This window comes from Erythrolamprus reginae, chromosome 1 (genome assembly GCF_031021105.1).
Source record: "Erythrolamprus reginae isolate rEryReg1 chromosome 1, rEryReg1.hap1, whole genome shotgun sequence".
Classification (NCBI taxonomy): domain Eukaryota; kingdom Metazoa; phylum Chordata; class Lepidosauria; order Squamata; family Dipsadidae; genus Erythrolamprus; species Erythrolamprus reginae.
In genome coordinates, this window is record NC_091950.1 from 285,842,674 (window position 1) to 285,986,852 (window position 144,179).

At 40.0% G+C, this 144,179-nt stretch overlaps 1 protein-coding gene across 1 annotated transcript; it reads right to left on the reverse strand.

The window, feature by feature from the left end:
- Positions 1 to 22,566: 22,566 nt before the first annotated feature.
- On the reverse strand, positions 22,567 to 25,928 carry CNR1 (cannabinoid receptor 1). The gene has a single exon (XM_070739210.1). The coding sequence runs from the start codon at positions 25,926 to 25,928 to the stop codon at positions 24,507 to 24,509; it is 1,422 nt and encodes a 473-aa protein (XP_070595311.1). The 3' UTR covers positions 22,567 to 24,506.
- Between the last annotated feature and the right edge of the window lie 118,251 nt (positions 25,929 to 144,179).

Sequence of the window (144,179 nt, forward strand, 5' to 3'; positions counted from 1 at the left end):
TCAGGAGTTCTCTTCAATAATATGAAGATGAATAATTAATCTCCAGAAATAAATTGTAGTCAGGGGTTGCAAGCTCAGTACAGACAATGCATTTAGCCAAGGAATAGGTCATATTCTACAGCCCCACACATGTTGGTGGCAGGTTGCTTTCAAATAGCACACTTTGCTAAGAGAAAAAATTTGTAAACAGGAAAGCAGATGGAGATGGAAGAGGAGGAGGAAGAAGAAGAAGTGGAAAGGAGCGGCACAAAACTGGTCTCTTAGAGTGGGAAATGAAATGCTGTATGTAGAAACTGGTAGTCAATTTACTTATTTTCCGCAGAGTTTGTTGTAATATGCAAAACCCCAAGGAACACATTTTACTTTGCATGTCGTTTGCAGCATATCCACCTTGCCACTTTGTCTCATTGTGAGTCTTGGCCATCAACAGGTTCTGGCTTTAATGATAAATTATATTTTATTTTCTCATGCTTTAGTTTTCATATATGGTGTATAAATCTTGTTTTTAAATCTTAATCCGGGATATTGCCAATGAGTTTAAGATAATCCTTTGCTTTCATTAATTACTAAAAATAAGTTATAATTAGAAACCGGCTTATTTTGAGCGTAAGATTAGGACATGGGCAGTACTCATCATTCATAATCAGCAAGGTCTGAAGGACTAGGAATTAAAAGAGACAGCACATGAAGGTGAAAACTGGTGCTGCCTTTCTCTTCATCCCGTCAGTTTTATATACACTTACATGCACCCACAAGATTAGGCACAGAAAGTCAGTTTCCTAGTCTGCATGATTGTTAAAGGAAACTCTAGAAATCTCTAATGTTGAGGCTAATAAAGGCCTTCCATCTGTGAAACGCTGATACTCCATACCTTTGTGTTCCATTTAAATGAACTCCGACTTGAAGACTGAACATTTTTATTGGTCAAAATAAATACTGAAACAGAAGCTGACTCCCTTAGTCTCTACAAAGATTAAAGGAACAATGCCACCGCTAATTCTCAATCTGCCTTTCTTCTTCTTGGCAATAATAATCATTCTCACTGTTCTAATCCAATATAGTAACTTTAACCATGAAATGTTAAAGTTGAGTTGGGCTGGGCTGAATGTTCAGCCAACTATTATTCACAGACCAATCTACTGCACAGAGAAGGCAAAAGGAAGAGAGAGGCTCCCTTATCGAGGCGAGTTCCTACCGGTTTGAACCAGTTCACCCAAACTGGAAGAGACCCACTGGTGACATTACAATGACTTCATCGAACCGGATTGGTCAGTACCAATCTGTGGGTGCTATGGTTATTATTATTATTCACAAAAAACAATAAGACATAGCAAACGAGATTTATTTTTATTTATTAGATTTCGTATCACAATATCACAAGAAACACCCCCGATTGGTGGTGGGGTACGAATGTTTGTCTGGTGGGCACAATCATTGAACACTTGTTATATGTTGTGTGTGTGTTTTATATTATAAAATCAATAAAATATTTTTTAAAAAACAAAATAATATCACAAGCTGAACACTTCCCAAGCGTCTAGGACTGTATGATGTATTTTTGTTTGATGTGTACGGTGGCCTTTTGCAATTTTGTGATTTTGTCATTGTTTATTGTTTTCAAATGCCGGCTGAGGTCTTTTGGCACAGCACCCAATGTGCCGATTACTACTGGGACCATTTGTACTGGTTTATGCCAGAGTCGTTGTAGTTTGATTTAAAGATCCTGATATCGGCTACTTTTTTCTTGTTTTTCATCAATTCAACTGTCACCTGGTATGGCAACATCAATGATCCACACCCCCTTCTTTTCCACAACCGTAAGGTCCTGCGTATTGTGTTCCAAAACCCTGTCAGTTTGAATTTGAAAGTCCCAAAGTATTTTGGCATGTTTGTTTTCAACTACGTACTTTCTCAGGTTTATGATCCCACCAGTTCTTTACCACTGGTAGGTGGTAGTTGTGGCACAGGTTCCAATGAAGAATCGGGGCCACATAGTTGTGCCTCTGTTTGTAGTCCATCTGTGCGATTTTCTTGCAGCTGCTAAGGATGTGATCAATTGTTTCATCAACTTCCTTCCAAAGTCTGGTTTTGGGTCATCAGCTGATTTTTCGATCCTGGCCTTGTTTGCATTTGTTCTGATTGCTTGCACCAGCTTTTGGTTCTGGTTTGCATTGCAGTTTTCCTCTACTGATTCTCTGTCTGCTGTGCTTTCAGAAGTTTCTGGGTGTTTACTTTAATAATAATAATAATAATAATAATAATAATAATAATAATAATAATAATAATAATAATAATTATTATTATTATTATTATTATTATTATTATTATTATTATTATTATTATTATTATCATCATCATCATCATCATCATCCATCATCATCATCATCATCATCATCATCATCATCATCATCATCATTATTTATTAGATTTGTATACCGCCCCTCTCCCAGGACTCGGAGTGGCTTAAAACAGCAAATCAATGCAATCAATGCAGGTTGTTCACTTTCTTTGATGTATTCTGTCAAAGCATGTTTTTCTTCTTCTACTGTTTGTTTTACAGTTTTAAAATCCTCTGCCACCAGATTTTCTGGGCAGATATAGTCTGTCGACATCACTACAAGGATAAAATGAATAGTGGATGATCATGAGTTTTCTTATTTATTATTGTTGTTGTTGTTAAAAATTTCTTTCTGAGCATGTGCAGAAGCTGTGTTCTGGCACTCTGCATGTGATCACCATCTGTTTTTTGGCATGTGGCACAGGAGGAAGCGAACCGGCAGTGAGATAAGTTAGAATCCATCCCTGCTTCCAGGGTTTCCTTGCCCCTTTTGGCTCCTAGGGGGCTGTAGGGAGGCTTGCTAGCAGTGAAAGGCTACCAAAGTTTTTACTACCACACTCTGGGCATAGCTTTTTCAAGACAGGGCAAGTACAAGTGCACTAGAGTGCCTTCCGTCCCCTGTCCTATTGGTCTCCTATATCTCCTCTACCTTTCTTCTATTCCTATATCTCTTTTTCTATTCTTTAATTGATATGTTCTATTACTATATCTTCTTTTCTATTCTTTCTTAGATATATTTTACTATGAGTATCTCCTCTATAACCTTCATCATGTATTTTACTATGTGTATATATACCCACTAAAACCCTCATTGTGTATTGGACAAAATAAATAAAATAAAAATAAATAAAGACGCTCTGCATTTTCTTTCAATATATTTCAGTGCAAAAAGGGTGCTCAGGGGTGGAGCTCCATTTTCGTTACACCACTGTGTCCCACCCCCGTCTGGGCAGCAGTCTACCCCTGCTTGCTAAGCCCAAAATGGGGTGCGGGGGGCCTTCAAGGAAGAAAAAAAAGAAACCCTCACTGTTTGGGGATCCCCACGCACATGGCAGTTTGAGTTAAAAGCTTATTAGAAATGGCTGCTAAGCTATCCTTAGACTAAGCTGATCAACAGTGGAGCTCTAAGAATGCCAGATGATCAATGTTCTCCATTTCAAAATGTCTGGCTTTTCTTCCTGCTACTAAAGACCTTCTGCAGTTCTTCACAGGAAGGGAGAAGGGGAGGGAGAGAGGGAGAGAGGGAGGGAGGGAGGGAAGGAGAATGAGAAAGAAAAGAAAGAAAAATGGAGAGACATGATAGCAGTGTTCCAATATCTCAGGGATTGTCACAAAGAACAGGAAGTCAACCTATTCTCCAAAGCACCTGAGGGTAGAACAAGCAGCAATGGGGGGAAGCTGAACAAGGAGAGAAGCAACTTAGAACTAAGGAGAAATTTCCTGACAGTTAGAACAGCTTGCCTCCAGAAGTTGTGAATGCTCCAACACTAGAAGTTTTAAAGAAGATGTTGGATAACCATCTGTCTGAAGTAGTGTAGGGCTTCCTGCCTAAGCAGGGGGTTGGATTAGAAGACCTCCAAGGTCCCTTCCAACTCTGTTGTTATTATCAATAAAGAGAAAGAAAGAAAGACAAAGAAAAAGAGAGAGAGAGAGAAAGAAAAAGAAAGAAAGAAACAAACAAACAAACAAACAAACAAACAAACAGAGAGTCTGATGATCTGATGGACATTTTGAAAAACCCTTTCTTGGCAAGCACTTAGAAGCCAAGAGGAATGTATGTGGCAAGTTTCAAGTTTGTAAGCTTTAGTTCTGGAGATTTCTTGATGAATGAGTGGCATTTGGCTTTTATAGATATACAGTGATCCCTCGATCATCGCGAGGGTTCCGTTCCAGGACCCCTCGCGATGATCGATTTTTCGCGAAGTAGCGGTGCGGAAGTAAAAACACCATCTGCGCATGCGCAGATGGTGTTTTTACTTCCACCGCCGCCCGTCCTTCGCCCGCCATTGCCAGCTCCGCTTCCCAGCTGAGAAGCGGAGGGGGGGGTGTCCCGAAGAGCGCGCGCGCTTGCGGACACCCTAGCTCCGCTTCTCAGCTGGGAAGCAGAGCTGGGGTATCCCGCGCTCGCGCGCGCCGTCCGCCATTGCCAGCTCCGCTTCCCAGCTGAGAAGCGGAGCAGCTGCTACGAGGGGCATTTCACCTTCCCTCCCAGGCAAAAAGATGCCGGCATTCTGGGATGATGGGGCCGGACTTCTCAGGCGGAAGGCGTGCCCCTCTCCCCGGCATCTTTTTGCCTGGGAGGGAAGGTGAAATGCCCCTCGTAGCAGCTGCTCCGCTTCTCAGCTGGGAAGCGGAGCTGGCAATGGCGGACGGCGCGCGCGAGCGCGGGGATACCCCAGCTCTGCTTCCCAGCTGAGAAGCGGAGCTAGGGTGTCCGCAAGCAGACGCAGAGATTTGCCTCCCACCCCTCGCCCGTGCCGCCGGCGCGTCATCTTCCCTCCCAGACAAAAAAGGCCGGCTTTCGGGGAGGAAGGGGCGTGCTCGGCTCTGCGTCTCCAGCCCGTTTCGGCCAAGCCTCCCTGGCCAAACAGCCAGGGAATCCGGGCCGGGCATGGCAGTGAGGGGCTGGAGATGCAGAGCCGAGCATGCCCCTTCCTCCCCGAAAGCTGGCCTTTTTGTCTGGGAGGGAAGATGACGCGCCGGCGGCACGGGCGAGGGGTGGGAGGCAAATCTCTGCGTCTCCAGCCGATGTTCCCTGCCATGCCCGGCTCGAATTCCCTGGCTGCTTGGCAGTGGAGGCTCGGGCAAAAGGGGCTGGAGACGCAGAGCCGAGCACGCCCCTTCCTCCCCGAAAGCTGGCCTTTTTGTCTGGGAGGGAAGATGACGCGCCGGCGGCACGGGCGAGGGGTGGGAGGCAAATCTCTGCGTCTCCAGCCGATGTTCCCTGCCACGCCCGGCTCGAATTCCCTGGCTGCTTGGCAGTGGAGGCTCGGGCAAAAGGGGCTGGAGACGCAGAGCCGAGCACGCCCCTTCCTCCCCGAAAGCTGGCCTTTTTGTCTGGGAGGGAAGATGACGCGCCGGCGGCACGGGCGAGGGGTGGGAGGCAAATCTCTGCGTCTCCAGCCGATGTTCCCTGCCACGCCCGGCTCGAATTCCCTGGCTGCTTGGCAGTGGAGGCTCGGGCAAAAGGGGCTGGAGACGCAGAGCCGAGCACGCCCCTTCCTCCCCGAAAGCTGGCCTTTTTGTCTGGGAGGGAAGATGACGCGCCGGCGGCACGGGCGAGGGGTGGGAGGCAAATCTCTGCGTCTCCAGCCGATGTTCCCTGCCACGCCCGGCTCGAATTCCCTGGCTGCTTGGCAGTGGAGGCTCGGGCAAAAGGGGCTGGAGACGCAGAGCCGAGCACGCCCCTTCCTCCCCGAAAGCTGGCCTTTTTGTCTGGGAGGGAAGATGACGCGCCGGCGGCACGGGCGAGGGGTGGGCGGCAAATCTCTGCGTCTCCAGCCGATGTTCCCTGCCACGCCCGGCTCGAATTCCCTGGCTGCTTGGCAGTGGAGGCTCGGGCAAAAGGGGCTGGAGACGCAGAGATTTGCCTCCCACCCCTCGCCCGTGCCGCCGGCGCGTCATCTTCCCTCCCAGACAAAAAGGCCAGCTTTCGGGGAGGAAGGGGCGTGCTCGGCTCTGCGTCTCCAGCCCCTTTTGCCCGAGCCTCCACTGCCAAGCAGCCAGGGAATTCGAGCCGGGCGTGGCGGCGACGGCGGCGGCGCTGCTACTCCAGTCACCCAGTCCTCTCCTGCCTCCCGCACCAATGTTCCCCGCTGCGTCAGTCGCTGCCAGCCCCGAGGGACATTTCACGAGGGGCATTTCACCTTCCCTCCAAGGAAAAAACATGCCGGGGAGAGGGGCACGCCTTCCGCCTGGGAAGTCCGGCCCCATCATCCCAGAATGCCGGCACCTTTTTGCCTTAGAGGGAAAGTGAAACGCCACTCGTAGCAGCTGCTACGAGGGGCATTTCACCTTCCCTCTCAGGCAAAAAGTTGCCGGCATTCTGGGATGATGGGGCCGGATCTTTTTGCCTTGGAGGGAAGGTGAAACGCCCCTCGTAGCAGCTGCTATGAGGGGCGTTTCACCTTCCCTCTCAGGCAAAAAGTTGCCGGGGAGAGGGGCACGCCTTCCGCCTGGGAAGTCCAGCCCCATCATCCCAGAATGCCGGAATCTTTTTGCCTTGGAGGGAAAGTGAAACGCCACTCGTAGCAGCTGCTACGAGGGGCATTTCACCTTCCCTCTCAGGCAAAAAGTTGCCGGCATTCTGGGATGATGGGGCCGGATCTTTTTGCCTTGGAGGGAAGGTGAAACGCCCCTCGTAGCAGCTGCTATGAGGGGCGTTTCACCTTCCCTCTCAGGCAAAAAGTTGCCGGGGAGAGGGGCACGCCTTCCGCCTGGGAAGTCCAGCCCCATCATCCCAGAATGCCGGAATCTTTTTGCCTTGGAGGGAAAGTGAAACGCCACTCGTAGCAGCTGCTACGAGGGGCGTTTCACCTTCCCTCTCAGGCAAAAAGTTGCCGGCATTCTGGGATGATGGGGCCGGATCTTTTTGCCTTGGAGGGAAGGTGAAACGCCCCTCGTAGCAGCTGCTATGAGGGGCGTTTCACCTTCCCTCTCAGGCAAAAAGTTGCCGGGGAGAGGGGCACGCCTTCCGCCTGGGAAGTCCAGCCCCATCATCCCAGAATGCCGGAATCTTTTTGCCTTGGAGGGAAAGTGAAACGCCACTCGTAGCAGCTGCTACGAGGGGCGTTTCACCTTCCCTCTCAGGCAAAAAGTTGCCGGCATTCTGGGATGATGGGGCCGGATCTTTTTGCCTTGGAGGGAAGGTGAAACGCCCCTCGTAGCAGCTGCTATGAGGGGCGTTTCACCTTCCCTCTCAGGCAAAAAGTTGCCGGGGAGAGGGGCACGCCTTCCGCCTGGGAAGTCCAGCCCCATCATCCCAGAATGCCGGAATCTTTTTGCCTTGGAGGGAAAGTGAAACGCCACTCGTAGCAGCTGCTACGAGGGGCGTTTCACCTTCCCTCTCAGGCAAAAAGTTGCCGGCATTCTGGGATGATGGGGCCGGATCTTTTTGCCTTGGAGGGAAGGTGAAACGCCCCTCGTAGCAGCTGCTATGAGGGGCGTTTCACCTTCCCTCTCAGGCAAAAAGTTGCCGGGGAGAGGGGCACGCCTTCCGCCTGGGAAGTCCAGCCCCATCATCCCAGAATGCCGGAATCTTTTTGCCTTGGAGGGAAAGTGAAACGCCACTCGTAGCAGCTGCTACGAGGGGCGTTTCACCTTCCCTCTCAGGCAAAAAGTTGCCGGCATTCTGGGATGATGGGGCCGGATCTTTTTGCCTTGGAGGGAAAGTGAAACGCCCGTATCCAGCAGAAGCGGCGGGATTCAAAGTGCTGCGGTGGGGGGTGTCCCGACAGCGGCGGGTGAACGGGGCGAGCGAACGAGGCGGGGGAACGAGGCGGGGGAACGAGGCGAGCGAACGAGGCGGGGGAACGGGGCGAGCGAACGGGGCGAGCGAACGAGGCGGGGGAACGAGGCGAGCGAACGAGGCGGGGGAACGGGGTGAGCAAACGGGGCAAGCGAACGAGGCGGGGGAACGAGGCGAGCGAACGAGGCGGGGGAACGAGGTGGGTGAACGGGGCGGGCGAACGTGGCGGGTGAACGAGGCGGGGGAACGGGGTGAGCAAACGGGGCAAGCGAACGAGGCGGGGGAACGAGGCGGGGGAACGAGGCGAGCGAACGAGGCGGGGGAACGAGGTGGGGGAACGGGGCGGGCGAACGAGGCGGGTGAACGAGGCGGGGGAACGAGGGGAGCGGCGGGCGAACGAGGGGAGCGGCGGGCGTACGAGGCGAGCGGCGGGCGAACGAGGCGAGCGGCGGGCGAACGGGGCAAGCGGCAAACGGCGGGCGGGCATCAGCGGGATCCGAGGCGGCGGGGAAGACCCAGGGAAGGTTCCTTCAGCCGCCTAGCAGCTGATCTGCTCGGCAGCGCAGCACCAGCGAGGAGCCGAAGATCTTCGGCTCCTCGCTGCTGCTGCGCTGCCGAGCAGACCAGCTGCTAGGCGGCCACTCGAGAGCAAGAGGGGGAGAGAAAGAGAGAGAAGGAAAGAGAGATGAGAGAGGGAGGAAGAGAGTGTGAGAGAGGAAGAAGCAACATAGAGAAAGAGAGAGAGAAAGAAAGATGAGAAAGGAAGGGAGTGACCTCATCGGGTGGGAAAAATCGCGATATAGCGTTCGCGAAGATCGAGATGGTCACAATTGCTGAAAAATCGCGATATAGCGTTTCGCGAAGATCGAGATCGCGAAACTCGAGGGATCACTGTAGAAGATTAACCTACAGTTAAATTTATCACATTGGAGGGAATTTGGCCTTTAGATTTAGGCAGAGAGCAAAGGCTTATCTCTACCTTTAGATTTTCAGAAATTAATTGAGTTTAATGTGAAAATTAGTGTGCTGTAGCATAGATGACTAAACATGGTTACACAGGATTTGCTTTAATCACTGCTGATAGTCTCCTATTTGAAAGGGTGTTTATTTTTTCCCCAGCATTTCATTTGCAAATATATTTGTTTTATGAATTTAGAAGCACAATTTCAGCGATAGTACAGATTCATTAACACCTGCTTTGCTTCCTTCTTAACTGAAGAGATAAACTCTTGTTTCCATGGTCCCAGTTTTAACTTTCTTTTTCGACCTAACATGCATAACAATACAAGCTGTCTTCCTTAGCTTTACTCACTGTCTCTTGATACATTATGTCTTATTTTCTTTTGCTTTCTTATAAGAAGGCATTGGGGTTTCAGAATTTGGTATTAAGCTAATTCACTCTGCCTTCTATTTTTATAAACATTTGAAAATAATGTACAGAGAGCAATGTGTACATAGGAAGCGACTTTCTATACAAGTGCACTAGAGTGCCTCCCGTCCCCTGTCCTATTGCTCCCCTATATCTCCTATACCTTTCTTCTATTCCTATATCTCTTCTTCTATTCTTTCATTGATATGTTCTATTCCTATAACTTCTCCTCTATTCTTTCTTGGATATATTTTACTATGTGTATCTCCTCTATAACCTTCATCATGTATTTTACTATGTGTATACCCACTAAAACCCTTATTGTGTATTGGACAAAATCAATCAATAATAAATAGATCAGTTGCCCTTCTAGTATCATAGTATGTAGTCTACTTCAGGAGTCCCCAACCCTGGAGTAAAATGCTCACAGTTCGCTTGTGCCCATTGGTCATCGGAGACCCAGTTGCAAAGGGAGTGCGAGGCTCCATCCACCCACACGGACCCCGCCATTTGGGTTCTTTCACCTGCGCATGCACAGAATGCTTTGCACATGCGCAGAGGGTAAAAGAACCAAATGGGTGGGCGGAGCCTTCCATTCTTTTCGCGACCCGCCCTCCAACAACCAATAGGCACAAGCAAACCAGGACCAACCGGGACAGGCACTGGGTTATGTCAAACCAGAAAATGGGCTATGCAAACAAGCAAAGCCCCATCCATGAATATGAAATTATCCTCCCTCCAGTCCAAGTAAAAATCTCTCTCCATGGCACTGGTCCCTGATGCCCAAAGGAATGGAAGCTGCTGGTCTACTTACAATTTTCTGGAGTTCTAGCCAGAAGGCTTCCCATCTCTGCTTCAAGCTTCCCATCTCTTGTGACCAGGTGCACTGAAGGTCCCAGTTATTAAATTTGGGATCCACCACTTTCCTATGACCCACATGGTATCAGTTTTGGATAGCTGGATATCTTATCACGTCCTAGAACTAGGACCTAGTCCATGGTAGAATGGTATCCTAGAAACCATCTGAAATACAGCTATGTTTGCATATTAGAAAAGAGAGAGCTGTATTTTTAATTTTAAAGTCATCTTTTCCCAAACAGGTTTGTATATTTGCCTGTATACGAGCTACAAAGCACTCTCAGTACAGAATTGTGTGTAAGTGCATATGTCAGAGAAATTCTTTGGCTATCATCTTGTGTAATCTTTTTAGTAGTGACATTTTCTACATCTGTCATGGCATGTTAGAATAATAGAATAATAACAGAATTGGAGGTTTTATAGTCCAACACCCTGCTTAGGCAGGAAACCCTATATCACTTCAGACAAATGGTTATCCAATATCTTCTTAAAAACCTCTAGTGTTGCAGCATTCACAACATCTGGAGGCAAGCTGTTCCATGGATTAATTGTTCTGGCTGTTAGGAAATTTCTCCTTAGTTCTAAGTTGCTTCTCTCCTTTATTAGTTTCTTGTTCTATCCATTGCTTCTTGTTCTACTCTCATGTGCTTTGGGTGTTGTCTGTCAGTTCGATGCTGCAAATTGGTTAAGTAACTTTCCTCATATGACCGACCAGAGAATTTTAAAATTTTGCTTTAAAACCAATATAATATTTATAAGACCCCAGTTTCAATGCCATAAGATCAGCTCTGTGCACAGATGCAGTTCATGAGATTACAACCTGGCAAATTACATGATGACCTTTTCTGATTAAACATTTTCCTGTGAGCCAGGAGGTGTAATATGCAGAAGAAGTATTGGATTAGAATTAAAGATCGAAGGCTAAATTAGGCTGTCACAAGTGGATTTCTGACTTAGAGGGCAAAAGGTTGGCCTGCTTAACCATCCCCCCTTTGGAAAAAAAAGGATCCCCATCCTGTAGGCTGAAAAACAGCATAGTGCAATGCTTTTGTGAGAACAATTCTGAAAAAGCAAAATGTTACGGGGAGAGAGAGTGCCTGACTTCATTCTGCTGCTTAAGGCCACATTTTGTTCTTCATTTATAAATATCAGGAGATCTGTGTATCTCCCGAGTTGTATCTAATCTGAGACATAGGAGGATGACATACACCAAATCAGACTGTTCATCAGTCAAGCTCGATTAAACCCTATCTCCATGGGTAGCAGTCTTCCCAACTGCTCACATCATGTTCATCTCTGCTTGCGTGGCATTGCTTTAATTTGGGAATGGACAATCTTGACCCAAGACAGAACTGTCAAACTTGATTTCATTGAGGGACACATCAGGGTTGTGTTTGACCTTGGGGGACTGCATGGGGGTGTGGCCAGGGCTTTGGCTGGTGCAGGGGTTGGTTCCACTTATCTTTGCCATCGTTTTGCATTGCGATGTTTCACACACGCTCCGCTCACACACACATACACACGCATCCCCTTGTGCAATTTTGCTTTCGTGCATGCTCAGTAACAGGATTCAGCCTGAAACACAGCTGAGGAGCTGATCAGCTGTGCTTCAGGCAAAGAAATAAAGGTCAGTATTAACCTAGAGATTGGCAGGATGGCCTTTTTTCAAGCAGCGGAAGAAGAGAAGAGGGAAAAAATTAGCTAAAAATTTCCAAAAAAAAGAGAAGATGGCAGCATTCATAGACCAGCACCGACCGTGACATGATCAGCAGGTCGCTACTGGTTCGGGCAATCTGGTCCGAACTGGGAGGAACCCACCCTGGGCTGGTAGCGTGGCCAGCTCAATGTCACTCATGTCAGGGGACACCTGCAAAACGGGAAACATTTCACCTTTTCGCCGAGTCTTCGGAGAGGGGCGGCATACAAATCTAATAAATAATAATAATAAATAATAATTTTGTTTTATTCTGCTTCTAGTTTGTTTTGCTACCTCTTTACCAGTAAAAATGGAGCTTGGGATGGGGGCTGGGCCCCATTTTTGAGCACAATTGCTCCTGTAGCCCTCTGCCAGCAAAAACAGAGCTCAGGGGACCAGGCACCGTTTTCAGCCACAATGGCCTCCTGCAGCCCTCTCCAGTGAAAACAACACTTGGGCAGCCCCCCAAGCTCTGTTTTTTCTGGCAGAGCCACCATGGGTTGGTCCTTTAGTTCTTCACTGTTTCCATATTTAAGCACCGCATGGGCCAGATGCAGCCCATGGGTCTTGAGTTTGACACCCCTGGCCTAGAACCACTCCGAGTCCTCGGAGAGGTCAGCATAAAAATATAATTAATAATAATAATAATAACAACAACAACAACAACAACAATAATAATAATAATAGAACCAGAAGTTTGTAGGTGTCTTTTTTACAGCACTATAAAAAAGAAAGAAAGAAAGAAAGAAAGAAAGAAAGAAAGAAAGAAAGAAAGAACCCAATGCAATTTCTCAGTGAAATAATAATTCTAAACATCTCTTTTCCCTCAAAATTCAGGGGAAACATCTGAAAATTTCATCCTTGCTTATATAGATGACTTAGCTCTATTAACTCTGCAGCACTTCCCAGCAACTATAAAGATTGGATATCTGTAAATTACTAGAAATATCAGGATTATCATTCAGACTTTGGCCAAAATGTTTGTCTGTTTGTTTCATTCTCTCTATATGCAAACCACTAAAAAATATTTCACTAAACTTTCTCTATGTTGTAACCCATTACAACTGTGCTAATAATCTGTAGTTATTATAAACACATTCTCTCTTATTTTCTTTTTATTCAAAAATAGTGATTGAAACTTTAACTGATGAATACAAGTAATTACCAATTAATACAATCTCATTATTTGGTGGGATTATGTGAGGAACATAGAGATATTTGGATAAGCAGCTGGAAAAAATTACGGAATTTTGTCATTTTGTACTAACAATTGCAGCAAAATTATAATATGCACAAATTTGGAAAGATTTGGCTTTATCCAGATTAGAGGCATGGATAGCAAAGATTAAGGAATTTGTTAAGATGCTCAAATTGACATCTTTAATTAGAGATATTGTAGGCTAGAATATTGTTTAAATTTAAAAGTGATTGGAAACGTCTTATTGATTTTTTCCAGGAAACAGAAAAACAATATTATGATATATGGTTCAAAGGATTAGACTACAAATAATATATTATACAGAAAAGGTAAACAAAGCTGTAACCTATAATGTATAATTATAATTGCTATAAAATAAATCAGAAATCATTTTCTCTGTTATTATTTTTTCTTTTATTTTGCTCTTTGTCTTTGCTCTGCTCTTCTTTCTTCATTCTAAATATTAGTTCGTGTTTATTTTTTGTGCATTATTTTTTTAATAGAAATTATTTTTTTAAAAGATCAGAGAGCTACAGTATATGAATTTCCTTTTTATATTATCAGATTAGATGAGGAAGAATGAAGAACGGTGGCAGGAACTGGACATAGAAACATAGAACATTGATGGCAAAAAAACCCCTCATGGTCCATCTAGTCTGCCCTTATACCATTTCCTGTATTTTATCTTAGGATGGATATATGTTTATCCCAGACATGTTTAAATTCAGTTACTGTGAATTTACCAATCACGTCTGCTGGAAGTTTGTTCCAAGCATCTACTACTCTTCCGGTAAAATAATATTTTCTTACATTGTTTCTGATCTTTCCCCCAACTAACTAACCTCAGATTGTGCTCCCTTGTTCTTGTGTTCACTTTCCTATTAAAAACACTTCCCTCCTAAACCTTATTTAACCCTTTAACATATTTAAATGTTTCAATCACGTCCCACCTTTCCCTTCTGTCCTCCAGACCAGTGTTTCCCAACCTTGGCAACTTGGAGATATCTGGACTTCAACTCCCAGAATTCCCCAGCCAGCATTCACTGGCTGGGGAATTCTGGGAATTGAAATCCAAATATCTTCAAGTTGCCAAGGTTGGGAAACACTGCTCCAGACTATACAGATTGAGGGGACAGTGGCGGCTTGCTACCAGTGTGGTAGGCAACTCCGCACCAGCAGCGGCTGCCAGAATGCGCAATGGTGCCAGTCCTTCGGGTGCTGCCATCTTTTTTCTTGAATTTTTGGTATTTTTTGTTTCTTGTGCATGTGCAGAAGCAAAATCTCACAAGGGTGACACTCGCCTGGACGAAATTTCGGTGACATTTTGCTTCATGGCTGAGGATGGTTGTGTGGGGGTGAACCTGAAAAGAAAACAGGTAATATTGTTCAGCTTTTGGAAAAACTAATACTACGGTTACATTTGAATTATGAATTTTAGGTATTCTAAGCTAAAGAAGATAACTGTAAAGCTGAAAACATGTAGGAAGGAATAGCCAAAATTATGAAGAAGCTGGAGTCATTCTATTATGATTTGGGGTGTTTTAAATATAGATAAAACAATAAAAAATAAATATAAGGGCATAAATTATGCATAATACAAGGAAAATGAATAAGGCACAGGTTTTTCTTCCTTTCTCATTATCATCAATCTTAGGATCAGACAATTAAGTTGGATGGCAGATAAACAGGGAAACTTCATACAGACAGACTTCAACATGCTATGACCTTCTGGTGTTAAAAAAAATACATTTGTTTTATTTTGGTACATGTTGCTTTCTTCTAATGAGACATTGTTCTTGGGGGGAAGTTATGTACCTCATGCTGGAATGACCTTACCTCCGTTCTTTCCACTTAGATTAATGAATCATCAGGATGAAGATCAACCTGGAGAATCTTTTCATGTGCTCTTAAAAATATATCTTAATATCCATGGGAAAATTCTTGCATCTGTAGATGCAAGTATCTGTAGTTGCTTTCTAACTGTGAGCAATGCAAAACAGAGATGTGTTGTCCAAAATATTACATAATTAAACCATGGCACAGACAGGAAAGCAGTATCAAGCTGGTTAGTAACTGGATTGGGAACTATGATAAGCAATAATTACATTGCAAAAAACAAAATTATTAGTTGACTTTTGCTCTGAATGGGGAATATGATGGGCACGGTTTAGACTAAATGAATGGACAATAGACAGCTGGACTTTCAATTAGGAATTTAGCACACTTAGAATAAATATGAGTCTTCAGTGCAAAATTAGGAAAAGAGGACACAGAGATCCAGTCGCACTTTTAGTTTGGACACTCTCCAACCTTGGGACTGTTGGGCTAAATGATGTGGCCATAAAGCATAATTTCACATGACCGCAGCAATTTACAAAGGCAGTTGCAACAATGCCGCTCTTAGGCAAATCCTGTGAGGTTGCAGCATGTAATAGTCACATGATCTGTTGACGACTTACACTGCCATCTTCCCCACTGATTTTACTTGTCGGAAGCTGGCAGTGAAAGTCATGAACGTTGATCGCATGACACAGGAAGTTGCAGGGTTAGAACATAAGAACATAAGAAGAGCCATGCTGAATCAGGCCAAAGCCCATCGAGTCCAGCATTCTGTGTCGCACAGTGGCCCACCAATTGTCCATGGGGATCTTGAGCAGAAAGGCAAGACCCCCCCTTTCCCTTGACCCCCAACAAATGGTACCCAAGGAAATCTTGCCTGCCTCAACCAACATAGAGGCGGCACATGGACATCCGTTTCAATAACCACTGATACGCTTGGCATCCATTAATCTGTCTAATCCTGCCTTGAAGCTATCAAGGCTGACAGGTGTCACGACCTCTTCTGGAAGTGAATTCCATAAACCAACGACCTTCTGGGTGAAGAAATATTTCCCTTGATTTGTCCTCACTTTCTTACCTATGAGCTTTAGGGAGTGCCCTCTCGTCCTAGTATTGTGTGATAGAGAAAATAATGTTTCTCTATCCACCTTTTCTATCCCATGCATGAGGGTTGTAACTGAGAGCACCACATTTCTATCATATGACTGTGGGGCAGGGATGGGTTCTACTTACCTTCCCTACCGGTTCACGTCATGTTGGAAGTGCAGGTTTTGTGTCGCGAAAATGACCCTCTGCGCATGTGCAGAAATCAAAACCTTGCGCATGTGAAATTTTGGTGATTTTCGCCGATTTCTTTGGTTTTGCGCATTGAGGAAGCAAAAAAACAGCAAAAATTGGCAAAATCTTGCATGGGCAACCATCCTCGCATGGTAGTTGGCTTCCTGCGTATGCGCAGAAACCAACTCTTGTGCTGGCATGCATGCGCCCACCGGTCATGCGCAGCTCTGCATACATCCTTGATTTTACTACCACTCTATAGAGTGGCCTGCACTACTGGGAGCAGCCCATCACTGTTTTGTGTGTGTGTGTGTGTGTGTGTGTGTGTGTAGCCAGCCAGCCAGCCATCGCTGCTGGTTCGGCAAACAGGGGCAAATTTCCGCCACTGGTACGAGCAAACTGGTCCAAAACCGGCAGCAACCCACCACTGCTGGGAGGATGTTGTAACAGCCGCAACTATGAGGAATGTATGTTAAGTTCATGGCATCGGACCAGAATAACTCCGAGACCGCCTTCTGCTGCACGAATCCCAGCGACCGATTAGGTTCCACAGAGTGGGCCTTCTCCGGGACCCGTCAACTAAACAATGTCGGTTGGCGGGCCCCAGGGGAAGAGCCTTCTCTGTGGCGGCCCCGACTCTCTGGAACCAACTCCCCCCAGAGATTAGAACTGCCCCCACCCTCCTTGCCTTTCGTAAACTCCTCAAAACCCACCTTTGCCGTCAGGCATGGGGGAAACTGAGATATCTCCCCCGGGCCTATGCAGTTTATGTATGGTATGTTTGTACGTATGTCTGCTTAATAATGGGTTTTTTAAAATATTTTAAATTGTAAATTATTAGATTTGTTATGAACTGTTTTATTCGGTTGTGAGCCGCCCCGAGTCTACGGAGAGGGGCGGCATACAAATCTAATAAATAAATAAATAAATTCAGCACTGTGATAACTTCTGTTGCTGAGGAAGGGCTACCTACAATGCCCAAAGCAAAGAGAAAAAGGGAGGCAGCTTTCTACATGTCAAAAAAGTCTTGTTTGTGGTTAGGGTAAAAAAGTTTCTCTCCGAACCTTGAGATTTCTTCACGGTTAACCCAGTACAAAGCGAGAGAAATGTACTCACAATCATTTCACATTCAAATCAACAGGCATTTGATTTCAAATAAATAAGTTTAATTACATTGGAGAAATAAAATATGGCATGGTAGTAACACATTTGTAACATTATATACTATTCCGCTATAGGTAGTTTAATGGCAGAAGCTACTTTTCATGACAATCTTACCAGTACTCATGTACAAAGTAATATACAAATCGCCAACAGAAACGTATCGCAGCAGTTGCAAGGGGGTGGGGTGGGGGGGCTACAAGCTCAAACAAACATCTAACAACACATTGTACTTTAAGGAGAAGGTTATAATGTTGGATTTACAGACATTGTGAGTTTTAGGCTCTTCACTTGGAAACAATGAAAATAAAAAGCTACAGAAAACCAACTCGCGGTAGCTATTACAAGGAAAAACTTCATCTGACATTGTATCCCTGGAACTTTTCAGATGTCATAGCAACTTGATTTCTCCATTCAGCTGTGACAGATATCCCTTTTTCAGGCCACTGCTTGTATAACTGACATTTTAAATGTTTTTATTTAATTTTATTTACATACATTCACCACAGGAAGAAGTCCATTTATTTATACAAGAGGCATTTTCATCAGTGCAAGGAAAAAAGAAAAGAAATTCAGAGTGATTGAACAGCATTGAATCAGAAATATAAAAAAATGTACATTAAGGTGAGGGACAGTCTAATTTCTGCATAATAACACTGATGGTTTCTGGTACAGGTACACACAACATTTAAAGTTAATACATATAATTTTTTTAGTCGTGAAACCACTCACTTTGTCAGAGTGGCGGGGAACTATGAAGAAATGAGGGTTAAGCCGTTAGGGTTAGGGGATGTGAGCATTTGGAGAGAGCATAGAGGTTTTTTCTCCTAGCATTTATTTATTTATTTATTAGTTGGACTTGTATGCCGCCCCTCTCCGAAGACTCGGGGCGGCTCACAACAAGTAAAACAGTCACAACAATGCAATTAATTAAAATATTTAACGATTTAAGAAAAACCCCATGTAATAGCAAACACACTCACAAGCATACCATGTATAAATTAACGTGCCCAGGGGAGATGTTTAGTTTCCCCATGCCTGGCGGCAAAGGTGGGTCTTAAGGAGTTTTCGGAAGGCAGGAAGAGTAGGGGCAGTTCTAATCTCCGGGGGGAGTTGGTTCCAGAGAGCCGGTGCCGCCACAGAGAAGGCTCTTCCCCTGGGACCCGCCAACTGGCATTGTTTAGTTGACGGGACCCGGAGAAGGCCCACTCTGTGGGACCTAATCGGTCGCTGGGATTTGTGCGGCAGAAGGCGGTCTCGGAGATATTCTGGTCCGATGCCATGAAGGGCTTTAAAGGTCATAACCAACACTTTGAATTGTGACCGGAAATTGATCGGCAGCCAATGCAGACTGCGGAGTGATGGTGAGACATGGGCATACCTAGGTAAGCCCATGACTGCTCTCGCAGCTGCATTCTGCACGATCTGAAGTTTCCGAACACTTTTCAAAGGTAGCCCCATGTAGAGAGCATTACAGCATACTTTCTTAAAACAAGCTTCCACTTCCCCATGCTCCATTAAAGCAAAATTGACCAGGTGGATTAGACTATAAGTACTTATCTGGTCTAAATGTTTTGTTTTTTTGACAATGGCTGGCTAAAAGGCTTATCTTGCGGGATCACAAGCAGGTTATCAAAGGATACTGCAACACCCCTTCCGATTTCCAGCCTCTGCCGAGGTGACATACGGCGCCTCTGGGAATGGAAATACTCCATTTAGGCAGGGATGCCTGGAGAAATGTATAGAAAGCAATTAGTGACTAAGATGGATTGGAAGAGGCATGCCATTTGAGGCACCCCATAAAGAATGACACAGTAAGGGCTTGCCTAGCATCAAGTGGCTGAATGATCAACCAGTGCGATCAGTCCATTGCCATACTGAGAACAGTTGGCCATTCATTGCCTAATGCAGTGCTTCTCAACCTAGGTCTCTTTAAGACAAGTGGACTTCAACTCCCAGAAATCCCCAGTCAGCATAAGAGATAGAAGTTCATTCAAGCTGGTTGGGGTATTCTGGGATTTGAAGTCCACCAATCCCTGCTGGGGAACTCTGGGAGCTGAAGTCCATCCACACTGGCTGAAGGATTCTGGGAGCTGAAAGTCCACCCAAACTGGCTGAGGGATTCTGGGAATTGAAGTCCACATGTCTTAAAGGTTTCCAAGGTTGAGAATCACTGGCCTAATGCTACCCAAACTACATGGTAGAAGTGCCACTTTATTCAGCTGCCCTGAGCCTTACCTGCCCCCTTCCGGTATCTTTGAGGAAGAGAGTGGAACACTCCATTACTGCTATCTAGGGTTCTTGTGGTTGCTGAACAGGAATAACAACTAATGGTCCTTGTGCAACAGAAACTGCAGGAAAGGCCACAAACTTGAAAAGTATATAAAGAAATGTATAAAATGCAATCAAGGAACCTCTTTGTTCACAGTACATTGCCTTAGGTGTGAAAACTGTCTTGAATGCATGCATACACACTTCCTACTCTAGATTCCTCAACAGGATTTTTCAGAATGTCTACAACTAACACATGGTAGAACAATATTCAGTCTTGGAATCAAGGACCTTATTTGCAAAGCTCTGTTAATGTATGTATTGAAGCATATGAAGCTCTGACAATGATTGCATTTTTCCTTCTCCCCCCTCCAAGTCAGAGAGAAAGAGAAAGAAATGAGGAAAAATGAGGACACTTGGCCCCACTAATGTTTAAATCTCTAATTTAGTGTCATGTGAAATCTAGCATTCCACTGAAAGACTAGCTATGGAGAAGACATGTAAGAGCCTGAAGTTCCCCATGAGGAATGATGTTTCCCTTCCAAAGCGTTTTGAGAATAGCTGCCCTAAAGCATGGTTTAAAAGCAGCTGATCTAATTTAAAATAGCAACAAACATGTTTAGCCTTCATTTTGTAGGGACTTCACAGCCAGCTGCGTTGCAAAATGGTGTTATTGTAATGTACATTGTTTAAAAAGAGCTTTTTAAAGGAAAAAAATTACTTATTTACGTAACTATAATATATTGATGAGGACATAGTATTTCACAGGAAGTTGTTTCTTTATCAATAAGCACCATGGTAAGTGCCATGACAGCCCCATTGTCCCAAAGTTTATTTTAATCACAAAAGATAGCAACTTGAATACATAAAACAGACATCCACACACCTTTTGCATCAAAGTCACAAGAATTAAGTTTTAAAATGGCTCTTGAAATGTACTTTCATATTTTATACTTTGGGTATTATTATTATTATTATTATTATTATTATTATTATTATTATTATTATTATTATTATTGCTCCTAAATGCTCAGATTGAAAACTGTTCCTATTGATTAGAAAATATTCACTTCAAATTACATCTCTCTCTACTCAGTTAGCATTGGCTATAGTGCATACATGTAACAAAATTTGTTTCCCTTCTCCATTTAGTGTATGTTCAGACTCATACTAATGATCTATAATAGGGACTTGAATTCTTGAACAATAAACATTGCTTTACCAAAGAGCCATTATCAGACACACATACACACAGTGTGTTGTGTGTATGTGTTTAAGAATTTCCAGTGGGTACTTCAAAGAAATTCGTCTGCAATACTTCCTGTATAATTTATGGACAGCTGACCACAGGGTAAGATATGAAAGCTGCCACTCTTGCTCCTTCCTAAGATGTGAAGATATGGAACATATTTATTGTATACTAAATTCCATGTATGTATTGCCAAGCATCAACTTTGTGACTTAGTTCCTTTTAATTACCCTGCTGCATTTCTCCAATTCAAAGTTACTTTTGTTTTATCCTCAGCCCAACAGTAATGTGACATTAACCAATAAACTAAAATTATATTGTATCTTTTCTGTTCCTGTTTGGAACTTTTTTTTTGCTGGTTGCTCATTAGAATGGAATTCTTATTTTCTTTATAGTGACCCAGCTAATTTATAAGACTGAATTAATCCATGTTTGGATCACCAGTCTTGGATTCTTCTCTATTTAGGTACAATTTAATAATATTGTAAATACAATGTATTAGCTTTCTACTTATCTCTTCCATCAGATTACATTGGATTACAACTCTATGAATTCCTGTCACTGTAACCATTTTATATACTACTACTATCTACATTCTACATTAATTACTATGTGGAAGTAACAAAGCTGTTTTTAATGTTAATTTTCATGATTTTTTCATTCTGCCATAGAACTAGATTAAAAAAAATAAGCCACTATCAATGTAAACATAGCCTCTTTCATTAGTTAGGTCCCCTTTTTCACGAAAACAGCAGCAGCCCAAGGAAACATCCAGGATAATGTATGTTTCTTCATTTTCTGCATCTTTTCTTGAATAAAAATAAAACAGAAGCCTTACTACTCAAAACTATCAAAAATCCTAGTTTGCAATTAGGTACATCTTCATACCATGAAGTATGAATTAGTTTAATTGATTAGATTCATATAACATGCAAAGCCACGAATCCTGATTTACAAGCCAGAATTGTTGGGTTCATATACTGTAATAAAACAAGCCATATTATGGCTTCTCCTTAGCATGAAGTATGTATCCAGCCTACATGTGACTATAATTTTCAGATGGGGGGGGGGGAAGACATTTCTTATAATGATTTTGCTCTTTAAAAAGCAGAAATTCCTGACAATGAGCATGAATAGAGTAGGCTGTTGTTTTCTTTCTCATGAGAAGGCCTCGTGTTCTTCTAGGCCACCTTCCTAAGGATTTAATCTTTTACAACAGCCGCATCAAGGATTTTATTGGAGATTGTGTTTGGGGTGTGTGCAGTGGTGGGCTGTGAGCCGGAATGCTAAATTGCGCTCACTGCCGTGGCTCATAAGTTCTTGCAGGACCAGCATGATTTTGCTGCTGTACCTGTGGAGGTAGCAAAATTGTGCCTGTGTTGTGGCGAGGTTTTACCTGTGGCTCCGTGTGTGATTTTGCTACCTCCACAGGTGCAGCAGCAAAATCGCGCTGGTCCCGCAAGAACTTATGAGCCGCGGCAATGAGTGCAATTTAGCATTCTGGCTCATAGCCTGCTGCTGTGTGTGTGTGTGTGCTTGTGTGTGTCTGTAGAAGGCAGGCAGGCAAGAGAGAATGGAAGAAGATCAAACAGAGATGCCAAATATCAGGAGTATAGATAGAGGTGGAATTGAACCCATTCCATTACTAAATTTCTGGAATAAAAATCTTGCAAACAGAACAAGAAAAAAGGTCCTACTGTATTAGTATTCTGGAACCTGGGTCTCACTGGTTAAGCACTATCTTTGAACTTAACACTTTATTTTGCTTATCAATTTAATAATTTGCTCATTTATTCCCCGTTTCTAATATTTTAGGTTTTGGTTTATCTACTGTTGGCCAAATATCTTTTCATATGGTATACTTGTCAGCCCTGTTGCATATAAGGATCTGAATTTATACACCTACTAAGTTGACAGTGGATAACAAGGGGTTTAGTGTCCTGCCATATAAACTCAACCTCTAAATTTCTGATGTTATGTATAGTTCCAAATTACCAATAAAGACTCCAGAAAGGGAAACTGTCCATGTAGCATCTTCCTCTACATATATAACCTGGTCAATAAGGAGTCCAACATGAAGATCGGCTTCAAGCATAAGTCATCTTAGCTAGATCATGATGATCTGAAGAATCCTACTTTGTTGTGATCAGGAATTTAAGGCTTGCATGTTTCGTTTTGTTTTTTTTAAAGTTTGGCATTTAAATTTCTCTCCCTGCATTTTTAATTCTGGCAAAGATTATGAAGATTTGGAAGTTTTCAAATAGACTTCTCCTCATTTTTCTTGCTGTCGTGGCTTAATTCTGACACTTGCAAATGTCTATTTTAGGCTTTCTATATTTGTTCATAGTGATAGTCCGCTTTTTCAATCAGTTTTATAGCTATTCTGACTAAACAACAAGCCAATCAGTCTTAAAATGTAATAGCACTTTTGTCTTCTTAGCAAGACTACCTTGTTAATACCAGAATATTATTTTTCTTTAACTATCAGATTGGATTTTTTCCCAATACATTGCTGAATTTTTGTTATGGATTTGGCTGGAAGAACTCACTTTTAAAAACAGAATTCATGTGCAAAGAATGCAACAACAAATGTAAGAAAACACTTGGTCACAATTTCTTATCTTAACAATATTAATGTAACCTACAGTTATTTAGAATTCACACACAATTTACACAAATACATAGTAATTACATATCCACATATTTTAAGAAGAACGATAGCAACATTTTATTCATTTGTGTCCAAAAAATTAGAGTTTGGCATCTCAGCTTTCAAAATGCATTGAAACCAGGGACTTAAGAATGCAACACATTTCAAGTATATATCACAGTGATAACTTTGTACACTGGTCACACGTTTTCTTTGGAGATTCTTTGCTAGCAACTAGCCAGATGAAATCATTTCCAGTTAAATAAGCCAATGCCTGATATCTTGCCTCTTAACATCATAAACCGTTTCCAACAAAAAGCCAATGATCTGTTAAAAATTACTTTCTGCCGTTTGAGCAATATAATTTTCTTCTGCAAAGAAAAAGTTGATATAGTTTGCTATTGTTGCTATTCCCATATACAGGAATTTCAGGCTTCATAGGGATTTCAAATGTGAAGAGAACCAATGTAAAGCCTTTCCCTTTAAGTTCACTAAAACACTAAGAACATAAAATTTTCAGTATACTTCACAGAAATTTTTCAAAGTACAGGAAGTATTTTCATGATAGGGTGAAAAGGTTACATCATCACAAACTTTACTTTAGATCTACATAAATCTACTTAATCACTTCGAGTAAACGAATCAGTAACGTACAGCAAACATTGTACATTTCACAAGACATAATACAAAATGTTTACAGTCCAGTACTGCTGCATTTGGAGGAGAGGATGGTATGAAAATCTACTTACCATTAATGTATTTCATACCAAAATTAAATGCAATTATAAAATTAACGTTGGATCTGATTATAGTATTGTGCATGTTTCAACTCAACATCTAATACATTTCCCTTAATGTATAGACCTCTCTCATTGACTAATGAGATGTTTTGTGCATAATAATAGGGTTAAGCAATTACTAGTCAATTTACATTTTGCCAATTGACAAATCTATTTCTAACAACAAAATCGGAGTCCTTGTATATAGACCCTGGGGAAAGGGCTACTGCTTAATTTAAAAAAATCATTTAAAAAGAGTAAAAATTAAAATGGAACATTTGAGGAAAAAATACATTTTTGAAGTTGTGATTTCCTCCTGCTTTCTCTCACTTCTCCCAAACATGGTCTTTATTTTACAATGCCTCCGCAGTAGTGTCTGAAGAGACTGACATAGTCACTTTAGCAATCTTAACTGTATTTTTAATGCATCTTTCAGCAGCCTTATGGACGTTGCCTGGGTTGTTAGCATGTCTGTGCTGGTAGTCAGACTCCAAACTATTGTCAAGAGGCTGTGCGGTCCCTTCACAAGGTGGAAACATGCTTCTGAAAGCATGTCTCAGGTCCTGGCTCCTCAGAGCATAGATAATTGGATTCACCGTAGAATTCAGCAGACACAGCATACTACAGAAGGCAAAGATAGTCTTGACAAGCTTGTTCATTTTCCCGAAGACGTCATACAACATAATGGCAAGTAGAGGACCCCAACAGATGATCAGGACCACAAGAATGAGGACTAACGTTTTGGCTAGCCTAATGTCCATGCGTGTTTGTTCTGGCCTAGTGATCTGCTGCACTTTACCGTCCCCTGAAGTATGAATTATTATGCTCTTTTGAGTTCCACGGTTGAGCATCCTAACAGCATGGCTGTGAGCTTTCCAGAGTATATACATATAGGCATAAACAATAAAAAGCAAGAGTACGGTGGTGACCCCGATCCAGAACAACAGATAATTTTCATCAATTAGGGGGAATATATCTGAGCAAACAGAATTGAGCCTTTTGCAGTTCCAACCAAGCAAAGGGAGAACAGCTATGACGATAGCTATTGTCCACATCACACAGAATGCTACAACAGCCTTTGACCTGGTAACAATCCTTTTGTAGGAGAGGGGCCTGTGTATAGATATGTACCTGTCTATTGCCGTGAGGAAAAGACTTCCAACTGAAGCAGTGAACGAGGCTGTAACTCCACCCAGTTTGAAAAGGAACACATTAGGGCTGTCCTTCCGATGAAAAACATGGAAATCAACAAAACTGTAGACAAAGATTACACTGCCAAGGAGATCAGCCACTGCCAGGCTGCTAATGAAATGGTAAGAAGGCCTGCAGCGAAGGCTTCGAGACTGCAGGATGACAATTAAAACCAGGAGATTTTCCAGAACAGTAAAGGTGCCCAGAGTGAGGGACAGGACTGCAATTGCCAGCTGCTGACTGGGGTTCAGAATCATGAAGCACTCCATGTCCATAAAGTTATCACCACACTGTATGTTCTCCTCATTTTCCTTAAAGGTGGACAAGGTTTTGTTGTACAAATCGGTAATGTTGATTTGATCCGATGGGTGTGCCCCTAAAGAGGCGTCTTCTCCTGCAGTCATTTTGGGATGGAAATCACCTCGAAAAGAAGACAGAGGAAATTTCTGTGGGTAGTATCCTAATTTGGAGGCCATGTCACTTTTAAAGTCTTCGTACTGGATGTCGTTAGAACCCATGTAAAGAAGGTCTGTCGTAATTGTTCTGAAGGTTGTATCTGCAAGTCCATCTAGGACTGACTTCATAACCCCAGATGACTGTTATGCAGAGTTGGAAAAAAATCTGAGGCAGTCCTGTCGGGGAGAAAACCAAACTTAAATAAATATATGCAAAGCTGGAACAGAAGTAAGAAATAAAAAAGCAACTTAACTGAGTAGCGCCCTTAGCTTTACTGAATATTGAATCAGTTTCTCAAATTTACACCAGGCAAATATTAATTAAATTGCAGAATATTTAGAATATTTTTTTATGCAGTGAAATGATTAAAAACTTAGGGCAGAAATATTACAGTACATGCACACTTGTTTTGGTTAAAGGATCCCATCGCTATTATGTATGTTTTAAAATGTTTTCCCATTTCTATTTCATAAGGCAGTAATCTGTTTAAAATATGATAATACCAAGGGCTGCTGCAGAATACTGAAACAAGAGCAGATTTTCAGTTATACTCTTTCCATGTGGACACGTGTACAGTGTCAATGCCTTTTTTCCTTTCCCCCTTGTATCTCACACACTGTCTTATTCCCCTTTTCCTCCTCCTAGTTTTTCATTCTTTTTATTTTCCTTAATATTGATAAACTAATGCAACACATAATAAACTGTTTTTAGAAAAGCTTAAAAAGCTGTACATGATTCAGATCATTTTACTGAGTATTCCATAGTATACATTGTTCATTTAATGTCATTAAGCTCCTCTCTCATCCAATCATAGGATACTGCAATACAGTATATTGAAAAAGAAAATTATAAGTGAATCCTATTATTCATGTATAATCAAGGCAGAAATCAAATCACTTTGATAAATGCTCTTTCTCTCAGTTACACGAATCAAAATTTTGTGAACTCTTTCAGCAGAAGCTTAAGTTCTTGTCCAACTTGGATCAATACAATCAGATTCAAAATAAATCAATTCAGGGTTTCTGGATAATATTAATGCTCAACTATTTACCTCATACAGTGTCTGATCTTAAAATAGGTAATATTTTAAAGCAAATCTAAGCATGCAAACCTAGTTAAAAAATATGCCATCCCATATAATACTTTCTATAATAAACAGGAACAGAAGATGACTAAGCAAGGTTACAAACTGTTCAAGAAGAATTACTGCAGACCCCACAGGAGTCTGCAGTAATTCTATTCCTATCCATTGAAGAAATCTGGGTTTTTTCCCCCCTGGTTTCTCCATCCTATTAAAAAAAGTTGCTTTATTAAAAGAATTATTTGTTCAAGGCTCTTAAAGGAATGACACCTTTTCTCAGGTATATGTTAGTATTCAGGGAACATATTAATCTTCATGATCCAGATCACAGATTTAGAACAAGCTGTACCTTGGAATACCTTTTTAAATGTCCCAACTTATTTATCTTATTTTTTGAATTCAATATATGGGAAGCAGGCATGCTGAAAAATAAAGTCTTGTCCTCTAGCGTGATTTTATTTACAAGAATGTCTTGGCTCCACATTAACCTTTTACTTTCGCTTAGAAAATAAAAATAATGGGTAGCAATGTTCCTACATATCTGTTCAGCACTTTTCTGCATAAATTATTCTATTGTTTAACTTGATTCAACTTAATTTTAACTTAGTTAAAAGTAATTTAATTTAAAACAAATACAGTAGTTAATTAACTTCTTTAACTTTACCCTCAGCTCAAGGGGGACTGTATAAATTGATTTATTTATTAAATAATTTCAATATGTTCTTCTGAACCAGTGATTGTTTTTGAGATTATATTCTGGAAGTAAAGTTAAGTACCAATTTCAGAAAAGTCCTTTCCTCAAAACCAAAGAAGGTACAAAGAGAAAACAGAAGGGCTAAACCTAGATGCTTCTTGCTCCCCCAATAATGATCCCCAATTTATTATTTGCATTAGTTTATATTTAAAAGCTCTGAATAGCTGATATTTACTTCTTTAAAAACTTTCATATGTCGAGTATGGTATATTATTTCAATGTCTTATTTAAACATAATTATAACATCTAAGTTAAATATCTTACATGACACACAGTTCTCTCTCTCTCTCTTTCTAATGAACTATCATTTATTTGTTTTTTGTAAAATTTAATGGAAGGCAACATAAAGTTGTATGCTTTAATAAGAAGGTTCCAGTTACAGAATTATCAAGCTGTTTCGAAATCATCAACTGTGTTCATATTACCATATCACATTACCATATTTTCGGAGTATAAGACATTCATTTTTCCTCCCTAAAAGAGGCTGAAAATTTGGGTGCATCTTATACTCTGAATGTAGCTTTTTATGAAGCTTTTGTTTCAGCCCTAACTAGGTGCTAACAATCTTCCCAGTTCTTACCTTGCAAGCTCTTTCATTGTTACTCCCTCCAAAGAATGTTTTTCCAGCCCTAAGTCTCTGCATGCTTTTTTTCATTGCTCTACTTGCTCTGAATAAATTTCTTTCTAATCCTAACGAGGTGCTAATGATGTTTCCAGCTCTTACCAGTTTGCAGGCTCTTTCATTGTTAATCTCTCGCGATAAGGTTTTGTTTAAGCACTAACCAGGAGATAAAATAATGTGCTGAAGTTGACCAGACTAAAGAATAGCCAGATGAATTATTGGCAGGAAGATTTTTTTTAACCCATTTTCCTCCCCAGAACTAAGGTGTGTCTTATATTCCAGTGCATCTTATACTCCGAAAAGAACGGTATGTAATTTTGCTCAACTCTTATCCAAGGAAATCACAATTTTTAGATTCACATAAACTCAGCTATAAACCAGAATTTATCAACTATATTGGTTAGAGCCATCCCTAAGCCACAACCAAACCAATCCTCTTATAGTAGAGTATAATGTATAGTACAGCATTAAATGTGAATCTAACCAATATGTGAAAGTCAAATGTCATATGCTGTGCAAATCTTTTTTACATATTTCATTTTTTAATGCTTCCCAGTTTTATTCTCCTTTAATAAACTTTTCTCTTAAATTTCTGAGGACATTGCTTCCTGACTTATTTTTCCCTAATGCTTTCTATTTATAGTTAAAATGGCAACTTCTCCACATTAAAGTTGCAGTTCAAACATTACATTGCATGAATTAAATATCACCAAGGACTATCTAGTAGAAACCAGTTTTAATCAATTGAAAAATAACTGACTTCAATGAGAATTTTAAAAATCAGGATAAAAATCAGTATGTGTTGACAATGTACATTACAAAAGAAAACTCTATTTATATTATTAGAATACATTTAGTTATATACAATTATTACATAAATAACTATTAATATTGTTGCACTGTTGTTTTATTTTTATACCACTATCATATTGTTGCTTCTTCTATGTTATATTTTATACCATTCTCATATTGTTTCTTCTTGTATTATAGCACTTATTTAGTTCAATTACATTTTAAAGAGAAATGTTTTTCACAGTTGAGAATTGTGAAACACCGCCATTACTGTAGCTCAGCCACTAGATTTTACATACAGTGGAACCTCGACATACGAGCAGCTCTACTTACGAGCTACTCGAGATAAGAGCTGGGAGGGGAGCGACATTTTTGTTCGCCTCCCGAGCTCACATTCGGGATACGAGCGCCAAGGAGCTGTCTCCTGAAGCCGAACGCTAACTTCCGCGTTCGGCTTCAGGAGACAGCTCCTTGGCGCTCGTATCCCGCGTGTTTTAAAAGGTTGCAGCCGGCCTGGGGGGCTCGGGGGGGGGGCTGGTAAGCCCCCCAGGCCGGCTGCAACCTTTTAAAACACGCGCGCCGCTTCGCAGCTGTCTCCTGAAGCCGAACGCGGAAGTTAGCGTTCGGCTTCAGGAGACAGCTGCGAAGCGGCGCGCGTTTTAAAACGTGGCAGCCAGCCTGGGGGGCTCGGGGGGAAGCCCCCGAACCCCCCAGGCCGGCTGCCACGTTTTAAAACACCCGCGCCGCTTCGCAGCTGTCTCCTGAAGTCGAACGCTAACTTCCGCGTTCGGCGGCAGCGGTTTTTTTTGTTGTTGCACGGATTAATTGACTTTACATTGTTTCCTATGGGAAACAATGTTTCGTCATACGAGCGTTCCGACTTACGAGCCTCCTTCCGGAACCAATTAGTCTCGTAAGTCGGGGTTCTACTGTATAACTGGAATAGCCATTAAGCCACATGGATCTGAGCAAAATTTAAAATGTGTTCACAGTAATGTGAGTGGAAGAAACTTCCCAATGAACTGATTTAAAATATGTAATGAGGAATTTTTAATTACATTTTCACAACTAATTTTAATAAAATTCATAGCACAGAATCAAATTTAATTGCCTTGCAACATATAGCTAACTCTAAAATATATTAATTATTGAAACAAAATAAAGAAATCCTTAACAAAAATCAGTGTGTCTCATCATATTTTTTAAAAAGGAAAATTTCAACAGCTATAGCACTTAGACATATACCACTTTATATTGCTTTAACAGCCCTCTCTAAGCAGTTTACAGAATCAACATATTGCCCCCAGCAATCTGGGTCTCCATCTTGCCCACCTCGGAAGGATGGAAGACTGAGTCAGCCTTAAGCCGGTAGTGAGATTTGAACTGCTGAACTACAGCTAGCAGTTAGCTGAAGTAGCCTGCAGTGCTGCACTCTAACCACTGCGCCACCCTGGCTCTTCAGAGTTGTTTTACACAACTTTTCAGAGTTGTATATAACAAAAAGAATTTTTGCTGTGAGATCTTCTCAATTAGTTATATAAGATTCATAAAGATGACTCTGCATATTGTATTAAAGTCACTTCATTTCATATTTTATGAAGCTAAACCATTTAATGATAAACCTGCAATATAACAGTTCACCAGCCAACTCTTCCTTACAGCTTTTCCTCTCTTAAAACTGCAGAAAAATATTCAAATAGTAACTTGATTTAAAGTACATAAATACATAGATATTCTTAAAATCCAATAGCTGCTTTGTATGTTTACTGTTCAAGTACCATGATCAACCATATCATAACAAGCAAATCCCACCATGGTGTCCCATTTCCCCCATATTTCTACATTTAGATTATCACAGTAATTTTCAAGTTACTGTATTTTGCAAATACACATTTCTTTTAGAATACAAGGGAGCTCATTAGTAAAAGAGTTTAGTCTTTTGGGAATGCAGCTGGATTCTCTTCTGTTTGTTTCTTTGTTGGCTTTTGAGACTATAATAATTGCAAATCACAGGCAATGTGTACTTGCACCTATTAAAACACTGAAAACTGCATTAAAGCTAAGCTAAAACAACTAATTCAATTCCCATTGAAATCAATTTTCTTGGAATTTATTTGTATAAATTTAATGCATATACCTTGCAACTATCAGAGAAAATTTGAAGTTTGATGATTAACTCTAAAAAATGACAAATATATATATAGTTGAATAGGACTATGATTTTCCAATAAAAACCCCAAATATTCAAGGATTCAAGAAAAATAAAGGAAGGAGGAGGAGACTGGATCAACATCAATAGAAAGACTCTTTTACAAATATTTTCAATATAGAATCCGAAAGCATTCTTTCATAAGAAAAGAATTTCATATCATTTATTTTTTAGGCTGACTTTAAGAATGCACTGTTCAAAATAGTAAACATAATGAAGCAATGCAATGAAACAACCCTCCCCCAAACCAGCATAGAACCATTAAACTTTAATTACAAGTAAAGTCACATACACACACACATCAAAAAAATCAAGAAAAAACAATTAGAAGAAATGGCTCTTTTGGCTCTTTCTGATTACTTCCAGATGACTAGAAACTCATTTCAGAAATGTATAAGGACTACTGAAACATCTATCTTACATTAGTTAATCAATGCCTTTTGCAGCAGGTAAGTGAGAAAATAATATGTTTTATGTATGTATCAGCCGCTCTGTTTTAGGTATGGTTTGTTTGGGTTGTATGAGTGTTTTTAAATAAAGGGTTTTTAACTGTTTTCCTGTTTTAATCTGGTTGTGAGCGGCTCCGAGTCTTCGGAGAGGGGCGGCATACAAATCTAATGAATAAAATAAATAAATAAATATTTCATTCATTTAAATCTTGGAAGCAGAAATGGGCAACTTCAAGTTTTATAGCCAATGGCAAGTCTTTATATTCGCTCAAAATCAGTGCTTTAAATTGTACTGACAAGCCCCAAGTATCTAAATGTAGATTGGCCAGCCCAGGTATATTCAATAAGTTGGTGTCATAGTTAGTGTTGGGGGGGGGGCAGAGGCACCTACTTTGTGTGGTGCTGCAGGGGTCTGTCCTCTCCCCCCTACTACCCCCCAACACTTTACCCTTAGATTATCTACGGTTGACCTATCCTGATTCCTAAGAGGTCAGTAAGGGGCGAGTACAAGTGCACTAGAGTGCCTTCCGTCCCCTGTCCTATAGCTCTCCTATATCTCCTATACCTTTCTTCTATTCCTATATCTCTTCTTCTATTCTTCCATTGATATGTTCTATTCCTATATCTTCTTTTCTATTCTTTCTTAGATATATTTTACTATGAGTATCTCCTCTATAACCTTCATCATCTATTTTACTATGTGTATATAGATATATGCCCACTAAAACCCTCATTGTGTATTGGACAAAACAAATAAATAAAACAAATAAATAAAATTTACATGAAGCCGCTGGGTTAGATCATCTGATGACATGGGGTGAGGGTATCATCAGCACACTGATGATACCCAATTATACATCTCCACCCCATGCCAATTCAGTAAAGCGGTGCAGGCGATGTGCCAGTGTCAGGAAGCTGTAAGGGTTGGGTGGGAGCCAACAGGCTGAAGCTCAACCCAGACAAGACCAAGTGGCTGGGGACATTTCCTCCTAATGACCAATCTAACTGTCCTTCCATTGCTCGGGGGGAGGACTTTAATCCCCTCAGATAAGGTCTGCAACTTGGATGTCCTCCTGGATGCACACCTGAACCTTGATAATCATCTCTCGGCTGTGGCCAGGGGTACTTTTGCCCAGGTTCACTTGGTATACCAGTTGCGGCCCTTTCTGGATCAGGAGGCTTTATACACAGTCACTCAGGCCCTCATTACCTCCCGTCTTGACTATTGCAATGCACTCTACATGGGGCTACCTTTGAAGAGTGTTTGGAGACTGCAGATAGTCCAGAATGTGCCTTGCGAGCTGCCGTGGGTGTACCTCGGTATACCCATATAACACCTATTCTCCACAAGCTGCACTGGCTACCGATTAGTCTCCAGTCACAATTCAAGGTGACCTACATGGCTTAGGGCCAGACTATTTACGGGACAGTCTTCTGCTGTATAACTCTCAGAAACCAATATGTTTGCACAGGATTGGCCTTCTTTAGGTCCCATCAACTAAGGATTGCAGGTTGGCGGGTCCGCGGGAGAGGGCTTTCTTTGTGGCCACCCTGGCTCTCTGGAACCAACTCCCCCCTGCTGGCCTCCCAAAAGGCTACAAAGACCTGGCATTGCTGGTAGGCCTGGGGGCCATGAATTATACATCTTTCATGGCCAAATCGTATTGAATGATATGTTATGTTGATTGGATTGCTGAGTTATGAGTTTTTACTGTGGTTATTGTTTTAATTTATGAGACTTCTTTTTATTCTTAACTGTATTTTTTATTTTTTGTGGTAGGCAAATAAATAAATACAGTGGCACCTCTACTTAAGAACTTAATTCGTTCCGTGACCAGGTTCTTAAGTAGAAAAGTTTGTAAGAAGCAGCATTTTTTGCATAGGAATCATGTAAAAGCAAATAATGCATGCTATTGGGGAAACCATAGGGAGGGTGGAGGCCCTGTTTCCTCCCAGGAGATTCCCAGAGAGGCCCCACAGAGGCTTCTCCCCGCCTTTTCTGGCCCTGTTTCTCCCAGAAGATTCCTAGAGAGGAGCAATGGAGGCTTCTCTCTGCTTTTTCCAGTTAAAATTTCAGAGGCTTGGGTTTGTAAGTGGAAAATGGTTCTTGAGAAGAGGAAATGGTTCTTGAGAAGAAAATGGTTCTTGAGAAGAGACAAAAAAAATCTTGAACACCCAGTTCTTATCTAGAAAAGTTCGTAAGTACAGGCGTTTGTAGGTAAATAAGTTTCTTTCTGCATGATGGGCAAAGCCCTATCTTTTAAGAATTCCAGGTTTTTTTTCTAACCTGTCTGACATCATTGCACAAATAACCATTTTAAAAGGCTGGGTTACAGTTTCAGATGATTTACTTATCTAACCCAGCAGCATCTGAACGTTCATATTTAACACTGAGGTCACAAAGACTCCCAAAGTATAAACTTGTTTATTTGATGTGATTGCACTTTTATCTTCAGTTGCTTCCTCTGACAAATCTACTAGCTGGAAAAGAGTTTTGTATCATAAATTGAGCATTTGAAAATGCATCTTCTGGCACTTCTAGTAGCTCCTTGGAAGCACTGGAACAACTTTGGTACTATGGCAGCTTTATTTCACTCTTTAGAAAGGAGAAAGTGCACAGTTTTGTGGAGTTTCCACTACTCTGGCATGAAAGAGACATTGAAAACTATCCTTCAAGCCACTAGCTACACTCTAGTTTGGTCATGCAAACACATCACTTCCAAATACAGTGGGAAAGCCAAACTGAACATATGCTTAAAGGAAGAAAACTAAATAATGTTCCAGAAAAAAATAGGATTGAATAATCTTTTAATGTTTATGGTTTAATCAATAGTTTAAGAGATTAGAAAGCAGTAGTTAAATATGGGCATAGAGATAAAATTCAGGAGGACAGATAAATTCTGTTGCAACTGAAAATTGCAACTGAGGAAAGACACCCTGAACTCAATGAACAATAAAGATGACACCTTTAGCATGGAAGAAGGTAACAGCCCATCCATCTCTAAGGTTGACTCAGACATCCATCCTTCTAAGGTGGGTAAAATAAGGATCCAAATTGTAGGGGGCAATACGTGGACTCTGTAAACCGCTTAGAGAGGGCTATAAAGCACTGTGAAGTGGTATAGAAGTCTAAGTGCTATTGATAGACTCATGAATGACACCAGTAAAATGGTACTCTGGTATGCCCACTACAGTATATTTGTGTTGTCTTTCATTATTGGACAATCTAATCAATCCATCCTTTTCCTATCTTTTGACTCCTTTTGACTCTTGTTCTCTCCTAAAATCAAATCTATTTAAGATATAATGATACACACACTTTATTGGAAGCAAAACTCCCTGAATTCAGTGGAGCTTGGTTTCTGAACAGATATAGAATTATATTGTTAGGAATTAAGTCCAGAATTTGATCTTCCTTGAATAAGTTTTGCAACAGACTGAATAAGGTAACTAATTAATGAATTAAACTTTAATCCATTTGCGATATAATCCCTTTTGGTGGAAGAACATCTATAGGTGGTTCTTGACCTATGGCCATAATTGAATCCAAAATTTATGTTGCTAAGTGAGACAGTTGTTAAATGAATTTTGCCCCATTTTATGACATTTCTTTTCACGGTTATTAAGTGAATTACTGAAGTGGTTAGATTAGTTTGTTAAATGAATCTGGTTACCCTATTGACTTTGCTTATCAGAAAGTCACAAAAGGTGGTCACATGACCCCAGGACATAGTCATAAACATGAGTCAATGGCCAAATATCTCAATGTGTATCATGTGACCAAGGGGAGGGATGCTGCAATGGTCGTAAGCATGAAAAATAGTCATGTCACTTTTTTTCAGTGCCATTGTAACTTTGAAGGGTAACTAAATGAACTATTGTGAGTCAAGGTCTGCATGCAAAATTTTACTGTGTTGTTTTTCTAAAATTTGATATTATTTGTTCTCTGACATATTTTGAAGATTAAATAGAATACTTTTTATCAACTGGAGCACTGACACTGTTTCAATGAAGGTTTGGAGTTCCCTGCCTCAATTGTTTATAATCTGGAAAGAATTTTTTATACGTTTATTAATTCATTTATTAATTTTATATGATACCAGGGCAAAAAAAAATCCTATTTAAGAAAACATAAAGAAAAACATAAAATACAATTTGAAACCAACCAAATTAATATTATATGCATAAAACAGGAATCTGAAGCACTTACTAATGCATCCCAGCAAATCCACTAAGGTAATTTAAAACAGGAGGAGAAGCAGCGTAAACAATTAAAAATCCATTGCAGCATCTTTAGCTAAAATCGGAACAATTTGTTTGCGCCCTCTGTGACACTGAATGTCAAGTACTGACAAGCATGATGCTTACTATTTTTTACTCATGAAGTAACTTTCATTCCTCAGTGACAACAAAATAACAAATTACATGGGAAAACATGAAACAGTATATTTCTAAAAAAATAATTATGACTTGGAAGTTGAACTGTTCAAGGTAGAATAAAAGTTGTATTTGATCTTAATAAAATTGGCCAGGACATAGTATTAGGAAATGGACATTTAGTTAAAAGTGAGAATTCTTCACATTCATAAGCTTCTATCTGAAAGCAACTTCATTTACAGTCCTGACCATCTGCATTAAAATAAAGCATATGAAAGGTTAACTGCATCAATTCTGTACAACATAAAACACAGATTTTGTAATTGTTTCTTTTAGGCAATTTATTTAAGCAGAAAGTAAGATATGTGAGTTGGGGCTGAGTGGCAGTTTTGTGCTGGTTCAGTTATTATTATTATTATTATTATTATTAATTATTATTATTTATTAGATTTGTATGCCGCCCCTCTCCGTAGACTCCAAGGTTCCTTTCTCCAAGGTTGGTCCCAGGGGTGAAATTCAAAAATTTTCCCCACTGGTTCTGTGGATGTGACTTGGTGGGCATGGCAGGGGAAGGATACTGCAAAATCTCCCTTCCACTCCACTCTGAGGCCAACCATAGGCGGTATTTGCCAATTTTCTAAGCTATTCAAAATTTCCACTACCAGTTCTCCAGAACCTGTCAGAACCTGCTGAATTTCACCCGATTGGTTCCAATCGGTGTTGATGGAGTAAGAGATGCAGCCACTGATTATTCATTTACAGTGTCCTGCAGGGCTAGTTACTGTCTCCTCTCCTGCTTAATATCTACAAAAGCCTTTGGATGAGATCATCTCTCACGATGGGTTAAGGAATCATTAATGAATGATACTCAGTTCCACATCTCTACACCTGGTGACATGAGTGATGCTGTCTCTGCCTTCTCACGCTGCTTGGAGCCTATAGGGAGCTGGATGGGGAACAACAGACTTTGACTGAACCTGGCAAGACTGAGCAGTTTTGGAGTGCATGGAGCTTCAGAATCTGAGTTTTTGTCATCTTTAGTTCTGGGTGGGATTTCACTTTCCCATTCAGACCCTCTTTGCAATATTGGACTTCTCCTGGACTCATGCCTCCTGCTTAAAGAGCAGATGGCATCCATGACTAGAAGACCACCGTTCTGATTTGTGCACCAGCTGCAACTTTTCCTAAATCATGACTCCCTGTGCTCAGTTATTCAAGCTCTAGTCCCTCTCATCTGGACTACTGCAATATGCTCTACGCAGGACTACCCTTGAAATCCATGTGGAAGCTTTAGCTGGTACAAAGTGTGGCAAGGAGAAAATAATAATAATAATAATAATAATAATAATAATAATAATAATAATAATAATAATCTACACCTGGAGAGGGGTGGCATACAAATCTAAATAATAAATAATAATAATAATAATAATAATAATAATAATAATAATAATAATAATAATTTATTAGATTTGTATGCCGCCCCTCTCCGAAGACTCGGGGTGGCACAAAAAGCATTTGTGGTCCCTAGGATTGATTGATTGATTTGATTTGATTTGTATGCCGCCGCTCTCCGTAAACTCGGATGGCCCATATTACACCTGTGCTCTGTTAAGTGGCTTCTGGCCTGCTACTGAATGCAGTTCAAGATGTAGACTATGGCTTTTAAAGCCCTTAATGGCATAGGTCCAGGTTACTTAAGGGCATAGGTCCAGAACTGTCTTGTTCAGCTAGGGCAATAGGCTTGAATTGATGGCAGATTCCACTCCCTCTCCCTTGTTCTCAGCTCTGCACCCATCCATCTTTTTGTTATCATATTGATACATTCTTGTTTTATTTTTCATTATTTTACTGTACTGTTATTTTACTTCTGTTTTGATTATACTTCTTTCATATCTTCTTTCTTATTGTTGTAAGCTGCCTAGAGTAGTCCCATGGTGAGAAAGGCAGAAATAAATTTAACAAATAAGTTAAATAAAAGTTTTGTTTCTAGAGTTTACTAGACCAAAGGCCTTCTCAAGGAACACACAAGCAAAACCAAAAACATACAATGCAATTTAAACTTAATTTATAATGACAGCTAACAATTCTAAAAAATGCTTTCATATTTAATATTGACTCTGGTTACTGGAAATAAAATACTTACAAAATCCAGCACCAAATCCAAACAAACTGTTAAACTTGAGCTATTTGTTTATATGTATGTTTATGTAAATGTATGTATTGTGCGCTATTGTGTGTGTGTGTGTTTCAGTTTGAATGCCTATTACTCTGCTTTGTATTCCGCACTATGGCCAATTAAACTTTGACCACTCCAATACCAACTCCATTGTGTTTTCCAGCATTTGATATATCACAGCTTACTGCCCCTAATTCTGGCAGTCAAATATGCCATTGGCTCAGATAAATTGGAACCATTGTTTATGATTACTGGCAGTGAATCTTATAGTTAACTGGTGTTTGAGGGAATACTTCCAATTATTTTTCCTGAATATCAACCACTTGTAAGAGATACAAAGTTATATGTAATTATTTCTGTTTTTATAAACTAATATGATAATTATAATTATTATTTTCCCATTTAGATTTGGCATGGAAGATTGACATGTATTTGTATTTTGGCTCTCCTACAGAATATTTTAATAAATGTTGATTTGTAGAGTTAGAAAAAGGAATTTCATGCAATAACCCAAAGAAGAGAAAAACATTTGCTGTTAAAACATTTGAAAAAAGAAGGAAGGAATAATCTGGGGGGAAAGACCAGAATAATTAATACTTAGTAGCAAACTATTGTCAAGTATAGTTTAGAAAGTAATTCAAAAGCATGAAGTTAAATGTAAACAGCAATGAACACAATTTGCAATTTTACATTTAAAAAATAAGTAAATGAAGAAAAGACATTCTTCACATATATAGTTACAGAATTAGGAAAAGACATAATGGTAGTATTGCCTAGCATCTCATCTGTATACTTTAATGAAGTTTAAGCAAGTTAACATAGTTACTACCTTCTCCACATACCTTTAGTTACAGGTTGCCACCAAACATCTTAATCGTATCTCTTAGAAGTAGATTTGACTGATAAACAAATTGCTGAACCACTACAGAACATGGCAAATATTTAAACTAACTTGCAGTAGTTTGCAACTGTACAATGATATGGTATAAACTACAGTGCATTATTGCAATTGGATGGATCCTGACTTTAATGAAAAGAAACAACTCCTACTAAATGTGATATCAACACATAAGGGCCAACGTGGGATATTCTTTCACAAATAAGTATCTATCTTTAATCAATGTAAAGCTAAAATGTGTGTGTGTGTTCCCTCCTTTTTGAGGGGAAATCGATTCTATCATGTACATTAATGTGTTATACCTTATTTCCAAGATATTCTCTTGAATCACCCTTGTGCAAATGATTTTGTTTAAATAAAAAGGAAACTAATGAGTTGAAACTATTCTATTTAACAATTTCAGTTGTTTGAAACAGTTAGCCAACTATATCAAAATAAATTCATTTTTGAATTTAAAATAAACATATTTTATTAAATAAAAAGTATTATCCTACTTGTTTACTGGATCGGTGCATAAAAGCTTACAAGTATTGAATAAATATTTGATGTCACCAATTCAGACTTCTTATTCCAAACAGGAAATAAGGAACATTCAGCACTGTACGTTTTTTGGATATACTTCTCACTGACTTCAATAAACCTATTCTCAAGTAAGTTGTATAGGATTGTGACCTATACATGTTTTAATACATAACAAATACGGTACTTCATGTGGAGCATTTACTCTTTCTGAAAGTTACATAAACTATGTGAAAAGTGAAATATAATGTGAAAGAACACTATCAAAATAAATGGTCTGGTACCTAATGATTTAAAGTATCATGTCCTCCAACACCCTTGAACTGCTGCACTAAAATCAATTGTGGAACACTTTGCAAGCACTGGTGGTTTAGTTCCCACTCCCTCTGTATGGGCATCAGAACTTCTCAAGGGCAGCATCTCAGTTGAAAACCACAGTTACCCTCCAGTCTTTTTTCAGAAATAGTGGAAGACATTCCTGTTTGCCTATGTATTTATGAGATTAAAAACTAATCCGGGATTAGAGTAATTTTCTGTCTTTTTAAAAGAGAATATTGCTTCTAATATTTGTTCTTTTTATTTTTAAACAATGCTGATTTATTGAGATGTTTTTAAGATCTGAAAACTTTTTAAAGCTCCTTTAAGAAGAAGACTGAAGTAATAATTAATTAATAAAATATATTAATACCCAAATCATCTTTAGATTTTTCTTTCAGCATTCTGGAAATAAACTTCAAATGATTTGCTTAGATCAGTGTTTTTCAACCAGTGTGCCGTGGCACACTAGTGTGCCATGAGACATGGTCAGGTGTGCCGTGAAGCTCAGAGAGAAAGAAAGCAAGAGAGAGAGAAAGAAAGAGAGAAAGAAAGCAAGAGAGAGAGAGAAAGCGAGAGAGAGAGAGAAAGAAAGAAAGCAAGAGAGAGAAAGAGTGAGAGAAAGAGAACAAGAGAGGGAAAGGAAGCAAGAGAGAGGAAAAACAAGAGAAAGAAAGAGAGAGAGCAAGAGAGAGAGAGCAAGAGAAAGAAAGCAAGAGAGAGAGAGAAAGACAGAGGGAGGTAGGGAGGGAGAGAGAAAGAGAGCAAAAAAGAGGAAGGAAGGAAGAGAAAGAAAGAGGGATGGAGAGAGAGAAAGAGAGAGGAAGGAAGGGAGAGAAAGAGGGAGGGAGAAAGAAATAGAGTGAAGGGGAGGAAGAGAGAGAGAGAGAATTTTTTGTCCAAACTTTTTTTAGCCCCCCCCCTCAATGTGCCCCAGGGTTTCGTAAATGTAAAAAATGTGCCGCAGCTCAAAAAAGGTTGAAAATCACTGGCTTAGATGATGGTACACTAGAGTCATCCCGATGACATTCTATGTTAAAAACAGGCTGATGTGGCTAAAAATAACAATTCCTTAGTAATTTTACAGAGTCATCAAGGGAAGGAAAAATTTACCAGCTTTCCTAAAATGCAGGTGTGAAAATTTACTCCATCTGACTAAAATAGATTTTTAGTGTGTTTCTTAATCAGTATCTTCTACTCTAGCCTTTATAATGAATATGACTAACTCAGTAACCATGACTGCTAAAGACATCAAATGATTTCCAGATCATGAAAAGCAGGAGACAAATATAGTATCTTTAGTAATGTCGTTTTACTATTCAATTGTGACAACATAGAATTAATTTTTAAATGCAAGTATTTAATTTGTTTATTAGTGATATACTAGCAGGCCAGATGTTTCAACAGAAGAAGGAATTTAAGCAAGCACAGCTTTTTCATCCTGATATTATTACTTGACTGGCTATAATAGCATAGTAGTAATTCCATAAACAGCTAGTTTAGGAGGATAGCTTGTTCTTTTATTGTACATGGCTACTTTACTGTTTTAACAATATATTGAAAAACTTTAGATTTGGTCCTGCTTGTATTCAGGAATGGACACCACTTGAATGTTTAACAACATGAATGTGTACAAAATGTACTCTGTCTTAACATTCTAGCTATACTGTATCTTAAAAACAAAACAAGCATCGGTTGTTTTAGCTGTATTTTTGTCCTAGGGAGGAAAAGTCTTTATGAAACATTCTTCTGGTATAAAGAATCTTAAACTTTAGGATGAAATAATGAGCAGAATTTTCCTTAAATTAGAAGGTTCAGATATTGCTATTATAAGTAATCATCATAGTTTACAAATGTTAACCCTGTAAGATCTTAATAACATAACAATAACTCCAAATAAACATCTGCATGTTCAGAGTAATGGGCAATAAATATGCCTGTATTAGTCAACAGTATAGGAATAAAGTAAAATTTCATTCACAGTGAAACATAATGCCAATTAAAGTTGTCTTGGCATGTTTGAAACATTGCTTTTAATAGAAAGACTTGGCACACAGACTAATTACAAATATGAAAACAAGAATAGAGAAAGTATCTATTTCTTTCTAGCTTTTGTTTTCACTTGTACAATTACATTTATAACCATACACTGGGATTGCTGACCATAAACCTTTTAAATTAGCAATTAGCTGGACAATGTTCAAGTTTCCTGATTTATGGATATTGTACAAGGCAGGTCCACATGTTTTTCTTCTTTTTCTTTTTTGATTTAGAAAATTCCATAAAGCCACTAATAAAGCTAATAATACAGGCATGATCAAAGAGGAGAAAAATAGCTCATATATGTAATGGGGACAAAAACAATTCCTCATTTGCTGGAGGTGTGAATGGTTTGCTAGAAAAAATAATGAAATAAGTTTTTTTCTAAAATAGAAACAAGTTTTTTAGGGTTCTTTTTAACTTTTTACATAATAAATTAGTGAGATGTAGGAAAGTAGATGCAATAATCCTCTATACTCAGAATACAACTCTCGTGGAAAAACAAAGTACTGATATAGTTGAGATTTTTGCTCACATTTTAATATTTTACAAATCTTTCTCTAGGTTAACTAAAACCCAAACTTTCAAGATACTGGAGACATTAACTAGATTTCTTAGGTAATATTATGTCATATGAAATTAAGGAAGGTTTATATGTCTTTTTAAAATACAGTTGGCTAGTTTTCCAAGTTTAACAACATTAGGAATGTTTTACTTAGGACACATCATCCATGCAACTGAAGCAACTTTATGATTAAAAGAACAACTGTAACAAGTTCAAGGGCAAGGTACAATACAATCTGGACTGAAGGTCCCATTCAAATCTGATATTGTAAGTAAATTTAAGATTGTGTTCAAATTTCTCAAATATTAGATCTTGTCCAGTTTTGGTAAAAGTATTTAGTTATTACATTATTTTCCAACATATTTGAGATGTTACCAGTGACTTTATGTGCACATTGATAAAAATACTCTCCTATACTTGGATGATTTTAGATTTTTTTCAAATACTCATTAGTATTCAATAAAATTATTGTTTATGAATATAAGTGTATTCCCTTTCCAGTATAGTTAAGATCATCCTCTGCCTTTCCTCCATAGCTTCTCTCATGTTAATGTGATTTAACATGTGTAAATTTGGCTTTAAACTAATTAGATGCTCATGCCTTTTCTCTTATAGTTAATTTACATCCACTGCAGAATATGAGCTGTAATGAGTTTCTTCTCTTCTTGTAAAAAGGCAAGCCTATATCATTCCAGCTATGTGTAATCTGTGAAAAATAATATTCTCAGCTAATTGTTCCAGTGCTAACTATTTTCTTATTTTGATATCATTAGATGTAAACATGCTACTTTGATCATGTCCTTAGGTCAAACAAATGCAGTAATACAAGGAGCAAACATACATGTTCTGCAAAGCAAAGAACAATGGCATAAGAAGATACAAGTAAGGAAAACACACTACAATACCTACGCTATTAGAAATAAATAAATAAATTTGTGTGTACTGTGTACATTGATTTCTTAACTTGTAGAAACAATTTTCATCAAGAGATGAGCAAATCTAATTTATTGTTTTATCTCTTTTATGTGTTTTTGAATACTTTAAACTAAACAATAGGGTCAAGTAGCAATGTTTCCTTAAAGTACAATGAACTGCAGCTATATATTAAAAAATGAAATATTCTTCCTCTTAACATCATTTCAAATGTAGAATAATGACGGAAGCCACTATTCCACTTTTAAAAAATCTGCCTATCTTGTCTTTAGATTTATGTTGCATACTGGCACGTATGTTTTAGAGATTCTAAAAAGAATTCTGCCAAAATACCTGATGCTTAACATTACCTGAATCTAACCTTGCTTTACTAAATTTTGAATGATAGTTTTAAAATAAGGATTATTATGAAATATTTTCCCAATATTGGGTTCTCAATATATTGGGTTTGTTTCGGTCTTTCAATCCCTCGTGGGCATTTCTTCATCCAGAATGATCAGAGAGCAAAAACTATTGTGATATTTTCCTATTTAAAGACTTCATTGCTGGGAGTTTGGTAGTGAAGGGAGAATGGAGGAAATACAGGAAAAATCAATAACAATATCTTCCATTATTAATCACCAAAGGCTGAGGATTAAAGATGAAACCCTGACAAAGTCCTAGGGGAATCTAGAAGGTGACTACTCTGCATGGAGAAAAATGAACACATATTGTTAACCACAAAACTACCGGTCTACAAGATTGGCTCTTGTCATATCTTGCGTTTTGCATGCCCATTAAACAAAACAATTACATTTAGAGGAAATAAAACGTTATCTAATCAGTTTTGTCTTCTTTTATAGACACATTGGCTTGATCTTATCTGAGTAGCCTCAATTATACTTATAATTATAAATATAAAGTGAAGAACAGTGTATAATTAACCATAAAGGTGAACAATTGTTATTAAGACATATAAGGTATTATCTATGAAAAAACTGATTGTATTTCAATTTCTTTTTTGATGTGGAGGTTTAGCCTATCACAGCAAATAAACACCAATTATTTTACATATTGATAATAAATAGGCATATTGAAACCTTTGAAAACCTTTGAAAAATTTGAATAAACACCCCTTGCTATCTTCTTATTTAATATGTGAAGTACACTAAACCCTATAGAGAGCCAAGACACGTTATCAAGAAAAGGCTTTCCTATTAATCAATAACTACTTCTCTATCCATTGAAACACCTTTCTGTCTCTTTCTGGCTAATTCAAGAAATCCCAAATATCTTAACAAAGATCGATGGCATGTGAATTCAGATTATAAAGCTGCAACCCCCCCCCCCCCCAACCATGCACCATTCATCAGGTATTGGAAGATTTAACGATTTAAGCAACAATCCATTATTCTGAATGCCAGCAGCAAATTATTGTTCAATGCCCAACTGATGGTTCTTATTGATTCTTTATGGCATAGGTGATGAGTTTCCAAATAGTTGCTACCATGCTCAATTTTTCCAAAATATCAATGGCAGCCGATCCTCAAACCGCTTAATAGGTACCTTATATATGCACTGGGGCAGCCAGATGGATTGATAAGGCATTTGGCACACAATGAAGCTTGCTACAATAGAAGCGCATTAAAGCTGCCTAAAGGAACACTTTAAAACACATATATCTGCAGACTCGGGCAATAAAACGCCCATGACTTTAATTCACGGATAACCCGAGGACATGACTTGCCAGCAAGTTCTCCCGATTCGGAAGCTTCGGATCGGAGTTCAAAAGATGCCGCGCCCCGATACCATTAAATCAATAGAGGCTCGGTCTTGTGCGGGCTGAACTCTCAAGTGTTTGCTTTTTTTTTTAATCTGCTGCGGAGAGCAGAACAATTAACTCGCATTACCTTTCGGAGCATCCAATGAGTTTGTCCCCTTTTAAAGGAACTCAGCCGCGGCTGACTTGATGGCAAGGCAAGGCAAGGCAATGGGTGGGTGGATGCGCCCTTCTCCCTAACGGGGCTTCGAAGGCGCCAAGAGCGGGCTCTCCGCGCACCCCCTCGTGGACCGGCTTGCTCCCTAGAACGGAGGGCATAGAAGCCAACCCAGGCAAAGCGCGCCCCTTTTCCTTACCTTCCCTCCACATTCACATGGCACCGTCTCTTTCCCAAACGCGCGGCTTGAAGAAGAGTGCGCGAATGAGAGAAAAGGCGGAGGGCGCTGGTTTTGGCTTGAACGGCGGCCGGCGCCTCGTGCTCTCTTTTGACGGCACCTCACGCCCAGCCCAAGAGAGGTCGCTGAAGCGGTGGCCGGCAACGACCCTTCTCGGGCGGCGGCTGAGGGGAGAAGGAGGAGGGCGGGGAAAGCGTGCGAGACAGGCAAAGGGATGGTTGCGTGCGAGAAGGCGGCGGGGCGATGCGAGGAGGGCAGGCAGGTGTGTGGACAACAACCGCTCGTTCCCCCCCCCCTTCAGCCAGTCAGCGGCAGCCTCTGCTCGTCCGCGCCCCTCGCCATGTGCTTCTCCCGTGCTCCTCTTCCTTGCCGCTCCCCGGGATGAAGAAGCCCACCGCCCTGTTTCTCTTGCCGCCAGAGCCGTCTCCGCCTCCCCGCCGCGGCTCCGGGCTATTGCGGCTCGCCCGACGTCCCCTTCCTTCTGAGCGGTCGGTCTCCGCGCGCACACCCCTTCTTCTTTGCCTCCCGGTCCCATTTATGAAGCGCCTTCGCCATCACGTGTTTAATGTGCCTTTGTCCTGTCGTTGGCAGCCGCGGGAGCAGAGCCCGGCAACGGCGGCGACGACGAGCGAGGGCGGGAGAAGCGGGGGAGGAGAGACCCGAGCGCCAAAAACTTCGCGCGTGCGGCGAAAGGGGCGAGCGGCCCGAGAAGTTGCTGCGCAGCAGCTTCGCGGGGCGACGCTTTGGGCAAGCGGGCCAGCTTTTGCCTCAAAAGGGAGCCTTGGGCCGGCTGACTGATGAGGACCGGGGGATACCAAACTGGCCACTAAGAAACGGGACGCTGGTGTAGTGCTGAGGGGGAGGAGAGAAGGGGGGTCAACTTGTTAGGGCGAGAAGTTGTCCGGCATACAAGGCCGGTGTATGTGTGTCCGTGTATTATCTCCGCGTAGTTTCTTGGAAGGCGAGCGAAAACGCGCGCCTTTTGAGCTCTGAGGAGAGGAAACCCCTCAGGGAGCAGGACTAACATGAGGCGTCGCGCAGCCACTCCCACCCAATTTTCTCGGAGAGTTAGCGCAGCTCGGTGCCTTGAATTCACCAACACTACCACAGCGCCCATTTTTTTTAAAGGTCGAGGGGATTGCAGGCGAGAAGAAATGGAGTGTTTTTTCACGAAACACGAGCTCGGTCGTTTGAGGGAAGCAGCCGGGCCGTCCCTCATAAAGTGGCGCGTTCGCTGTGGCCAACCTGAAAAGCCCTGGAGGAGCCTCGCAGGATCTCCCCAAGGGCGGCCTTCCTCAATTTGCATTACGTCCTCTAGCTGCATTAGGATCCCGTGTCCCAAAATTCGTGGCGGGGGTTCAAATCTGGCGTCCCAACGCATCTGCGAAGGTCAGATAGGACCGCAAGGCTGCATTCTAAGGGATGGGGTTGGCGCCCTACCGAGGCTTAGGGAAAGTGGCGCTGCGGAAAGGACTTCTCTATTAGTTAACCGTGATACCTTGAAAGGCAGCCTGGGTCAGCCCTCGCCCCGGGGAAGACGACTAACGAGCTAGCTGCGTCTCTTTCTTCCCCTCCTTTCCCACAATACCCATTTTGCTGAGGTTATTTCCCCATTCATCTAGTGGCGAGTTTCCAATTATCCTCAAGCACGAGCTCTTCTCCCTGAGAGATCTCCCATTTGGAACTGGGAGATATATATACTGTATATTCTTTCTTTTCCTTAGCTACCCTTCTTTAAAACCGACTGCGAGTGCCAACGTTTAACTTTTTGGTGGGGCGGAGTCGGGAGAAGAGGGTGCGCTTCACGGTAAAAGGTATTTGTTGGGTTCCTACCATTCTTCTCACAGTCGGGGCACGTGGCGCCCTGCGCCATAGTCCGTAATTAACCCAAGGTTTATTGGTTAATTGAGCTTAAATCTCCGGACGTTTCCTTTCCCGCCCTCTGGGAAACAAGGGGGCTCAACCAGAGGGGAAATCGGAAGGCCAGCGAAGTGTTGCAGTTGGCTGCGAAGTGAAACAAGGAAAGAACTAGACCCACATTCATCTCGGGCCCTTCTTAGTTCAAAATGCACTTATTTGTTTTTATGGGCTTTACAAGGCCACATGTACTTTGAAGAGAGTTAGGGCCTGGTTCCCAACGTGGGGCACACGCCCCACAGTGGGGCAATTTGATTTTTGAGGGGGGCAATTGGAACCTTGCTTAAACCAAGTTAATGGCCTTTTAGGCTTCCTCCTTGTAAGTAGGAGTTCACTTTTTGAATAGTAAGAATTATATGCTTGTGTGTGTGTGTGTGTGTGTGTGAGAGAGAGAGAGAGAGAGAGAGAGAGAGAGGTTAGAGATGCTTAGGTGGGGTAGGGCCAAAAAAAGGTTGGGAACCACTGGGTTAGGATTATGAACAGGAGTGGGCTACTTCCTGGATGGGGGGGGGGGGAGAAACGCAGTGGGGTAGTGAAAATTTGAACTCCACCCCAGAGCAGGGTGTCCTGCATAAGCCACACCCACAGTGGTAGTAAAAATTTTGGTAGCCCTTCACTGGTTATGAGTATGAAGTGGGAGCAGAATGTTGTTTAAAATTGATGTTGTCTCTAATAGCTGGATGGCCCTGTCTTTTTAGGTGATCAGTGTTGCAAATAGCTGCAGGGCCAAAATATCTCCCATCTACTTGATGGTTTTATCTATACTGTATTGAATATAACCTCAGTTTGGGAACCCTTGATAAATCATATGTATGCAGCAGGGGTGGGTTCTACATACCTTTGCTAGGTTCATGGTGGAAGTGCACGCCCCCCCCCCCCCCCACATCACTTCTCGGTTAAACTAGTTTGAGCATGCGCAGAGGGTTATTTTCACTTAAATTTGGCTCCAGTGGATAGATTTCAAGTCAGAGGACTGGTAAGGGGGCCATCCCTGCCGGTTCAGTGAGTGGGGAAAATTAATAATAATAATAATTTATTAGATTTGTATGCCACCCCTCTCCACAGACTCAGGGTGGCTCACAACAATAATAAACAGTGTACTGTAAACAAATCTAATATTTAAAAGAAAAAAAAAATCTAAAAACCCATTATATAAAAAACATACAACACAAGCATACCATACATAAAACTATATAAGCCTGGGGGAAATATCTCAATTCCCCCATGCCTAGCGGTATAGGTTGGTCTTAAGCAATTTACGAAAGATGAGGGTGGAGTAAGTTCTGTTCTCTGGGGGAAGTTGATTCCAGAGGGCCGGGGCCACCACAGAGAAGGCTATTCCCCTGGGGCCCACCAGACAACATTGTTTAGTCGACGGGACCCAGAGAAGGCCAACTCTGTAGGACCTTATCGGCTGCTGGGATTCGTGCAGCAGAAGATAATCTCAGAGATATTCTGGTCCTATGCTATGTAGGGCTTTATAGGTCATTACCAACACTTTGAATTGTGACTGGAAACTGATCGGTAGCCAGTGCAGGCCACAGACTGTTGGATAAAAGTGGGCGAACTTAGGTAAGCCCACAATAGCTCTTGCGGCTGCATTCTGCATGATCTGAAGTTTCCGAACACTTCAGAGGTAGTCCCATGTAGAGAGCGTTGCAGTAGTCGAACCTTGAGGTGATAAGGGCATGAGCGACTGAGCAATGACTCCCTGTCCAAAAAAATTTCTGCTATGGGTTCTAGAGCAGCGTTTCCCAACCGGTGTGCCGTGGCACACTAGTGTGCCGCGAGACACGGGCAGGTGTGCCGCGAAGCTTCTAGGGAAGCTCCAGCTGGGCGGGGCGCTGCCTGTGCAAACCTGCTGGGCCCCAAAGAAGGAAGGCAGGAAAAAGGAGAGCTTAATTCTTCCATGTAAGGAGCTGGGCGTTGGAGTTTGGGGTGGGGAGCGATGAAAGTGCGGAGGCCGGCTCCGCGGCTGCCCCCACCCCCCAGTGCCTCCGCTCCCCTCGCACCCCTGGCTTCTCGCCGCTGACGCCCGCCCGATCTGCCCCTTTCTCCAGCTCCTCCCGCAGTAGTGGCTGCAACGGCGGTGAGCGCTCGGAGAAAACCTTCTCACAACGGAGGTCGGAGAATGTTCTTTGGAACGAGTTTGCGGAGAGGGGCGGCATATAAATCCAATAAATCTAATCATATAAATCCAATAAATCTAACGTCGGGGGTGCGTGCGTGCGCGCGCCCTATCCCCCAGCCAGCCTACCCGGAAAAAGCTTTGCCGGCCTTCGCAGAGAAGAAAGGAAGAGAGAGAACAAAAGAGAGAAAGAAAGGAAGAGAGAGAAAGAGATAGCAAGAGAGACAGAATGAGAGAGAGAGAGAAGAGAAAGAAAGAAAGACAGCAAGAGGAGGGAGAGAGAAAGAGAGCAAAAGAGAGAGGAAGGAAGGAAGAAAGATAGCAAGAGAGACAGAATGAGAGAGAAAGAGAAAGAGACAGCAAGAGGGGGAAGGAGGGAGAGAGAAAGAGCAAAAGACAGGAAGGAAGGAAGAGAAAGAAAGATAGCAAGAGAGACAGAATGAGAGAGAGAGAGAAAGAGACAGCAAGAGGGGTAAAGGAGGGAGAGAGAAAGAGCAAAAGAGAGAGGAAGGAAGGGAGAAAGAGGGAGGGAGAGAAATAGAGCGAAAGGGAGGAAGAGAGATTTTTTTGTCCAAACTTTTTTGCGCCCCCCCGCTCAATGTTCCCCAGGATTTTGAAAATGTGAATAATGTGCCGCGGCTCAAAAAAGGTTGGGAAACGCTGTTCTAGAGAACCGATCTGGACCAGCAGGAACCCAAATGTGGTATGCAGTTCTTGGTACTGCTTGGCAGTAGGCTTTTGTTTAGAAGTTTAAATTATGTTACGCTTCTGTTACAGGATGCTTAGTGAATAATGGCTATTCCTTGAACAGAAAGTGATATAAACCATTCATCCTCACTCTTCAAGAAGCACCCCAAGCCATATTAACCATGGGCACCTTGAATGCACTGAGATTTTCACATGTAGGTGATACCATGTGCTGTACCTGTTTTCCTGGATGTAATATTCCCTCTCTTCAGTATCACTGATTGCCAGCTAAGCATAAATAGGACTGCTATAAAACAAGGGTCTTTCTCCCCTCGCACGTTCATTTCTCATTATAAACCTTCATTACCCACCATATATATTTGTTTTACATAGTCCAAAATAATACATTTTATTATAACAAATGTTGGGTCCCAACCTAGGACTTCCACATTCAGATTTTTTTCTATTAGCTCTTAATGCAAATATTTCAGAGCTTCCGAAATGAAGACAACTGATGAAAATTAAAACCGTTTTCAATATAGGTTCTTCCTTAAGGATGGTAATATTACACCATGGTTTAATGAAAAAAAGGTCAATTTTTGTGCTAAATATTACAAGGTTAGTAGTTGAATTTCATAAAACCAAGTGCTGGGATTGGTACTGGTGCCACTGGAGTCTGGAACCAGGAATTGTTTTCAGTCTATTTCATGAATGCACATGAGCAATATTGCCACGGAGGGAGCTAGAAACCGGCACACTCATAGTTCTTCACAAATCTCTCTGCTTGCTAGGAAAAATAAGCTATATGGTTTTGTATCTGGCTTTTCAGCAAGTAAATTTGGCTGCTCAGAGAGATGAATTTGTACTAGAGGGTCATAGCTCTGTAGAATTGCATAAGCCAATGTAATGACAATGGCTGTAACCAAGCCATTGTTTGTACCTATGAAACTATGGTTAAGTACCGTGTTTCCCCGAAAATAAGACACTGTCATATTAATTTTTGCTCCAAAAGTTGTGCTATCTCTTATTTTCGGGGGGTGCCTTATATTTCTCAAATAAGACAAATTCACAGGCAGAAAAGCTGACACCCCCAAAGAAAGTGTACACTGATTACGGTACGGTACCTGTCAGTATGGCACCCACACACACAAACGACGGCACTTATATTGTACAACAGTAAACTCCCGCTATTGCAGCTTCCAGCCACCAGAGGAACTACAGTCTATGCACTGTAGTAGAGACTAATGGTGGTGAGACAGCAGCAGACTGTGTCTGTACTGGACGGTACAAAGCGATGGAAGGGGCCAGCAGGGGGCGCCACATTATTACGGTACCGCTATGAACAGCTTTGACTGGTACCGTATGTTTTTCCACCGTACCGTATGTAAACTTGACTACGCCTTATTTTCAGGGGGTGCCTTATATTAGCAAATTCTGCAAAACCTCTGACATGCCTTAATTTCGGTGTATGTCTTATTTTTGGGGAAACGGTATTAGAGAAGATTTGGGTTCTATATAGGCCATAGTAGAATATCTTCAATACTTAAAACATTGAAAATCTACAATTTGTATCTAATATTCCTTACAACTATTGAGGCATGTTTTCACTGCTTGGAGTATATGTCCTCGTGTATACAGTGGGGGAAAAAAATATTTAGTCAGACATCAATTGTGCAAGTTCTCCAATTTAAAAAGAAGAGAGAGGCCTGTAATTGACATCATAGGTAGACCTCAACTATGGGAGACAACATAAGAAAACACATCCAGAAAAATCACATTGTCTGATTTTTAATGAATTTATTTGCAAATTATGGTGGAAAATAAGTATTTGGTCAATAACAAAAGTTTATCTCAATACTTCATTATATATCCTTTGTTGGCAATGACAGAGGTCAAACGTTTTCTGTATGTCCTCACAAGGTTGCTGGTATGTTGACCCATTCCTCCGTGCAGATCTCCTCAAGAGCAGTGATGTTTTGGGTCTGTCGCTGGGCAGCACGGACGTTCAATTCCCTCCAAAGATTTTCTATAGGGTTGAGATCTGGAGACTGGCTAGGCCACTCCAGGACCTTGAAATGCTTCTTACAAAGCTACTCCTTTGTTGCCCTGGCAGTGTGCTTGGGATCATTGTCATGCTGAAAGACCCAGCCACGTTTTATCTTCAGTGCCTTGCTGATGGAAGGAGGTTTGCACTCAAAATCTCACAGATGCATGGCCCCATTTATTCTTTCATGTACACGGATCAGTCGTTCTGGTCCCTTTGCAGAGGAACAGCCCCAAAGCATGATGTTGCCACCCCTATGCTTTGCATGGTGTTCTTTGGATGCAACTCAGCATTCTTTCTCCTCCAAACAACGAGTTGTGTTTCTACCAAACAGTTCTACTTTGGTTTCATCTGACCATGTGACATTCCCCCAGTACTCTTCTGGATCATCCAAATGCTCTCTTGCAAACTTCAGACGAGCCTGGACATGCACTGGCTTAAATAGGGGAACACGTCTGGCACTGCAGGATCTGAGTCCCTGGCGGTGTAGTGTGTTACTGATGGTAGCCTTTGTTCTGTTGGACCCAGGTCTCTGCAAGTCATTCATTAGGTTCCCCCATGTATTTCTGGGATTTTTGCTCATTGTTCATGTGACCATTTTGACCCCACGGGGTGAGATCTTGCATGGAGCCCCAGATTGATGGAGATTATCAGTGGTCTTGTATGTCTTCCATTTTCTAATTATTGCTCCCACAGTTGATTTCTTCGCACCAAGCTGCTTGCCTATTGCAGATTCAGTCTTCCCAGTCTGGTGCAGGGCTAAAATTTTGTTTCTGGAGTCTTTCTACAGCTCTTTGATCTTCACCATAGTGGAGTTTGGAGTGTGACTGTTTAAGGTTGTGGACAGGTATCTAGGTGACCAAATACTTATTTTCCACCATAATTTGCAAATAAATTCATTAAATATCAGACATTGTGATTTTCTGGATGTGGTTTCTCATGTTGTCTATCATAGTTGAGGTCTACCTATGATGTCAATTACAAGCCTCTCTCATCTTTTTAAGTGGGAGAACTTGCACAATTGGTGTCTGACTAAATACTTTTTTCCCCACTGTAAGAGATAACGGCCATTAAATAAAGTTGCACCTACAAAATCTGCTTCAGTTACAACTTGACAATGGCCTTTCCCTCCATCCTACTTAGAATATCAGTAATACATACTTCATCGGTTTGCTGCAAAAATAAATAAGATATTTTTTTCATTGAGAAGATGGGAGATGAATGTATTGGCAATGTGCAGAAAATACAATTTCTTCGGAGAGTAATATCTTTAAATATAGAACTTGATGTTTGAAGTGAACCACTTGAAACACGGGGTTCCAGTTCATTTGCAATTAATTTTAATATACATTATATGCAAAAAATGTAAAGGTTCCCTGAAATTGGGATTAATTCTTATTGACTGCATCAGTGTATTTTTATTGGCTGTGTTACAGAAGTGGGTTGCCTTTGGTTTTTCCAGAATGTTGCTTCTTCCTCTCAATTTAGCCATTAATCCTGGAGTACTAAGATGGTTATCCATTCAAGCACCAGGTAGGTTTGATCTTGTTTTCTTTCTCTAGATCAAACAAGATCTGCTAAATCAAGTCTCCGTCACACAAGATACTTCAATTGTTCCAACGTAATTTGGGCATAAACCTCATGAAACATATAATTCTTCTGAATTAATACACACTTGGATTGCACATCCCACTGAGAGAAAACATTTAATTCCAATGGAATGTGGAACAGGATCGTGTCTATTTCCTCAGAATGAGTATTGGTGCTCTACGAATCTTATACAGGACTGCAGTGCCAGCTATAACTTACTTTTGCAAAGTTGAGTTAAGAGTATTAAAGATCAATTCCTTTGCATCTAATATAACACTTTGCCTGATGGTTAGATTAAAAGTAAAGATTTTCCTGTCCAGTTCTGCCCAACTCTAGGGCACATTGCTCATCTCCATTACCTGGCCAGTGCAAATATGTCTGAAGACATTCCCTTAGTCATGTGACCAACATGGCTCTATGCCAAAGGTGTATGGGATACTGTTATGTTCCCACTAAAGTGGTACCTATTTATTTACTTGCATTTTCATGCTTTTGAACTGCTAAGTTGGCAGGAACTGGGACAATGAATGGGAACTCAAACCTTTGTACAGTGCTTGGGTTTTGAATCCAGGCTGTCAGCTTTCATGTCTTTAACCACTGAGCCTTATGCCCTTTATGATAGGTTAATATCCCATTTTTCCCCTTAGCTGCTCCATTCAAAGTATACAATATTCCCTTAAATTTGATTCTTATAGATTATAAGGCTATACAGTATATAAACAGTTTAAGTTTCTATGGAGATTCTCAAATCATCTAGGTCATGATTGTTCTAAAGGTGTTGAAGAGGCTTCTTGGATGAGAAGCAAAATGTTTTCAAGGAAGAAAAGCAAGAAAGTCCAATTACCTTTGGAAAAGCACAGTTGGGATAAACAGTTTAAGGCTACATTTGAGGTGGGCAAGCTACAGGCTCCAACACTGCAGGTGTGTGACATGGTAATTCTCACTTTGGATTATTGTTGTGCCTGCTACAGGAGGACTGCCTGCAAGGAAGAACTGCTTTATCAAAATGGTGAGTGTAGCTGGACAATCAAAGCTTGGACTTTTTAAAAAAATCTATTGTGATGCATGTAATATGCATATGTTAAAAGAGAGTTGGGTTTCAGTTGATTTTACAGCCAACACTTTGGTGCCATTGATTTCTTTGGCTCATTTCCCTGTGCTCCAGCCTTCCTCCTTCCTCCAAAAAGCAAAACAAAAAACAAACCCTGGCCACCCAAGGATGCCAACACCTGTCTTAATCATATCCACCAAGTGGATATGTTGTTAAGCCTCAAAATAATTGTCTTACTGTGATTTATATTGAGATTGGACAAACTAAGAGAAAGATGGTTTGAGTTCTCTGAATCCCAGCAGATCAATTCTTGGTATAATTTAAATATTACTTTTTACGATTAGGTTTTATGATACAGAAGCCAAAAAGAATTTGGCAGTTAAGAAAGCAGCCTCAGAGTTACATAGTTATGTTAAATCAATCCCCCTCTAAAAATAACTATATTTCCGAGAAGAAAGATAACAGAATAGATTTTTCTCTTTCCTTGTTCCTTTTGCCACTTACATTTGAAACTGATAAAGCCAATCAGCAGCAATAATATAGTACTAACTGATCTGGAGACTTCCTGCTACTAACTGAGGTTCTGATCTTTCTTTTTGGTTCTGATTTTCTACAAGCATTTCATATCCTCAAGCTTTTTTGCTGTTTGATGGTAATCCAAATAATAAATGTGCAATGAAGGATATTTATTTTGGAAATGGTTTTGCTACTTGGAGCAGAGAAGAAGTGATCATGTTTGTGCTAAGGAAGAGCGCTTGTATATCTGCAATTTTCCCTAAGACTGATGGGCAAGAAAGGATCTTTATTCAACACTGCAGTAGATCATACTATATTTCTGTGGTTTTATATTCCTTGTGTTCCTACAGGGACTCGTCATTCCTATTTGGCTCTTTTTCTTAAAGGAGCCTGCAATGTTTCTTGTTTTGTTTTTTAATTTAAATCCATTAGGATTTAAACTTTTGCCTTCCTGAAGTAAAAGACATTCAGTGAATATCAACAGACTAGAACCAGCCCACAGAGAGAGCGCAAGGGCACACTTTATTTACAGGGCTCATCCCTCCTCCATGTTTACAACTTGTTAAGAAGCTTCAGCCTGAACTGATAGGATAATTATTTTTTTCCCTGTCGTATTTTTAAACGGTGATCAAACTCTAAAACCTTTTACTGCAAAAAAGTATTGGTTCTATAGTTCTTTCTTACACTGGTTTAATAGATACAATTCATGAAAGGTAAAGCAAAAAAGTGCTGGAGATGGTAGACCAGTAGGTAGATTACACCAGGGTAATGAGAAAAGTCCATGTAAAAGAATATTTCAGCAAGTAATAGAATAATAGCTTATTATTTTCTCTTTCTGTTATTCTAGTCTCCCTCTGATGTGCACATTCAGTGTGTGGTCCTCCAGAAGTTTGTTTGCTTATTGATTGATTGATTGATTGATTGATTGATTGATTGATTGATGTGTGTGTCACCCATTTCACTCTGGGTGGGTTGCACGCATTAAAATCAGTAAAAAGGATAAAACAAATCAATAATGATAATAATGAATTATCATTAAAAGATGGAGGCTGGAAAAGGAAGCATGGAGAACATGGGGAGATGTTGGGTCTTCTCTAAATCAGATAGCCACTGCCAAAGTCAAACACACACACACACACACACACACACCTTGGTTGGGATCTCAGTCCAATTGGGAGAACCAGTCTAGTTTATCCAGGTTGCTCTCCACATAATGGTCACAGAGGCTTGGGCTGCTGAAAGTTATTATTGAGTAGTCTCTAGAGATGCATTACTAGATATTGATTTAACAAGAATCTGATTATTATGGCTCATTTCTAAGACTCAACATAGTCCTGCAGTTTCTTAGATCGGATGAATAGCTATAGAAGAGCTGCAAATACAATTATATGTATCAATTTGTTCACGGTGCCTGAATATAGTGCAGTTCTGTGATGCATGACTAGCATTATACTATGCTAATTATAGTACAACTAGCAATGTTCTGTATTAATACTGGTCTTGGTGCAATAAAGTCAGGATATTCACAATATTCAATGTAATTAGAATTACATTGGTGCAATAATATCCCTGGTAGCTTAGCTTTTTCTACTAATCTATAGCTTTTTAAAAAAAATATTTTTATTAATTTTTAACAAGTTTATATACACACAACATAAAACAGTGCAAAGTGCATTTCACATTTCACTAATCTATAGCTTTTACTATATATTGGGGAATATTATATTGGTGCTGCAGAAATCTGCACAGTAACATCTGTTCACTGTCATCCAGTGGTCATCCAGCAGCCCAGATATATTATTATTACATGTATACTGAATATTTTTGCACTTTGGTAACATTCATGTTTCTTAGGATATGTGTGAATGCATTCTCAAATTGGTAATCATAAGATTATTACACAGTTAGACAGCTTGTATTCCCCTATATATTGCTTCCTTGCTTTCGAGGAATCTAGGACAATTATAGTTCAACAACTGAGTTGTCACAAACTACACTCATCTGGGATCTTCTGCCTAGTTCTCTTAAGAGTCCATTGATTTCACTTTCAAGGGCGTGTCAATGCTGCAACTCAACTTTCCACACTCTAATATTTTTTTTAAAAAAATACTTTATTAGTTATTTACATTAAAAAAGGATAAACAAAACAACAATACAACATTACAAAGTACATAAAATTACATATTTATTTATGCATAGAAATCCATATATAAAAAAGGAAGAACAACATATATACATGACAAAATAAAGCTTTATGCTTTATACATGGGTTGTTTTTGGTATCAGAGCTTAATACTTACACCTGCTAAGTTGCAGGATAATTTATTTTTGCAGCTTGTTCATTTATAACAATTTTTTTCTTGTTTATTATTATACATACATCTTAAGTATAATAACACACTCTAATATTCTTCAGATATGAGGCTACAGCTCCTAAAATTTTGTCAACAGAATTATGGAGTTGTGGTCCTAAGGCATCTGAGGAGCATGAGATTGGGAAAGATTTGTATAGTTCTCATACTCATAAAAATACAAAGTGGCCTTGTAGATATTGCTAAGCTACAATTCCGAACCCACATGATCAGCAGTGTAGGACAGAAGAGGATGATCTGTATAAATATATACTGTGCAGTCATGCAAATATTCACTCCAAAAAGATCCACTTCCCAAAACCTTCATTGTTTGCTAATGACAAATCATGTGAGTTACAGTGAAAGAGCTGTTAGAACACAGAGCAGTTACGTTAGCCATTTAATCAAAGGGTATTTTTCTAGACTTTACAGACCAGCAGACAAAAATCTGTTGAATTTAAACAGAGCATGGGCTCTGGAATGAAATGGCCAAAATTCATTAAACAGCGACTATTAGTTACAGTTTCTAGGTTGGCTGCTATAACTGTCATGGCAACAAGCGGGAAAAAAGCAATTTTAAGGTACTATTCATTTTAAAGTACATTTTTTAACCAATGGCCTCTACTGAATTGTTGTATGAATACTATGTGCCTCGTGTACCATTTTGCTTCAAGCTGGCTTCCTCTTGAGCTGGTTACCAGAAAACAAAAACAGGCTAGATGTGTCTGCACCCCACTGCACTAAGAATATCACAAATTTAATGTTTTGTTAAAAATCCATGAGGATCAAAACAAGCAAGGCTATCCTTGAGATGTACTCCATGGCTTTTTGTTTTCCATGTTCACAAGCATATCGCAAATGGTATTCTAAGCAGAGAAACAGGACTCTGAATTTTTTTTTCATGATTCTGGTTAGGTTTGCAGATATGCTTGTACATCAATTTGAAATATGTTTTGACATGTTCTTTACCAGTCAAGCTCATGTTTTAAACTCTGGGGTCTTTATTACCATTTGAACCCTTGTTTGGAACCCTGCCTCCATTGACTATTTAGGACTCAGTTTTCTGTGCTCCTTTGAAATGTATCTCCTCTGTGTAGCCAAATTTGGAGCCAGTTTGAAATTGGTTCCAGTTTGTCTCCAGTAAAATCGAGGAGAGCTCAGCAAACCTCTAGTATAATATTTGGGAAAGCAGAGGGGTAACCAGAAAAATAATGAGTTAAAGTAGGCTTTTGTAGCATTTGCCACTTCACTATATTTGTCACTTTCATTCTCCAACCCTCTCTAGAATTAATAGACTCATAGTTCAGCAGCTGCTCATGTTCAGTTCTGCTATATGGGAATCACATTCATGACAGGCCTATCTGCCTCCTCTTTGGGGTTGATTCTTCTTTAGTGTCTGCATTACTGGGGTGGGGGGGAGTCAGTCTGCCTCACAAACAATGATGGAAGGATTAAAAAAACCCTAAAAACTGGGACACCATTCAGTAGTGATTCAGAACAAATGTAACCAAGGCAGGAAAATGACAGTTAACAGGAGCAGCAAATTGAATGCTGGGATTGATTTATGGATGGATGGATGGATAGATAGATAGATAGCATTTTAAATCAATAGTGGAGTGACGTTTTAGGCAAAATATTATGAATTATTCTTGCAACAGAAATGTATGAGTGTGTATTCTCTCATTCAGAAGTAGTATCTGTGCTGTGCTGCTCCAGAATTGCACGCATATAAACACGCACCACACACACAAAATGAATTAACCCCACCATCCAAGATCTGCCTTGAATAATTTAATTGCATAAAAAGCTAAACAATAAGAAACCATTTGCATTTTGTAAAGTGCTTTAAAACGCCCCTTTCTATCTCCTAAGTTTATTTTTTGCAGAAAGTGCTCCCTTAATTGCTTTAGTGCTTGTGAATTGTGACAAGCTTCTAACCAGGGTTTCAGATGGCTTTTGCATGCCATTCTGGACTATCAGTACTGTTCAGATTGGGGCTGGGGAGGAATGGAATCCACACAGAGCTTCTATTATGCAGTTTAGGTTTTCTTTCTTTTGTTTGTTTATCAAACATGTACAAGATAGCAAGTATGAATATAAACATAAACAAAGTAAATACATGAGGACAATAGGATATGAAAGATAGCACACTGGTGTGCTTATGCATGTTCCTTACAGACCTCTTGGGAATGGGGTGAGGTTGACTAGACAATCTAAGGTTGAAAATTTTGGGGTTTGGGGAAAAAAAGCACAGAGTCGGGTGGTGAATTCCAGACATTGATCACTCTTGCTAAAGTCATGTTTTCTGCAGTTGAATTTGCAGCGGTTTCCATTAAGTTTGTATCTATTGTATGCTTGTTTATTGTGGTTGAAGCTGAAGTAGTCATTGACAGGTAGGATAATTTTATGAACTACATTTAGATCGGTTCGAAGGTGCCATAGTTCTAAGTTGTCTAAGCCCAAGATTTCAAGTCTGGTGGCATAAGGTAGGCAGTTGCAAGCAGAGAAGTGGAGCACTATTCTCATGAAATATTTTTGGACTTTTATTTGTATTAACGTCTGGTATGTATTGAGGGTTCCTGACAGGTGAGCTGTATTTGAGAATTGGTGTAGCGAATGTTTTGTATGCTCTAGTTAGCAGTGTAATATTGCCAGAGAAGAAGCTACACAAGATTAGATTGACTACTCTTAATGCCTTTTTTGTAATGTTACAGAGGGTTTTGGCACTTAGATTATTAGATATTACTCCAAGATCCTTGACAGAATGTGGGTTGTCTACAAGGTTGTGTCTCTAAGCTTGTATTTTGTGTTTTGATTCTTTTTGCCAATGTGTAAGATAGCATTTGTTGTTTGAGATTTGAAATTGCCACTTATTTGACCATTCTGATACATAATCAAGGTCTTTTTGAAGGATAGCAGCATTATCTGTGGTTTTAAATAGTTTGACATCATAGGCGAAGAGAATGTAGTTGCTTATAATATGATCACAAAGGTCATTTATGTAAAGTATGAAGAATGTACATCCTAGAATGCTGCCTTCAGGGACACCACTATTGACAGGTGCAGCATTTGATAGAGAACTCTATTTTAACTAATGTTGTCTATTTGACAGGAATGCAGTTGTCCAATTATGTAGGAATCCAGAAATGACATAAGGTTTTAGTTTCAGAAGTAGTTTGTCATGTATCAATGAATCAAAGGCTTTACAAAAATCTATGTAAATTGCACCTATTGCTTTACCCTGTTCGAGTTTTGTAGTCCATATGTTTTTGCAGTTCTTTGCTTTCAGCAGAGCCGGAACCACAACAGCATGCACAGTGTTAGTTTCAATTCATTGACTATACATTTGAGGACTAAGGCTGTTGCAAAAGTGCCAATTTGGCTGGTAAATTTCATAAGGGGGATATCATTGTATTAGGATAAAGACTGGGACAATAAATTCCCAGAAAAAGGAATAGCTATCATATGTTAATGACTTCCTGCCACTACTGACCTGAAACAAATTAAAACCACTGATGCAGGCATTAAAGCTTCTCTTTCCCATCATTAATGATAGCCTGAAGCTATCCTGTCCCCCAATATCCTCCTTTCCTATCTTGTCTTTTTGCTTTGCCCTTTTAAATTGGAGCTGAGTTATAGTAGACCAAATTAACTATCATTCTTGATCATTTTGGTTGTGTACCAGTGATAACAGAAGCCATTTTTTTCTTGGCAGAACTGTTAGATAGGTTGCTTCAAGTGTGCTTAGGAGTAATCATTTACTTTAAAAAAAATAAATCTGAGTATTTAGTAAGTGGCATTAGTGGTTATTAAGTAAAGGTTTCTGCTATTTTGATCAAACTATATGATGATATGCTCTGCTTTTATTACCACTCCCCTCTTGTGACACATTCTTATATATTTGGGAAAATAATCTTACACTTATCTGAAAATTAAACATACTGTACTTAGAAGAGGTTGTGGGAAAATTCCACTTGTTGACCATTTCTTCTCTCTGGTTTTTTTGTGTTTTTTTTAAAGAAAGAGAAAGCTCATGAAATGTTACATCTGGAACTTTGGGCTTTCCTCCTTTTAATTTCCTTCTGTTTACATTTGATTGAATTCATGTGTTGAAAGGAAAGAACAGTGCAAACTCAGTACTGTATGAAATTTATATATTTTTAATGTGATAAGAAACCATTTTATAATGTGCAAGAAGATGTAGTAATTTTATTCTTTCCATATTTTATTTCTTTTCTTATTTTTGTTGGTTGGCTAGTTAATTGGTTGATTGGTTTATTCATTTAATTCTTTTTGTAACTTGCAGTCCTAGCCGATCACAATGAACATGCAATGTTGTGTCGCAGTGTAACTTGTCAAGTCCCCAGAATTCTCACCAGTACTGCTGCAGATTAAGGAGTTATAAAATTCATTCAGATGGGAAATTTTTCCAGCCAGACCTAGAGTCGAGAGGGAGTTCTCTCAGTAGGCGACAACAGTTTGTAACCTTCCCATTGACTTTCTGGGGAAGCTGTCCGGGAAGGTTCCAAATGGTGATCATGTGATCTCAATGTGCTTAGCAAATGATTCTAAATCAGTGAAGGTCTGCAAAAAATTTTACTACCACACTTTGGGCATGGCTTATTGTGTGGGTGTGGATTGATGGTCATGTGACCAGGTAGGAGTGGCTTGCTGGCCGTGTGACCAGGTGACAGTGGCTTGACAATCATGTGACCGGGGTGGCTTAAAGTTCATGTGACTGGGTGGGAGTGGCTTACCAAGCAAGATAGGTTTTCAAATAGGCGCTTGGACTATTTTTCAGTTGATTAAGTCACATTATTTGAATAGCCACAAAAAGGACAAATGATAGTATTTGTTGAGGAGCACAGTAACATTTTATGGTAAGATTAGGCAAGTAGCTCAGTTTTCTTTAATTGCTATAAAAGTTCAGTTCTAGATAATAATTAAAATGATTAAAGCATTTATGGGCAAAGCATAATGTTTAATTTTTTCCTATTTTAAAAGTAATTGAGGATCATACTAAGGTACTAGAGAAGGAAGGATAATAAAAAACCTATTAAGTGTTCAATAAATAGTGCATAAACTTACTACACTCACTGTGTGCCCCCCCTCCCGTGAGGAAGCAGCCCATCACTATTCTAAGTATTAATGAGTTATCAAATGCCCAGATCACAATCATGTGACTTTAGGAACATTGTAAAGCAGAGGTCCTCAAACATGGCCATTTGAAGGCTTGTGGACTTCAAGTCTCAGAATTGGCTGGAGAATTCTGAGAGTTGAAGTCCACAAGTCTTCAAGTGGCCAAGTTTGGGGACCCCTGCTGTAAAGGATGTAACTTTGGGCACAGATATGTCCGTTGATTTGGCTCTATAATAACTTAGTAAGAGCTCAAGCTCAATTTGAATTTTATTTCTGTTTCTATTATCTACTGATTTATTAGCTTATTGCATCACCTTCTATTAAGTTGAGGAACCATTGATAAGCATTCTGAGTACAATTTAAAGCCAGTTCCTTATCACTTCCATATCACTTGAATAATGCCATTCAGCCCACAATGTGCCCTTTGCATTGTGTTTTTCAGCAGTAGGTAACTAACAAGTGAACTTTTCATCCTGAAGTTAAGTCCAGGTTCATACATTGTCCTAAGTCTATTTTAAGTGTATTTTGTTAAGTAATACCTATGCATTTAACTCTATGTAACACTGTTACTCTTTGCAAATGGAGAGATCATATTGTAGGAAGTTAGCACCCACCCCTCTCCTAGAAGAATGAAATATTCTAGGAAATATTAAAAAGACAGAATATTGTATTTTCCAGGATGTGAAATGGAGAAACATATTTTTAGGCAGGAAGTAGACCCCCTCTTAATAGCCACCACCTTCCTCAATTAAGAGAGAAAAATTAGCTATGTCTATTTATAGGCAAATGCCCTTACCCAAGATCCAACAAAGGTAGAATTAGCCCTCTACCCATCTAGCAACAGAACTCACCACATGGCATCTGGGAAGATTACATCACCCAAGCAAGAATCAACCAAGCTTGGGACTCAAAAGACAATCTATAAAGTTATCCCTGCATGATCCCATGGGAGTCTGGCAACCAATCAGAACACAACCTCAAATTCAAAGGCCAACAGAGGGCATAAACTGAGGCACTCTCAGCATCTCTGGCCCTTTTTTGCCCATGATCTCAAAACTATGTGGTCCTATCCACCATTAAACCATCTTTTCAAGATGTTTCCATGTTCTCAGTGTCTTTCTCCCCACTTGGAATTGAACCTAAATGGATATTTTATCCAACAATATAAAGTAGTTAAATAACTAAAGAAATTATAATAGTACAGTGGTACCTCGGTTCTCGACCACAATCCGTTCCAGAAGTGTGGTTGAGAACCGATTTGGTTGAGAACCGAATTAATTTATCCCATAGGAAATAATGGAAATGGATTTAATTGGTTCCCAGACCATTGACTTGCTGGGAACCAATTAAATCTACAGTATTTCCTCTATTTCCTATGGGATAAGGATCTGAGGGGACGGGGTGAGAGGGAATGGGAGTCGGAATCCCAACACGCCCCTCCTGGCCGCCCTCTTAACAGCCTCCCAGTCTCTACCTTGTAACTGCTCCAAGCTGCAGGAAGGGTAGGGCTGGCTGCAATACCGGCAGTTTTGGGCGGCTCCTTTCCTCAGCGGTTCAGTTCGGTACCTCCAGGCAGCTGCACCAACTTTTTCCTTCCCAGCAGCGACAGCTCCGGCGGCTTACCTTCATCACATGACGTTCCTGACGCTGCTCCTCCTCGTAGGGAAGCCGCCGGAGCCGCCACCGCCGGGAAGGAAAAAGTTGGTGCATCTGCCTGGAGGTACCGAACTGAACCGCTGAGGAAAGGAGCCCCCCGAAGCTGCCGGTATTGCAGCCAGCCCTACCCTTCCTGCAGCTTGGAGCAGTTACAAGGTAGAGACTGGGAGGCTGTTAAGAGGGCAGCCAGGAGGGGTGTGTCGGGATTCCGACTCCCATTCCCTCTGACCTCGTCCCCTCAGATCTTACATTTCGGATAGTAAACAAAATTTTCTGTTCGGTATCCGAATTTTTGTTTGGATACCGAAGCAAATTTTTACAGAAAATTTTGTTTGAAATCCGAAATGTATGAAAACCGAGGCGTTTGAGAACCGAGGTACCACTGTATTAGATCTTCAAGTCAGAATGCTAATTTGGACAATAATTTGGACGACATTGTTCTCTAGAATTTTGGACTACTTATATTAACAGGTCAGATCCATTAACATTTTTATTCTGTCCCTTCAGTTCAGTTTTTCATAATTTTTATTTTATTAAAGATTTTTACATAGCTAAAAGGTAAACAAGAAATTGTATAGATCAAAATTAAAGGGGAAAATAATGAATAAAATAATAATAGAAAAGACAGTACAGGTAGAGAAAGAGAATAAAAACGTATAGCAATAACACTTAGACTTATATACCACTTCACACTCTAAGCTGTTTACAGAGTCAGCATATTGCCCCCAACAATCTGGGTTCTCATTGATCTCCGACGGATGCAAGGCTGAGTCAACCTTGAGCATGGTGAGATTCAATCTGCCAAACTGATCAGCAGAAGGAACCTGCAGTACTTCACTCTAAGCACTGTACCACTGCAGCTCATGTTGAAAAGCGATTTTCAATCCTATTTACAACAGCTACAAACGTAATATCTTTCCTCCATCTTTAAAATTACAGTATGTTTCTCTTTTCCTATATTCAACCCTTTTTAATCAGCAAATTCTTATATCAACAATTAATTTTTTTGCTATTCAGCAAATATCCGTAAAGTTTTCCAGTCTTTTATCAAAGACTGTAAGAAAGTATTATAGTTTATTATTTGTGTTGTTTGTTTGTTTTAGTTATTTATGTTTTACTTGCTTACAATTGATCCATACATGGTAAATGTCCCATCATTTATTTTTTACATTGCCAGTATTATTTAGAAGTACCTTTATCTTTGGTACTTTCTCTGGAGTCATATACATCATCTTATAAAATGTCTTTCTTAAATTATAATGCAATGTGAATTTTAGTTCTTTTATTCACATTCTCTCTCAATGGTCTATCTAGGTTATAACCAACATTCCTAACCTATTTCATTACTCTTTGATCTACTCCTTTTCTGTTTCAAATCTCAGCCAAAGTTTTAATACATTTTAGCAATAACATGTCATCCTTTGTAAATAATTCAGTGTCAAATTCTATCTTAATGTTGTTCAACACCAAGTATCTTTTTATCCATATTAAATCTTAATTGTATATATGAAATCCATGGAAAATTGAATCTCTTTGCAACCAGATATTCATCTTAAGCTCTCCACTTTCTTCACAAACAAATTTTGATATCTTAATAATTTGCTTTGACTATTTCTTTTCTATAAAATGTTTCTTATGCTGTAGCAAGTAAGGGAGTTTTGGCCAGAGCCTGGGTTTTATCTATTCCATATTCTTCTATGGCTCTTTTTGCAATATACATTACCTTTAACTTATATCTCACAAAAAGCCATGCCTACCTCAAATTATGCCCTCCTAATTCCAACAATCTTTTATTTCTCAATATCATACATTCCTTCATCTAAATCAAACAACAGACTGAAAAATACAGTTTAAAAGATAAATCTTTTTGCCATTGCTTAACAGATGAGTCATTAGCCTAACAGGTATTGTTTGAAATAAAAATATCACTTTAGATGGTACATTCATTTTTACCACAGAAATTCTCCCAATGATAATTGCAGATTTCCCATCTTATTAAATATTTCTTAATTTCATTTCATGTTTTAACATAATTTTTTTTGAAACAATTCATATTAGAGATAGTCGTGCCCAGATATTTTACATTTTTATCAAATCTGTTTTAACCAGTTTTTGCCATCATTTCTTTTTGATCTTACATTTTATATTTATTGTCAACATCTTCATTTATATTGTTAATTTTAACTTCAGCCAATGCGCTAAATTCCTTTAATTTTCCATTAATATCTCTATTCCTTCTGTAGGTTTTTGCAAAATTAAAACTAAATCACCTGCAAATGCTCTTACCATATTTTTGGAGTATAAGACGCATCCTCCCCCCAAAAATGGGTGAAAATGTATGTGTGTCTTATACAGTGAATATTTGGGGGGGGGGTGATGTGGCACCCATCAGCTGTTCTAGAACAATCTGTGGCAAACAGGTCATGGCGGTGAATGAGCAATGGCAAATGGGCCATGGTGAATGGGCCAGATCAGGGGTAGGCAAAGTTGGCTCTTCTATCACTTGTGGACTTCAACTCCCAGAATTCCTGAGCCAATCATGCTAGCTCAGGAATTCTGGGAGTTGAAGTCCACATGTCATAAAACAGCCAACTTTGCCTATCCCTTGGCCAGATGAATACCATATGCTTGGATGCAGAGGCAGATTTTTTTTCCTCCCAAAAAGGTAGCTGTGTCTTATAGTCTACAACATCTTATAGTCCCAAAAATATGGTAATTTGTATACTTATTTTTCAACCTTTACCCCAGTGTTTCTATTGTGTCTTAGATCTCTATTCAAAACTTCAAGAGTTAGAATGAATAACAGCCGAGAGAACAAGCATCCCTTTCTGTATCTTACAGGATTTTTGTCAGTTCCATCAAGTCAGTTTGACTCCTGATGACTGCTTTGACTATGCCTCTGCAGTTCTCTTGGCAAGGTTTTGGGGAAACGATTTGCCATTGCCTCCTTCCTAGGGCTGAGAGTGCATGACTGGCCCAAAGTCCCTCAGCTGGCTTCATGCCTAAGATGTGACTATAATTTACAGTGTCCACTTTCTAGCCTGATGTCTTAACTGGTACACCAACTTCCTTACACATTCCTAGGGCAGTAAATCAGAGGCATTCATGGAGTTTTGCTGGGACATCATGACACAAATTCCATCCCTTATGTATTTCTGGGCATCATCTGCAAATATGAAAGAGCAGAGCACCGACATCACTGTGGTTAGGAATAGGTGTTATGCACTAAACAAACAAGAAGGGTAATAATTAAGTCAGTTTTGGTTTTATTGTAATAGATTTAAACTTAATGGGCATGAAAATTACATAAGATACATAACTGCTTCTGCTGCACCACAACTGAAGCTTTTGTGAACTTGAAGGTGAAGGTTTCAGACCTAATTTGTGCAGCCTCCTAACACAGAAGAAGTTCATAGAGCTCCTAAGTGGTATTCCAGTGCAGAGAAACACCCTCATTAGTTTTCTTCACCTTCTCACCTGCTTTTATTAGAAGCACATTTTATACCATTCCAGCTGAACATCAGGGAACATTATGATCTGACTGAAAGGCATTTCCTTTGTTAACATGCCAGCTCTCACCCCCCCCCCAACAAATCACTGAGCGCTAGAATAATAATGGTTTCATATCTTCATCATAAATCTACAGAGCAAAATATCATTTGTTTGTTTTAAGTTGCTTTTCAATAAATAGGCAAAGTCACTGAAGAAATAACAGAAAAAGAAATAAGACGACAGAGGTTTTTCTTCTTCTTTCTCCAAATATGTATAAATCCCATTGTGAGTACAGAGACATCAAAGTGAGGAAGTTCCCCAAATGGCAATGCGGAGCAGCAAATGCTTCCTTTTCTGAAGCAGTCTTAAGAACCTTAACTCAAGCATTAATTCAGCTATGTAATATATACTGCTCAAAAAAAATAAAGGGAACACTCATATAACACACCCTAGATCTGAATGAATGAAATATTCTCATTGGATACTTTGTTCTGTACAAAGTTGAATGTGCACAACAGCATGTGAAATTAATTGTCAATCAGTATTGCTTCCTAAGTGGACAGTTTGATTTCACAGAAGTTTGATTTACTTGGAGTTATATTGTGTTGTTTAAGTGTTCCCTTTATTATTATTTTTAGCAGTGTATATCTCTCCCACAACATCAAGGCAATAAATGTACATCTCAAAGCTGAGAAAATCCTAATGTAGATTTATTTTGTAATTGAAATGCACAATTTGTTTTCTTTTTGTAGATTATACTCCAAAAATGTTGCCTTCTTGGTGTGCAGGAAAATACATTATCAAATTTTACAGGGAATATGTTCCTCAGTAAAGACATCAATCCAGAGTTACTTTGCAAAATAGTAATACCTGTACTTGATTGTATTTTCTCTAATACTCCAGATTACTTGCAAAGTTAATTGCCTCCAGTTTGAATGTCACTAGTGAATTAAAGCAATGAACAAATAAGAAAGGCATTTCAAAAGTTGACAGAAAAACAACACATCCAAGAAAACAAGAGATGGATCATGTGTCTTCTGCCATCAACCAGGGCTATTCTCTCCAGGGACAAATACTGTATCACAATATGAGGAAGACCCTTTGTCCAAATGATATGAAGGTAGATTTTGAAACATAGGTACTGGGTCCTGTATTTATACCTAGGGATTTCTAAAGACCATGCTGCATTGCAATTGTGAATTAGAAGGTCAAGGACTAAGATCTTGCAGCCTCATTATTCTTATAAAATAACATCACCCTTGATCCTTTCCTACCACATTATAGCTTGGGTCCAAATTTTGAAATGCTATCTCAAAATACTCTGGGGCATTCCCAGAGTATTACCATCAGGTAAAAGAAGAGCAGGAAGAAAGAGCTATTGGTTATCTTCTACCATCTCTTCCTTCATTTGGTTCCAGTAGAGTCACTGTTTCTAACTTAACCTATTCCATAGGCTTATGTAATGATAAAATAGAACCAGCAATATTATTTCAATTGGCTTGACATGTAGAAGGAATGATGGGATACAAATGCAGCAAGTAAAGCAAACATCCTTTCTATTCCTAGTATTCCCCATGGTATTCTGTTATTAGCATCCTATGGTAACTAGCTGTCACTCTCTAGTCACTGGATATAGTCATTCCCTGTCAAATTGTTTGAACAACTAATCTTTCTCTGAAAGATTCTGCTGCCCTTGTTCAAGTCTTGAAGTTACACCACTGTAAAAAATGTGTGTGTGAGAGAGGGAGGGAGAACAATAATTGTGTATATCATGCTACACGACTTTAGCAATTTCTTTTTTTTAATTTAATTTTTTATTAGTTTTTTAAACGTTTACACACAGAGACTGCACACCATAAAACAGTGCCCTGTGAAGGTGCACTCACCACCTAACAACATACATACCCCACCACCAATTGGAGGGTCTGTACAAACATCTTTAACATTCTTCTAAGCTAGGATCTGCATTATATTTACATATCAAAGAGTGCTTCTAATTTATTCTTTATGGCTAGATCACAAATTCTGCTTGTCATATAACCTCTCACCATGTCCCATTGTTCCATCAGTTCCTTCAATTTGTTTTAATTGTACATATTCATCCTTACCTCCATAATTTCAAAGTAAATGTGGTACACCGTGTACCGATACCAATTCTATATTATCCATTTTGCTGCTTCTTTCCAACCCAATACAATTACTGCTTGAGCGCTTTCCAATGCTGCTACTTTTATTTCTCTAAATTCTCTTAAATCTCCCTTTTTTACTAGTACTGCCATTTCTTTTGTGATTTAGCAATTTCTTGATGTATGAACTTCAGTTCCCAACATTCCACATTCAACATGGTCATTGCCAACAATTGCATCGGACGAGAAATGAACACTGACACCCAGCTGGGTAATAAACAGGTGACTTTACTGAATAATTGCAGATAGAGATCTGCAAGGGTCTCTAAATGGGGAAGAATTTCCTGAATACAACATACTTGGGCAACTAATGGTTGTAACTCCTTGCTTGGTAAGGGTGAGGCAAGCCCCGCCTGCACCAAGATGTGTAAGCCACACCCAGCATGTGGGAGGGCTCACTCCCATGACCCGGAACCGGAAATGACATAGATGAGCCCCAAGAGCTCCCCCTTTACACCGCTCCAACCCGGTAGGCAGCATGAGTTGTGTAACAGGGGAGCCCATCATCTTTCAAAAGATGCCCAAGGGAGAACACACAGTTGCTACTGATACCCTTTCTGCCCCGTTTCTACCATATAGTGACCAAATATAAACATAGAATTGCAGAACCGAAAACCTATTTACAAACATGCACTCCCTAACCACAATTCAGTCTCACCCATCCAGTATATGGAGTAGGTGAAAAAACAATCTGGAATACAATCTTAAGATTGCAAAAAAATCCTACTCGATCCACAACTGGGCAACCCCTAAAAAAACTCTCTGGATTTAGCAGAGGGTGTCTGTCACGGTGAAGAACAGGACAGCGAAGGGAAGCGTGGGTGGTGAGCCACCCCTGAAATAGGGAAATAGCCATGCCCATGCTTCCCAGCAGGCCGTGTGAGCCTATAGGAGGCTCCTGGACACTCTTGCTCTAATGCGTAAGAACGTCCAGCTGGAGGGTGGTGCCTCGTTCCCTCTCGCCTTCTGCAAATGTCAGCCAGACGTTAGTTCGCTCGGCCTCTCAATTCTGGGAATTGAAGCTCACATATGAAAGTTGGAAGTTCATCTTTATCTGATAGTATGATTATATTATCAAAGATCAACTTTATAAAAGACTTTGTTTCATGTTTATCAAATTATTTATCCTATATGCCTTCTTGTAAAATATATTGAAAAGAGGTTTCCATACTGCCTCTTTCATCGGCATTAACATGCTGTTTATCCAGGTCTACAGTTCACAGTGCTTGGAAGTTTTTCATTCCATCAGATTTCAACTAAGTATCTCTATATCTTTAAGCCTTTCTTATCTAGTGTGCTACATAGATATTTTAAACAACAAATTGCCATGAGCACAGCCATGCGATTAGGAGTTCTGGGAATTGTTCAACACATCAGAAAGAAAATAATTTAGAGGAAGTTCCCCTAAGGTTCTCATTGAAAATGTTTGCAACTCTATAGCATGAGGCTTCTAAAAATTATCTCATTTCTTCCTACACCTGATTGGTTTGGCATCTAAGGATAAAGATTTAGTGTGCAGTTGTTACAGAAAATGTGGATTCACTAGGAACAGCTAGCATTATTTCTGTGTTTTCTTAGCTATTGCTGATATATTTTAAGGCCCAAGCGAGACATGATAGGACACATAGCTACTAATTAATGCTGCCTTAGATAAAGAAAATCTGGGGAAAGACCTTGTTTGATGCAATGGCACAATTTCTCTACAAGAAACAAAAATGAACACAACAATGAGTAGAGAAACTCTGAGTTGAATTGTATCAAATTCTACCTACTTTTTTTACTAGATGCTACCAAGAAGGGATGAGTCAGAGACGTAGGTCAGTAGCAGTCACATACCTTGTTTAGTGCTTTATCCATGAGTGTAAGATACTAATAGACTGTGGGTAAGTGCAATTCTGTACAACAGCAGCATTGCAGCATTGAAATAGTTCTGTTCCTCTGTCCTTATATTTGATTGCTCTAAGGCATATCAAGTTTATTGACAAGTTACCATATAAGTAACCTTGGTTACCAGGCGGTCTCTAGGAGATGAAACTTTAGGACAAAGGCTGTAAATAGGTTTTTCTTAATAAAAGATGCAGTTGCCTCCTTTGTATTTGTTTTATACACTACCTAGAAAGTAATTTTGGTTGCTGTTATTAATCATGAAAATAACTGCATCAGAATGATTTTAGGAGTCTGAAATCTGACTAAACAAAGCTACCTAAAAATATAATTAAAAAGATTGATTCTTCTCTGACTTCTATGAAAATGACATTTTCCAGGATTTGAGCTGAAATGGTACTCCAAATAGAGTTGTCAAAACTTAGTTTTCTGCAAGTGAACATTAATCTCTCACACAAAGTCTGAGTCCTCAAAGCACTGTCACCACAGGCCACATTCTTCTCTGTCGTGGCTGGTCAAGGACAGGAAAAATTGGGGTCAATTGTTGCAGGATGTTGGGAGGATTAGATATGATCAATATAGTTGTGGGCCACTTTCTCACCTAGTTTCTAGAAGTGATTATAATGAAGACAATAACTCTCTTGAGAGAGAGCTAATTCTGTGCTGTAGAGAAATCAATTTAAACCAGGAACTAAAAACTGGCCTCGGTTTGCTTATGTGGTGCTAGTTCTGTTCCAATTGGATGCATTACAACTTTTCCATTGCTTCTATCAACAAGGAATTTTGCAGGGCTGTTGGGTTTTTTTTTTAAATAGTGTTTGCAATTCTTATTAGTTATAGTCTAACCAGGATAATGAAACCAAGATGGATGATGAATCAAGCAATCATTAAAGAAACTGAATTCATTAAAATAATGCAACAAGAACTAGGACATTTTCTTCAAATTAATAATGATGGTAACATCTCACTTCAGAATACATGGGATATAATGAAGGCCTACATAAGGGGAATTTGCATAGGATATGTCATTAAGAGGAGAAACCAAAGGAAAGATAAACTAGATAATTTAACAACAAAGTTACAAAAAATAAAGAAAACCTTACAAGATAAACCAAACAATTGTAAGGTATTGGGAGACTTGAATATTATTAAACAGGAAATAAATCTAATAACACAAGAAGAAATTTTACAGTTTTAGACTTTACAATTGGTGTGTGTGTGTTAATATACCCTGCATGATAAATCATTGAAGTATATATGAAATTGTTTTGTTAATGGAAAAAAGCATGTATTAATGTACTTGAGACAAAGTATGGGGTATAATTAATAGAAATATAATGACTTTAATGCTAATATCTGTATATACTATTATTAATTTAATTTTCTTTGATTCTCTTCTGTATTTACTTTTGTGTTTTCTCTTTAAAAGTGGAAAATCAATAAAAATATTTAAAAAGAAAACAGAGTATATCAGTTATTTTAGGGTGCTGTTGGCCCAAATTGACTCCCTAGATATTTGTTGCCAGTATTTCCATTTCTTAGCAGGACTATTGGTACTGACACTTGCTTATTATCATTGTTATTATATGGTTGCTCCATCACTGGAGGTAGTAGCTGTAGTAGCTTGTCTGAAATGGTATAGGTCTCCTGCTTGAGCAGGGGGTTGGACTAGAAGACCTCAAAGGTCTCTTCCAGCTCTATTCTGATCGATATATTTCCCATTTCATACTGCTCCCCTTCTCTTTACTTGCCGCCTGCTAGCCAGGCTATATTTGAATGTGAGTTTAGTGCTCCTTGAGAACAGCATTAGACCTGTGCTTGTAAATAAAATGAGTTGATCAAAGATACAGAAGAATAGAATAGAATAGAATTTTATTGGCCAAGTGTGATTGGACACACAAGGAATTTGTCTTGGTGCATATGCTCTCAGCGTACATAAAAGAAAAAGATACATTTGTCAAGAATCATGTGGTACAACACTTAATGATTGTCATAGGGGTCAAATAAGCAATGAAGAAGCAATATTAATAAAAAATTTAGGATATAAGCAACAAGTTACAGTCATATAATCCTAAATGGGAGGAAAAGGATGATAGGAATGATGATAAAAACTAGTAGAAGTGCAGATTTAGTAAAAAGTCTGAAAGTGTTAAGGGAATTATTTGTTTGAATGACTGTGTTACGAAGAAGCATCAAGAGTCCTGTCTCTGGAGCTGATTGATGATGCCAGGAGAATCTATCAATCCAGGATCTTTGCCTTGACTGGAATATGGGTCTTAGGCAGCGGTGGGCTCCTAGCCGGAACGCTAAATTGGGCTTGCTGCCGTGGCTTGTGAGTGTTTGCACGGCCAGCGCGATTTTGCTTCTGTGCTTGTGGGGGTAGCAAAATTGCGCATGGAGCTGAAGGTGCGCCCGTATTTTGGCATGCGCAGAAGCAAAACAACTCATCAAAAGACGGGCACACCTGTAGCTCTGTGCGTGATTTTGCTAACTCCACAGGTGCAGGAGAAAAATCACGTTGGCCCTGCAAGTACTCACGAGCCGCCACGGTGAGCCCAGTTTAGCGTTCCGACTCGTAGCCCTCCGCTGGTCTTAGGCTAGTTCCCTTTCATCATCCTAGTCATTTCTGCAAAACAGGGTTCAACAATGTGGACAGCACAGTTTATGCTAGCGTATATTTGTAGATTCACAGACCAGTGACCACCATTTTATTTATTTATTTATTTATTTATTTGTTTGTTGGTTGGTTGGTTGGTTGGTTGGTTGGTTGGTTGGTTGGTTGGTTGGTTGGTTGGTTGGTTGGTTGGTTTGATTGATTGATTGATTGGATTTGTATGCCGCCCCTCTCCGTAGACTCGGGGCGGCTAACAACAGTGGTAAAAACAACATGTGACAATCCAATACTAAAACAGCTAAAACCCCTTATTTTAAAAACCAATCATACATACATACAAACATACCATACATAAATTGTAGAAGTCTAGGGGAAAAGAATATCTCAGTTCCCCCATGCCTGACGACAGAGGTGGGTTTTAAGGAGTTTACGAAAGGCAAGAAAGGTGGGGGCTATTCTAATTTCTGGGGGGAGTTGGTTCCAGAGGGCCGGGGCCGCCACAGAGAAGGCTCTTCCCCTGGGTCCCGCCAAACAACATTGTTTAGTTGACGGGACCCGGAGAAGGCCCACTCTGTGGGACCTAACTGGTCACTGGGATTCGTGCGGCAGAAGGCAGTACCGGAGATAATCTGGTCTCTTGAGATCTTCTACTGCAATTGTCAGGTCACCTATATACCAGTACGCACAGTTTACACCAGGCAATAAAGTTTGAAAAGTTTGGATGTTTGCACCCTGCAGAGTGATGTATGAAAAAAAAAAAACATCCTTTGAATGGCTTATAAGAACTGAATCAATAATAACTGTGTAGCACTCTGAAATCCTTGAACAGAAAATACAGAAAGCAAAACGCTGCTGCTGTTATTGTTAGGATTTCAATCTGCATTCTACTGATGCTCTTTGAAGAGTCATTGTCAAGGACAAATTAAATGAAAGCGTGTTAGGCTAATAAGACAGCTAGTCTGTACAGTTGGGTTTTTTAAAAAAAGAAATGGAGATGCCCCTCCCTGAAAAGGCTCTGTTTCCATTATGTCAGAAAAACAGACCTTTTGTATTCGTTTTTCAGCACACTTCAACCGGGTACAATTATACTGTATGTTCTGTACATCTTTGACTGCATGCAAATAAATTATGAGGGATGGGATTATAGACAAAGTACTTTGCTTTTCAGTTGCTTTTCTTTTGCTAATAATAATCCATGCTGTACTTTAAAATGATTCTACATTAGAGGGAGTGACACTTTCAAAGCAGTGGCTCTTGTAGAACCACAAATGTTTGCAGAGAAGTAGGAGGAGGGGGAATGATCTCTCCTTTGTAAAACTTTGTTCTGGTCTTGGATTTTAAGTTCTGGGTCTTTTGGAGTTTGAGGGAGGAGGATGCTGCTTGAAATAGAGAAGATGATCTTACAGTTTTAACAGATTTAACAGATTTGGAAGGGACCTTGCAGGTCATCTGCAGAGCCGGGGTGGCACAGTGGCTAGAGTGCAGCACTGCAGGCAACTTCAGCTAATTGCTAGCTGTAGTTCAGCAGTTCAAATCTCACCATCGGCTCAAAGTTGATTCAGCCTTCCATCCTTCCGAGGTGGGTAAAAGGAGGATGCGGGTTGTTGGGAGAAACAATATGCTGATTCTGTAAACCGCTTAAAGAGGACTGTAAAAAAAGCACTATGAAACGGTATATAAGTCTAAATGCTAAATCTAGTCCAACCCCTTGCTGAACAGGAGACCCTACATCTGCCTCTACTTAGGATAGAACTCACAACTTCCTGTGAGTCAAGAGCTCCACCTCTTTGCTTGGGTTTCCAACAGCCTGCTGATTAGGTTAGTCTGGAGACTCATATATATATATATCTCACATATTTTTTTGCTGAATAGCGCTATTTCGGCCTTGTTCTGGCCTCATCAGCTAGCCATACCCTTACTGGGATTTGACCCCGGGGCTTCTGCCTTGTAATAAATATATATTATTTATCTCTATGTGCTTCAAGTCAGTAATGGCCTGGTGTAGTTCCTACAGTTTTCTTGGCAAGGTTTTTTGGAAGTAGTTTGCCATTACCTGCTTCCTAGGACTGAGAGAGAGAGAGTGACTGGCCCAAGGTTAAGATGGCTTGGTGCCTAAGGCAGGACTAGAACTCACAGTCTCCTGGTAGGACCGTTTTTCTTCACCACCCCTCAAGCCTCCATGCATGCCCTGCACTTACTTGCATCCAAAATGGGTCACTTGGGGATTTCTGGGAGGGATGGGTGGGGCCACCAACGAGTGGGATTTAGGGGTTCTTCAAACTGCACAGAATCGCAGAGAATTTTAACAGAGCGTGGATGTGTGATAAAGCCAAGACACAGACTTAGTTAAATAAGTATTATTTACATATAAACAAAATATAAACAATGAAGAATAAGCACAAAGCTAATACAAAATAATAAGCACTGAGCAATTACAAGATTAGAAGCACAAAGCAAAATGCAATATAGATAATAAGCACGAAGCTAATACAAGAAGATACGCACGAAGCGTAAACACAACTCCCCCTCTGTCAGGCAAAGTGAAAAGGAAATGACTGAGCAGAATAATGAGCTTTTATAGCTTCAATGAGGAAGTGACAAAACAGCCTTGAATATTAACTCTTCAAGTACAAGTTAACTCTTTAAGTGCACATTAACTCTTTAAGTACAAGTTTGGTACAAGTGTACAATATGCAGTTTACAATGGCAATCCCTAACAACCATGTACCCTGTACTAACAATATCAAAAGGAAAGATTAAATCAGTTGGGGAGAAAATATACATAAAATGCATATTTTGATGAAAATAGCACGTAAGCCGAGGTGGCACAGTGGGTAGAGTGCAATACTGCAGGCCACTAAAGCTGACTGCTAGATATGCAGGTCAGTGGTTCAGATCTCACCACCGGCTCAAGGTTGACTCAGCCTTCCATCCTTCTGAGGTGGATAAAACAAGGACCTGGATTGTGGAGGCAATATGCTGGCTCTGTTAAAAAGTGCTATTGCTAACATGTTTGATATATCCTTAGCTGTCTTGACTTTATGTATGGTGTGTTTGGATTGTATAATTGTTTTTTAAAACTGTTTTAACATTGGATTTGTATATGATGTTTTTACTTGTTGTGAGCCGCTCCGAGTCCTCGGAGAGGGGCAGCATACAAATCTAATAAATTATTATTATTAATTATTATTATTATTATGTTGTAAGCCGCCCTGAGTCTAAGGAGAAGGGTGGCATTAAAAAATTGAATAAATAAATAAACTATGTTTGGAAGTACGCAGCCTGGCGGGGAGGAGAGATCAAGTGCAGAGTTAGCTTTGAGCCACTGTTCAACTGCAAAAAGGCTAGGAAAATACCCCCTCCTGTTTTTTGGGAGCATTATTTAATTTTTCCCAAGATTAGGCTGCCACACTGGGGAGATTCCTGTATTATAGGCAACACATAATAAAGTTGTTAGCTTCAACTCTGCATGTGTGGATGTGGTTGTCCGTGCCTGACAATCCCGAGGGATTGTTCATGGAAAATTTGCATATTAGGACTATTCTATATGAAAGTGAGATTTGTGATATATATATTTTAAAACAAATCCAAACATGTTGTGGTTAGCTCTGGCCCTGCTCCTGCCCCAAGGACTGTGGATGTGGGGGAGACATCCACATGCTGCAGACCTGTTTTGCCCCCCCCCCGGTGGAATCTGATGATGAAGGCTCCTCTGACCAAGAAGACATGAGTGACAGGGAGGAGGAGAGTGTGGCAGACAGCTCAGAAGGAGATCAATTATCTAGCTCCTTGGATTCAGAACAAGAGTTAATGATACAGCCACGCATGCGGAGAGTGATGCATAGGCAACAACAACTGAGAGATTATTATCAAAGAAAATGAAGCCACCTGTGGTTGGGTGGGGCTGTGGTAATTAGTGAGGCTGCTATAAATAGCAGCGTGTGGGTTTGGCCATTGTGGAGGATTATCTGATCCTTGTGTTTCGTGACTGCTTTACTGACTTTGACCTTTTGGGTGCTGTTTTTCCCCCCGCTTTAAAACTAAACCAGAGCAAAGTGTGTTTCACTTTGTGAAAGAAGAAGGACTGTGAATTACCTCACAGCTGCAAGCTAAGTATCACAGAACTGATAAGGGACTTGTACAAATTACCAGTTTGTTTGGAGACCAGTGCTCTTTGCTATACCAAAAGAGGGCTTGGTTTAAGTGACTTTTCATTATAAAGAACATTGTTTTGAATTTTCAAACGTGTGTGTGTCTGAACTTTGTACCTGTGCATTTTTGGGAGGATTCTACCAGAGAGCCCGACAGAACAAAACAGATAGTTAACAAGAAAAATGGTAGGTTAGGAAAATAAAACATTAACAGGAATAAAACTTTAGAGTTTCATCTATCACTAGCATTCAACTGAATAGCACTTATATTGTCTCCCTTCTATTTTATATTTTCTGGCTGGAAGAAAGAGACCTAGAATTCCTTACCACTATACTGGTCTATAGGTATGATTCTGCTATCTACCTTAAGAGAGACACTGACTCACGCAGATAAGAGGATGCACCTGTGTTGTACACATGAAACAAATCTTTGCATTTCCGTAGCTCACATCCTCCTGCAATTTCTGCTAGTTTGCTATGACTTGACTTATCATCGGGGCGTTGAAGTTTAAAAGCAGAATTCTACAGGAAAGAGGACACAGCTGCAGAGAATAAACCACCAGGAAATAGTACCTTTACCTTTCAAATTGCTAGTGGAAACATGAAAGTATTATCCTTCCCATGCTCCATAGCTTATGGTCTAAAGTAGTGGCTCCCAATGTGGAGCCCATGCCCCACACTGAGATAATTTAATTTTTAATGGGGGCAATTGAAATCTTGCTTCAACCAAGATAATGGCCTTTTAGGCTTCTTCCATGTGAGTAGGAGTTCATTTTTTGAATAGTAAGAACTATGTGTCCCATGATGGGGCATCAGGGTTTTAGAGATGCTTAGGTGGGGCATGGCCAAAAAATAGTTGGAAACCACTGGTCTAAAGATTTTCCATAACGATATGAAAAAAAAGTGACCGGAGAAAAAATAATTTGAAGAGAAAAACAACAATCCATAGGATAATTCTGGGCAGGCTCATTAAGATGCTTATATGTTAGGCATCAAGTTTTGATATTTTTTTAAGGTTACATGAAATACAAGAATTGGAGGGTTGCAAATTATTAAAATGTTTTTGTCTCTGTTTGTTGTTATTTGGTGGACCTTGGCATTTTTGCAACCCACATCTAACAGTTTTACAAACCAGGTGTCTTCCAGATCTGTTGCAATTTATCTCCATGACTTCTTAGCCATTTGTGATAAATAGACGTGGAAAGTGGGGAAAATTATTTTAAAGTAATTTTAAAAGTTTGGATTAACAATTCTTGCAATTCTTACATTCTGACAGAAACCAATAATCTTAATGATTTGTGGTATTTAAATGCTTCGTGGACTTTCATATCCAGCCATCAGTTTCATTTTTCAGATCAAACTTCATTTAGGTCCAGGGTCTTTTTGACATGAACCATGTGTCTTATGTTTGTATGATGTTAATAATACATTAAACATATATTATACTGATTAAATGAACATAACCAATTGTTCAGCAAATAGTTTCCTGCTCTCTTGTTCTTGCAAATTACAAAAGCTATCATTTACTTCAATTGGGCAGCCATACTTTATTTTTAAAATGTTGGGAAAAAAAGAAATGGACACTGATTTTCACTATATGGGGTTGAGTGGAATGGTTTCTTTTCATCCCATATTTCATCTTCCTTTCTGAAAGCAGTTGGTCACTTTTCAATCTATGTATACCTCCACTTAAACAAAATTTCAAAGAAAACAGAGAGGATTGAAGTTATAGAGACATTAGAATGCAAGATCTCATTGGCTAGACATTACACCAATATTGAACCTTCTCAAGCCAATGACCACTGGCTGAAAAGCTGGAATGACAAGTAATAGCTGTGCAGCTTCAGTTAGCATAGGAATACTGGAATCTAGTAAAGCTAATATTGCTTGTTGCAATATCTATTATTAATATTGTTGTTGTTGTTGTTGTTATTATTATTATTATTATTATTATTATCATCATCAGTATTGTTATTATTATTCAGGAGCTGTTGTCCAAATACAAAGAAATTAGAAATGTCCATGTATTATTTTTACTTACAAAAGATCTGTTCTACCGCTAAATAAATGAGTCTTGTGGAAGCAAACTCCATGCTATTCATATAGTCTCTTGTTTTTACGTGCTATTTAAAATACAAATCAGCAATTTTTGTTGTTGATTGAACCACTTTAAAATGTCAAGAATGAAAAGTCATTTTAAGCAGGAAACGGGGAATGCAGTAGCAAGCTTTACAACAGAGGCCTTCAAACTTGGCAACTTTAAGAACTGCGAGCTTTAACTATGCTGGCTGGAGAATTCTGAGGTTTGAAATCCACAAGTCTTCAAGTTGCCAAGTTGGAGGACCCCTGCTTTATAACAAATTGCATTAGGAAAATGATAAAGCCTCTCCCAGGTCAGGTTCAGCTTCTGGTGACTCTGTGGACATGTAATACTCTTGGACATGGTATAACAGTCGTTTGCCTTTCCTTTCTGAGCCCCCCACCCAATTTTTAAAATAAATAAGTTTGGTCCAGTGGTTAAGGCTGTGTTTCTCAAATAGTGATGTGGGGTGGTGGTGGTTGTGACCCCAAGGAATGTGCCTTTTTTGCCACAGGGAGTAGAGTTTTTTTGCACTGAACAACAGCACACAGCAAAGAGTAGGTGATATGAAGTGCATATAACAAACCCTTAAAAAAATATTTAACAGGGATGAAAAGAAAGGAGGAGAGAGACGGAGATAATGAGACAAATGTAAGTCTCCCAAAAGCTAAGATGAGGAAATATGATGAAGCGTATGTAGCACTTGGCTTCACTGTGATTATGGTGGGAGACGAGGAAAGGCCAGTAGGTTTACTATGTCTAAAAATGTTGGCTGCGGACAGCATAAAGTAAAAATAAATTAAGGCGTCAGTTAAACACATTACACGCTGGTAAGTTTTTTTCAGCAAAAATGTGCCAAATATTGCAAACAATTGTCCCAGCAGAGAGTTGGGGGAGGGGCATGAAATGTTTACTTCTTCCAGGTTTGTGTGTGTAACAAAAATAATTGAGAAACACTGGATTAAGGCAACAGATTAGAAAGCAGGAAAGTGTGAATTCTAGTTCTGCCTTAGCCATCAAACCCAGTTGCATAAACATGGGCCATCTCTCTCACACACACTCTCTCTCAGCTCAACTCACCCCACAGGGTCGTTGTTATGGGGAAATAGGAGGAAAAAGTTGTGTTGGATGTATTGGCCACCTAGAATTGTTTGTAAAAACAATAAAGATACAAATAAATAAATAAATAAATAAATAAATAAATAAATAAATAGACTTGTGTAGATAATTAATGTAATGCAGCCTTTTGAGATTTCCTGATAGTCTTCTATCTATGGAATAGTCAGGTTGACCCTATTTTGCTTTTTTGAGATCAGCCATGGTTGAATAGATGCTGCCACCTGCTGTGATATATGACAAAATATATAAATACATGTGAACACAGTGCATTAAAGAAATAATTTGAATGGGTTCTACCAGTAGCAGACTGGAAGATCCTTGGCAGAAAGCTGGATTTAGGTGACAGGGTAAAACAACAAACCATTAATTATTTAACTTATTATTGTTGTAGATTTATGATAGGGGAGTAGAAAATATACTTGAGGGATTTTCTCTCAAGTTGGTCAGTAGTTTCCTTGGATACAATTAATCTTGACTTGGTAGTGAGGGCCGAGTGCTCTGGAGATTTCTAAAAGCACGGGTTCCTATCTAATAAGTCTGTGTGCCTGGTCATTTAACAAAGCCGCATCAATTCCGACTGAAGGAATAAAGCCATGGCACAGCATGAAAAAGTGACACTTTCCATCAAAGCATTAAAGGGAGCTCACTTGGCTTTGCCCGGCTACTTTGCTTTAGTGGAAATGTCTTCCTTGCACACTTACTCATGCACAAAATATCACAGAAGACTGTCTACATGGTTGCTTTGATGTGGCAGTGCTTGGAAATAAGATATGGCTTCACTTCGTCTGACCAAAGTCAAAGAAAAGCCTCCCACTCCTTTTCAAGGCTTCACATAAACTCCAACACCCTTTTACATGTCCCAGATGCCTTCTTTCATCATAATTTTATTAAAAACTCAACAAGCAGTATTTAGTGTCACTTATGCGCCTCAAAACAAACTAATAATAAAATCCAATTCCCCCTGATGTTTTGGGTGGTTTGCATATGGCTAAAACATCAAAGACATTTAAAAATAAACAAAACTACACAAAATAGAAACAAGGTGGCAAAGAAACAGAACAATTACCAGTAATTGGTGGAACGACTTGCCTCCAGAAGTTGTGGATGCTCCAACTGTGAAATTTTAAAAAAGAGATTGGACAACAATTTGTCTGAAATGGTTAGGGTTCCTGTTTGAGCAGGAAGGTCCCTTCTAACTCTTATTCTGTTACAAACAAACCAAAATGGAAAGAAGGGAAAGGAAGAAAACTAGCATCTCACCAAATGTACTTAAATATTATCCTTCTAAACTCTAAATTATAGAAACATAGAAGACTGACGGCAGAAAAATACCTCATGGTCCATCTGGTCTGCCCTTATACTATTTCATGTATTTTACAATGGATACATGTTTATCCCAGGCATGTTTAAATTCAGTTACTGTGGATTTACCAACCACGTCTGCTGGAAGTTTGTTCCAAGGATCTACTACTCTTTCAGTAAAATAATATTTTCTCACGTTGCTTTTGATCTTTCTCCCAACTAACTTCATATTGTGTCCCCTTGTTCCTGTGTTCACTTTCCTATTAAAAACACTTCCCTCCTGAACCTTATTTAACCCTTTAACATATTTAAATGTTTCGATCATGTCCCCCCTTTTCCTTCTGTCCTTCAGACTATACAGATTGAGTTCATTAAGTCTTTCCTGATACGTTTTATGCTTAAGACCTTCCACCATTCTTGTAGCCCATCTTTGGACCCGTTCAATTTTGTCAATATCTTTTTGTAGGTGAGGTCTCCAGAACTGAACACATTTATGACCTACTGGATACAGTAGTAAAGATGGCTCAATGAGGAAGATAATTTAAAAGGATCAAACATATATAAACCAACAAAACACACAAAGAGACAGAGAATGCTTGTTGGAATACTGGCCAATTTTCCCCCAAGATAATTTGCCGTCAAATTCTTCATCCAAATTACTAACTTTCCATTCTCATAACTGCCTCACCCAAAGTTGTTCTATGTGGTCTCCTGGGAACACAGGCTTAGGAAGCTGTGACACATCCTCAATCATCTGCAAACTACACTGCTTTCCACTAGCATCCTGACAACAGTTGCACCAGCGTTTTTATCTTTAGCTTCTTTCTTACCAGCTCTTCCATTTTCCCTTCAATACATTTTGAGCTGATTGATGGCACAATGGAATGAGCTATTTAGTGATCCATAGAATGGTCATTTCATTCATCTTTTCAGTCCCCTAAACATAAAGGTTCATTCTGTCTTTATTTTCTGGAAAAACTAACCATTGGCCAAAATCTTCAGGGTTGTGATTTTCAATTTTGATTTGAGTTACTGTGAAAAATGCCTCAGCTGGTAGGTACACATAGTATAAGAAAGGGGAAATGTTTCATCAGCCAAGTAAAAGAATTTCACTAAGAATGAGGTTACAGAAACAACTCTTCCCCAACTAAGAGAAGTAAATATTTATTTATTTATTTATTGGATTTGTATGCCGCCCCTCTCCGTAGACTCGGGGCGGCTAACAACAGTGGTAAAAACAACATGCGACAATCCAATACTAAAACAGCTAAAAACCCTTATTTTAAAACCAATCATACATACAAACATACCATACATAAATTGTAGAAGCCTAGGGGGAAAGAATATCTCAGTTCCCCCATGCCTGATGACAGAGGTGGGTTTTAAGAAGTTTACGAAAGGCAAGAAGGGTAGGGGCTATTCTAATCTCTGGGGGAGTTGGTTCCAGAGGGCCGGGGCTGTGACAGAGAAGGCTCTTCCCCTGGGTCACGGCAAATGACATTGTTTAGTTGATGGGACCCAGAGAAGGCCCACTCTGTGGGACCTAACTGGTCGCTGGGATTCGTGCGGCAGAAGGCGGTCCCAGAGATAATCTGGTCCGGTGCCATGAAGGGCTTTATAGGTCATAACCAACACTTTGAATTGTGACCAGAAACTGATCGGCAACCAATGCAGACTGCGGAGTGTTGGTGTGACATGGGTGTATTTAGGGAAGCCCATGATTGCTCTCGCAGCTGCATTCTGGACGATCTGAAGTTTCCAAACACTTCAAAGGTAGCCCCATGTAGAGAGCGTTACAGTAGTCGAGCCTCGAGGTGATGAGGGCATGAGTGACTGTGGGCAGTGACTCCCGATCCAAATAGGGCTGCAACTGGTGCACCAGGCGAACCTGGGCAAACGCCCCCCTCGCCTCAGCTGAAAGATGTTTCTCTAATGTGAGCATATTGGAACTATCCCAGGGGTGGGCTGCTGCCCAGACAGGGGGGAACGCAATGGGGAAGCGAAAATGGAGCTCCACCCCAGAGCACCCAATTTGCACTGAAAGATATTGAAAGAAAATGCAGGGCATCCTGCACAAGCCATGCTTGTGATAGTAAAAATTTTGGAAGCCCTTCACTGAACTAGCCTATAAGAGTATGATAGCCACCAGAAATGAGAAGAAGATATTCCTTGCCTTTGAAACTTAGTAATAGCTTTCAGGTCTTTAGTGAAGTAAAATGCTTTATGGAAGGGGAAAAAAATAGCATTAACCTGAAGCCTGAAAGTGAGAAGGAACGTAACTGTGGTTTGCAAACAGGCAAAAGAACATTGTATTAGTTGGAATCTTCTAATAAACATGTTACCCAGATCTGTGGGTTACCCAATGAGGTGGAAAGTAGCAGTCAACAGAGTAAAAATGGCTATTATGTACTAAATTACAGTTAGTCCTTTGAAAACAGAAAACTATTTAACAACTTTGCTTTGAAGTGTGCAATCACCTGTTCTGTGTGAGGCTTCTTTCTGGTCTGCGATAAAGAATTTAATCTAGCCGAGCTGCATCTGTGAGTCTTCTGCCAAATCAAATAGAGAATTGAGCTAAGGATGAACTATTAGGATATTATTGATTTATTGCCAAATCCAGGTGAGGAGCCTGGCAAGTTTCATCAGTTATAGAAATGGATTATTGCTCTGCAAGTAACTCATCATGCCATTGAAGGTCAGTCTTTGCCATGTGTCCAAGTTGGGATGAATAAGGTACTCAAGAACTATCTTATTTACTTTAATTTTGAAGCCGTGGTAGGGAGGTGGGGAAAAATGAGGCAAAGAGTTATTAGATAAAAAATCCTGGAAACTGAATATATTAAATGTAAATGTAATATATTAAAAAGAGAAAATAGACCTTCAAAAGAAGGCAAAAGGAAGATCTGCTGTAAGTAGACTCATCAGTTTGATTCTAGTAGAGATCATAATATTATTGAGTGATAAATCCCTTGGAAAAAAAGAGAAGTGATTATTCCAAGTCAACATAGATTTGTTCAGAAAAAGTCTTATTTAATGAAAGTTCTTTCATTTCTTGACTGCCATTTCCTTAAGATTGTATAAATAGGATTGGTTTAAAAATTACTTTATTTTAATAAAGCATTTAACAAAGTACTCCATAACTTTGGTGCTTCATTTGCTCTTCACTCCCTAAAATGCACCCCCAATAATAGCTAGTGTTTGATTCTGGCTAAGCCATGAATAAAATATTTTAAAAGGACCCAAGGAAAGAGCTTTCCGATATACAGTTTTCAAGGATTTCTCCATCTCTCTATTTACACAGCTGATTGTTGAATTTTAAAAAGGCAATGGTTATTTTGCGGAAGGAAGTTGCATTATATATGTCTGGCAAATCACTTCTGCAGTTAAATAATTAAGCAAATACACACATTCTTTGCTTATCATTTGTTCATGCCAAGAGACAACCATTCACCAAACCAGACAATGAACTCAATTACATACATACCAGCATTGTCTGTGCTATGGTCTTTATAATCATGTCTTTATTCACCATTGTTTTTATAATCATATTTTAGTTGTAGCATTTCTAAATTGATCCTTTTTTTAAAATCCTTCAGATATTGCCTATCGGATGTCTTTGAAATTGATACACCCTCTACCCTTAAGAATATTTCTTGTTATTTTTCCTTATAGTAAGCTGTATTGAAATATTTAGGAACTGAGGCAGTATCAGAATTGGCAGAAACAGCTGCTTCTTCTTTACAAAATACCATTCTTGACTGAAGATTGAGTTTAATTTATCCATAAATAGGATTATAGGAAGTGGGAGATCAACAACACAAGGAATTTCCAGAGAACATAACATAGTGTTAAACGCCTGATTGGCAAAGCGCTTGAGAAATCCTTCTCTAACTCAAGACATACACAGGAGCTTATGCAAACATTCCCCACCCTCACACCAATATTTCTTATCCTTGTAATAACATCTGTAACATTGTGCAAAATGCAGCTGCGAGAGCAATCATGGGCTTTCCCAAAAATGCCCATGTAACACCAACACTCTGCAGTCTGCATTGGTTGCCGATCAGTTTCCGGTCACAATTCAAAGTGTTGGTTATGACCTATAAAGCCCTTCATGGCACCGAACCAGGGTATCTACGAGACCGCCTTCTGCCGCACGAATCCCAGCGACCGGTTAGGTCCCACAGAGTGGGCCTTCTCCAGGTCCCGTCAACAAAGCAATGTCATTTGGCGGGGCCTAGGGGAAGAGCCTTCTCTGTGGCGGCCCCGGCCCTTTGGAACCAACTCCCCCCAGAGATTAAAATTGCCCCCACCCTCCTTGCCTTTCGTAAACTCCTTAAAACCCACCTCTGTCGTCAAGCGTGGGGGAACTAAGACATCTCCCCCTGCCTATGTAGTTCTAGTACATGATATGACTGTATGTTTGTTATATTGGGGTTTCTTGCTTTTAGATTTTAAATGTGTAATGGTTATCTTAGACTTTTTTAATTATTAGATTTGTTAATATATATTGTTTTTGTTGTTGTTGTGAGCCGCCCCGAGTCTGCGGAGAGGGGCAGCATACAAATCTAATAAATAATAATAATAATTGTGGGCATTTTATAAAAAATAAGATTTCTAGACGTACTTACCTGATAAGATCCCTGGGGATCTGAACTTCTATTTAATTACTGTATATTTGCAGTATAAAAAGCAATCCCCCCCCCAAAAAAAAATGTGGGTAGAAATGTCTGTGCATCTTATGGGGTGAATATTGCATCGCAGACTGGACTGTGGTGGTGAGGAAGGGAGTTGGTGTAGTGGAGACAGGCAGCGGCAGCAAATAGCCTGTCACTGCCGTCATTCACTGCCACTGTTTACCACCACCACCTATTGGTTGGATCAGTCTCCTAGAATACCGTCGATCAGTTGTTCCAGACAGTGAGATCACTGCCACCTAGAGCAGCTGATCCGCAGTATTCAGGGAGGCTGATCCAACTGGCCAGCAGTGGCAAATGGTGGTGGTAATTATAAGTGGTGGTGGTGAGTGGCGGCAAGTGATGGTGATAGGCAAAAGCAGCAGCAACAACATAGATGTGGGTCTCAAGAGAATACAGAGAATTCTGTATAACAACATGTTACAAAGGCAACCGAAGATAAATCTTAAAAGGTTTAGACAAAACTGCAAGGTTTTCATGACAATCTTGTTTGTCAGGGGAAAAAAAATTGTTTTCTTGTTTCCCCCAAAATCTAGTTGAATCTTATCGTCTGGAATGTCTTATGGGGCGAAAAATACAGTATCAGAAGCTGAATGTGAAGGAAACTGGGAATAACAAATAATTTCAGTTTTGAGTTTGTCATGTTGTTTACCAAGGCTTTTAGATTGGGATTATCAGGGGTAGGGGGAATACCATATTTTTTGGAGTATAAGATGCACTGGAATATAAGATGCACCTTAGTTTTTGGGGAGGAAAATAGGGAAAATAATCTGCTTACCAGGTATTCATCTGGCTAGCGTCCTTAGCCAGCACATTATTTTATGCTGGTTAGGGTTTTTTTAAAAAACTTTATTTGAAGAGAGTAACAAGCCAGTAAGAGCTTTCTAGTATCTAGAAAGAAACATTATGAGCAAGTAGAGCAATGGAAAAAACCCTGGAAAGTCTTAGGGCTTGAAAAACATTCTTTGCAGAGAGTAACAATGAAAGAGTTGCAAGCCAGTAAGATCTGGGAACATTGTTAGCACCCAGTTAGGTCTGGAAAGAAACATTTGGAGCAAGTAGAGAATGGGAAAAAAACCCTACAAAGACAGGATTTGGAAAACATTCTTTGCAGAAAGTAACAATGAAAGAGCTTGCAAGCTGGTAAGAGCTGGGAACATTGTTATCACCATCCAGCCTGGTTAGGGCTGGAAAGAAACCTATTTGGAGCAAGTTAGAGAAATGAAAAAAACCCTGCAAAGACTTAGGGCTTGGAGAACATTCTTGGCAGAGAGAAGCAATGAAAGAATCTGCAAGGTAAGAGCTGGGAAGATCATTAGCAGCTTGTTAGGGCTGGGAGCGGCTATAAGATGCACCTAAATTATCAGCCTCTTTTAGGGAGGAAAATGCATCTTATACTCTGAAAAATACAGTATCCTTTCACAAAAGTATTAACTTAAAGATGGCCCTTTTATCAGTGCCATCTTGCTGGATCTTGCTGCTTTCATCAAAATAATGAAAGCCACATCTAGCCATTCAACCATAAACTTTCCCCCACCTGGACGCTGCTGGGGTTTTTTTCTCCTTTCCCCCTTCTTTTCAAAGATAAGAGAATTTGGTCTATCTGATATCTTACTGATAAATTCCCTAGCCTTAAAATGAGGTTTTTAGTTTCTTTTCATTGCTAAGCTCCCCAAGAAAGAAGTAAAAAGCTGTCAACAGAACAAAACAGGAGAGAAAAGAGAAGAACAGGGATTGCAAATCACTTTCTTTTATTCTAACAAGAAACATCTTCCTTCGCACCAAGCCAAACAAGCTCATGCTGCAAGAGAAAACTAATTATGTATTTTGCTCTTGGCTAAATCAGAAATCCTGATCAAGAAAGCAATGTCTTTTTCTTCTTCTTTTATTCCCGGGTTGTGCCCTGTAGAGTTCTCAAGAACATATGCATGAACATGTGTGATTTGGGTGTGAATGCTCCAATTTAAATCTCTTGCCTTCTCTGCTGAACAAAAAAAGCGCCCTTCCATCTTTTGATGTGGTAACAAGCTTTGATATTACAACTCGAGTGTAACTTGAATTTTCAGCATCACCAATCTGTATTTAAATTCTGTGCATGCTTCATTAAAGTGAATAACTTTTTAAAATCCTTTACTTTTAAACTTTCTTTCAGCTCATTGTTTGCATTTTCCTCATTGAATCGAATATATTAACTTCTCCATAGATTGGGAGAAACTGGAAGCATCATGGTGAAACAATCTGGAAATAGTGGGCTCCAATGAGCCCTGTGAAATTCCAGGCTGACAAGCTGCTGTCAGGTGAGGGGTCTTTGGACAGATCCATCCTATAGGGATAGAGAGGAAGAAGAGGCACTTTGGAAGCCCAAGAGGGGTAGGCAAATCCCTCGGAGGTTGGAGGAAAAGCTCTTCAAACCAGTGGTGGGAGCAGTGAAGGGCTGCAAAACATTTTACTACCACACTGTGGGTGTGGCTTATTTTGTGGGAGTGGCTTGATGATCATGTGACTGGGGGTGTCTTAAAGGTCATGTGATTGGCTTAAAGGTGGTCAACTTGACGTCACTCACGTCAAGGCTTTGAGTTAGTGTTAGGGTGCCTGGGCTCTCCTCGCCTTATAGAGATACAATTTTCCTATCTATTTACTATTATTGAAACTCCAAAATATACTATGTACATGTGAACATTTATATTACACACAGGCACACAAAAATATTTCATTTATTTCGTTTATTAAATTTGTATGCCACCCCTCTCCGTAGACTCGGGGCGGCTATATACATTATATATATATACATTATCTACTATATAAACTGTATGTGTACGTACACACACACACACACACAGAGTTCTTCTAAAATTATACACATTCAACCTCATTTACTGTGATAGGAAAAACATACCAAGAACCCAGAAGGGAATTTTTTTAAAAAAAATTCAACCGTTCTACAATATCTGACCACACCTGTAGGAGCCCATCACTGAGTGGGAGCCATAGGCAACCTCGGGCAACTAGAATAAGTTTTGTGCAGGATCAGTGAATTGAGCATAGTATCAATACCGGATGAGTGATTGGCCAACATATATTTTTTAAAAAATGTTAAAGAACTTTGATGTCATCACAGTGGGGTATTAGCAGCTAATTTGGCATGGTGGAAAAGTTAAAGAAGCAGAAGTTTAAACACAAGCCTAAAATGGAGGCTCAGTTTTTCAAAGCATCTTGAGAAGGAACCTGAAAGAAAGCGGTTGTTTAAGAAGACTGCTAATTTCTGCTAATACAATTCATGTCGAATAGGTTGATTTGGGTGGGTTTCTTTATCAGATAGATTCACAGCTAACATGGTGACAGAGAATGCTCCTCAATAGCTCCTTATCAAACCTGAGTATGGTGCCATTAAATGAAGTTCTGGAACTTTTCATGTTTTTGTAATTAATTGGACACATGACTACAATGCTATTCATATTTGCTGATAACTTAAAACTCAGTTGACTCACTAATAGAGACAGTTTCAAATCAGGTAAAGCCTGACTTGGGTAATTCTGAAGCTACGAAGAGGACATGGAAATGACATGATATGGATCCCAAGCATGAAAATCAACTTATACATGGGTTCCTGGAACAGCAGTCTTCTAACATACTGGACAGCAACACCACTGAAAGGATTTCATTAGATAACAGTGCAGTGTCTGCAGAATCTGATTCTGACTTTGAAGTAGATACCAAACTCTTTAGCCCATAGGGGCAGCCCAGTTTTGGATAGAGAGCTACAAAATTGAAGGCTTGAGAAGACAAATTCCTACCATAAGATCTCTTGTAAGTACAGTATATTGTGACCTTGAAGCACCTAGTTCTGTAGTTGTAGATCCTAGATTTGTTGTAGATCCTAGTAAGCAAGATCACTTGCTTACTCAAGTAAATCAAGTACAATTACATGTTGGCAATACCTTCTGGTTTACAGCCAATTCTCACATGCCTCAGATCACATTGTTTTTAATATTGGTGTGTGTCTCTTTCCGTGTTGGAATCCTTGACTTTTGAAGAAATATCTTTACTATGTCTCTGCCACACCCTTTGGACTCAAGTTGCTACATGGTGTTGTGTAGTCAAATTGTTGACTTCTACTTTGTCCAGACTTCAACTCTGCCTTCTCTCTTTTGAGCCCAGATTGCTGGTAGGAACCTTGTGCCTAGATTCAGATTGAATTGATTTAACAATTTTGCTTTGCCAGTAAACTAAGGGTGTCTTGGAAATTATGGCTAATCGTAAAGGTGGCAAACTAGGTGACACAGATTCTTCTTTCAGTCACTTAGCCAGGTCCCCTGCCCTTCAGACAACAAAGGAATAGAGAAGTGGAACCCACACCGTACCTATCTCTGTATGCTTATGTTTTGGGGTTTTTTTTAGCTCATCCAGCATTTGTTTTTATGGCCAATGAATGAAACAAGGCCAGTTTGTGAAGGGGAGCTGCAATGATGTCCCTCTGTTCATTTTAGAAACCTGATTGGCTGGTGGACATTGGTGACTTCATTTCAGATGGCAGGAGGAAGAACCAAAGAGGTGAGAGGGGGAGGTGAGAGATCTCTGCTGACAAAGAACAGCCTGCTCTCAAGTGCCCTCCAGCTCCTGTGTTCCAGCTGCAAAATCCTCTTTGCGGCAATTACTTCCCCCTGCAGCTCAGCCAGGAGTTAATTGGCTCAGCTGTCAAAGAGCAAGAACTATATGGAAACAGAAGGCCATGGTGCCAATCTTGGACTGGAGTGAGTGGCTTTGTTGGCATGCTCTTAATAAAGTAGGAATCCTCATTTGATTCCCAGACAAGGAGGAGGCCTGTGTTTTGTCATATATGCCAACTATATATTGTGATTGGACACATTTTCTAGTGCAGCTGCTGATACTTTCACATTTGTGGAGCATATGTCCAAGTAGAACTTCAGGGGATAGGGAAAACGTAACAATACAGCTTTATAAAACTGGAGTTGGCTCCAAAGTATTTTTGCACTCACAAAATGTCATTGTCCTGAAATGTTCTGTGACTTTCATAATGTGAGAGCCATACGGCTGTCTAGGAATAGTGGATTCTCTAAAGGCAGGTCTTAACAGTAACTTCCCTGCGTTCCAAATTCAACATTGCAGTACAAGAGCAAAGGGCCCCCAAAGAAAAATAAAACCATGAGCATATGTTATAAAATACAATGAAGAATAAGGTGACCAGGTTTTAACATTGCTAAAGAGGGACACCATTGTGGGGGGGTCCATCTTGATTAAAAAATTGGTGTACAGTATTTTTCGGTGTATAAGACGCATCTTTTTCTTTCATATATATTGAGAGCATATGCACCAAGACAAATTTCTTGTGTGTCCAATCACACTTGGCCAATAAAGAATTCTATTCTATTCTATTCTATTCTATTCTATTCTACTATTACTATTTAATACTAAACCATTTGGTTTAGAATACTTTTTTCTTGTTTTCCTCCTCTAAAATCTAGGAGCGTCTTATACACCGAAAAATGCTCACAAAGGCAAGATTTTGGCAATTTTTGCCTTTGTTTTTCTTTGCACAGAAGCAAAAAAAAAAGGCAAAAATTGTCAAAATCTTGATTTTGCTTCGGTGCATACACAGAAGTCTCATCTCGTGCGGAGAGATGAGCACATATATAGGGTGCGTACCCACCTGTGTCAAACTCTGGAGCCCCCCTAAAAAGTCCTAATGGATTGTCGATCCCATTCGTACCCGGTGGGGCCCATTACTGCCATTTCCTCCCCCCTGCACATGCGCACAACCTTCACCCCTCACCAAAGCCTGGGATGGTGAAAAAATAGGCAAACCAGAAGTTCGGAAAAAACAGACTTCTGGTTTTCCCGTTGGGCCATTTTTTGTACTCTGGAGCTTCAGGGAAGCTTCCCTAAATCCTCTGGAGGGCAAAATGGCCTTCCTGAAGGCCAAAAATCAGCTAGCCAGTGTACACATGTGTGGTGGAGCCGTCATAGGGCAACGCCTTGCATGCCCTTTGATATGGGTCCGGATGCCACCAGTGACACACGTGCCATAGGTTCGCCATCACTGCCCGGTTGGTTTCTTCCATATGAACAAAAAACTCTCCTAATGTAGGATCTGGGTATACCGAGAAAATAGCAAATCATATGTGGAAATAACCTATTAGGAATTTTAACAGAAATATTAAATGGAAAATTTCCTCTTTCTTTTCTTCCCTTTTCTTCCAATTTCCAAAAAGAACACATCAATATAGAAGGGTATTTTTGTTTTGTTTTACTAAAGCATAAATACCAACAAAATATAGTAAATTTGAATATCCTATTTTCCATAATTTTTAGTGTTATTTGATCATGAAAAATGATTATGAAGTCCAGAGTATTAATACATTTTAAAGAAGTAAAACGTGGGGAATGGGTGTTGTATTTCCTTTTTATAGTTTACAAGAAATTATTTTCCATGTTTATTTCCACTCTCACATTTGCAGCATAATGAAAGACTGCTCTTGTGTTTTGCTATCATTTTCAAAATCTAAAAAAATAATAATAATTTCAAGGGGCTGTTCCATTTTCAGCATCTCATAACAATTTTTTTCTCTTTTCAATAACATTTTCCACATTGTTACAGCAAATAATCATTACATTTCTTTAACTTAGGACATGAAAGCAGGTTTATAAAATGTAGAGCGATTCAACAATAATCTATACGTACCTCTGAAAAATCAATGTTTCTTTTATCTTCAAATGAAAATACTGAAGCCATAAAATAAGAATTTGCAATAACAAGATCGTAGGAGGAAAACTGTGTTAGTGTCAAGATCCAAAAAGCTATGTTGAGTAATTTCAAAGCAATTTCCTGTGTTGTTTATTATTTTTCCTCATCTATAGGCAAAAATCTTGCCAAACTAAAGCAAAATACTTGCATAATTAAATATAAACTCTGAGAACTTTTAGGGTAGAATTGTCTTGGCCCTCTTTCTTCCAAACAAACCAACTAAACTTTGCTATCTCTTGCTCCTCCCTTCTTGGAATCCAGGCTACATTCCACCACAATCTATGGCAGCACAAAAATCAGAAATCTGGTGGCTCATTTTGTACCACCTTTTATGAAAAGATGTAAGCTTCTGTGAACCACAGGTCAATTCATTTCATCAGAAGGATACATGTTAACCCTGTAAAGTAGTCTAGACAAGCACAATTTGTCTAGACAAGTATTAGCTCTATCATTATTGGATTGGTTATATAAACAGAATCTTGCAAGACTGAAAGTTTCCACCCTTCCTTTCTTTATAGTCTCCAAACAACTAGAGAGAGTCCTTTCTAAAACACTTTCCATGCTCCCTTTCATGGCCTGAGACATCTTTTATATGTTGATGGGTCTCCTTCCTGTCTCCCAAGGTCATTCCCACAATCCCACGTGCCATTACAATGCAGTACCTAGGCTAGTGTCAGATTTAAATGTGATAAGGAGATGAGGAAGAAGAAGAAGACAGATTAGTCATGCAGATACAATCACACATACGAAAGATTACAAGTACTGTACCTTGTTATAATTAACAAGCAATTATATTATACAGTATAATATTAAACAGCATACAACAGATACAGTAAAGATATATAGTAAATATATTTTATAATCAGAAATAGCTTTCCCCTCTGGATGTATTGGAAGGACAGTAGTCATACACCTGATAATTTTAGTTCTAGGAGATCTCAAGGAAGCTATTTTGGTGAAGACTGAAGCCAAACAGTGATTGTTACATAGGGAAATGCTGACATTCCTTGAATACATGCTGAGTCCATCTCAATAACTAGATAAATGCAACTGAGCAGATTCCCCATCATTGTGAATCTTTCTTTGATGTTTATTATGACAAGAAAGAATTGGCTGTTATTTGTCTAATGTAGTCAATATGGAATCAACATGAGAAAATCTGATCAGTATCTGGCATGAAGAGAATATATAGTTACAATATGTTACAGAATATGATGCTACCCTTCAAAAGGACCGTGACCATGTAGCAGAATGGTCTAACAACTGGCAACTTCAAATCTCAACCAGTAAATGCTCTGTCTTACACATTGGTAAAAAGAATCAGAATAGTAAATATATACTTAGAGGAAATGAACTTGTAGATGACCCTCACTCTGCCAAAGATCTTGGAGTACTCATATTCAATGACCTAAGTCCTAGAGCCCACTGTAACAACATTGCCAAAAAAGCATTAAGAGTTGTCAATCTAATCTTATGTAGCTTCTTCTCTGGTAACATCAAACTGCTAACCAGAGCTTACAAAACATTTGTCAGACCAATTCTAGAATACAGCTCAACTATATGGAATCTGCATTGCATATCAAACATTAATTGAGAGTGTCCAGAAATATTTTACAAGAAGAGTCCTTCACTCCTCCTCCCACAACAAAATACCTTACTCCACTAGACTTGAAATACTGAAATTAGACAACTTACAACTACGTTGCCTCTGAACTGATCTAGACATAGTTCGCAAAATTATATACCAAAATGTCCTTCCTGTTAATGACTAGTTTACTTTCAACTGCAACAACGCACAAGCACGTAATAGATTCAAACTAAATTTAAACTGCTCCAAACTAGACTGCAGAAAATACAACTTCAGCAATAGAGTGATCAATGCCTGGAATTCACTACCTGACTGTTGTTTCTTCCCCAAACCCCAGAATCTTCAATGTTAGATTGTACACAGTTGACTTCTTCCCTTTTCTAAGAGGTCTGTAAGGGCCGTGCACAAGTGCACCATTGTGCCTACCATCCCTGTCCTATGGCCCGATTGTCTTCTTTTATCATTATAGAAATACTTTTATCTTTTATCATTAGAGAAATACTATCCTATACTTGATTGTCAAACAAACAAACAAACAAACAAACAAATAAATAAATAAAATTTACAATACAATACAATACATTATAATAGATTAGGCATTTCATGTCAAATGTACAAGAGATTCTCACAATGGAAACAATTCCCTGTAAATTGTTGGCCTGGCAATCAGGATATAATGATAAAAGCCTGCTTAGTCAATGGAATAATGTAAAATGTGATGAAAAATTTGCAGAAAATGATTTTGAAATGTAAATGGTGCAGCTGAGACAGAAACTTTGCCAAAAATGTGTTATATCAAGACACAAGTAGAGCTTCTTACTTAATAATTACCGGTAAATGACTTCTTCCAGGAGCAAAAGCTTATAGGTGTCTGTTCTTGATCACAATGACAACAAAATATGAAGATATATATAATGACATCACAATATAAGGCCCACCCTTTTCTATATGCCACTCATTTCATAAATTTCCCTTCCCCCCCCCATGTGCTGTTTCTCTCAGAACCAGAAGAGGTACTCTGCACTATCTCAGCAACATTGAGTCAACAAATATGACAATGAATGAGCACAATGACATTGCTCTGATCTGAATTTCCTTGCACGATTCAGTCATGACTTTCCCCACCAAAAAACATGATTTGGAGCCATTTACAGAAGTTACATGAATCCCCAACTAGTAGGCCAGGAGTCCCTTGACTCTAGTACAATTTAACTCTGATTAGAACATCTCATTGCAAAAGTATATAAACTGTTGTTGAAAATGAACTATTAATTCAACTGTTTTTGAAAATGAACAGGACTATTCATATGTTAAAGGTTGTGTGATTAAATGAAGAAAAATGGGATATAATCTTATATTGGGGCAGTGGGAAAATGTGGACCAATGAACTGAAATTTTCATTTAATTATAATCTGACATTTTTAAATAAAATACTGTACTATTGGTATTTAACTTCTTGGGGGGGGGGGTAATCAAATATGTATAAGAGAATATCAAATAAGTATTGGAAATGTAACATAGAAACATAGAAACATAGAAGACTGACGGCAGAAAAAGACCTCATGGTCCATCTAGTCTGCCCTTTTACTATTTCCTGTATTTTATCTTACAATGGATATATGTTTATCCCAGGCATGTTTAAATTCGGTTACTGTGGATTTACCAACCACGTCCGCTGGAAGTTTGTTCCAAGGATCTACTACTCTTTCAGTAAAATAATATTTTCTCATGTTGCCTTTGATCTTTCCCCCAACTAACTTCAGATTGTATCCCCTTGTTCTTGTGTTCACTTTCCTGTTAAAAACACTTCCCTCCTGAACCCTATTTAACCCTTTAACATATTTAAATGTTTCGATCATGTCCCCCCTTTTCCTTCTGTCTTCCAGACTATACAGATTGAGTTCATTAAGTCTTTCCTGATACGTTTTATACTTAAGACCTTCCACCATTCTTGTAGCCCGTCTTTGGACCCGTTCAATTTTGTCAATATCTTTTTGTAGGTGAGGTCTCCAGAACTGAACACAGTACTCCAAATGTGGTCTCACCAGTGCTCTATATAAGGGGATCACAATCTCCCTCTTCCTGCTTGTTATACCTCTAGCTATGCAACCAAGCATCCTACTTGCCTTTCCTACCGCCCGACCACACTGCTCACCCATTTTGAGACTGTCAGAAATCACTACCCCTAAATCCTTCTCTTCTGAAGTTTTTGCTAACACAGAACTGCCAATGCAATACTCAGATTTAGGATTCCTTTTCCCCAAGTGCATTATTTTACATTTGGAAACATTAAACTGCAGTTTCCATTGCTTTGACCATTTATCTAGTAACGCTAAATCATTTACCATATTACAGACCCCTCCAGGAATATCAACCCTATTGCACACTTTAGAGTCATCGGCAAATAGGCAAACCTTCCCTACCAAACCTTCCCCTATGTCACTCACAAACATATTAAAAAGAATAGGACCCAGAACAGACCCTTGTGGCACATCGCTTGTAACCTATCTCTGCTCAGAATACTCGCCATTAACAATAACTCTCTGATGTCTATGCTTCAGCCAGCTTGAAATCCACTGAACTATCCAGGGATTAAGTCCAATCTTCACTAATTTATCTATCAGCTCTTTATGTGGAACCGTATCAAAGGCTTTGCTGAAGTCCAGATAGGCAATATCCACGGCACCACCTTGATCCAACACCTTTGTGACATAGTCAAAGAACTCAATGAGATTAGTCTGACACGATTTGCCTTCAGTAAAGCCATGCTGATTTGGGTCCAATAAGTTATTGTTTTTTAGATGCTGATTTATCCTCTTTTTGAGTAGAGTCTCCATCATTTTAACTACAACTGATGTCAAGCTAACTGGCCTGTAGTTACCAGCTTCTTCTCTACTGCCCTTCTTGTGGATAGGCACAACACTGGCCATTCTCCAATCCTCAGGAACATCTCCTGTTAACAGGGATTTTAAACAAATCAGTCAGGGGGGTAGCAATGACAGATCTGAGTTCTTTAAGAACTCTGGGGTGGATGCCATCTGGACCCATTGCCTTATTTATCTTTAATCTTTCAAGTTCTTCTAAGACATCGGCTTCTAAGATCACTGGAGCTGAATCCGTACAGCTGGAAGCAATGCTATATCCCTCTATAGTATTATATCCCTCTATAGTATTAACAAATACAAGTAGTAACAAATGTGACGATACCTTTTACCATCTTTGGTGGACATATAAGAGTTATTGGGGGTCAGATATGTGGCATGATTCAAAAAATATTTAAAAGGATATATAAAGAATGCAGAGAAGAGCAACAAAGATGATTAGGGGACTGGAGGCTAAAACATAGAAAGAACGGTTGCAGGAACTGGGTTTGTCTAGTTTGATTAAAAGAAGGACCAGGAGAGACATGATAGCAGGGTTCCAATATCTCAGGGGTTGCCATGAAGAAGAGGGAGTCGACCTATTCTCCAAAGCACCTGAGGTAGAACAAGAAGCAATGAGTGAAAACTAAACAAGGAGAGAAGTAACTTAGATAGATAAATTTTCTGACAGTTAGAGCAATTAATCAATGGAATGATCTGCCTCCAGAAGTTATGAATGCTCCAACACTGGAAGTTTTTAAAGATGTTGGATAACCAGTTGTCTGAAACAGTGGAGGGTTTCCTGCCTAAGCAGGGGGTTGGACTAGAAGACCTTGAAGATCTCTTCCAAATCTGTTGTAGTAGGAAGAATGGTGTCTCGCTCTCTCCCTGCCAACTAAGTTGTTCCTTGTCCCCCAAGGATGCAAAACTAACATATTGTGTGTGGTGGGGGTTCCTTTAGAAGACTTTTCTGGAGTCAGTAGGGTTACTACTCACATGCTGCTTTAGTCAACACTAAAAATGGCTCTCCTCCGCTTCTTAATGTACAATAGATGTTACAGAGATAAATCAATAAGGAACACAAGTCCATCTTTTCGCAAGTCCTAAAAATACTAACTGAAGCTTGGATTCTTTTAGAAAGATACTTAGAAAATGGCCATTATGGTTATTGTTCCCCTAACTGTTTGGCAAAAATGTTTACTTCTCTTGCAAAATTACAGTTGAGCTTCTTTATATTGCAAGTAGATTATTAGAAACCCAGCCGTTGTCCATTACAGTCAGGTTTCTCAAGCAAGCTTGTGCAATGAGGTAATATATGTCAGCGACTGCATTTAGGTCATAGATTTCCTATGCCGCATAGCCTCACAAATAGCAAAATGCTAGCTTAATTGTCTGCTGAGCATTGTGCTCTAGGGAGCTCATTGCCAATGGGCAGGCATACATACAAATATAAGTTGCTTTCCTCAAATGAATATGTAGATATGGTAAATGTAGAATTCTTGTGATGAAGTTGTTTTCTTACAGATGATTATCCCAAAGGTTTATACGCAATTCTTAGCAATGCTATAGAAAATCCTGCTATAATGATTTTATTTTACCAGAGGCATTCCCGAGGCCCTTAAAGATCTGGCGGTATTCCCAGGCGAGAGTGAGTGTAACCCCTTGTGGGTTGGCGTTTGTATTTGTTTTGTATTGTTTCACTGGATTTCCACATCTTACTCATCATGTATTAGGCAGTGCATTTTATTCTGATATATTTTGAGCCACCTAGAGTTGATCTGGAATTGAGCAGTGCTGTAATCAAAGGAAACAAACAAACAAAGGCAGGAGAATGCAATTTTCATGGATGGAATATCTTCATATGTGTAATTCACTTCAAATCATATTTTCCAGTCTGGAATGAACTTCCTCTTGCCTCGTCTTCATATATTTTACTGGGTAGTAAAAGTCAGTGAACTTTTAAATACACGTGAGCAATCATTGAAAAGGTTTCCTCTAATTAAAGAATATTTTTCCATTTCTCCTACATACCTGAAGACAATGTGAGAGATTGCTTTCCAAATTGTGCTCAGTCATTCCACATTCATCAGAGATAAAGAAAGCTAAAAGAGATATTCCACATAATGTGCAAGAAAGAAGTGTGCTCGAATAAATGAAATAAAGTTTGTCTCCCACCTGTGTATGTGTGAGAATTAATAGCAATAGCACATAGACTTACATACCGCTTTACAGTCTACTCCAAATAGTTTACAGAGTCAGCATATTGCTCCCAACAATCTGGATCCTCATTTTACCAACATCGGAAAGATGCAAAACTGAGTCAACTTCAAGCTGCTCAGAATTGAACTCCGGTAGTGGCGGCAATGGCAATCCGCCCTTGGTCATAAGCAGGGGTGGGCTACTGCCTGGACGGGGTGGTGGTGGTGGTGGAATACAGTGGGGTAGCAAAAGTGGAGCTTCGCCCCAGAGTACCCAATTTGCACTGAAATAAGTTGAAACAAATTGCAGGGCATCCTGAATAAGCCACGCCCATAGTCTCCGGAGAAGGGCGGCATACAAATCTAAATAATAATAATAATAATAATAATAATAATAATAATAATAATAATAATAATAATAAATGACTCTGGCATAAGCCAGTGAAAGTGGTCCCAGTGGTACTTGGCACGCTGGGCGCAGTACCAAAGGATCTCAGCGGACATTTGAAAACCATCGGAATTGACAAAAGCTCCATCTGTCAATTGCAAATTGCAATTACTGGGATTGGCAAACATAATTTGCCGCTACATCACGCAGTCCTAGGTGCTTGGGAAGCCCCCGACTAGTGATGAAATACGAAATCTAGCATAGTGGTCTCATTTGCTGTGTTGTATTGACATAATAATAATAATGATAATAATAATAATAATAATAATAATAATAATAATAATAATAATAATAATAATAATAATAATAATATGGTAGTAAAAGTTTTGATAGCCCTTCACTGGTCATTAGACACTTTTCAGTGCCGTTGTAACTTTGAATGGTCACTAAATCAACTGTTGTAAGTTAAGGACTGCCTGTAGATGGAGAAATTTTACAATGCATAATTGTTTCTATGAGAAAGGCAGTACGTGCAAGTATATGTTGTGAGGAAGGCACATTTCTTGAAATAAGCAAAATCTCTGTATAAAAGAGATGCTTCTGCCTACCTTATAAGATGTAAGTGAGCAGTGGGTATGTCAAAGAAATATAAGTTAAATGGCAGTAGCCATGCAATACTTCAGAAGTATGAAAATGAACCGAGATCAAATGGCAAAACAAGTACAGTGGTAACTCTACCTAAGAACGCCTCTACTTACAAACTTTTCTAGATAAGAACCGGGTATTCAAGATTTTTTTTGCCTCTTCTCAAGAACCATTTTCCATGTACAAACCCGAGCCTCCGAAACTGTAACCAGAAAAGACAGGGAGAAGCCTCCGTGGGGCCTCTCTAGGAATCTCCTGGGAGGAAACAGGGCTGAAAAAGGCAGGGAAAAGCCTCCATGGGGCCTCTCCAGGAATCTCCTGGGAGGTAACGGGGCCTCCACCCTTCCTGTGGTTTCCCCAATCACATGCATTATTTGTTTTTATATTGATTCCTATGGGAAAGATTGCTTCTTCTTACAAACTTTTCTACTTAAGAACCTGGTCACGGAATGAATTAAGTTCATAAGTAGAGGTACCACTATATATGAAAGGGGAAGCTGAGGGAAATGGGGTTGGGGGATTGGGAGTTGAATAGAGTTGACAAAAAAGAAATAGCTGTTTCTAAACAGTAAAATGCTGTGAACAAAGCAGTGTGTGGATATGAGTCTTTGCCAGGAGATAAAAATATGTTTGAGCATACCAGCCAAGCAGAGAGGAAGAATCAAGCGGGCAATTAGCCTTGAATCATTGTGTAGTCACAAGAGATCCAGAACTGACCCATCTACCCCCAAGTTCTATGGAGCTTTACCTATCTGTTCCCAAGGGAAGGCCAGCAGTCCGGGGAGATTGCTGTATTATAGGCAAAATATAATAAAGTAGTTAACTTGAACTCTATATGTGTGGATCTGAATGCTTGTTTTCAAATTTATATTCCAATACAAAATATATTTGGGGAGGTAGAGTAAATGGTATTAACCAGTGAAGGGGCGCTTGTCTTTGATGCTACTTGTGCATCCTCCGAGGCCATCGTGGACATGGGCACGTCCGGTGGGCAGGCATGTACCCATTGGCACGAGATTTGGCTTTTGCACATGTGCAGCAAGCAAAATATCACATGAGGCCAAGCGCGAGAGCGAGATTTTGGTGATTTCCACCGATACTTTTGCTTCAGCGCATGCACAGAAGTAAAAACTCAGTGAAAATCACCGAAATCTCACTCGTACAAGCATCATCATGCAAGATTCCACTTGCTGCACATGCACAGAAGCCAAATCTCACACCAGGGCGCACATGTACACAGCTGCATACACAACTGGATTTCCCTACTGGGACAGCGCACCAGATAGCATAACCTGGAACCCATTACTGGTATTAACTAATTATAGCAATGTTCCTTTTCTTTTTCTTACCTCGTCATAATTTCTTTGCTTTACTATTTCCTCATTTACTGAGTTCTGCATATTGCTTCTACCCAAAAGGGAATAGTGGGGTGGATATACCTGTGCATGAGAAAGAGCATATATAATATTTTACCCTGAGGCTCAACAACATGATAATTTAATGATAATTTAAAACTTCTTCTCAATTTTTCCTTTTGCCAAGAAAACAATATGGATGTCCACCAGGAGTTAAGCTTGCCTCAAAGAAGACTTTATTTTGTGGATAAAATAGTGCCAAAAATCAGGAGGAAAAAAGAAAAGAAAAGTAATTACACCTGTTTTTATAAGCCATGTAATTTCATGATTAATATTGCTACTAGTTTTCCTTCTTCTCCCCCCAGTGGAAAAGATTGAGCTGATTACTAAGGGCAGAGAAGAGAAGCAGGAACAGCAGTTTTAATACTCCTAATCTTACGCAAAGAAACCAAACAGCTAAAAAGGGACAGACTACTGTCCTATGCAGTGGCATCAATTGTCTATTGTGAAAATGATTAGATGCACTCTGCAAAATGTGTAGAGGAAATAAGCTGTTAGAATTTAAATGGGATGCCAGATAAATGGACGCGAGGCAGGAACAGACTCCCTAATTAGATCATCTACAGTGGTTTTATATCCCTGTTCACTGTGTAAATATCTGCTGTTATTAACTCTCACATTTGATACTGAAATATACCAGCCATGTATTTTTAAAACTGATAACTAGTGCTGGGAGAACCGAACCTGCAAAGTTCGGGTTCGTGCCGAACTTTGCAGTGTTCAGCATGACGAACCCGAACCCAAACTTTTTAAAAAGTTCGGGTAAAGTTCGGGTTCAGCCATACACCACGAAACGCCGCCACCCGGGAGGAGAGTGGGAATCCCATCGTGGGATCTCCCACCTCCTTTTGCTTGCGGCGCTGCAAGCAAAAGAAGGTAGGAAATCCCACGAAGGGATTCCGGGGGCAGGACTTTGATATCACAGAGACTACTTCCTGGCCAGCCGAAACAGGGAGGAAGGAGTCTCCGTGATGTCAAAGCCCAGCCCCCAGAATCCCTTCATGGGATTTCCCACCTCCTTTTGCTTGCAGCACTGCTGCGGCATCCTTTTCTGTAAAAATAAAAGGAAGTAAAAGGAGATGGGGAATTCCCCACCTCCTTGTTTATTTTTACAGAAAAGGACAATGCAGCAGCTTGGTGCAAGCAAAGGTTTGGGTTTGGGTTGGGTTCAGGTTTGGGTTCGGCAGACTCACCCGAACTTCATTGGGTTCGTCCAACACTACTGATAACCCAAAAGTGCTTTGATGTTGAATATAACAACTGTGTATTCTGTAGGATGGGTGGGTGGATGGATGGACGGACAGATGGACAGACAAATAAAGAATTGAAACTTCTGCATAAGGGGAGCTTCACATGCTCACCTACCATTCACGCAAGTGAAGCTGTGTGCACGCTCACCCAGCTGTGTGAAGTCTGGTTCCTACAGACCTTGGCCCAGAAAGGGGTTGCAGCCTGAGGACAAAGAGGACCTGCCACAATTTAGGAGCCTAATGGGGCAAGGCTCTACTTCATAACAAGTGGAGTCCAATTAAACCAGACCCTCAAGAAGTTTAAGTTTAAGTTTTATTAGATTTGTATGCCGCCCCTCTCCGAAGACTCCAAAGAACATGAGAACCTGCCAAATAGGAACAGGTTTGTCTCTCCCACTCTTCCAACCTTAATTATCAATTAAAACTGAGTGGTGGAATTCAAAAGAGCGGGCCTCTTATGGCAATCAAGACTTGCACCACCTGATTTATATTTGGTCATACGTATAACAACGGCAGCCAGGCTAGCATTTGCACAATACTGGAAAAATGAAATGATACCCCAGGAGGAGGAGATAATAGAGAAAATCACATCATGCGCAGAGATGGACAAATTAACGCTAGAAATAAAAACTAAAGAAGAGTCTGAATTTTATAAATGTTGGGATATGTTTTATTGCTGGTTAGAAAAAAGTGATCAATGTACATGAAATTAATAACTATAGAGAGCAATTGCCTGGTGAAAAATTGCATAATGGAAAATAGAGATTTAAGATTATTTACATAAATTATGACTATGGTTCTTTTTCTCAAAAGTATTTAACAAATATTTAAAAGAGATAGAATGTGTATATTGTTAGAACCGTCATACACATTTGCTTCACATCCGTCCAATTTTCTTTTTAAATGTTTTTGTTGTGTATTGTATGTCGTGTGTGTACATGTACTTAATTTAAAAAAAAAATTTTTAAATGAAAAGAAAAAAAAATAGACTTGCACCACCTCTTCGAACCAGACATCTGTGCATTCTCTTGAGACAAAAAGTATCAGGTGTGCTTCCATTCAAGGTCCAGGGAAAACAAACAAACCCATCTCCAATTGATAGAGATGAGTACTTTTACTAGACAAGAAGTCATAGCAAAAGGTGAGCAAAATGCATGTGGCAATGAATATCAAATACTAAATCAGGCAGGGGTTGCCGCTCTCACCGCTACCGGTGCACTGTGCATGAAGCTCCACATCTCCAGTGTGCATATCTATCTTTGCTTTCAATGCCGCCCGTCTCCTGAGACTCAGGAGAATCTCATGCATGCATGCGCAATTTTTTAAAAAAAATCACCAAAATCTCACAAGGGAACACACACACACGTGAAATTTTGGTGATTTTAAAAAAACTTTTGTGCATGAGTGCATGAGATTCTCCTGAGTCTCAGGAGACGGGCGGCATAGAAAGCAAATTAATAAACTAATAATAAAATAAATAAATAAAATTTATTTTCATTTTTTTTTGCTTTTGCGCATGAGTGCATGAGATTCTCCTGAGTCTTAGGAGACGGGCGGCATAGAAATCAAATTAGTAAACTAATAATAAAATAAATAAATAAGAGGGGCGGCATACAAGTCTAATTAATGATGATGATGATGATGATGATGATGATGATGATAATAATAATAATAATAATAATAATAATAATAATAATAATAATTTTGGTGATTCTTTTGCTTCCGCGCATGAACAGAACTAAAAAAATCACCAAAATCTTGCACACTCGCGCATCCCCTCACAAGATTTTGCTTCCTGCACATACGCAGAAGCAAAAATCTCACTTGGATGCATGCGCGCAGATGCTGGAGGTGTAGACCTGCGTGCGCAGCGCACTGGTGGCAGCAAAAGAGGCAACTCCCCAACTGATTTGGATGGCCATTAGATGACAATAAAAGGATTGGCCTAGTTTTGATATTCATTGCCACACTTGGCCATGCCCCCTGCATTCCACGGATGGGGCTTCACTTGTTTGTGTGGCCCAGTTTCTGGCATGCCACAGACCAGTGATACTCCACAGACCAGGGATTGTGGACCCCTGGATTATAGGATTGATACTGGTGTGCAAGGTAGTCTAATAGCTGAAAGAGACTGCAACAGACTGGGGCTTAGATTGTCCTGTATGCCATTTATTTATTTATTTATTTATCTATTTATTTATTTATTTATTTATTCATTCATTCATTCATTCATTCATTCATTCATTCATTCATTCGTCCAATACACAAATACATAGGAAGAAAAATAGACATGTAGTAATATATATAAGGGTAAAGTGAACTTAGAGGAGAGGATATATGAAAGAAATAAAATATATATGATAAGTGAGAGAGAAGAAAGACAATGATCTGATTTTATTTTATTTGGACACCACCTAATTTCAGTATCCAGTTGACCTAGCCTAGGATCTAACTCTAATTTAAGCCAACCACAATTAGGTGGTATATTTTTGTTTCGTTTTTGTCTTTTTAAAACTGGTAGGGCTGGTTGGCGCCTCCTATGCCTGCAGATCCAAGACCATCCCTACCTTGACTGCTACTGGAATTGGATTTTTGACCAAGACCCCATTTAGTCACAGAGTACTTGAAAGCATGGGTGGGAGGGATTCTCCTCCTCACCGTCACTCCCTAGCAACTGGCCTCTGGAGTACAATGCCAATAATTCTGAAGATAGTCAACAGCTGGTTGCTTATGAATTTTCCAGCTCCTCTTTAAACAACTTAAATTGATAGCTAGCACTACATAGGAACAAATTCCCTGTGCATTTTGAAAAGAGCTGCTTTCTTTTACAGGCCTTCTATCTCCCCACAGTTATCATTAATGTTGAAGGGTAACACTGAGAGAAAAAGAAAATATACTCTTTAGCCATATTTTTCACATTGCGTATGATATTATATATCTTTATCATATCTCCCATTATCTGCTTTTGCTCCAAGTTAAAAAGCTTATATGCTGTATTATTCACAGGAAAACTGATGTTTGCCTCCTAATCAATCTCCCTCCCTCCCTTCCTTCCTTCCTTTATTCTTTCCTTCCTTTATTTCAGAATGCCATCACTCTGCTAAACAAATAATTCCCTCACAACTGTCAAACTTTTTTACTAAGTCTGCACTATTATTACTAGTAGTTTTTTCTCATCATCCCTATCGCCAATTTCTTCCCACTTATGACTGTATGACTGTAACTTGTTGCTTGTATCCTTAAGATTTTTATTAATATTAATTTTTTCTTCATTGCTTATTTTACCCCTATGAGGTATAATACTTACAATCAGTAAGTGTTATACAGTAATACCTCATGATACGAACTAAATTGGTGCAAGGAGGAGGTTCGTAAGATGAAAGGTTCGTAAGACGAAACATTGTTTCCCATAGGAAACAATGTAAAGTCAATTAATCCGTGCAACCAAAAAACCCCCCGCAAAAAAAACGGCTTTTGGCGACTGCTGGGAAGCCGCGCGGCTCTTTTAAAAGGTGACAGCCGGCCTGGGGGGCTTCCCAGCACCCCCCCGAACCCGGGTTCGGGGTTCGGGGGGGTGCTGGCAAGCCCCCCAGGCCGGCTGCGACCTTTTAAAACACCTGCGCCGCTTCGCAGCTGTCTCCCGAAGCCGAACGCGGAAGTTCGGCTTTAGCGTTCGGCTTCAGGAGACAGCTGGGAAGCGGCGCGGGTGTTTTAAAAGGTCGCAGCCGGCCTGGGGGGCTTCCCAGCAACCTCCCGAACCGAACCCGGGGTTCAGCAAAATTTTGCCTCTTCTTACGAACTTTGTTCGAGTTACGAACCGGCGTTCAGGAGGCTTCTGGAAAGCCCCGCTGCCCGGCTGTCACCTTTTAAAACAGCCGTGCGGCCTCCCAGCAGTCTCCGAACGCCGGTTCGTAACTCGAAAAAAGTTCGTAAGAAGAGGCAAAATTTTTCTGAACCCCGGGTTCGTATCACGAGTTGTTCGTAAGACGAGGGGTTCGTATCTTGAGGTACCACTGTACCTCATAATTCTTGACAAATGTATACTTTCTTTTATGTACACTGAGAACATATGCACCAAAGACAAATTCCTTGTGTGTCCAATCACACTTGGCCAATAAAGAATTATATTCTTCTCTACCCTACCCTACCCTACCCTATTATATTATATTATATTATATTATATTATATTATATTATATTATATTATATTATATTCTACTCTATTCTATTCCTTCCTTCCTCAAAAATGTACACACACATTATCTGGCTGTGGTTTGATGATGAGGCCATTGCTAGGCTGTCTGTTTTATTTTAAATTCTCTTCCTAAAGATTCTAAATATCAATTTTTCTTTTCTTTTCCCCCCTAGCAGCTACACCTGTGTTGACATTTTCATTAAACTGCCCAGGATGACTGCAAGATGTCTTTTTTTTTTTTTAGCCATCGTTAACTTCAAGCCATTAATGTATATCAAATTTGTGGATTCTCGTTTCAAGTACGATGCATTCTGAGAACAATCTGCTTGGTTGCATTGTCTGACTGAGAACAAAATCTTCCCGTTCTTTCTTACAGGGATGCCACCAAGGCCAGTAGTCTTACATTTGTTCATCATGCTGTACCACCCCCAGACATTTACATTTTTTTTCCTCGGCTCTATTATTTTATACTCCTTTCTAATAAACGGAAGGAAAAAAAGACTAGCTTCTGAAATGAAAGCCACAGTAGCATTTAAATCCAGCTGGGTGACCTGCTATGAACAAATTTTGCTGATGCATGCATGCTGATGATAGGGTTTAGCATGACAGCTGTGCCCTGGGAAAAGTGAATGTCTATATTATACCCAGTAATGGGCAGCTAAAAGTTTTACTGCAACACCGTGGGTGTGGCTTATTTTGTGGGTGTAGCTTAATGGTCATGTGACCGGGTAGGAGTGGCTTGCCAGCCATGTGACCGGGTGGGAATGGCTTAAACAATCTTCATTGTTCAAGTGAACTGTTAAGTCCTCGACTTACAACCTTACCAGTGTCGCTCGCTGGGGTGACAATTTGCTTCACGTTTCCCACGCTCTTCTTGGGTCCCCCCTCCGCCCCAGGCTGGGTAGCTAGGTGAACAGGTGCTGCCAGAAGCATAAATGCTGCCAGCGTCACTTCCACCCATGCACCTCAGGCGGGAGGTAGCCCCAGGAGGTTGTAGGGGAGCCGGGCAGGAGAGAGGGAAGCCCATCTGAGGACAGGAAGGAGGAAAGAGGAAAAAAGCAAGGAGCGCAGATGCAGCAGCAGGGGAAAAAAGGAGAGCTGAGCCGAAAGCAGTAATCCAGGAAGTGACTGCCACCGATCAGCTGGAGCTGCGCAGACAGCTTCATTTCCACCGGTGGAACTGCATTCCACCCCGTCCTGCCTGCTGCCCACCCCTGATTATACCTATGCAGAAGAATGCTTATCTATTTATTTATGTATTGTATGACTGTAACTTGTTGCTTGTATCCTTAAGATTTTTATTAATGTATATGACCAGGGGGGTTGGGGGAAGGAAACCAAAATCAATAGATAACTGCTGAGGACAAATAATATTGTTAGTTCGCAAATACAAGTAAGAGAAAGACCATCTCATTTATAAACTTTCTAGTAATCAATGCAATGAGCTCAAGCTGCCTCTGGAAGAAAAGAAACTTCACATTAATTAATTTCCTTTTTCTAACACTGGGAGAAAGCCAATGGGCAGATCATAGCAAATACTGATGGGCAGAAAGGTGAGCGTCTATCTATCAGCACCCGAGGAGAATAAAATGTTTCCAAGGTCATTGTACACTGCCTGAAGGCAATATACGAGAACAAAATGTGCAGTCAAATGGACCTATTTTTATCCCAAAGCAATTTATATTTCCTATTATTACACTGAAAACACTATTTTCTTTTATTGTCTAAAACATGGTTAAAACCCAGAGGATCTAGAGAGACACATACTCCTTTCAATCAGGAAATTTTGTACAAATACAACAAATGTATAACATCTCAGTGTTTCATTGTCCATTTTACTCCTACATAATTAACCGACTATTTCGAAATCTCCCCCCAAGCCCCCCAAAAACAAAGATCTCAAAATAGTTCCCCCCCATGATTTTCAGAAGATGGGAAAGCAAAGATTCTATTCTGAATCAACTGAATCTATGAACAGATCAAATTTTTTAGATTCACATTGTTTTGGTATTTGGGAATTTTTGTAATTTTGCACATTTCAGCCATATGATAATACTTTCCATAATTATCATATTCTGTCTTTATGCTCGACATTTTAAAGGCATGCTTCATACTGTACAGGGATCACAAGCTTCTGTTGTGGTTAGCTCTGGCCCAGCTCCTGCCCCAAGGACTGTGGATGTCGGGGAGACATCCACATGCTGCAGGCCTGTTTTGCCCCCGGTGGAATCTGCTGATGAAGGCTCCTCTGACCAAGAAGACATGAGTGACAGGGAGGAGGAGAGTGTGGCAGACAGCTCAGAAGGAGATCAATTATCTAGCTCCTCGTTGGATTCAGAACAAGAGTTAATGATACAGCCACGCATACGGAGAGTGATGCATAGGCAACAACAACTGAGAGATTATTATCAAAGAAAATGAGGCCACCTGTGGTTGGGTGGGGCTGTGGTAATTAGTGAGGCTGCTATAAATTGCAGCCTGTGGGTTTGGCCATTGTGGAGGATTATCTGATCGTTGTGTTTCGTGACTGCTTTACTGACTTTGACCTTTTATGTGCTGATTTTCCCCCGCTTTGAAACTAAACCAGAGCAAAGTGTGTTTAACTTTGTGAAAGAAGAAGGACTGTGAATTACCTCACAGCTGCAAGCTAAGTATCACAGAACTGATAAGGGACTTGTACAAATTACCAGTTTGGTTGGAGACAAGTGCTCTTTGCTATACAAAAAGAGGGCTTGGTTTAAGTGAATTTTCATTATAAAGAACATTGTTTTGAATTTTCAAACGTGTGTGTGTCTGAAATTTGTACCTGTGAATTTTTGGGAGAAGTCTACCAGAGAGCCCGACAGAACAGCTTCCTAACAAACAAGAAGCTGCAGGTGAAGCTAGGCAAAATCACATCAGATACCTGTACAATTAGCACAGGGGTCCCCCAAGGCTGTGTGCTCTCATCACCTTTTTGCTCTCTATATACCAATGACTGAATCTCAAACAATCCCTCTGTTAAACTACTGAAGTTTGCAGATGATACAACAGTGTTTGGTCTCATTCACATACAGATGGGAGGTTGAACAACTAGTTTCATGGTGCAACTGGAACAATCTGGAACTGAATACACTCAAAACTATAGAAATGGTAGTAGACTTTAGGAGAAACCCTCCCATTCTACCACCTCTTACAATACTAGACAACATAGTATCAATAGTAGAGACCTTCAAATTTCTAGGTTCTATCATATCTCAAAACCTAAAATGATCAGGTAACATCAAAAACGTCATCAAAAAAGCACAACAAAGAATGTTCTTTCTGTGTCAACTCAGGAAGCTCAAACTGCCCAAGGAGCTGCTGATACAGTTCTACAGAGGAATCACTGAGTCTGTCATCTGCACCTCTATAACTATCTGGTTCAGTTCTACAACACAACAAGACCGACACAGACTTCAGAGGATAATCAGAACTGCACAAAAAACAGCTGCTGCCAACCTGCCTTCCATTGAGGATCTGCACGAGTCAAAAAGAGGGCTGTGAAAATATTTACTGACCCCTCACATCCTAGATGTAAATTGTTTCAACTTCTACTCTCAAAACAACACTATAGAGAGGGGTGGGCTGCTGCCCAGATGGGGTGGAATGCAGTGGGGTAGCAAAAATGGAGCTCCACTCCAGAGCACCCAAATTGCACTGAAAGATGTTGAAAGAAAATGCAGGGGGTCCTGTATAAGCCACGCCCACAGTGTAGTAAAAAAATTGATAGCCCTTCAATGGCTATAGAACACTGCACACCAAGACAACTAGACACAAGAACAGTTTTTTCCCCAAACGCCATCACTTTGCTAAACAAATACCGTGGTACCTCTATTAAGAATGCCTCTACTTCGGAGAGGGGCGGCATACAAATCCAAATAATAAATAAATAAATAAATAAATAAATAAATAAGAACTTTTCTAGATAAGAACCAGGTGCTCAAGATTTTTTTGCCTCTACTTAAGAACCGTTTTCCCCAAGCCTGGAAAAATTTCCCAGGAAATTTGAGAGTGGCACGAAGGCCTGGCCAGTTTCCTGCCATTCCCCCTTTAATCCCGGCTATTGTGGGCTTTTCTGGGCTGCCAGAGGAGCATTTCGGTGGCACTTAAGGAGGCTTTGGCAGCCCAGAGCGAACAGAGCATTTTTCTTTCTCTGGGCGCTTGGAGAGGTTATAAACCGCTTCGCTATGGTGACTCCCTCACGCTGCCTCCCATACACCCAGCATGAGGTTGCCTCCCAGAGCATCTGGGCGCAGAAAGGCAAGAGGGGGTACTCACCTCACCTTCTTCCTTCGGCAGCAACTGTCCTCCTCCTCTTCTTCCTCCTCTTCCCACCCAAATTCCGGGCTTTTATTTGTTTCCTAATGGGTTTGCATGCATTATTTGCTTTTACATTGATTCCTATGGGAAAAATTGCTTCTACTTAAGAGCCTGGTCATGGAACGAATTAAGTTCTTAAGTAGAGGTACCACTGTAATTCCCTCACCACTGTCAAACTATTCACTAAAGGCTGCATTACTATTGCTATTAGTCTTCTCATTGTTCCTATCACCCATCTTTTCCCACTTATGACTGTAACTTGTGGCTTGTATTCTTATGATTTTTATTAATATTGTTTCCTGATTGCTTATCTGTATCCTATGTCAATCATTAAGTGTTGTACCTCATGATTCTTGACAAATGTATATTTTCTTTTACTGAGAGCACACGCACCAAAGACAAATTCCTTGTGTGTCCAATTACACTTGGCAATAAAGAATTCTATTCTGTTCTATCCTATCCTATCCTATCCTATCCTATCCTATCCTATCCTATTATCTTACTATGGTGTTTGTATATCCTTTGCTCTTTTCCCAAGCTTTTTTATCTGCTACTGGCTGCTTTGGTTCTGACTGAAGTCTGCTAGTCTCCTTATTTTCCATAAATCTTATTATGAATTATAGAATAGAATAGAATAGAATTTTTATTGGCCAAGTGTGATTGGACACACAAGGAATTTGTCTTGGTGCATATGCTCTCAGCGTACATAAAAGAAAAAGATAAATTTGTCAAGAATCATGTGGTACAACACTTAATGATTGTCATAGGGGTCAAATAAGCAATGAAGAAACAATCAATATTAATGAAAATCTTAGGATACAAGCAACAAGTTACAGTCATACAGTCCTAAGTGGGAGGAAATGGGTGAAAGGAATGATGAGAAAAACTAGTAGAATTGAAGTGCAGATTCAGTAGAAAGTCTGACAGTGTTGAGGGAATTATTTGTTTAGTAGAGTGATGGCGTTCGGAAAAAAACTGTTCTTGTGTCTAGTTGTCTTGGTGTGCAGTGCTATGTAGCGACGTTTTGAGGGTAGGAGTTGAAACAGTTTGTGTCCAGGATGTGAGGGGTCAGTAAATATTTTCCCCGCCCTCTTTTTGTTTCGTGCAGTATACAGGTCTTCAATGGAAGGCAGGTTGGCAGCAATTGTTTTTTCTGCAGTTCTGATTATCCTCTGAAGTCTGTGTCGATCCTGTATTATCATTATTGAATCCCATAACTTTCAATGGTGAGTGAACAATGTCTGCTGCTCAGCATATCAACAGTGTTTTCCAGGCACAAGTTCATTTTTAAAAAAATAAAGGTTCGTGTCCTCTTTTATTTCACTTTTATTTTTAAACAATTTGATTTAGTCAACCTACCTAAGCAAGTTTGTCAACTGTCTCAATCTTCTTTCATAGGCATGATCAGAAGTTGGCTTCTAATGTCTACAGTAGGGTTTTGAAGTCATTTCTCTTTTTTTTCTTCACAAATGTGCATGTTTGGAATACAGTGGAACCCCGACATAAGAGCTGCTCTACTTAAGAGCAACTCGAGATAAGAGCTGGGAGGGGAGAGATATTTTTGTTCTACTTACAAGCCCAAATTCGAGATACAAGCGCCAAGGAGCTGTCTCCTGAAGCCAAACGCTAACTTCCGCGTTCGGCTTCAGGAGACAGCTGCGAAGCGGCGCGCGTGTTTTAAAAGGTTGCAGCCGGCCTGGGGGGCTCGGGGGGGGTGCTTGCAGCTTTCTTTCTTGCTCTTTTTCTTTCTCTCTTTTACCTTCCCTTCCTCTATTTCTTCTTTTCTTTCTCCTTCCCACCTTCTTCCCTCCCTCCCTCCCTTCACTCATTCCTCTCTTACTCTCCCCTTTCATAAGTTTCCTTGCTTCCTTCCTCTGTTCCTGTCCCTTCCCCCTTTCTTTCTTTCTTTTCTTTCTTTCTTTCTCTTTTTCTTTCTCTCTTTTACCTTCCCTTCCTCTATTTCTTCTTTTCTTTCTCCTTCCCACCTTCTTCCCTCCCTCCCTCCCTTCACTCATTCCTCTCTTACTCTCCCCTTTCATAAGTTTCCTTGCTTCCTTCCTCTGTTCCTGTCCCTTCCCTCTTTCCTTCCTTCCTTCCCACCCTCCGTCCATTCATTCACCCATTCATCTCTTGATCGCTTAAAGCCGGTCCCTGCTGCAAAAAGGGTTGGGGACCTCTGTCCTACAGGATTGGGTGGCAGAGAAGTTGAACATATGTAAATTTAAAAGTTTAAGAAAGTTTACAAGTTAAGTGAAAGAAACTTCATTATTCATTTATATGTACATGTACATTTCTTCATTAAAAACATGTCTTTCTGCATAATTTAGACTAACTGTGAGTTTTTTGAGGGCTGGAACCAATTAAAATTATTTACATTAATTCCTATGGGGAAAAGTCGTTCGAGATAAGAGCTGCTCGACTTAAGAGTCCAGGTCCGGAACGAATTAAACTCGTATCTCGAGGTACCACTGTACATCAATGGCATCTGCTCCAGCCATTATCAGGAAGAATGCATTTTTTTTTGTTCATCCTCATCTTCAGTACCAATCAATTGCTTTCAAAGACAGCCAAAAACTTCATTCCCAGGGTTTTCCATTTAGTCAATGAACTCTACTTTTGGAGGTGGTCTCACAGCATTCCCATGTCATCACTACTATCGCTAACTCCAAAGAGGGCACTGTTCCCTAATTGATGCTCAGTAATGGTGCAATTTGGCAGTTTAGCCTTTGTGTTAACTCTGTGGTTAGACTTGGAATAATACTCTCATTTTCTTCTTTGAATAAGGTAACATAAGTTCTCTCTCTCTCCCTCCCTCTCTCCCTCTCTCTCTCTTTCTTCCTCCCTCCCTCTCTCTTTCTGTCTCTGGTGGCAGCGTAGGTGATGATGGGGTGTCCCTCCACAAGGACTGGGAGGCAGACACAGGAAAGAGGAGGCGGCAAAGCCCTGGGTATCACCTGGGAGGTGACCCCTCACATGCCCATGTCGCCTTCGCCATGGCTACTTTTGTTCTCGCCTTCTTGGTGCGGTGTCTGCCTTTCTTCACTCCTTGCATATGCAGGGACCGCCGAACCAGAGTAGGAAAGCACGCACTAGAACAAAAGCATGCGGTGTTGGCTGGTGGGGCGAGCACTTTGGCTTCCCTTCTTGCTCCTCACAGTCACCCTGAGCTGAACTTGTATAGTTCTTTACTTGGGCAGCCCTGATGACCACAGCAACAATAAGCAGTTCCACAACAATGAGATACAGTAAGATTTGGAAGCATAGAAATTGCTCTGTAAAAAATAGTGCATCTCTGGCAAAATCAAATCAAAATCAGATAAATCACACCTCTTTTAAAGTAGTATAAAATTATTTTATTTATTTATTTAGATTGATAAGCCGCCTCTCTCCTGATGGACTCGGGGCAACATACAACAATAAAATACAAAAGTTTAAAAAAACCCGGGTCAGCATACAATAGTAAAATTAAACACAAAAATTAAATATTAAGAATATCCCAATATTAACAACATACAACCAAGTATCATTCATACTACTACCACAATTAATTGTGCTTCTTGCATTCCTCCAAGATAGTCTCAATATTTTTCTCTAGCACCATAATTCAAAAGAATCCATTTTTTAAATTCAGTCTTTCTGTTGGTCTAGCTTTTTACAGAAGTATATTACAACTAGGAAAACAATGGTCTCAACAATATATCATTTTGTTGGCAGTGCAATGTTTCTGTACTTTAGTATTTTGTCCAGATCTCTCACATTTATTTTCTCGAGTACCTGATGTCTCTTTATTTCAAGGCTATAGTCACTGTCCCTGTAAAATTCTGAAATCAAACTATTGTCTGTTTCTTTTTCAGCTTTCTGCCTATTTGTATTGCATCGCATCGCTTGGTGATGTAATCTAATCTGAAGAACTTGGAGCTTTTAAGGCAGGGGCGAAATGCTTCCGGTTCACTCTTGCCTGTCGGTGGTCAGAGAGCTAGTCGCAAAGGGAGCGCGAGGCTCCGCCCACCCACCCAGATGCCGCCATTTGAGTTCTTTTACCCTCTGAGCATGCATAGAAAGTTTTGCGAATGTAGAGAGGTAAAAGAAACCAACTGGCGGCATCTAGATAGGTGGGCGGGACCTTGCGCTCCCTTCGCGACCAGCTCTCTGATGACTGACAGGCACAAGTGAACCAGGAGCATTTTACTTCTGTTCTACGGTGGTAGAAGGGTATATACAGTGGTAACTCTACCTAAGAATGCCTCAGCTTATGAACTTTTCTAGGTAAGAACCGGGTGTTCAAGATTTTTTTGCCTCTTCTTAAGAACCATTTCCCATTTACAAACCCAAGCCTCTGAAATTGTAACCGGAAAAGGCAGGGAGAAGCCTCCGTGGGGCCTCTCTATGAATCTCCTGGGAGGAGACAGGGCCTCCACCCTCTCTGTGGTTTCCCCAATCACACACATTATTTGCTTTTACATTGATTCCTATGGGAAAAATTGCTTCTTACAAACTTTTCTACTTAAGAACCTGGTCACGGAACAAATTAAGTTCGTAGTTAGAGGTTCTACTGTACTCACAGTCTGACTCTTTGTATGTATAGAGAGAAATGAAAATTGGGGAGCATATTGTATAAGTATCTGCAGCTGGAGTATGTATGTGACTCAGGGCATGGCTCTCAGATGCTACACCCTGCTGTCGAGTTGTCTTTTCTGCTGTTTGGACCTCAATGGAAAAAAACCCCCCATCATGGAAACAGAAGACCAAACATGAGGATTTCAACTCGCAGTAGCAACTCTGTCTGCTCTCACAAATGGACACACACATCCCAGCCCCCAAGCCAAGGATACTTTGTGGCAATTGATTTGTGCTCTGAATATCCGGTGTTTGATTGAAATAGAAAAATGTCCATTACAAAAAATTAATTTGACATATCCAAAAGATTCAGAACATGCAAACTGATAGGAAGTTGCAAAAAGAAATAATAGAAAATATTCTAAAACTCTTTACTAAATACATTTCTAAAACTTCAACTACCCTATTTATTTTAACATCTTTCTCACAACAAAAAAATATCTAAAGGTTGATGAAGCTCTTTTATGAACTTGGGAGCAATATGTGCTAAATTTGCTTGCCTTGTTTTGTTCTCAATTGTTTACTAAAATGTCCTTGTAGGACATTTTGAACTAGGTATTACGCAAGGGACACAAAGACACCTGGACATACTTGTGAATTCTGGATGCAGATTAAACCGTGCAGAATATTCAGGAGGAAGAATGTATTGAAGCCAGTAATACTTTTGCAATTAGGGTACATTTTCACTTGGTATTGTGGTAAATTGCAAGATTGGTAATTCAAAAGCCTATTAAACGTGAATCTTCCAAAGAAATTCTCATCTCAAATAGGGAAGCATTTCATAGTCTGATCATGTCCAAGTGAAATCTGGAAAAAATTATAACTTGTTCAAAATATGTTCTTGCCTTCACATTTTTAATTGCTTGTAAATTAATAATAATAATAATAATAATAATAATAATAATAATAATAATAATAATACAGTGTGGTAACCATAGGATTTCCCCCCCTGTTAAATATCTTACTGGAGAGAAATTTTGTACCATACTTTCCTTATTAATGGATAGACCAAGACTTCTAAACCATTCATTGCAAATAGGTTCTTAGCTGTTGTGGCGTGACTTGGCGGGAATGGCCTGGTTGGAGTGGCAGAGGAAGGATACTGTAAAATCTCCATTCCTTCCCCACTCCAGGGGAAGATTACTGCAAAATCCGCATTTCCTCCCAATCAGCCGAGATTCAGGAGGCAGAGAATAGATGGGGGCAGGGCCAGTCAGATTAGTTATTTATCCATTCTCCAATCTATTCAAAATTTCCCCTACTGGTTCTAGAAAATACTCAAAATTTCAGCTGCTGGTTCTCCAGAACTTTATTATTTATTTATTTATTTATTTATTTATTTATTTATTTATTTATTTATTTATTTATTTATTTATTCTTTGTCCAATATACAATACATATGGAAGAGAATAGACATTAAGTAACATATATAAAAATAGAAAGTAAATAAGAAGAGAAGTAGATGGGAGGGAGAGAATATATATGATATATGAGATAAGGAAAGACAATTGGACAGGGGACGATAGGCACATCAGTGCACTTATATACGCCCCTTACTGGCCTCTTAGGAACCTGGAGAGGTCAATCGTGGATAGTCTAAGGGAGAAATGTTGGGGGTTAGGGGTTGACACTATTGAGTCCGGTAATGAGTTCCACGCTTTGACAACTCGATTGTTAAAGTCATATTTTTTACAGTCAAGTTTGGAGCGGTTAATATTAAGTTTGAATCTGTTGCGTGCTCTTGTGTTGTTGCGGTTGAAGCTGAAGTAGTCGTTGACCGGAAGGACATTGCAGCATATGATCTTGTGGGCAATACTTAAATCGTGTTTTAGGCGCCACAGTTCTAAGCTTTCAAGACCCAAGATAGTTAGTCTATTTTCGTAGGGTATTCTGTTTCGAGTGGAGGAGTGAAGGGCTCTTCTGGTGAAGTATCTTTGGACGTTGTCGAGAGTGTTGATGTCTGAGATGTGGTGTGGGTTCCAGTGGGTTAACTGGTCGAAACCTGCTGAAACTTCACCTCTGATGTGAATATTATACATTTCCTACCTGAGCATCAAATGCAAGAATATTCCTACCCCAAAATACTGTCTTACCGATTTCCTTCCCCTTCTCTTTTTTCCATTACCTTGATCTCTCACTTCATGAAGCTTCTTTCACAATGCTTCTGAAATACAACACTGACGTTTATTACACACATATTTCACTGGCTGGTTTTTATTTGTAGCAAATCTTTCTGGAGTTTTCTTCCCACCAACAGTCCAGCTAAAAGATGCAATCACATGTGCTAGGATGACCTGCATTTTCCTTGAATTAATCCACAAGACTCTCTCCACCACCTAGTATCAAATGATGCTCATAGGGAATTCCACCTTTTACATTACATACCAATCTTACTGTCAATATCAAATTGTAGACATGCTACTGCTTACTTGAATATATGGTATTGCATAAGAGTGCTCTCTAAAGCATTGGGTTCATTGACCCAAAATGGAGAAGCCTGCATTGACAAAATTCTTATTTTGTTTCCTGAAAAGATTTTCCCATACAATTCTTTTTATATAATGGCCCAAATGGTGAAAACTAATCAGCAGTTTTATCATTCAAGGAAGGGTCTTTAGGAAGATGGATGCAGCCACAAGATAATTGTCTAATTAACTGGCTAGACCCATTGTGTTAGAAATGGCACTTTTTGCAAAGCAATAGTCCATCTTCCAAAAGAGTCTTATTTTCAATTATCCCACATATGTGAATAAAACTAAGATTAGTGCTCAAATTTGGGATGAAAGAACAAAAAGGCCTTTCTAACACAGTCAAGCAGGAGACCCTGATTATACATTTCAACCAATCAACTTGGCAATGCATTCTGAATCTCAATATCTCATTTACACTTGCTGTTTCTATTGATTTCAGTTGGAATTCTACATAGCTTCCCCTTTATACAGCTATTTCCCCATTTTCACAATAAAGTCCTTTTTATAACTAGACCTTTGGCTTCATTGCTTAAAAAAGGTTTCCCCCTTAAAACTTGTGTAAGATTATTACATCCATCCTCTACATACAACAGTAATGGAACCTGCCTATTATAGTCATATGTCATATTTTCCAACCTTTTTTGCAATGATTGTAAAGCAGGTGCAATAGTTGTTAAGTGAATGCTATGGTTGTTAATGAAACCAATGATTTGCTACCATGGTTTTCCTGAAAACCAGAAATGCTGGGTTTGGGCAAACCAGTCATAAAACAGCCACATAACTACAGTACTCTGTAAACACCTATCAATGTGGTCACGTTGCCCAGTTCTCAAACTTTGGTCATGTGATCATGAGGGAAGAACTTCAAATCCTAGTCCTAAATCCCCTTTGTGGAGTCGGCCATAGCTTTGAATGGTCACGAAGCAACTGGTTGTAAGTCAAGGACTAGCTATAGTTATGCATAAGATAATTCCGTTGCATTGCTACATTTTGTACTTCAGGCATAGCACAAGGCTTTTTCAGTTCTGTCTTTCTGATGTTGGACAGAATGCTTCAATGCTGTTCCCTTTCAAGGCCTTCCATAGATGTCTCTTATGGAGAAAGGATGGTAGTGAGAATTTAAATCCGCCCCTCCCATTTCCAGCTTGTAATAGCATATGCTATTAGCAAAATCTTCAGAAGAAACTTTAGCAAAAACTTCAGAAGAAAAGGATTTAGGGGTAGTGATTTCTGACAGTCTCAAAATGGGTGAACAGTGCTGCAGTCAGGCGGTAGGGAAAGCAAGTAGGATGCTTGGCTGCATAGCTAGAGGTATAACAAGCAGGAAGAAGGAGATTATGATCCCGCTATATAGAGTGCTGGTGAGACCACATTTGGAATACTGTATTCAGTTCTGGAGACCTCACCTACAAAAAGATATTGACAAAATTGAACGGGTCCAAAGACGGGCTACAAGAATGGTGGAAGGTCTTAAGCATAAAACGTATCAGGAAAGACTTAATGAACTCAATCTGTATAGTCTGGAGGACAGAAGGAAAAGGGGGGACATGATCGAAACATTTAAATATGTTAAAGGGTTAAATAATGTCCAGGAGGGAAGTGTTTTTAATAGGAAAGTGAACACAAGAACAAGGGGACACAATCTGAAGTTAGTTGGGGGAAAGATCAAAAGCAACATGAAAAAATATTATTTTACTGAAAGAGTAGTAGATCCTTGGAACAAACTTCCAGCAGACGTGGTTGATAAATCCACAGTAACTGAATTTAAACATGCCTGGGATAAACATATATCCACCCTAAGATAAAATACAGAAAATAGTATAAGGGCAGACTAGATGGATCATGAGGTCTTTTTCTGCCGTCAGTCTTCTATGTTTCTATGCAAATTTAATACAATATAAATTATTTAATTTAATACAGATATAAATTATTTCTCCATCTGTGTATGATGAAATTTATTGCAATGTATGTATATATGTGTGTGTGTGTATGTATGTATGTATGTATGTATGTATGTATGTATGTATGTATACATTCATTCATTCATGTATATATGTATGTATATATGTGTGTATGTATGTATGTATGTATGTATGTATGTATGTATGTATTCATTCATTCATTCATTCATTCATTCATTCATTCATTCATTCATTCATTCATTCGATTTCTAGGCTGCCCTTCTCCTGAGATTCAGGGCGGCTTACAACATAGTAATACATGACAATGGAAGAAATCAAAATTAGCTAAAACATCACTATAAAACCCTCAATGTAAAACATATCACAGACAACCCTCTCATACAACAATGTCACATCTCCAACAATCAAACGATAATAGGGGCTGGAGCAAGATGACCAAGTTCAACAGCCCCACATCTGCCAGCATAAATGTGTTTTTAAGTCTTTCCGGAAGGCCGGGAGTGTGGGAATAGTACAGATCTCCGGGGGGGAGGGGGTTGATTCTAGAGGGCAGGGACAAATGTGATCAGAGGTGGTATTCAACAGGTTCTGACCAGTTCTGGAGAACCAGTAGCGGAATTTTTGAGTAGTTCTGAGAACTTGTAATGTTCCCGAGTCCCAGCTGATGGGGAGGAAATGAAGAATTTGCAGTATCCTTCCCCTGCCATGCCCAACAAGCCACACCCACAGAACCAGTAGTTGAAAAATTTGAATCCCACCACTGAGTGTGATTCATAGTACACAAGCTTAAGAATGAACCTGTAATTAAGAGGTGGGGTGGTATCAGTAGTGAGTTGCTACTGGTACAGAAAAGGATGCTGTACTGGTAGCGATTGCTGTGCTACGTGCGCAGCTTCAGTTATCTTACATGTGCATGTGCCCCAGCATGTTTTTGCTTTTGTGCATGCCCAGGAAACAAAATCTTGCGAGGGGGCGTGCTCAGTGAAGGGCTACCAAAATTTTTACTACCACATTGTGGGTGTGGCTTATTCATTTTCTTTCAACACCTTTCAGTGCAAATTGGGTATTTTGGGGTGGAACTCCATTTTCGCTGTTAGATATTTGCCCGGGTGACCTATCCAGACAGGGTAAAAGTCAAAAGTTCAGATTTGTTTATTGCATGTTGATAGGTGTTCTGTCTGGGTCACTCCAGAAGCCAATACCAACCCAAAAAGAGAATCCAGACACACTGGTAAAAGGCAAGGCAGTTTTATAAAATTCAAGAAAAACACAGGTAACAGAAAATGTCCTTCCAAACAGGAAAATGCTGTATCTTCGGATATATCCACGAAGGCAAAAGTCCATGCAGCAATACAGAATTCTTGCTGCCAAGCCGAGGCTGTAGATAGCAGACCTACACCTCCCACGGGTCTTCCAAAGCTGCTGGGCCACAAGCCAGGAACAGAGACGCCGAGAAACAAGACAGGATAACGCAACTCCAAACTGATAACATTCCACATGGCTTCAAGGGCTTGCCTGCCTTTTAAACCCTGCTAAGGAGGACCACACCCAAACCCAGCTGTTCCTAATTCAGTGCTGATAATACTTCTTTAATTGCTCCTTTCTTTGATCTGACCGTCTCTGTCGCATGTCAATGACGGCTTGAGCTTCATCACCTAATGACTCCAAACTACTGGATGGGGAGAGCCCCCCCCCCCCGGGGCTCTCATGCTGTTCTCCTTCATCCCAATCCTGATTTTCCTCTCCCCCGTCCGACTGTTCAGCCCCCTCCTCTTCGCTGTCATCCTCCTCCGGGCATGGAGCCAGCAGAGACACAGCCGGTCCCTGAGCAGCCTCAGGCTGAACCACAACAATTGGTTGCCTTCTTTTGGTGCTTAAAATGTATCTTTGTAAAACTGCCCTGTTGCTGGGCTAGACTGTATAAATAGGAGAACTGTCATTGTATAGGGCTCTCAATACTCCATTGCTTCTTGACTGAATGGACTTCCTTGTCCTGTTAGCGAAATAAACCTTGCTTGATTCAACCTTGCTTTGAGAGTTATTACATTCGCTACCCCACTGCATCCCCCCCCGGTCTGGACAGTAGCCCACCCTTGGATGTGCTCAACTGTGAGATTTTGGCGAGATCGACAAAATTTTGCTCGCGCATCCCCTCTTAAGATTTTTCTCCCTGCGCATGCGCATGCACAGAAATACATTGAGACGCACACACACGCAAGCTAAATGAAGATGTACACTCAGAGCATCGGTAGCAGCGGTAATAGGAATCCACCCCTGGGTGGTATCATTCATTTCACCTGCAATTGAATTGTGTTGTGACAGAGGCAGCTTGAAATAAGGGCTGATTGCCATCTCTTCTCCTCCCCCACCCCCTGCCACTATTGGATGTATTTGTGACTGCTTAAAGAAAAGACAGCCTTGCAGTGGAGCAGTAGTTATGCTACAAAAGACTGCACTGATAGACACCACTTCAATTGTTATTTAAAAGAAGATGAAGCCGGAGGGGGGGGGGATGACAAATCCAGCCTCTGGGTAGACATTTTATTTAATAATTTATTCATCAAATTCGTATAGCTACCCGTCTGACAAACAAGTGACTCGGGGTGTCATAACAACTGAGGGGGGGAAGGCAATATATTGTTTTGATGGGGTTAAAGGTATAGTAGGGTGTAAGCCTGTTCCAAATAGAGCTGCCTTTTGCAATTGATTTTGTCAATGATGATGGCCGTCAATTGACGAGTCTTCGGAGAGGGGCGGCATACAAATCCAAATAATAAATAAATAAATGATCCAGTTGTTTTGGGCATTGCATCCAAAGCGCCTATTGCTACTGCTATTACTTTGGCTTTCTTCTTCCATAATCATTCTATTTCTTTTTGTAGGCCTTTCTATATTGTTATTTTTCTACAGTTCTTTCTCTTCTCCTCTCCAGACTCTAGAATGTCAACTGTCCAGACCTTTTTATCTTTCTTGTGACAATTACTAAGTCTGCGGTATCCTGTGGTATGTGCTTGTCTGTCCCAGAACACTTTAGTTTCTTCATTTGCTATTACTTTCTCTATTTTGTGGTCTCAGCAGTCCTTGCTTGCAGGCAAATAGTATTCTAAAGGGAAAGATCAGTAACAGTGTCTTCCATTGCACCATTGATCTTTACATAAAGCTTCTGATGATTTTACTGACTCCTTTAATTTCTAGGCACTCCAATAATGATTACTAATGCTATTATGATTGTGATTGTGATTATAATTGTGATTGTGATTATGATTAGTGTTGGGCGAACCGAACTTGCAAAGTTCGGGTTTGTGCCGAACTTTGCAAAGTTTGGCAAGCTGAACCCAAACCCAAACTTTTTAAAAAGTTCGGCTTCGGCGTTCGCTCGAACACCGTGAAGCGTCACTGCCTGGGAGGAGAGTGGGGAATCCCATCGTGAGATTCCCCACCTCCTTTTGCTTGCGGCGCTGCAAGCAAAAGGAGGTGGGTAAATCCCATGATGGGATTCTGGGGGTGGGTCTTTGATGTCACGGGGACTCCTTCCTGGCAGGCCGAAATGGGGAGGAAGGAGTCTCCATGAGGTCAAAGCCCTGCCCCCAGAATCATATCATGGGATTCCCCACCTCCTTTTGTTTGGAGCGCCGCTGCGGCATCCTTTTCCGTAAAAATAAAAGGAAGCAAAAGGAGGTGGAGAATTCCCCACCTCCTTGTTTATTTTTACGGAAAAGGATGCTGCAGGGGTGCTGTTCGGGTTCGGGTTCAGGTTTGGTGAACTCACCCGGATTTCACGGCAAAGTTCAGGTGAGTTCGCCGAACGCAAACTTCGTTGGGTTCGCCCAACACTAATTATGATTGTTGTTGTTGTTGTTACTATTATTATTCCCTGAAGCCCCAGAGTGCAAAAAATCCACTCAACGGTCAAACCGAAAGTTCAGAAAATGCACTTCCAGTTTACCTGTTGTGCTGGTTTTTGCACTCCAGAGGGTTCATGGAAGAGCACAATGTGCAAACTGGAAGTGTGTTTTCCAAACTTCTGATTTGTCCATTTGGCCATTTTTTCACGTCTCAGGCTTTAGTGAGGCCTGTGGGTATGTATGTATGTATGTATGTATGTATGTATGTATGTATGTATGTATGTATGTATTTATTTATTTATTTATTTATTTATTTATTTGATTTTTATGCCACCCTTCTCCTTAGACTCAGGGCGGCTTACAACATGTTAGCAATGCGTGAGGATGGGGGGAGAAAATTGTGCACATATGCATGGGCAGCATGGGTGTGTATGTGTGCATGCATGGGGGATGGAAGGGGTATGGGCACGTGCACACATGCTAGCACACCCCAAGTTTGAAGACCCCGACTTAAGATGTGAAACCATCCTTGTCTCATAGGGGAAGGCAGCTAAAATTTGCAAAGTTCAATTTTACATCATAGCAAAGTCTCCATTTCTAGCCCCACCAGTGTCAAAATGGTGACACAGGAATTGTGCTATCATTATGCAACTCACACAATTATGGGATTTGCATTATTTACATTATGATATTGGGTGCAAGTCAATAGTGGGTTCTAAAACCCTTTACTACCAGGTTATGTGCACGCTTGTGTGTGCTCCCAACATTTCTGTGCATGTACATGTACATGTTCTGCGCAAAAACATCCCAGGTGGGTGGCTGGAGCCTCCCACTGCCAGTGCTACCATTTCTAAGAACTGGTCCAAACTGGAAGCAACCCACCATTGGTGCAAGTGTCCACGGAGAGGGGCGGCATACAAATCTAATAAATAAATAAATAAGTGTGTATGGTGCATCATTTGTGGGATACACGGTGGTGCATTTATCATATCATTTGCCCCTCTACATCCAAAGCCTAGGTGGTCAAAATAACAAATATTTACAAACATACTGTATTCGTTGCCAATGAGATAAACTCTGGAACAGTTTTCTTTTTCAATGCACGGTGTTGAAAATTGCACAATTACAGCCAGATAATAATCTGCAATGAAGCCTCCACTGTGTACTTGTCAAAAAGGTCTCTTATTTGTACGCCGTATGAAAGATCACCCAAATTGAGCATTCCAGTTCTGTGAGATGGCAAAAAGACCCATCAAATGTAGCTCTCTCTCCTCCCTTTCTTCCGGTGGAGCATCCTGGATGAAGAAAGTAGATTTGTTCCAAGTTCATCAGCACTACCCTAAGAAATGCCTTAATATGCAGGACGATCCATTATCTTCCTTTGAATCAATCCCGTGCTGTGACAGGTTCGGAGCTGAGATGAGATGAGACAAGGAAGCCAGCAGGCTTGTCTTGTATATGGAAATTAAAAGGGCCTCCTGAAACTCCCACAAAAGAATCTGCTTGAATTACACTTGCAGATGGGCAGATAAACAAATGACGAAGCCCAGTTCACAAAAGAGAAATCAAACTACAGGAAATGGGCTGATGTACATAGCTGATACAGTGCCGGTCCAGACTGAACACTTTTAAACATTAGAAGGAAGGGATGGGGACGAAGGACAGAGTTCTCTAGCAGACGGATAATGGCAGCATTGTGTAGACTGATAAAGAGCATTTATAAGGACAAAATGGGTAACCAGCAATTTGTCTAGGTGACAGACTGAGTTTCTAACTCCTGGAGGACAAAGGCAGTTAAAGGAACCTTTTAAGTTACTAATGGCTTCGAAAGTGGGCAACCTGACTGCAAAGAGATTGCCATCCATTTTCTTATGCTGGATATTTTCACTTGAGGGAGAGCAATGCTACTTCTCCGAAGAAAAGTTGCAGTTAAAAAGGTAAAGGTAAAAGTTCCCCTCGCACATATGTCCTAGTCATTCACGACTCTAGGGGGCAGTGCTCATCTCCATTTCAAAGCCGTAGAGCCAGAGCTGTGCAAAGACGTCTCTGTGGTCATGTGGCTGGCATGACTGCCATATTTTTTGGAGTATAAGATGCTCCCAAGTATAAGACACACCTTAGTTTTGGGGGAGGAAAATAGGGGAAAAATCTGTCTACCAGATTTATTTATAATAGATTTGTATGCCGCCCCTCTCCGTAGAGTCGGGGCGGCTCACAACATACAATAGAACAATTCACAACAAATCTAATAAATTTAAAAAACATTAAAAGACTCCATTATTAAACCAGACATACACACAGACATACCATACATAAATTGTATAGGCCCAGGGGAGGGGGGAATGCCTCAATTCCCCCATGCCTGACGGCAGAGGTGAGATTTAAGGAGTTTACGGAAGGCAAGGAGGGTGGGGGCAGTTCTAATCTCCGGGGGGAGCTGGTTCCAGAGAGTCGGGGCCACCACAGAGAAGGCTCTTCCCCTGGGACCCGCCAGATATTCATCTGGCTAGCATCCTTAGTCTGTTCAGCTTCAGCACATTATTTTATCCCCTGGTTAGGGCTGGAAAAAAAACTTTCAAAGGGAGTAGGAATGAAAACAAGCCTGTAAAGACTTAGGGCTGGAAAAAAATGTATTCGGTGGGAGTAGAAGGCCAGGAAGATTGTTAGTACCTCGTTAGGAAAAAGATGCATCTTATACTCTGAAAAATACAGTAAATGCCAAAGGTACAGAAACGAGAAGACCTACAAAGTTCCTTCCAACTCTGTTAAGTTTTAAACTGTAATAACTCAACTGACCGCTATTTCTGAAAAACACCATGCTTATCGTCACAATCTTTTGCCATCTTCTAGGTCATCTTCTGCCAAATTCGGTTTCTAATGCAAAGCTCTTGTACTATATCTAGCACCATTAGTCTGTCACAAGTACTTTCCAAAGCATTCATCTATGTGAGTAAAGTAACTGAGATCCTGTTTGGTCTAATTTACTCAAATGCATATGAGTGGAGGTCTACTAGGGATGCTTTTTGATGGATATGCTGTTAAGCATCTCAAAATAAAATTGTACCAGCTGAACAGTTTCCAGGTGACCCAGAAGCAAAAGCAATTCGGAACATATTGCTTCTGATATGGAAACCATCAAGAACAGCTGTAGCCAGCATGAATGAATACAATAAGATCCTGGGGACCTCAGCTGGGTTAATAACACTCTCGCAGGGGAAAAAAATGCTGGAAATTTGCCTACTACAGTTTGACATGGGCTGCTGTCATCTTGTTTTAATTGGATGGTGGGAAACATACGGTGTAAATGAATACAACACTAAGGTTTTGTTTATAGGGCTATTTCCTGTATCATTACAGCATCCTGTAAGGAATTCTTACAAAAATGGTAGCAAAGGAGTTCAAAATATTTGACAATACATTTCAGATGGCCCACTAAAATGCAGTATTTCGCCATAATGGCTCAACTCAGTATGTAAGCCGCAGAGTTTAGTTCAAATCATAGACCAACTAATATTATAATTAACAATGATTTTTTAAATTATCCAATATCTATAGCTACCCTGTTTCCCCGAAAATAAGACGTATCCCGAAAGTAAGGCATGTCAGGTGTTTTGCAGAATTTGCTAATATAAGGCACCCCCTGAAAATAAGGCGTAGTCAAGTTTACATACGGTACGGTGGAAAAACATATGGTACCATTCAAAGCTGTTCATAGCAGTACTGTAATAATGTGGCATCCCTGCTGGCCCCTTCCATCGCTTTGTACCATCTCACTGCCATTACAGTCTCCACTACAGTGCGTAGACTGTAGTTCCTCTGTTGGCCGGAAGCTGCAATAGCGGGATTATACTGTTGTACCATATAAGTGCCGTAGTTTGTGTGTGTGGGTGCCATACTGACAGGTACCATACCGTAATCAATGTACCGTACGGTACACTTTCTTTGGGGGTGTCAGCTTTTCTGTCTGTGAAATTGTCTTATTTGAGGAATATCAGGCACCCCCCGAAAATAAGACATAGCACAACGTTTGGAGCAAAAATTAATATAAGACAGTGTCTTATTTTTGGGGAAACACGGTATTATATCTATTAATGTTAATATCGGTTAAAAATGGGATACAATCTTAATTCAGCATCAGCCTCATGTCCTCTAGTGGATTTAAATTCATGTTAGGGCAACTATCACAAATTCAACTACACTCTAATAAACCATCATTAAAGGATAATCATTAAATGGGGTTGTCCCAAATTTTATTTACATGGACTCCCTTTTTCCTGCTTTTAACATCCATCCTTGTTTATTATTTTCCTTGATGCGTTCAAGAACGTTCTTAGTTTCATTTTTATCATTTCATAGGGTCTAGGTTCTCATGTCATGCTATGTCATAGTTTGTGAATAAGCCACCATTGACTAAGTTAATATAACTCGTTAAATTATAAAGTGTTGTTAATAAAATTATAGTTTACAAATGGATTTAATGGGTTTACACAACAAAATGAGACTACTCCCCTCCAAAACCCCCTCTATTTTGGCTTAATGAAATTTATGAATCAAATAAGCTTGTCTGATTGCATTATTTGCCCAAGTTGGTGTTTTTATAGACTCATTAGTCCAAGATTCCCATTTTTTTGAAGCAAGGTTTCTCTCTCACTCCCTCTCTCCAGCTTCCTAATAACATGATTCATTTGTTAAGAGGCTGATACCATTTGGTTTGATAGACCATATTTGTTGAATGGATACTAATTGAGCTTTTGTTAAAATAATTTTGAATAATTCACAAGCGTTTGGGAGAAGCCTGACATTTCTTTTTCTTTCTTTTTAATTTATTTTATTTATTTATTTGTCAAACAAGAATTATAGTATGTATTAACATAACATAACATAAAATAAAACATAACATAACATAACATAATTAGAACATAGTAGAATAGACAGTAGGACACCCCTTACAGATTGTAGATAATGTAAGGTTGAAGATTTTGGGGTTAAAGCAACAGAGTCAGGTAATGAATTCCATTAAATTATCTTAAATTATTGCTGAAATCATATTTTCTGCAGTCTAGTTTGGATCAATTTACATTCAGTTTGTATCTATTACGTGCTCTTGTGTTGTTGTTGTTAAAGGTGAAATAGTCACTGACAGGGAGTACCTTATAAGTGAAAAAGACTTTTCTTAATTTTAAACAATGCCTTCTTCTGAGATCAAATGTGACCATGTTGCATCTGCTTGGTAATTGTCCATTTACAGAGTAGCAATTATGTCATTTCTATAATTCTTGTGAACCCTGGATTGCCATCTTCAAATTCCACCTTCAGATGCCTTTTTGTCACTCTTGTTGCTTCTGTAGGACAAGACCTTGTCATACTGGCGCTCTAACAATGGACCTCAAATATGCATGCATAAAACAGAGGCTGAAATTGTTTATAAACTTAACTATGGTTAGTGCCTGTTTACAAATTTTACTGTCTACAAATTTTGAAATCATCCCCTCTCTTCCTCCTATGCAACAAGACAAGCTGCTATTTTCTGTAATTGTTTGGCTTACATTAATTCTTCCAGGCAGTACACATTACAAGTACAGTTAGCAGACAAGTGCAATAATATATACAGCAAATAGCAATTTAGTGACAATTCCTTCTGCAAGATTAATCTTTTGTTAAGATTTTGTTTTTGTTGCTTGCTGTCAGAGGTATAAAAACAACAAAAGAGGCACAGTTCTGTTAAAGAAGAGAGAATGGCAGATTAAACGTTGTGGGGAAATAGAAAATGTTCTGCTCTTCTCCTTCAGCAAAACAGTATTCCTTTTCACAAATGACTGATATATAGATATACACGTTGTATTTTTTTTTAAAAAACCCACCCTATAATAAAATACATTAACCCCCCCCCCATGGAAGCAACAACACAATCAAATCAGCCACTTGATCAACTACATAAGAACATAAGAAGAGCCATGCTGAATCAGGCCAAAGCACATCGAGTCCAGCATTCTGTGTCACACAGTGGCCCACCAATTATCCATGGGGGATCTTGAGCAGAAAGAGAAGGCAAGAACCTCCCATTCCCTTGATCCCCAACAAGTGGTACTCAAGGGAATCCTGCCTGCCTCAACCAACATAGAGGCGGCACTTGGACATCCATTTCAATAACCATCTATATGCTTGGCATCCATGAATCTGTCTAACCCTGCCTGGAAGCTATCAAGGCTGACAGCTGTCACAACCTCTTCTGGAAGTGAATTCCATAAACCAACGACCCTCTGGGTGAAGAAATATTTCCCTTGATTTGTCCTTACTTTCTTACCTATGAGCTTTAGGGAGTGCCCCCTTGTCCTAGTATTGTGTGATAGAGAAAAGAATTTTTCTCTATCCACCTTTTCTATCCCATGCATGATTTTATACACTTTGATCAAGTCACCCCTTAAACGCCGTCTTTCAAGGCTGAAGAGACCAACGAGTTGTAACCTGGTATCATAAGGGAGGTGCTCCATTTCCTTTATCATTCTTGTTGCAAATGGGAACTACATTCCCATTTGTGATTCCCCAGCCAGCTGATAAAAATGGCCCATTCTGAGACCTTTTGAAAAGCAAGAGGTTGGGGGGTAATAAGAGAGAGGGGAGATATAAAGATATGGGGAGGTAGAGATGGGGAGAGGTAGATTGGAAGAGAGAGAAGGGGAGGGAGGGAGGAAAGTGTTATGCCGGACTTCACCTTACGAGCCCCCAATTAAGTCTAAAGTAGAAATTCAAACACACACGGTTGTAAATTAAACAAAGTTGGTTTATCAAAAGGAAAATATTGTCCAAATGCACTTTAATCAGCCAAAGTGCTCTCCCACAAACCACAAGCTTTGAATGCTGTGAAAAACATAAAACAAAAGCAAAGCAGATAAAAGGCAGCTGTGAAGATGTCACAGCCACCCCCCTTCAAGAGTCCTCACGCTGTACTTAAACTGTGAATTGTTCCACAAAGTCCTTGAAAATCCTGAAGCAGTTCACAAAGGTCTTTGTAAATCCTGAAGCAAACCACAAGTCTCTCTCTCACAAAACGGATCATCTCCCACGCCGAGAGGCAACAAGGCTGGCAATTTATCAGCAGCCCCATTAGCCTAATTGCCCCAGCCACAGGTGTTCTTCCTTATTTTCTATAATACTTGCTCAGTTGTTCCTTCCTTGTCATAAACCTGCATCTGCGCGCATCTATGAATCCCTCCTCTTCTGAATCTAACGATGATGATGGCTCACTAATGGGGTAATTAGCTAATGGGCTGCCTTTAATTACCTCCTCATCCGATCATGCTTCACTCCCAGAATCTTCTCCTGACACAGAAGCTTCACTGTCCAAAGCTGTTGGCAGTAAAACCGGCCTCTGATAATGTGAGGATTCTCCCACACCAACCCCCACAGTCCTTGGAGCAGGAGCTGTCCCAGAGCCAATCACAACAGAAAGGAGGGGGGGGAAAAAGAACACATGCTTATTAATGGGAACTTGCCCCAATGTTCTGAACGACCTGCCTCTGAAATGTCTTACAACAACATGATGACACTTTGGGAAAATATTTGCTTTAAAAGGCAAATAAACACTGAAATAAGTAAAGACTGGGCAAAAAGATTAAATACTGTAACGCTTAAAGAGACTAAAATTAATAGATACAATTAATCATGCTAAATTAATCATACAATATTATTCTCCAAAAGCAGGCAGTCTCTAATTAGCAAAGTTGCTCTAGGAAGTTTTAGAGATCAATGATATTGAAAGGTACCAAAGGTACCAGGTGAAGTTACAGGGTTGGATTCCTCCTGAATCCTAGCTTGGATCACTCAATGGAACCACCAAGTTACTTTTGTTGCTGAAGCCAGATGGGTCTTGAAAACCGGTATCATCCAAATATTTGCCCCAATTATTCCCAACTGGTCTATCAAGTTGCCCCAATACAGCAGCATAATAGTTCACGATTTGATATGCATAATCTCAGCGGAATATTGATGGTTGCAACTATGACTGCTTTTTAATGTAATGGGATTTTAGCTTATAGTTTTTAATTATGAGATTTGTACACATATTGTTTTTGTATTGTGTTCTGTGAGCTGTCCTGAGTCTTCGGAGAGGGGCGGCATACAAGTCTAATAAGTAAGTAAGTAAGTAAGTAAGTAAGTAAGTAAGTAAGTAAGTAAATAAATAAATAAATAAATAAAATAAAGATGATAATGATGATAATAATAGCAATAATAGTAATAATAGTAATAACAGTAAAAGTAATAGTGATAGTAATAGTAATCATCATGATCATGATCATGATCATCATCATACTGAGATTCTATCATATTTCAAGACCTAAAATGGTCACCTAACATCAAAAACATCATCAAAAAAGCGCAACAAAGAATGTTCTTTCTGCGCCAACTCAGGAAGTTCAAACTGCCCATGGAGCTGCTGATACAGTTCTACAGAGGAATCATTGAGTCTGTCATCTGTACCTCTATAACTGTCTGGTTTGGTTTTGTAACCCAACAAGACTGACACACACTTCAGAGGATAATGAGAACTGCGGAAAAAACAATTGCTACCAAACCGCCTTTCATTGACGACCTGTATAGTGCATGTTGTGGTTGGGACACTGCACGAGTCAAAAAGAGGGCTGTGAAAATATTTACTGACCCCTCACATCCTGGTCATAAACTGTTTCAACTCCTACCCTCAAAATGTCGCTACAGAGCACTGCACACTAATATAACTAGACACAAGAACATTTTTTTCCCAAATGCCATCACTCTGCTAAACAAATAATTCCTTCAACACTGTCAAACTATTTACTAAGGCTGCACTACTATTACTATTAGTTTTTCTCATTGTTCCTATCACCCATCTTCCCCCACTTATGACTGTATGACTATAACTTGTTACTTATATCTTTACAATTTATATTAATATTGTTTCCTGATTGCTTATTTGTACCCTATGACAATCATTAAGTATTGTACCTCATGATTCTTAACAAATGTATCTTTTCTTTTATGTACACTGAGAGCATATGCACCAAAGACAAATTCCTTGTGTGTCCAATCACACTTGGCCAATAAAGAATTCTATTGTATTCTATTCTATAACTACTATTCGTTTTTTTCTTTGAAAAACTGATATCAGTTCCCAAGATTGAATACAATTAATGTTCAAATGTTCTTCTTTTTAATAATAAGAATTAGAAATTGATTTTACAGATATTATGTACATATGAATATGAATATAAATGCAATTAAATAAATAAATGTATCAATGCTGGATAAAAACACAATTAATAGTTCCTTCTGCACTTGATAGGGAAGCAAGCAAACTTGTTTTGTTGGGACTTGCCTGAGGGATGGATGCGGCCTGCCCGCTGTCTGTGACCAGCCCGCGGAGGTCAGTCCAACTTTTCTAGATAAGAACCGGATGTTCAAGATATAATATATAAAAGATAATATATAATATATAAAAGATTATATATAATATATAAAAGATTATATATATAAAAATATATAAAAAAATAAAATAAAAAAAACACATTTGACATATATATATATACATACATACATACATACATACATACATACATACATACATACATACAGTGGTACCTCAAGATACAAACCCCTTGTCTTACGAACAACTCGTGATACGAACCCAGGGTTCAGAAAAATTTTGCCTCTTCTTACGAACTTTTTTCGAGTTACGAACCGGCGTTCGGGAGGCTGCTGGGAAGCCCCCTGGCTGTTTTAAAAGGTGACAGCCGGGCGGCGGGGCTTCCCAGCAGCCTCCTGAACACCGGTTCATAACTCGAAAAAAGTTCGTAAGAAGAGGCAAAATTTTTCTGAACCCCAGGTTCGGTTCAGGAGGCTGCTGGGAAGCCCCCCAGCCCGGCTGCGACCTTTTAAAACAGCCGCGCGGCTTCCCAGCAGTCTCCGAACACCAAACGCGGAAGTTCGGGTTTGGCGTTCGGCTTCGGGAAGCTGCTGGGAAGCCGCCCGGCTGTTTTAAAAGGTCGCAGCCAGGCTGGGGGGCTTCCCAGCAACCTCCCAAACCCCGAACTTTTGCCGAACTTCCGGGTTCGGGGTTCGGGAGGTTTCTGGGAAGCCCCCCAGCCCGGCTGTCACCTTTTAAAACAGCCGCGCGGCTTCCCAGCAGTCTCCAAACGGCGAACGCGGACGTTCGGGTTTGGCATTCGGCTTCGGGAAGCTGCTGGGAAGCCGCCCGGCTGTTTCAAAAGGTCACAGCCGGGCTGGGGGGCTTCCCAGCAACCTCCCGAACCCCGAACTTTTGCCGAACTTCCAGGTTCGGGGTTCAGGAGGTTGTTGGGAAGCCCCCCAGCCCGGCTGTCACCTTTTAAAACAGCCGTGCGGCTTCCCAGCAGTCTCCGAACGCCAAACGCGGAAGTTTGGGTTTGGCGTTCGGCTTCGGGAAGCTGCTGGGAAGCCGCGCGGCTGTTTTAAAAGGTCACAGCCAGGCTGAAGGGCTTCCCAGCAACCTCCCGAACCCCGAACCTGGAAGTTCAGCAAATGTTCGGGGTTCGGGAGGTTGCTGGGAAGCCCCCCAGCCCGGCTGTGACCTTTTGAAACAGCCGGGCGGCTTCCCAGCAGCTTCCCGAAGCCGAACGCCAAACCCAAACTTCCGCGTTCGGCGTTCGTAGACTGCTGGGAAGCCCCGCCGCCCGGCTGTCACCTTTTAAAACAGCCTGGGGGCTTCTCGGCGGCCTCCCAAATGCCGAACCCGGAAGTTCGGGTTTGGCTTCGGCGTTCGGGAGGTCGCTGAGAAGCCCCCAGGCTGTTTTAAAAGGTGACAGCCGGGCGGCAGCAGTTTTTTTGCGGGGTTTTTTTTTGGTTGCACGGATTAATTGACTTTACATTGTTTCCTATGGGAAACAATGTTTCATCTTACGAACCTTTCGTCTTACGAACCTCCCCCTGGAACCAATTAGGTTCGTAAGACGAGGTATGACTGTATATATATATATATGTTTGTTTTCGTAGATTTTCACGGGTACAGGTATGACGGTCTTGGTATATTCGGGTTTCTTCCCATGTAGGATTTGAAAATTTCTGGCGATGTTTCGATGAGGTCCCACTCATCATCTTCAGGCTGGTGTTTCTGTCCTTGTTCTAAGGCGAACACTGCGAGACCTCAGCTGCCTTCCTTCTATAAATACTGGTGGCTGGGTGTGGTTTGATGGCTTGGCAATTGCCTGCTGTGTAGAAACTTCCTGGTGAGTCAGTGGGGTAACAATTGGGGTCGTTGATTTAGCTGAAGTATGCTGATTAGTTAATGGTTGTTGATTAGGTGTGATATCCTGGATAGTTGGAGCTTCCAGGCTACTTGATTGTTTTGCAATATGTGTTCTGAGTCTAGTTTCTGTTTTTATGGCTGGGTTACGTTTGAGGGCTGGTTTCCAGATATCTGGTAGGCGGGAGGTATCATCCCGCTTGTTCATATTTGGGGGATGTTTTTCTATCTCGATGGCTTCCATTATTATTCTTTTGCTGTATTGTTCTGTTTTGGAAATTATATAATATAATTATAATTTATAATTATAATATAATTAACTCAGTTCTACCCAATAATATACATTATTGGGTAGAACTGAGTTAATTATATTAGTCCGGCCCTCTAAAACCATACCAATTTCTCATGCGGCCCTATGGCAAAATTAATTGCCCACCCCTGCTATAGTACTATTGCTAATAAAAAGACACAGTATAACGTATCAACAGTCTGTAAATTGTCTGAGGAAATGAAAATATGTCTTCACTGGATTGTAGGTTATGAAATACATGAGTTGTATTATTAGAAATAAATCTGAACAAAAACAATGTGTGATGGTACAACTCAATATATCACATTGCAAAACACATCATGCTTGCATTCCTGGAATATGTTGACATCTCATCAAAGACGGTAACATAACAGTGATCTCTTAAAAATGGCAGTGAAGCTGAAAAGCACTCAGACCAAAATGTCAGCTACAGAATGTTCTTTCTGCTTCCTTTTGAATGTGGGTTCCCTGAGAGATAGGCAAGGTCACTGAAGGTTCATAATATTCTTATAGTGCAAGCTGTTTAAGATAAGCCTAGTTTTTAAATATGTCAACAGTCCAAACCTGTCACTTCTGCTTCACTAACAGTGTTGCTGCGTAATAGTTTCATAAATAAGGGCATGTTTCATCAATTTATTTTATTTTTTGCAGAGCGATGGGCTGTGGAGATATCGGTCAAGTAACAGCTTGAAAATGAATGCATCAGAACAGAATTCAGAGTTCAAAAGGTCATCGGGGTAATGGTGAATTCTCCACTTGCTCACTCTACCAGGGTTGTTGTCATGTGACATATTGTGATTTTTCCCTCTAAACCAGAGGTAGGCGTGGCCAGTGTCTGACATATCTGGCCCTTGGGCCACAAGTTTGATACCCCTGCTCTATGTCTTATTGCCAGATTTCTTTCTTTTTTAAAAATAATCAAATTATTTTTCAAGTTGACCAAGCTGTCTAAAGCACTTTTCCCAAATTAATCTTCAGAAATGATGGGCTACAACTTTCACCATTCCTCAGTCAGCACAACCTATTGCAAAAAGGATCAGTAGGAAGTGGTCCCTAACTGACTTTGGTTGATCCACAGCTGTAAGCAAAATTAAGTCTCACTTAACATTTGGACAGTGGCTGTTGGCTAGGCTAAGGAAATGAGGACACATCACCTCTGTAATTTTGGGAAGATTGCATAGGTGGGGTCAGCACAAGTTGACTTTGACTTGAGGGCACTACTGGTTTTTAATAATACATTAATATTACTACATATTACATACTACAATACAATACTATATTTGTATGACAAATAAATAGTGATGGGTGAACTGAAATCACACAATTCGGGTCCGTACCGAATTTTGCGGTGTTCAGTATGCCGAACACGAACACGAAATTTTTTCAAACTTTGGGCAAAGTTTGGGGTCGTGTTTGGAGTTCAGAGCTTTGACATCACCAGCAGGTTGCTAAGGATGCCAAGGTGATCACTTCCTGGATTCCATGGAATCTCTTTGTGGGAGGGATTCCCCATTCGGGTTCAAGTTCGGTTTCGGCCGAATTTTGCGTAAAGTTCGTCCGAACTTGCCGAACCCGAACACCGTTGGGTTCGCCCATCAATACAAATAAATAAATAAATAAATAAATAAATAAATAATAACAGTAACAACAACAACAATAATAATAAATTATATGATAGAAATCCTTTTGTCTCTAAGGATATGTTCTAAGCATCCATTAAATTGCATGCTTATCTTCCTGCAAAGTTTTATTTGGTTATTTTATATAAAAATATATAAAGAAAATGGGATAAATACTCATGCTTGCATAAAAAGGAGAAATTTCCAGAACTTTATCAGCCATTCCTGTGAAAACATGTTATACAGACTGCATCCCTTGCTCTTTGTGATTTTTTTTAAAAAAAACCTTTAAACAACAGGTACATTACAATTAAAATGTAAACTAACAGTGAAGCTAAAGCAATATCCATATATTTTAAGGGGTGATGGTGGTTTCTCAATCAGTATTCAAAACACTTTCCCCCCCAATAATTAATTTTATATGCTTCTTGGTGACATCTTTTCCACACAAAAATAAGAAAAGCTATGAATAAGTTCAAAAAAAGTCAAATTTATCTTTTTTTTTTTACAGAAACAATAAATGAATGTAGACATTCGTTTCCAAATATGTTAGCTTCCTGCACTAAGAGCTTAAGGTTCTCTTATAATATTGCCAATTCTACGTTTCCAGGGTATCGGGGTATTTTGCTATTTTTGCAATTTTCTTCGTAGCCTTTCTCCTTTCAGGTGAATCCTCAATAGACATTGCACAGATGAAAAGTGTATCTTTATTGTAGAATAAAATGCAACATGATACTATTTCTGAATTTCTAAATGACAGCATGTCTCTGGGAAACTGAGTAAAATTCAGGCCTGCACTGCTGACAGTGTCTAAAAACAATCAAGGGCTTTTTGAAGTTCAATTTTCAAAATATGGTGAGCAACCATGGCTATTAGTTCCTCCCCAGTGCTGCATTGAAATGAGGGCAGAGAAGGCCCAAGGGATGATTGGTCTTCTATAAACACTCCTGTGAGGCAAAGATGGGTTTTAATTTATCTCACTGCCAGTTCACTTCCTTCCGCTGCAGTAGTCGTCCCAGGAAGACTTCTCGGGGTTGAAATGGTCGGGTGCTTTTCCTACAGGCAGGTTATCCATTCTGGAAGCACGTAGGTAAGACCTCCTTCGTCGCCAATGAAAAATACTGACACTGCAGTCAGGTTAAAGTAAAGTTTATTCACTGCATAGCAGAAACAGAGTAGCTATACGAATTGTATCCAGGTGCGAACTGCTACAGTATCGGCTTTTCTGGTTTTTTATACATTGTTTCTTCCCGCTCAAAATAACTGACGCGCATTTGAATTTCCCGGGCATTTTAAACCAATCACCATTCAACAGTCTATGACTCAACTATTTACATACTGCTAATGAATATTCAACACCTCCCAACCCCCCCCCCCAAACAAGATGGTGATGCACACGTAGTCCTAGAAACTTGACTTCTGCACATGCACAGAAGGAAAAAAACAGGAGGAATTTTTTAAAAAAAGATGGCAGTGTCCACAGACCTGCACCAACCGAACCGGTTCTGTGATGTCATTGTGACATCACCAGCAGGTTGCCGGCGAACCAGTCTGAACCGAGATGAACCCTCCTCTCAGTTTAGCGGAGGGGACAGAAAAGATCTTAGTATGTGAGGCTCCACTCTTCCTGCCTGAGATGATAGGAGATGAATTAGGATGACTGAATAGATTTCAAAACTATTAGATTATTGTAATGCTTTATGGCATGATCTCCAGCTCATTGACTAAATTTGCTTTTCTGTACATTCTTTAGGATTTTAGAAAACTGATATTCAATGTTATAAATAAAGAAAAACAAAATTATAAAATGATGATGATAGATACATACAGTAATGGACAGCCAAAAATTTTACTGCCACACTGTGGGTGTGGCTTATTTTGTGGGTGTGGCTTGATGGTCATGTGACCAGGTAGGAATGGCTTGAACGATCATCATTGTTCAAGTGAACTGTTAAGTCCTCGACTTACAACCTCACCAGTGTCGCTCACTGACAATTTGCTTCGCATTTCCCACCTTTATTTCCTGGGTTGCCCCCTGGGTTGCCCCCTGCCTCAGGCTGGGTAGCTAGGCAAACAGGTGCTGATCAGCTGTTGAGAAAAGATGGGGGAGGAAAAGGACCTCCTGAAACTCCTGCCGGTGCTGGTCTCCCTGCCGGTTTCTGAGGAGGAGGATGGGAGGGGGGATTTTAAAATATCGGAAAGCTGAGGGAAGGTCACAAGGTTATTATTGCCGCACGATGCCTTTTCATCTCAGTTGCGGGTGGAATGAGGGCTTCGCAAGGGGAAAAAGAGGAGGGGGGAAAAAGAGAACTGAGCTGAGACTGGTAATCCAGGAAGTGATTGCCACCGGTCAGCTGGAGCTGGGCACACAGTTCATTTCTGCCAGTGGAACTGTGTTCCAACCTGTTCTGCCTGCTGCCCACCCCTGAATACATACAATAATAAATGGAGATGATGGAGGAGGAGAGGGTGGAGCTCCAAATTTTGCTACCAGAACTGCGTTCCTGATCGTTCACGCAGGAGCCCGTCACTGGTGAAGGTCATTTGTGTATTTTGCCATTGGTACCACATTTTTAGATCAATCTCTGTCCAAAACAGTTGAAGAGAAGAAAATGTATTCTTAAAAGTAGAAAGTTAATTTATACGGGCTAACTCATTTATAAAAGTGAGTATGCACTTGAGCTATTCTAAGATTTGTTCACTTAGTCATTCTTACGTACTTTAGATGCAATTTTCAGTCTCAGTTGAAAAAAGCTCTGTATTCTGGATCAGTTCCTGCCTTTCCCCCTATCAGAGTACCAAAAGGAAAAAAACAACTCTGGAACTTGAGCTTTTACAAATTTTCACTCATTGGGGGGGCCATAATAAGCATTTAGACTACATAAAAGCAATGGATTTCAAAGAACTGAAAATGTTATAGCACTGTTGCAATTACCCAGTTTGGTTTCTGATGAAGCAGATTGTGTTTTTATAGAGCTGCAAAAATCTATGAAACCTGTTCAGCCAGAAACCAAGAAAAGAAAAATTAAGAAAAGAAGGGAAGGGAAAAGCAATGTATGATCTAGGCAATAATGGTAATACCATATTGCTTCCAATTCTCTGAAAATCTATTAGCCCAATGCAGCCCTTGTATATTTTATCAGCAGCATATAAACACTGGGTTCCAGCTGTCCACATAAAAGCAGAGAAAGTTTTCTTTATGCCACATTGTAATTTGAAGCGCAGCATTTACTTATGGCTGAAAAGGTGTACTTCACAGCATCAGGGTCCATTCAGATCCTATACAGTTTGAAGCCAAAATAAGAGAACGTGATTTGACAAATCCTTACTCAGTTTTAGATCAAGCAATTAATATGGGTACATTTTATGTGATTGTTTTGAAAGCACTGCATGATAATGCTGTGCCTCTGGCTAGAATGTTATTATTATAGTATTTTATATAGCGGTAAATTGTTACTAAATTATCTAAATTATCTGGCAGGTGGTTTTACTTAGCTTCACATGGCAAGATTTCCAAAAAAGAGAGATACCCTAGCCAATCAAAGGACATTAAATTACTTATCCACATACAATGAAAACATTTTTCCACACCACCTCCTATGGTTCAGAGACTTTTATATAGATCTAAATTACATTGGTATTGTACCAATGGTATTCATGCGCGCCTGGTAAGCCCATTTTTCATCCTCTCTAAGCATTGAATTATGGGTGCGGGCATTTGCACAGGCACAGGGTCTGTAATATGGTAAATGATTTAGCTTTACTAGATAAATGGTCAAAGCAATGGGAACTGCAGTTTAATGTTTCCAAATGTAAAATAATGCACTTGGGGAAAAGGAATCCTCAATCTGAGTATTGTATTGGCAGTTCTGTGTTAGCAAAAACTTTAGAAGAGAAGGATTTAGGGGTAGTGATTTCTGACAGTCTCAAAATGGGTGAGCAGTGTGGTCGGGCAGTAGGAAAAGCAAGTGGGATGCTTGGCTGCATAGCTAGAGGTATAACAAGCAGGAAGAGGGAGATTGTAATCCCGCTGTATAGAGCGCTGGTGAGACCACATTTGGAATCCTGTGTTCAGTTCTGGAGACCGCACCTAAAAAAAGATATTGAAAAAATTGAACGGGTCCAAAGACGGGCTTCAAGAATGGTGGAAGGTCTTAAGCATAAAACGTATCAGGAAAGACTGAATGAACTCAATCTGTATAGTCTG

Coding starts and splice junctions, on each gene's coding strand:
- CNR1 (XM_070739210.1), bottom strand. CDS start 25,928: ATGAAGTCAGTCCTAGATGGACTTGCAGATACAACCTTCAGAACAATT.